The sequence below is a fragment of the Aquila chrysaetos genome, chromosome 10 (genome assembly GCF_900496995.4).
Source record: "Aquila chrysaetos chrysaetos chromosome 10, bAquChr1.4, whole genome shotgun sequence".
In the NCBI taxonomy this organism is placed as follows: Eukaryota; Metazoa; Chordata; class Aves; order Accipitriformes; family Accipitridae; genus Aquila; species Aquila chrysaetos.
In genome coordinates, this window is record NC_044013.1 from 17,989,525 (window position 1) to 18,133,703 (window position 144,179).

Sequence of the window (144,179 nt, forward strand, 5' to 3'; positions counted from 1 at the left end):
CTGGCCGGGGCCGGGGCCGTGGGGCGCTGCTTCCCGCCTTCAGTCCTAGCGGCGGGCGGAGCTCGCGCAGCCGCCGGACGGGGGAGGAAGCGGGCGGGACGACGGTGACGCCTGAGGGCGGGGGCGCCGCTGGAGGGAGGGAGCCAGCCCCAGCCCCGCCCCGCGCCGGCAGCGCCGCTCTGTCCGCCGCTCTCTATGGTCGGCGCGGAGCGCTCTGGGCGGCGCTCTGTGGCGCGGGCGGCCCGGCTGTCAGTACGGCGCGCCGGAAGGAAGGCGGAGCGCGGCCCGGGGTTGTTTGGGTCCGGCGGGGCTGTGAGGGCGGCGGGTAGCGGTGGCCATGGGGGTCCCCAAGTTCTACCGGTGGATCTCGGAGCGGTACCCCTGCCTCAGCCAGGTGCTGAAGGAGCATCAGGTGAGCTGGGAGCGGAGCGCCGTTGCCTGCCGAGGGCCCGTCCCCCCTCCGCGGCGGAGGAGAGGGATCCTGACCGGCCCCTCGGCGGGGCGAGGGAGGGGGCCTGGTTCCCGGCCGGGCTGGCGGGGCCGAGCCGGAGCCGAGAGGCCGGCTCGCCGAGAGACGGGTCGGCGCGGGGCGGGCGGCGGCGCCTGCGGCCGCGCCTGGGCGAGCCCCGCAGCTCGAAGCGGCCAAAAGTCGCGGGCCGGCGGCGTGCGGTCGCTGGGAAACGGGCGAGGCTTTCGGAGCCCCCTGAGAGCCTGAACAGCCGACCGGAGGTCGCCGCTAGCGTACAGGAGTGCCGGGAGCCTGCAGCTGGGGGTCAGCGGCGCAGATGTTTGCCTTCCTCGTTACGTGCGAGGAATGTCTTCAGAGGCACCCGAACCGCAACCACGCTGTTCTGGAGGAGGTGCCCAGCCCGGAGCGTTTCCCCGCAGCGTGGCGGTGTCCGGCTCCCTACGGCCGGGTTTTTGTTTCCTTTCTCCTTTTTCCTTTTTTCTTTTCTCCTTTCACTTTTGTTTCCCCGGCGGCCGCCCTCCTCCCCAGCCCGCCCGGAACTCCGCCGTGCTTCCTCGGCACCTGGCGGCCCTTCACCCCCCTCGCGTAGCAGAAGGTCGGAGTTTCCTCGTCATTGGCCCAGAAGAGTTACTGCTGCTGACGACGAATGGCACAGTAATGACGAGGGACAGGTTTTACAGCTCTGCTGCGTTTCCTTGTTGTCACACACGTCGGACAGTTTGTGTTATTTGCAAAACCGAGAAGTATGTTAAAGCCTGGAAAAGGAAAGCCGCAAATAATACTTCTAACAGTCAGGCGAAAAAATCTTGTTTTCAGAGAAATCACGTTTGGTACCTGTTCAGACGCAAGCTCTTAACTTTTCATTATCACTTTCTACTGGCATTATGGATGTAGTTTTATGATCTGAATAAGGATGTTCTGAGATGAGTTGGGTGAGGACTGAAGGTGTGTTTGAGTGAATACATTTTTCCTAAACAGATAGCATTTTAAAAGATTAAATAGCTGTTGTATCAATGTATCTAAGATGCCCCGCTCAAGTGGATGTTTGGCCTTTCTAGTTTCAAAGCAGTTTTCAAAGGTTAGGTGCTTGCTTATGATTTGTTGGATTTCACTATGCTGTCTTACATTGTCTGTGTAGCAAGCAGCAGCAGTGTATGCTGGCTTTTCAGCTGTTTTGTTAAAAGCCTGGGCTGCTCACGGAAATTGGTGGCAGCTTTAAACTTCTGCTGAAGAACTGTGGCAAGCTGAGGAGTCAGCATGCGTGTGCTGTAACCAGGGGGATAGCAGTGGGGGGGTCGTACCCATGATGTTTTCTGAAAGAGACTGTTAGAGCTCTTAAGATAAACAGAAAGCACAACTCAACCTTAAGTATGCTAATGTCATTTTCTAGTTAGTCTGTCTAAAGACTAGATGATGTTGTTAGCTTATATGGAATACTTACTCTGTGTAAAAGAGAAAAGAAAATGTCTAGATTGTTTTCTGTGGTATTAAGCTTCAACAGTAGCATGTATCCCCATTCTTCCTTTTCTCTGCCAGGCCACTTGAATATACACACTGACACGGACTAGCACCTAGATTAGTTTTTCGTTTGGTATTACAGAAAAAACTACCCAGAGTAAAAGGTAATTCCTATGTAAAACACATCGTTATTTTTAAATAATATAATATCTATGCTTCTTAAAAGGTCATCTGTTCTCCATATATATGTTGCTTCCATATAAAAGCTTTAGTTTTCATCTCTTTAGAATGCTGCCTGTGCGGTGCCCCACTCTCTTTGTATCTGAAAGTGGTGCCTGCGTGGATGATGTTTGAGCATGTTGAGAGAGCAGTTTGGTTACTGAATTTAACTGTACTGAAGATCATTGTGCACAACAGAAGACTAGTTGTCGCAGGTGATGGGAGATCCTTCCCGATCCTGCCTCTTGTTTCTTCTCTTCATCATTCCTTCTTCTAAAACAGTTATGTTTCTCTTGCATCTGGATGATAAATACAAGTCCTTTCAAAATTATGTAAAGATATGTCAGCAGCAATACTACAGAAAATCACAAAAAGTTAGCAGTGCCTTTTTCCAGTTGTAACGACAGGAGGATTTTTATGAGCAGTCACATTGGTGGATTAAAGAATAGATTTGTTTATTGCAAATTGCTCATGTGTATCTTTGGTGGGTTTTGTTACCAAAAAGGTAGATAACGGTCCCTTTCCTTCATACCTTTAACAGTCTTTGTGCTGTATATGTTGCTTTTGTACATTCGGCGGAGGGGTTTTTCCTTTAAAAGGAATGTGGACTACTACAGATCAGGCTGTTAGAACAGAGAACTAGACAGAAAAAAAAGGTGTTTGGAAATCATCGGAAAGAAATTGATGTTATCATTGATAATTCTGCTGCTTTTGGTGGTAATTGCCATGCTCTAGACTCACAGGTGGCTCTTAGCATAGCTAAAGGGGCAGCATGCAGTGGTCATGGTAGGAGCTGGTTAACAGGGGGAGAGCCCTAAAGCTTCTTAAGCTAACTTTGCTTTTGAAATACTGTTGGAAACTGCATACTCAGTTTTGTAGTTTTTGTTTGTAGTGCAGCTATGCAAGATTGAATCAGTGAAATGTGTGGGGTTAGGAAAAAAAAAATTACCTCTTCCTGAGAAGTGTGATTAAGTGTGACTTTTATTTGCTTTTTCCCTATACAATGTAGAAGATTGGCCAAGCACAGGGAACAGAAGTCCTGAGGTACCAGAAACAGTCAGGATAGGATAGGAATCTGTTCAGCTGACTTTCTTCACTGGGAAATCATAATAACGGATTGCAAGTGCCGACAAACCTGTAACCGGTCAAGATACTCTTAGCCCGTTGGTGTGCAGTAGGTTCCAGGAAGGTCTTCCCACCTCAGCTCCTTTTCTCAGCCATGCCTTGGGCAGTGATTGCATTGCTTCAGCTGTCACCAAATGGGTACTAACTGTGGCTTTTGTAGATTCCAGAATTTGACAACTTATACCTGGACATGAATGGCATTATACATCAGTGTTCACATCCAAATGATGACGATGTTCACTTCAGAATCTCAGAAGATAAGATTTTTGCTGATATTTTTCACTATTTGGAAGTGCTGTTTCGCATTATTAAACCAAGGAAGGTTTTCTTCATGGCAGTTGATGGAGTAGCTCCAAGAGCAAAAATGAATCAGCAGCGTGGGAGACGTTTTAGGTGAGAGTATTTGTTCTTGTTCTGTCTTTAGGATAGTAAACACTTAAAAAAAAACATTTACTGAAGTGTATGCCATGAAAAGTAAAATACATTGTGAGTGGTTGTGGTTGTGCCTTTGACAGTAGCTTCAATTTATAGTTAAATGAGGGTAACTACCTGTAAAACACTTGAAATCAGGATTCAAAAAAGGAAAGTTTGATTGTTACTTAGAGTTTTCTTGGTGTATGCGGGATGTGGGGGCGGGGGGGAGCTTTTTTCCTATGAAATTTTCTGTGAAATAAATCTGCAGTGGAGCTCTTACAGATCTCTCCAACGGCTTCATAACCTGTGAGAGTTTTTGGTATTTGTGAATGCTAATTCTAGATACACTGTTTTGGTAACTATAATGGAATGTTCTTTGACAGTCATAGAAGAAATGAAGTTTCTAATGAAACTCTGATTTCCTGTTGATACCGGTTAGCAACCTAGCTCAAATACAGAGCTGCAAGTAGATTTCACAGTGTTAAGAATTATGTTAATGTTTTGGGAGACATGGAATCCTCTTTGACGACTGCTGTAGGGAAGGAAAGCCAGTGGTTAGACAGCACAGGGATGGTGAGTGAAATGCAACAGAAACTGGGGGAAAGGGACAAGAGAAAATATTTTCAAGCTACCTGGGTTTTTTGTGGGTTTGGTTTTTGGTTTTCTGTGAGTGGGGTTTTTTTAAGGAAAAAAGGAGGTTGTGATGAAGAAGAGGTTAAGAAAGAGTTCTAAACAGAAAGTTGGTGTAGAATTGAGAGAAGGAAAAAAAATCTAAGACATTTTCTGCTTCAAAAGTGGTTATCCTTGGCCAAGAAAGGGTAGGGTGATATTTTTTGTTTGTTTCTCCATTATTAGTGATGATAAATTGTTAGTTCACCCCTCCTACCCCAGTGGTATTCCAAACTTGCTGCTTTGTTTAACTACATTACCATTATTGTTCTGGGATAGCATTTTCAGATGTTCAGAATCCGAGTATTCCTACCGTTTCAACATTAATTTGCTTTCATTGTGATCAGCCGTTGAAGGATCATCTGGGTAATCTAAATATTAACTGTATCTGAGTAATGACAGATTATCATCATTACTGGAGGGGAAAAAAAAAAAGCTATTGTTAAGCCTTCCAATTGTATCAGAAACAAGTTCAAACTATTCAGGAGTTAAATGTCTCTCCCCTTCCCGCCCCCCACCTTTAAACACTCTTCAAAAAATCAACTGTGTATTTTGTCAGTAAAGCTATACTTAGGATATTAATATTTGAATAAGGTGATTCTTTGTCTACTCGCTCTCTCCAACCCTGTTTTGTTCTAGATCAGCAAAAGAGGCAGAGGACAAAATAAAAAAGGCTTTAGAAAAGGGAGAAACTCTCCCTACAGAAGCCAGATTTGACTCCAACTGTATTACACCAGGTAAGATAATCTGTTAGTTATTTAAATTTAGGTGTTTAGATTTATGTTTTTGCATCTATATTTTGGCACTATTTTCCTATCCTAAGGCATTTTTTTTTAAATTAGAGGACAGAATCAATAAAGGGTCAAGTAAGTTGGGAACACAAGTTTCAATAACTTTTAGTAGGGTTGGAATACTGTCTCATTCTAAAAATTTTTTAGATTGCTATGGAAAAAATGAAACCTCTTGGGGAAAAAACCCAGCTGTCCCCTTCATCTCTTGCAAAATTTTTACTTGTTGGTTTTTTTCATTGATACTTTTGATATGTAAATGCAATTTTGAAGGACTAGTGAAAAGCTTTGTGTTTTAACTTAGACTTCTGTTTTCAGGAACTGAATTCATGGCCAGACTGCATGAGCATCTTAAATATTTTGTAAATATGAAGATTTCCACGGACAAGTCCTGGCAAGGAGTAACAGTCTACTTATCAGGCCATGAGGTCATTGTATTTTTTTTAATATTTTATTTTAAATAAATTTTTATTTTATAGAAAAATACTTACTGATGAATTTTGGGTTTTTTTGTGCAGACTCCAGGGGAAGGTGAGCATAAAATTATGGAGTTCATCAGATCAGAAAAAGCAAAGCCCCATCATGATCCAAACACAAGACACTGTCTCTATGGCTTAGATGCTGACTTGGTATGTGCAGTTAAAATAATACAAACAACAAAACTTTATAAAGTGTGTATGTCTTTGTCTTCCTAAGCATATAGGATTCTAAAAGGTTATTAAACAAGCATGTAATTTTGTATTCCTACAAACTTTTGAATTTGTAATGAAACAACAGCAAAATTTCTTTATACTTGAATCTTGGGTAACAGTTTAAAAAAAAAAAACAATGAAGTAAGACCTTTCTAATATCTCTTTGTAATAGATTATGCTGGGATTAACAAGTCATGAGGCACACTTTGCGCTCTTAAGAGAAGAAGTCAGATTTGGTGGTAAAAAATCTCAAAGGTGAACTGATTTAACTTTACTTTTATATATGATGAAATTAAATCTAAAATATACTGGGTCACTAAAATGGAGGGGGTATTGATTGCATACTAAATTAGCAAAATATTAGTGTATTTTTTTGTTAGAAAGTACATGAAATTAGAGAAATCAACTTGTGAAATTGTGCATTTGAATTAGTTTACACAAGAAAATGTATGTTATCAAGCCAGCTGATAAAAAAAAAAATCCTTAGAGCTTTGGTGTGTTGTGTTTCTTTCTTCATATTATGAATGGAGCAGCCCAGGCTGTACTGACATTGTTTCCATAATTGTTTTATGCACATATTGACTTTTTAAAATATATTTACAACTCTGAGATTTTGTGCATGTAAGTAAATTACTAGAAAATTGCTAAAATAAACTCTCTTAAAGTGGCTGACTGGATGCTCTTATTCTGGATTTTACCATTTGAACTAACTTTTGGGCTATAATTGTCAGAAAAAGGTGATTAGTTCCAGAACTGTGCATGTACATGGAGCTATTCTGAAGTAATAGAAAAATTAATTTTATAATTTACTGTGGCTAGGTTCCTTCTTTGAAGGACCTTAAGTATATATTTGGTGGATATACGGAGAAGGTAGGAGAGACAGGGAGAAGTACACTTTTTTGATACAAAAAGGATTTTGGATAATACAGTGATAAGTCATAAAAACGTTTAGATAAATGCATCATTTTTGCTAATATACAAATGTTTTTATTGCTAAGGACAATATGATAAACATCAGAAATAAGTATTCTTTTCATAGTCTTCCACAGTCAACTTTTCACTGACTCATTCTGTTGATAGTGTTGGCAAGTAACATTGTAATGTTTTTAAAAGACCTTAAGTCTAATCAAAGAAAAATGTCATTTTTCCCTTTTTAAAAAATAAAATAATATAAAACAAAAGTGTGATGACCTTTTGAGGGATTAATTAAATAAAGTACGAAATCAAAAGGCAAGGTGTCTTTTTTTTTTTTTTTTTTTTTTATTCCCCTCAAGCATTGTTCCATATTTGCCTCCTTTTGTAATTTCTGCATAATACTGCTCATTACAAGAATTTACTTCTGGAAGTTACAAGAACTGTCTTCTGTCAATTTTGTTGCTTTTATGAGTACGTACAGTTGGAAATTTGAAAATACTAAAAATACCTACAAACTATTATCTGTCAGCAGTTTCTTGATTGAGAGGAATTATTTGTTTTATCAAGATTTTCAAGTCCAGTGCAATGAAGAATAAGGGGCAAAATGTCTCCAAAGTCTTAGAGCATCAACCTGTATTTGCCAATATGAAAATTACATTTAAAAAGAGACAGAATTGGGTCTGAAGTTCTGTGCAGTCAAGTGTAGCTCAGAGTTCGTCTTAGTAGTCTTCGTATAAGCTTGTGTATCACACACATCTTCCTCAGAGGATTTTGGCCAGTATCTGCTGTGTATGTGTGGATACACAAGTGTTTATGCTGGTTTGTCATTGGAGGTAGTCCCAGCTAGTTACAGTATCTACAAGGTGAAATAGTCCTTTACAAATTTAAAATACAGTAGTCTTTAGCTCATTAATCTTTTGGTGTATGTATTAACTGATTTTGACCTAATGTTGGCTTAGGTATTAAGTAATTTTAATGAAGAGAGGAAAAGAAGGCAGAATACATGTTGACTAATTTATGCCATAAACAAACAGTAGGTTTGTTGTTGTGGTTTTTTGTTTGGGTTTTTTTTCTGGTGCTGTGTTGAAGCTACTAGATAATACATATGGAGCATATTTTCAAGTTGAGCGTATTCTTTTCTTACCAGAAGCAATTCAAATGACTGCAAATGTAACTCAGCCAGTTTAGACATGAATGTGTGTACTCTGTATGTAGTCAGAGTAGTTCTAAAATACCTTAAAGTTTATTGGGTTTGGTGTGAAGTTAGATTAGGTTGTCCCTTTTTTGGACAATGGGATAATTTCTTAGGAAATAGTTAATGCAACATGGAACTCCACAAAGCTATCCTGCTTTCTCTGAGCTAGCTATTTTCCGTACAGTTCAGGCATATCTTCTGTTTAGAAGGTTCTACTGCATAATTTTATAGACTCAAACCAGATGAATCCTAAAATAGATTCAAAGGAATGTTTATATATTATTTCTTCTGTAAAAATATAATCCTGGTAAGGTTACTTGATTTTAGGTAACCTTGGACTTATTATAAATAATTAACTTCATGTTTTAAATAATTTACAGAGCATGTGCACCAGAGGAAACCACGTTTCATTTACTGCACTTATCACTGATGAGAGAATATATTGATTATGAATTTTCGCCAGTAAAAGTAAGTTCTAATGGAGCTATGATTGAAAAAATGTGTGAGGTGTTTTTATGCAAACACGATAATAAAAATTATACTCCTGTGGTTTTTTGCTTTTTTTCCTTTTGTTTTCCCCCAGGACAAGATTTCCTTTGAATATGATATTGAAAGGATAATAGATGATTGGATCTTAATGGGTTTCCTTGTAGGAAATGATTTTATTCCTCATCTACCTCATTTACACATCAATCATGATGCACTGCCGCTACTTTATAGAACGTACATGGCTATCTTGCCAGAGCTGGGAGGTAGGAGCACTAAGTTCAGTTGTGGAAAGTAGAAATATTAATATTCCTGCATTAATATTTGTTGACCTTTTTAGCCATGTTAGAATGTTTAGCATTTATTACACTTTTTTTGGACAGCCAGGAAGATTGCTTGCTATTATCTATGGGGCATTTAAATTGAAATTTTAAAATTGTTAAATTGTTAATTTAAAAAAACATACTCTATCTTTCCAATAGGTTACATAAATGAAAATGGGCATCTGAATTTAAAACGCTTTGAGAAATATCTCACAAGACTGTCAGATGTAAGTGACTTCGAAATTGCTCTGTATAGAATGGTATAGTCTATTGAATATAACCTCAATATAGTGCCCTAAAATACATCATGCTGTAGTTTTAGTGAACTGTTAAATGGCTGTGTTTTACAAGTGGTTCAGTCAGCTGATTTATCATTTAACTGATGGGATCCAATCTGTTGTTGTCTGATATTATCATAACATAAGAGGAAAAAGATTGAATCATTTGATCTGTGCTTTAGCCAGCGACTTTTAGTACTGCAAGTCAAATGAGGGTTCACCAGTAGAATCATGGTTCTCAATTTTCATTGAATAATGAGCGGCAGTACTGGCTGGGCAAAGCATGCTGCAGGCAGCAATACGCTTTGGTTCCCCTGCTGGTCTGTTTCTCGTGGGGTAAGCTATGTCTGAAGATCTTGGAAAGCAGTATCTTTTACAAGTTTTTTATGAAGATCACTGGTAAAGAGCAATGAAGCATTATTATCTCTCAGAGGCAGGCATCAGCATTCTTCATGAACTAACTGGCATACAGGAGGCAGTCCTGTTAAGTGCCACTGCAGTAATCCATCCTAGAGATGATAAAAGGTATAGGCCATATAGAAATGGAAAGATCTCAGCCTTCTGCTGAACTTGGAAAGAGGAAGTTCATCTGTTCCTGCTTCAGCCTTGTCTTCTGATTCTTGGGGAGAACTATGAAAATGTTGGGTGTGTGGCACAAGACTGTATTACCCAGGGCCTATATACATCTACTACGTCTAGAGTTGTTAGTGAAGCGTGGAAGTTATCTAACTCTTTTTGTTACCCATTGCTGCCTTACTGAAAGAAAATAAAATATGCCTTGGGTATATGTTATATATTGCTAAGAAAAAAGATTTTTTTAAATATTAATCTATTAGTTTAGTTGTAGCTCTAGGGCAAAATGTTTATGTACTAAATGACTCTAGATGTAATCTAATGCATGTACTAAAAAGACGTTAATTTAGCACTCTAAATCTGGCATCTCTGAAATATTTCTAAACTTACTCTAATCTTTCTGCACAGTTTGATCGTGAACACTTCAGTGAAGTCTTTGTAGACCTAAAATGGTTTGAAAGTAAAGTAGGCAATAAATACCTCAATGAGGCAGCTGGTATTGCAGCAGAGGAAGCCAGAAAAAATAAACAAAAGAAACAAAAGGTTAGTGTTTTATATGCACAGTTTTGGAATAAGAATGTTACTTTTTGAAAATCAATAATTTAATCTTAGGCAAATTAAATGGCATAAACTTCTGTTTTGAGATTTTTTGAGATCAGAAAAGATAGTTAAATGTAACATTTGAGGAACTGCCTGTATGCATTGCTGGGTGTGAGTGATGAAATGGTTAAGTCAAGGTCAGATTCTCATGATTTTTGAAATCTTGCAAACCTGTAACTTAATGCTTTATGTCAATTTAGCTGTTCCTCAACAGCAGCAAAACTTACTTCTGGGTGAGTTACTGTCAAACTTGCTATGCTTTATAATTTTACTTCTCAATGCATAGGCTGCTGGAAGTTTTATATATTTCAGATAGACTGATAGATCATTCATGCATATCTTGGTACTGGCTGACTATTTGACAATGAATAGATAAATAGCAGTTTCATTGGTGTGAGCTATCTCAGATTGGTTATTAAACTTGCAATTCTAGATATACCTAATTAATAAGGAACAGCACCTTTCTCTGTATCTTGACTCTGCCCCGCTGTCATGTTCCCTACCACCACCTCCATTGGCTATCCTTCAATACATGCCTTCAGCAGAGTGTAGAGTAGCAGTAGGAAATTCCTTCAAGTTTAATCTGTCACTGTATATTGTTATCCTGTTCTTTAGTGCAGTTCGTGGTTTGTAAGAGCAAGATGTTAGCTCTTCCTTTAATAAGGTATGCTTTATTTGTGGTTGTTTTCTTATTTGCCACAGAAGTTTGGAGCAGCTGTATAGTATTAGCTAGCCATCTTGACTGATCCTTTGAATCGCAGTGACAGTCAGGAGCTTGCATATCTCAGGTACAGGGGAAGAGGGCCAACTTAATGATTCTGCTTATTGAAAGCTACTCAATGCTGTACACAAAAGATGGTGTGTGGTGCGAGAATGAAGTAAACGTTTGGCTTGTTTGACTCTCTAAAACACAATTTCTTGTATACTTACTTCCCACAAAAGTAATTTGATCTTTAAAAATTTACTGATGAAAAGTTTGACTGCGTACTGGTGCTGTAGCACAATGTATGATGTAGGTAAAAATGCTTAAATGTGTACTGCGCAGTTTTGGAAGTAGTTGTATTTTGGAAAGCAAATATTCAGGTATTTTTTTAAAGGTAGTTGAGATTTTATTTCAGACTGCTCCTTTGTTTGATCTGTATCGAAAAAATAATTTTCCCTAGGCAATTGCAAGAGAAGGAAATGTAGTGGGTTTTATACTAAATAATAATAATAATCTTTACACATCTTGATTATAGCATTTTGAGTTGCAGATTATATGGTTGTGCATGAGGTATGTGCATATTATTCTGTATTTTTACTTTATCTCAAATATTAATTTAATAGGCTCAGGAAAATTCAATGTGTTTGGCTGCTTTAGAGAAAAACGAAGGTGAAGTGACCCCTAAAAGTAAGTACAAATAATTTTTCCATATACATATAACAAAAAAACCTTGTTAATTTGTGTATAGATTTGGAAGATCTGTAAGAATGTCATGTCAGAGATGACCTTGATCTAAATGAAAGAGTTATGTAGTCAGCTATTGGCGAATGGAACTGCACATCGCTGGCTTATGGTGAGAGGGAGTGGGGCTAAAGCTTTTGAAGTGCTTCTTGCCTGACCAGTATTTCCATGATGAATTAAAGGGATGAATGAGCAAATCTTCAACAACGTTATGGTTTTGATAATTGTATGCCTAGGTATTTTGTTACACAGGTGGGGACAAATGAACAGATTTTTATATGGCTTTGGGATTTTTGGTTGTGTTGATTATGTTTTTAAACTCATTCCACTTGTAGGAAATGTCTTTTGCTCATGTTTTGAAATTTAATGTCAAAAACATAGAAATATTACTCCATGATATAAGATGATGTTGCTGGAAAAAGATTAAATTTTAAAATTTATTTTAACATTTTCTTAAATTATTTTCTGATGGCTTATATTCTCTTCTCTGTTCTTGTAATTGGGCTACAAAATGGGTTGCCTGTCTTTAAAGGAAAAAACAAAGTTCTAGCCTTTCTCTGGGTAAAGATTTTGTTTGATTGTTTCATGTTACTTTCAGTGCAAGGAAGGTATGAGCACCTGTAACTGTGAATTGAGGAATAAAGTTAAGGCATTAAGTCAAAACTGAATGTCTTTAAACCTTATTGTAGCAGAGAAGTGAATGTTAATGTGGTTTTTGGGTTTTGTTTTTTTTTTTCATGACTGCTTTTTCAGCTGTGTTGGAAGATGAACCAGAAGATGATGATCTCTTTGAAACTGAATTTAGGCAATACAAAAGAACTTACTACATGACTAAAATGGGTGTAGAAGTAGTTTCTGAGTAAGTGTATGCTTTTTTTTGCTTTTTTTTGCTTTTTTCTTTAAACACCAAAGATAAGTCTTTGCATATGTCTAATAGAGGACAGAATATTCATCCATGTCAAAAGCAGAGAACACATAGCAGCATACTGCAGCAGTGATGCTTTCGGTTAATGAAAGAAGAGCTGCAAGTCAAGTTTTCTGTAACAAGTATTTGAGGACCAGAGAGAAAAAATCCATTACTGTTAAATGAATCTATAAAATCATGGTCTCATTAGGTTCCCAAAATGCTCTGTCTTTATTCCTATGTACAAGGTGCTAAGTAATTTTTATATTCCAGTGAAAATGACAAAAAGTAATAAGTATCTTTCTTGTTTCTTTTAAGTGACTTCTTGGCCGATCAAGCTGAATGTTATGTTCAGGCAATACAATGGATTTTGCATTATTATTACCACGGAGTTCAATCATGGAGCTGGTAAGAAAAATTGTCAAATGAGAAATTGCTTGAAGATCAAGCGGTGTTTCACCTTACATGCTGTGAACGTTTAATGTAGTTCTCTTTGTTTCTGATCTGTGAACGCTGCTGTGCTATAATTAAGTCAAGTAACTTAAGAGGGCTTTTTTCTCTGCAGGTATTATCCTTATCATTATGCACCTTATCTGTCAGATATTCATAACATCAGTGAACTCAAAATCAAATTTGAACTGGGAAAACCTTTCATGCCATTTGAACAGCTTCTTGCTGTACTTCCAGCAGCTAGCAAAGATCTCCTACCTAAATGCTACCAGGTGGGATTTAGAATTAAATTGCATTTATCTATCGCTTATTGGTTATCTGCTTTATTCTGAAGTGACTCTTTTCTTAATATTTTTGCATGTCCTCTTAGTTATATTCTAACTCAGAATTTTAGGTGTATGGTTAAATACTTCTTACTGTTCTTAGTACGTTGTAAAGTTAGTAATAAATACAAAATTTTGCATTTGCTAAGAAATTTCAGACTAGGACAGTTAAATGATAAATGTTGAATTCCTGTTCAGCCTTGCAATTGGTTTTCATACCAGCCTTCCTCTCTTTCTTCCTAGAATTAGTGCTAAATTGTCTCTGATATTCTTTAATTCCTCTGTTGTATTTTCCTAGCATTTGATGATTAGTCAAGACTCTCCTATTATAGAATATTATCCACCGGATTTTAAAACTGACTTAAATGGAAAACAGCAAGAATGGGAAGCTGTAGTATTAATCCCATTTATTGATGAGGTACGTTCTTTCAACGTCTGCTGTCTATAAAGGCTTCGTAACAAATCTGCTAAACTGAATTAACAGTTAAACATGCAATTAAATGGAAGTTTAAATTAACACTTGATAAGACCACAGAAAGATATAAATGTTTGCTGCGTGGAGAGTAAGGCTAGATTAAGTTACCACAAAGTTAGCTTCAAGTGGCAGAAGTCCTAAGTAAGGGATGTGGACTTTTTGTTGTTTGTTCATGTTTTTCATCAGCTATTCAAATACTTATTTTCTTTGAGAAAAAAATTCTATTCCTATTTACATACAAAAATACAGAATGTCTGTAGGTAAAATAAAAGAAACACTTGAAAAAAACCCCAGTCTTTTTACAGAACATCTCTTCACATGAACACCAGTAATGGGTAGAAGGCTTCAATTACAAATCAAACAGTAAAACATTAATGGAGAGGAATAAAATAGTGACATTTTCCTTTTGCATATACAATAACAGTATTATATACATTTTTGTAATATCTTTTATCAGATGAAATTTGAGCACATCAAAGAGTGGATGAAAATAAAAGTGCAGATTAGATGTTAAGATACATACAGGTGGTAGCTTGTGCCTATCAATTGTTTCCATAGTTCCCAGTGAAAGGTTGACAGGACTTAATCTTCTCACAAAAGACAATAGTTGCTACTTGAATGACCTATAAGGTTTTGAAGCTTTTTCAACAGTTAATTTGCAGAATTTTATGGTAACATCTAAAATCTTTTTAATATTTCTTTGTCTGTTAAATGTAAAAGGCAAAATATGGCTAGTCTTTGGAAACATACTTGCAAAAAGGCAATCTTTATTCTCCAAAGCCATTCCATTGTAATTGTCCTATTTTTATCAGAGAGCTGGGACATGAAGAAGGGTGAGGCTGCAATTAGAAATTTAATACATTAACCAGAAAAGTGCGGGTATCTACTTTCCCGATGAAGACGTTTCCGTGATAATTTTTGTTGCCAGTTTCACATATGCTAATTTCTCTAAAATTTAGAAACGACTGCTGCAGGCCATGGAATCCTGTAATAAGTACCTAAAAGAAGAGGAGAAACGAAGAAATACTCACAGTGCTTGCTTAATGTACTGGTATGACAAAGATGCAGAGTTCCAGTATATGTCACCATGGCCAGAGAAATTCCCTGCAGTAGAAAGATGTCATACAAGGTAACACTGGCATAACTATTTTAGAATAGAGTAGAAGTAGTTAGAACGCTTATTAGCATTTTAACCAAAGCTTGCATATGCCACTATATACACTGAAAAATGTAAAATGTTGGATTAGATATTACTTGTTGTAGATGGCACAGTAAAAGTCTTTGTCCCTTTTCTTCAAATGTTACTTTGCAGTAAGATGAACAGATGAACTAATGTTAAGTTAGCAAGAACACCCTAGAGAATTATTAAACTTTGTATGACACAGAGGATGAAAGACTGGTACAAATATCTGATAATAGTGATAATTTATCAACACGCTAATTCCAGACCATTTGTAAAAAAATGTAAGCGTTTGGATCCAGTGCAGAGAGTTGAACACAAGTGTGTTTTTCAGTTTCCTCTCACTGAAAGTAGCCAGCTTTATTTAACATAGGCTGAGCTTTCAAGATTAAATGGAAACATAACCTCAATAGTAGTCAAACGTAAAGCAATATAGAGGAGAAATGCGTGTTGCAGGATTACACTCAGTGAAGAATGAATAGTTGTGAAGATGAATGATACCATATGGAACCATTGCTAGTTTAGAATTTGACAGTAACAATGAATTAAAATAGTGAGATTAGGACACACCATGGCTTGAAGTTTTGTCTTTTTCTTAATGAGTAGTCTCTTTGCAGCGATAGCATGAGTTTTTTATAGTCCTTTGTATAGATGCCAAGTGGCTTAAGTTAATTGCCACCTTACAGGAAAGTCAAAGGGTTTGTCAATTAATGAGTGTTTGAATGAGTAATGAGAGTTTCTACAGCCGTAGGCCAATCTGTATGAGCAAATGTTGTGCAACTTTTTTTTTAGGTATAAAACAATACCTTTGGATGCTTGGCACGTAGAAATAACCCACAATAAGATAACTAAAATCAACAAGAGTGCATTATATTTTTGTGGATTTCCTACTTTAAAGCACATTAAACATAAGGTAAAGGATTTATCTCTTCTGATATTTTAAATTGTATTTAATAGATAACTACGCAAGAGAAGTAAGTTTTGTGTGCTGTTTTGTTTTTACTCAGTTCTATCTTAGAAAAAGTGGCGTACAGGTGTTTCAGCAAAGCAGCCATGGAGAGAACATGATGTTAGAAATCATAGCTGATGAGAACTCTAAAGAACAGGTAAGCGTTCAGCTCCTAACAAAGAAACAAAACCAAAAAAAAACCAGACAAAAAAACTTGTCATAAAAAGACTGATTTTGTTAAAGTCAGATTTGAAATGTTGGTTATCTTTATCTTCTCAATAGTGTATTATAGGAGAAAAATGTTTATAGAGTAATATTGAGAGTTTTATAAAACAATTTAAAAACCCAAGCATTTCTTAAAAAAGAATAATTAAATATATTGAACAGTTAATTTAAAAGAATATCCTTAGATTTTTTTTTAAAAACTTTATTTAACTAGTAATGCTTGATTTCAAAATGAGCTTTATGTATAAGTTATTAAAATTTGATTAATAGAAAGGAAGGTGAAATATGACTGTATGCTCAAGGCCATAGAATTAATTGCTGGAGTCAGAACTCTGGAGTTCTTAGCTCCCAGCCCAAAGTTGAGACCATTAGGTGGTAGTATTCTCAGTATATGTTTTGAAAAAATCAGCTTAATCAGTTCACTGAAAATATCAATGGTATTAGTTCACACTGAAAGCTTTTGTTGACTGTTGGAGTCAATAGTGAAAAATAAAGTGTGTTAGGATTAAAATGCTAAATTTGTGTGGGGAACAGTCTAGAATTTTGGAATCTGCTGAAAGATTTAAATTTGTCCTGACTTCAGAATATTAAATGTCAGTCTCCTTAGTAGAGTTTCTGGCATTTCTCTGTGGTAGCCATCAGATGTTCTTAGGTAAGGAGTTGGTGAGACTCACTCTTGACTAATTAATAGTTGGAAGTGGTATAAATGCAAGGAAGCAGAGTCTCCAGACAAGTGCCCCTTGTCTTTTGTATAGCTGAGTATATAGACACTTTTTTAGTCAGTCCCTTTTCATCAACAGAGCTGACTTACACCTTCCACTTAAATGGGACTGTTTAACAGAGGAATTAAAGGAAAGAGTTGATGCAGAGACATTAAGAAGCAAAATATTTTTCTAAATCCTTTAAAAGCCAAATTAATTTTGTAATCAAAATATCAGATAGCAAAAGAAATCCAGGAAAAGAAAAAAGTTTCAGAGAGAAATAAATAAATAAATAAAACCAGGAAAGGAGAGAGGAGGAAAACAATGAGACAGGATTTTACAGTAGAGAGATAGGGAGAGTGAATATTCAAGATATGTGGCAAAGAGAATTAAATAAGCCAAAATAATATATTTAAAAATAGCAGAAACTCGTTGGAAAAACAGAACATAATGTAAGACTAAAATTACAGATGCTAGCAAAGTCCTGGACATAAGTGCTGTTTCTTTATTTCAGTGAGACAGAAAAGTAAAATCTATGGTACAAAATATTTCACTAATCTCAAATTGTCAGTTTGATTATTGTGTCCCAGAGACACAAAGAGTTCTAAGTGATTTAACAAATAAAGTACATAGTAAGCCTATACCAGAAATGTAAATCAACCCAGGTCTTACAACTATCATATGCTACATGTGAAGAGCCACACTTGGAATACAATACTTTGTCCTAAAAAATGAAATATGATTCTCCATTTCTAATCAGAGATTATGTAACATGTATCAAAATATTATTTAATAAGATAAAATGAGATTTTTATTCTGCAAGAAAACCTGTTCTTTAACTGGAATAGTTTTTATTGCCAACAGTTTCAAAATATTTTAACAGAAATCTTTTAATATGTTAAACAATTAGTAACTAATAGGTTTTTTTCAGATGGTAGAAAATGTTGCCAGTTCGGTACTTGGGAAGCGTGTTTTTGTTAACTGGCCACACCTTGAAGAAGCCAGAGTTGTTGCTGTGTCAGATGGAGAAACTAAGTAAGAGACATTTCATAGATAGTTGTCATCTTTATTGTTTTATTCAAAATAAGTTCCTTAGGCTGTACAAAAGTTTTGGTTTTATTGTAGTACTTGCTAACAGCAAATTAGTCCAGATCTATCAAAGGCTGCTTGGTGGAAGAACCCTTTTTTAACATTGTTCTGAGGTTTGGTTATCTCTGAAGAAGTCTAGTCCTTCAGTATTTTGCTATATATGTAGATGTTTGGGAGAGCTCATCCTTAACTTTTGAGGGGAAAATGCATGGACAGAAATCCACACAGAATAATGTAAAAGAGAACATTTCTATACCGTCTTCCTTTCAGCACATGCACTGCTATTTTTTATAAAAAAAATATGCTGTGTGGCCTGTTGTGGAAGTGGTAGAGAAAACGATGATGCAAGTTTTCCATGTCCTTAACAAGTAATTTCTAACTAATTTAAGTTTTGCTCACAGTTGATGATGTCTAATTAATCTTATTTGTTTAAATTCATACCGGTCATAATTATTCTCAAGGTTTTATTTGGAAGAACCACATGGCACCCAGAAGCTTTACATGGGAAATGCAGTGCCCCCAACTAAAGTGGCGTATGTTGGAGATAAGGAACAAAGCATGTGGTTAAAAGAAGTTCAAGGCATTTCAGAGCAGTAAGTAACTTTGATAATTAAAGTGTAACTTTGCATTTTATAGCTTAGCTATGTGTTGTTGCTGTATTACAGGCCTAAGTAGCAGAGAAGAGCTGCTGCATACTTGATGATAAAGGTTAATGAGTATGCTGGAATTTAAAAAAACCAACATAAACGAGCTTATGTTGAAATTTCAGAAAATATGGAGTTACTCCCTAGGTATTTAAAGTTAGATGCTGTTACAAAAGAATTCTCAAATGAGTGAGTTTCAGTATTTACTCTCTCATTCAATTTTCTGTTCTGGTCTTAGTAATCTTCAGTTGTAGGAAGTATATGGAATGGAGTCATATAGTACCAAGCTACAACTTCAATAGCTTAGCATTGTTAAATTTGAATACAGCTGTTGCTGTTCTAGAGTGTGGGTGCCTAGTGGAACACAACTGAGTTACAGTACCTTGCCATTTTATTATCTGTCATTTGAGTTAACTGCCTTAATTACCCCTAACCCTTCCCACTGTAAAGGTAAAATGTGTTTAATTTAACGCACTTAGCTATGTAGTGATGGCCGTGTGACAATGGATAAGCAATTGGTTAAGCTGTTTATTCTGGGTTATTTTTTATAAAACAGGAAGCAAACTATTAGAATCCTTTTGTTAAGAGTATTTTTTAATTATTTATTTATTTTTTTTTTTTTTCAAGAGTTTAATTCCACCCTCTTGGTTCAGTTCTGTTCTTTGTAATCAAAATAAATGTTCTGCTTTGTATTCAGCTACCAGAGAAGGAAAGGAATAATTATTCATGAAACATCAATAGTTGTATATGCTCAGTTACTCACTGGTAATAGATATCAACTAAACCAAAACGGAGAAGTTTATTTGGAGAAGCAGTGGTCAAAACAAGCTCTTCCTTTTGTTTACCAAACTGTTGTCAAGGTAAATATACAAGTGCAATATCTTCTTGCACATAGCTCCTTACTCCTTTGGGGCAGGCAGGTGCGCGGAGGAAAGAGTGTATGCTCCTTTCAAACAAAAGAATGACAAAAATAAGCATATTAATTTAATGTAATTTATTGTATAAAAAAATGTAACGTGCTTAGGCAAGTATTTTGTCACAAAATTTGGGACCCTGTTGCACAGTTTAGAGATCTTACTGAAAAAATGGCTTTTGTCATCTTTTTACTGATACTTTGAGTGAAGTAGAGAGTGGTGCTCTACGAGGTAGCATAGTTGCTTGTGTAACAGCATTTGTAATCCAGCATTAACTTCTTTGCCTTCGATGAATTATTTCAGACTCAGATAATGTTTTAGAATAAGCGTCTATTTATATGAACTTTTTAATTATTCTGATAGAACTGAATGATATTTAACATTGTCAATTTTGTCTTTTTCATTTAGGATATCAAAGCCTTTGACTGTCGTTTTTCAAACATCAGAACTTTGGATGACTTGTTTCCTCCTGGAAGTACAGCCTTTATGCTGGGATCTCCTTACTATGGCTGCATGGGAGAAGTTAGTTGCAATAATTATTATTTTTATTTTTGCCCTACATTTCTTTATTTGCAAGCCTAAAATAATCTAGATATGTTGTGTGGCAGTAGTGATCATTTGCTAGCTAAAATTTTAAATCAAAGATGTTTAGTCAGATGGAGGAGGGGTTGGTTCTGCTTTCCCTATCACTGTTGCTGGCGTAACAGGAAAAAGGTAGCATAGCTTGAATGCAGGATTATTCTTATTAATTATTTGGGATAATTTGCAATATGTAGAGTTGCCATTTTGGAGCATTTTCAGTCATGGATTCCTTTGATTTAATGCTGTTTGATTGCCTCTGTGAGGAAGCACTCTACAGGTCAAGGCAAGATGATGAATCCCAAAGCTTCTCTGTGCCTACTGCAGCAAAATTTTTTATAAAGTAGACTACGAGGTCTAGTATCCAAAGACTGCTGTTTTTAAATAACACTTTTAATGTGTTGTGTTTCTCTCCAAGGTTCAAGATTCACGCGATGTGATCACAGAAGGTAGAATTCGTGTAGTTTTCAATATTCCATGTGAACCCCAGCTTGATCCTTTAATACAGAACCAGCATGTAAGTGCTTCTGATTTTCTAGTAAAAGCTCAAACTATGTGTCAAGTGTATTTTGCAATGGTAAATGTCTTTAAGGGATGCTTCCATATTATTCATTTGCCCTTTGTATAAAAATCCTTATCTTTCAGGAATTGCCAATGTTTTTTCATTTGTTTGTTTGTTTGTTTTAAAGAAATATTCTGTGAAATACAATCCTGCATACATTTTGGCCAGCCGTCTTGGAGTAAGTGGATATCTTGTCTCCAGATTTACAGGGAGTATCTTCATTGGAAGAGGATCAAAGAAAAAGTAAGTTCTCTTTGTGAAATTTGACTGTAGGTAAGCTTCTAAGTTCTAATACAACTCTACAGAATTTCTGCTATGTTTAAATGTTGTTCTTATCAAATGTATAACTGTGTTGTGATGTGAAGCTTTCTTTAAGGCATATTTGCTGTAAACTAAATTCATATGCAGTGTTTTTCTCTCTCCTGTCATAAACTTCTTTTTAATTTCTGTTTACTTGAGAGTTGTTCTGTTGGCTTTAGTATTGTAGAAAGACATAATTTGCCTTTTCTGGTTAGCTGTTTGCATAATTGAAGCAGGAGTTTGAACTGACTTTGCCACACTGAGAATAAAAGGTGGAATTGGGATCTAATTTCATTGTACTTATCACTACTGCTAGTATAAACAGATAATAATTGTATCTGTAATTTTTTTTTAAGAACTCATTAAGACTAAAACTACTTAAAATATATAAGGGAGGCAATCCCTATAGTTCTCTGAATGTCAGAACTGTGGTTTCCTAGGACAGCTCAGTAAAGAAGTGGTTGATGCACGAGCATCTTCTTGTGATTTAACATGTACATTTGTTTCCCCACTGATTGTTCAGGGACATTCTTCTACATCTTGGTAAATGCCAGGTAGATTGTGGTTGATTAGATCTCAATTAAGGAAGAAGGGTAAAATATTCCCTACCCTTCTTTGCAATAAGGTATGGGCATGCACGTGGACAGCTACCATAGCACAGCTTATGTCCTGCAAGATCTACAGCTGTTGCGATGTTAACAAGTAAACAATACAATGAATTGAATTTTTCTGTGGTTTAAGGCTGAGGATGTATGTTTATGTGGTTTTTAATGTATGAACACACACACACATATATATATTACTGCAAGTTAATAAACTTTTTCTTATTTCCAGTCCTCATGGAGATCACAAAGCAAATGTGGGGCTAAACCTGAAGTTCAATAAGAAAAATGAAGAAGTTCCTGGCTATACTAAGAAAGTTGGAAATGAATGGATGTATTCTTCTGCAGTGGAACAACTACTTGCTGAATATTTAGAAAGGTAAATACTGATATGAACTCCATCCAAGTTATCCACCTTTGTATCAGTCTTTGGATTTTGTCCTGTGTACACAGATCTTCTAAGAACTGATGAGTTTGCTTTTGGAGATTGCTTGATGGAATTTCTTTTATTCCAATATTCTCCTTCCAACAGTACCTCCTTTCAAGGAGAAGCATATTTTGAGATAGAGTAATTTTGTCAGCAGCTTACCCTTGATAAATGAATAGTATGACACTAAATTAAGTAAACAATAATCTGTCTGGGCTCCAGAAATTTTGAAGCCCATCAAAGTTTGTTTTGACAAGGCTTTTTTGTGGTCTATGCTGATGTGAAACAAATTTATCTTCCATTTATTAATTTTTTAGGGTCCCTGAACTATTTAATTATATAGCCAAGAATAGCCAGGAAGATATCTTCTATGAAGATGACATTTGGCCTGGAGAGGATGAGAATGGGTAAGCCATGTTTCTGTTCTATTCTTTTCTTTTTTTTTTTTGGCTAGAATAAGTATAGTAAAGGCTGACAACATTGTGGAACTGGTGGTGATCGTATAGTGGCTGCTATATAACTGAAACCTTGCTGTTCCTTGAGCAGCATCATTGTTCAGTGATGGCTCTGAAAAAATTATCAGAATGTTGTGCATTCCAGTTGTGGAGTCCAAGTCTCCGTCAGACTTATCTCAAGTCCAATAAATGAGAAATCTAATTTTCGATGGCTACTTCATAATTTTTGCTTTTAAAATAACTTTCAGGAAGCATAGTTATGAATAGTCACAAAGTCACCAAAAGATAATTTTTGGAAAATAAGCAATAATTATTTTAATTGTTTAAGATCACTTTGAATTTGAAAAGTAACATGTACAGAATCTAGAGTACTTTGCACATTTTTAGTATACATTCAGTCAGTTTCATGGGAGACAAGGAGCAACCTTGGTTCCAGATACAGTATAGTAACATTAAAAAAGCTTTTATTATTAGCTAGTAAGCCCTATTCACTGGCTTGTGTTGGTAAATCTGCATGATGCTGCATTCCGCAGTACTCCTACCAGGTGGATATACCATTGTGGGACTCTTGTATTAGAGTAATCTCAGGTTTGTGCTCTGTTTTACCAGAGGCATGCCCTGAAGTTCTTTCTTACTGTGTTGTGAGAAACAGCTGGTCACAGAACCTTAAATCACAGCTGGACATGGTTAATTGGTTGGATTCAAACATGATTTACTGAATACTTCAAAAAATTTCTTGTTTTGTCTCAGAAAAAAAAAAAAAATTCAGGTTATAGTTTTGAAACAGTATCGCATGAATCAGATTTTTATTTTTTTTAAACCCCTATTGTAAACTTACACAGAACTCTTAAATTCTGTTACTTTATTATATGTATACAAGCATTGTGCCTATATCGTAATACTTGACTGATTAAATCAGGGAATGTGGTAAAATGCTTAGTTTATGCAGTTAAATGTTTTAACTCATGTCGTTTTTTATTTAGAGCTGAGAAAGTTCAAGAAATTGTTGCCTGGTTAAAGGCACATCCTGTGTCTGCTTTGTCTCGCTCATCTTGTGACTTGCAAATTTTGGATGCAGCCATTGTTGAGAAAATTGAAGAAGAAATAGAGAAATGCAAGGTATGCAGCTTGACAACATTGTGAGCAGGGGTGAACCAAAAAGCAGCTGCTCATTATTTTCCAAGTTCTTGAATTAGAATAAGATGATTGAAGATTACTTGCCATTCCAAAGAAAAAGAATACAGAATGTAATGTAAGATCTGAATTTGTAATGTGAATTGTCCCAGAAATTCAGAAGAGCTCATGATTTATCTTTTTAATTGACTCACTCTTTGAGGCTATTCAGCAGCATTAGCCATACTCTGAACTCTGCCTTTTGGTGATTTCAGAAAGGAACAGGTGTCAGTATGTATCTGAAGTGCTGTTTCTAAGTGCAATCCCAGCTGTTCTTCCCTTGCAGTTTCTGTTTGGTCTGAGGAAAATTAGAAAGTTGTTTTCTGAAGGCCACAGACCAAAAAAGGGGCCAAGGAAATTACAAAAGCAAAAGCTAAAGGCAAAGCCACGTGAAATAATGGGCTGATTTCTTTGAAATTATTTGCAAGGACATGTTAATAAAATTGGTGTGAATTCAGGAATTAGCCAAACGATGCAAAAGCTCTGGTAAGAAATCAGTCATGTTTTAAAAACTGGATGTAGTCATCCTAAAGACTTCATGAAAGCTGTATACCTTTATCTAAAAGAAACAAAAGAATTCTACGTTATCTTTTCAGGTGTTTTGTTTTACCTGAAATCCAGTGTTGGTTCCTACACTAGTTTGTAATGACTTTCTGTTCCTTTCCTTTAGCAGAGAAAGAGCAACAAGAAGGTGCGAGTAACTGTGAAACCCCATTTGCTGTACAGAGTAAGTGATGTGAAAAGGTTTTTTTTAAAAGGTTAAGTTGTCCAGATCATGCTTATTTTACTTAAGCTTACCAACTTTCAGAGAGTGGAATTTTATGACAGTATTGATGGAACAAAAAGTTTCATGATGCCTTCTAGAAAATTAATTTGAGAATGGTAGTCTGTCTAAAAGGAGAGAATTTCTACTAACTACAAACTCCGTGATGTATTATACTGACTTTCAGTTCTTTTCTACCTTCTGTCCTTCATGCTTCTACAGTTCTTATTGGCTGTATGATGAAGGCAAAATAAAATGTCCTTCCCATTTGTCTCTTCTGCCCTGTTCTGCTTTTCGTTCAGTTCTTGACATAGGACCAACTGCTCATCTTGCCTGGTATTCCACAGATACCAGTGTTACTGATACAGGCAGATTACACTTGATGGTTTTATTTTGTCTAAATTGATCCCCTTGGTCTGCCTTGGATCATGTACAGCACTGCTGTTTCTCAGGCAGAAGCAGGGAGTGAGAGTTACAGGATAAAAAATGAAAGTTTGCTTTGTGTCTGGGAGGGAAGATTCTATGTTCTTAAACAATTTTTTTTTTCCAAAAAGTTTGGTTTATAGTATGTTTCAGATATTGTTATAAATGCATTTTGATTGTAATCCCTATTTTTTTTTTTTTTTTGCAAACATTAACACAGTCTTTTGGTTATTGTCAGCCATTAGAACAACAGAACGGGGTTGTGCCAGATCGAGATGCAGAGTATAGGCTGTTTGACCGTGTTGTCAATGTGAGAGAGAACTTTTCAGTTCCAGTTGGTCTTCGAGGTACCATTATAGGAATTAAAGGAGGTAATGTTTTCTTCATAACTGTAGCATTATAGCTATATAACAGCTCAGCTAGTGATGTGAAAGCAGGCTTCAGAAAAGTGCTTTGTATAATGGTTGTGAATGCACAGAAATTTCTCACCTATGAAGCATATGCAACTTGAAGCCACTAATGACATACTTCCTGTTTTGAATTAAACCTACAGGTATTCTTTTTTAATTTCATGTGTTACACAGCTGTACTTTGAATAAGAAATTACTTACCCTTTGTTCCTTCTTAATATGAAGAAGGCAGAGAGATCAATGAGAGAGAACACAGGCTGCAAAAAAGTAACAATGAAGTTATGGGAAGATATGGGCAAAGTTAAGAGAAGTAGAGATAAAACCAAGTATTAGCCTTAATACTTACATTGAACATAAAGTTATATCAAATATGATTTGTCTCAAATTGTTTTATTTGGAATTTGGTTTTTACTCTGTGATACTCCATTTCTGTTAAATGGCATGGATTTATACCTTCTTGGACAAGAAGATTATCCATAAATATTTCAGGTAGACAAAAGGATTTACCAAATCACATTGGGTGTAGCATGTGAGCTCTATTTTCTTACCTGGCATTTAAGTAGTTGCTCTCTCATTCAGTTTGCATCCAAAAGAATCTTGAATAGACTAGACTTGAGTGCAGCTTTTTAAAGAGGTATTCTTTTCTCCATAATGATTATATACTAGTATAATTTTAAAGGAGAGTTAGTCTGTCATTATGCAAGAAGGTAATGTTAAAGCTGTTCGTTTCCGACTGCCTGAATGGAAAGATAGCTTGCATCTCTTTTCTGGCAGTTTCTGACAACTGTGACATACTGCTCTAAATTGCGGTTCTGTTAATGCAGGTTGATAAGTTGTTACGCATGGTACATTTCTGTTGAAAATATATCTAAAAAGGCAGCCATATATGACTTCGAGAAGCATTTCCGAATTGCTCTTAATGAAATTACTCATTTAAGGAGTAAGGATTTTTTTTAATTAGTTACGTTTTGGTCTTTTCATTATTTATTGTATAACTAATGTAGATATGTGCATAATTTAGGTGAAAACAGCCACTGTTACACATATAGGATGACATTTTACTTTGTTTCGTATAGCCAGTAGAGAAACAGATGTGCTCTTCGAAGTTTTGTTTGATGAAGAATTCCTTGGAGGCCTAACTATAAGGTTTGTACAGGTCGTTTCATAGTCATTTTATGCAATTGGTATAGATGGCATGAAATTGTTGCCTTTGGTTTGGTTTAGTATTTTTAATGCCTCTTTTTAGAACTTTGTTTCTCAACAGTGTTGGTCATGTTTTATTTCTTTTGTGTTTCTTTTTTCTCTTTGAGTAGCGATAATTTTTACGAAGTATATTGTATTTTGGAAATGCTCTTTAGGCTTTTTTGTGTATTTAGAAGCTTCTGATTTGTAGAAAGCAAATATGAACCAGCAGAATAAAGCACTAGATCCAAATGTTTTTCTAAAACAAATATGTAGAAAACAGGTTATTTCAGTATGTCTTTAACATATAGAGTAAAAAATAGTCAGTAATCGTATGTTCCTCTGAAGCAGGGACTCTGAACTATCAATAATTGATACTTAGGCACTAAATTCTAACCACCGTTAAAAACCTAAACTGTTCTTCAGGAGATGGAGGCATGGTTAATACTTTTGTTTTAAACAGTGTGATAACTCTTCAGTATTTAAGTAAGCGTGTAAACTTCTAAATGCACTAAATTACCAAGCAGGCTTCATTTTACTATTGTTCTTAGATAAATTAAGTTTTTTAAGACAGAAATTAGAGGAGAATCTTACCTATTCCCTATTCAGCAAGCATAACACAATCCAGTCCCTTGCGAGCGCATGTCCTGTGACACAGATAATCTCCAGTATTCAGAATCATAAAGGAAGTTATAAAACTGACTAAATGCTGCTTAACTTCAATTTATAATTCTGCTACTGGCTTCAGTTTTCATCTCAGAAAAAGAAAAGAATATTTTTTCCTGGTTCATAATTTTTTACAGAAATGTTTACTACAGAGCTATGCTGTAACAATTCACTCATTTTTAAAATTTCTTTGAGCTTAGCACTGAAAGGTACAATATAAAATCAGAGTAGTAGTGATTACTGTTGTTTTCTGGTTTTGACAGCCAGAAGCCAAAGGGGGGAGCACAATTGGATTAACATTGTGTGTAATGGTACTAGATTTCATTGTTGGATACAGTTTTCAGCCTCTGCTATTCAAACTTGAATCATTATCTTTTGGCACAGAGGCAACAGTGTTGTTAAATTGGATACATTGAAATGTCAACATTTAAACTACATGAAACAGCTATATAATTTGCTTTTCTTAAGGTGCTCACCTGCCAGAGGTTATCGTCTGCCATCAAGTGCCTTAATTAACCTGTCTCATGGTAGTCGGTCAGAAATGGGAAATCAAAAACTGATGGCCATAGTTAAACCTCAGCCAGCTGTTAATAACTACAATTCATATGCATCTGACCTGTCATCTGTATGCCCACAAAAGGTGCATCTGGGAGGCCTCAACCATTCTCCTCGCTCGCTTTTTGTTCCTACTCAAGTAAGACTTTTCTTTCATTTGTACAAAAATGTTTTTCCCTAGAAGCTCAATTATGACCACGGTTGCTATCTTCATTGGTACAAAGAAAATTTAATTTTTATGTCAGTATATTAGAAGTAGGATAATCCTTATCTTAGAGAAATGAGTTAATCCAATCACGAAAGGGACCAAAAGTTCCTTATTGACAGTTGTTTTGCTTTGAGTAGCACCAGTTGCATTTCCAAGAGACAAATACTTAGTTTGGAGCAGTGACACCACATTTGGTGTCAGCAAACAGTTTGTTTGGGCAGAGATGCAATTATTTCCTTAAAGCTCTGTTCCAATTCCCCTTTCCTGTAGGCCAAGTTTGTCCATGCTCAGAAGGAGAACACGCAATTTCCTTGTCAATTTTGCTTCTTGGTTATGATTTACTTTGTTTGAAAATACAGTAAAGGAGGAAAAATTACAGGTGAATTGGGGTTCTCATTGGTTTAATTAAACTTTATTTTTTAGTAAGTGACTTCTTTAAAGAAAATTAGCTTCATGGGTAACTTCATGTTGCTATAGGTGTGTCTGAGAATTGTCTCATGTTTTCTAAGTCTGTACAAGAAAAACTACTTTCCAAAACAAAATTTAAGGCAGTGAAACACTTCTGATTTTTTTTTTTTTTTTTTTTTTTTTTTTCCCCAATGATTTAGCAACTGAATGGAAGACAGCATTACAATCTCAGGGCTGAAAATCAGGGTAACTCTAACTCACCCCAGAAAGGATCATTTTTGAGTGGCAATCAGAAAAATAAAGTGAGTGTTCTGATTCATTTAGTATTGGACCCAAATGTCTCAATATTTATTTTGGTCCCCTATTTAGAGTGGGTGTCCTTTTCTCATGATTAACAGATAACTTTGTTTTGGTACATCAGATGTTTTAGTCCAGATACAGACTGGAGCAGAACTTGTCCCAGTTCTTGAATGAGTATAATATCCTGTGTTATCCTTGTTTAGATTCTAGATTCTCAAAAGTGTTTTTTAAATAGCTGGGCTTCAGTTCTGTGGTAGCATGCCTGTAGTATTATGAAACAGTTGAGGCTGATTGATAAGTCCTTACAAAATAAGGCATTAATAATAAAATTTAAGAATACTACCAGTATGAGAGCATGCTTTTGAAATCATTTTGAATTATTATCTGAGTTTAATTATACTTGATGATCTTTCCTATGTTCATAACTTCAGTTAATAACAAAACAAAAACAATCTCAAAAGAAACTAAGCTCATTTCAGTTTAATAGTGATTCTTAGGAAGAGTTGTTATATAGGTACAACACACCACAATAGCCTATTTCATAAATTAGGTACCTGCAAGTTCTACTAGTGTCAGTATGAAAACTTCTGTCATCTGAGCACTGTTAAACTTGGACCTTACAATTTTCAGAATGTCTTTGTATATGATTAGCTGTTCAAAAGTTGAGTTTATAGCTGCTGAGTTTGTTGGGGGTGTTGTTTCTTGTTTTGTCAGGCACAGAGTAAGCAAGGTGATGAATTCTGCAGCATATGGCAATCATTGCAGAATTCTGGGAAGTCTCACCACATTCAGCAAAACATGCATGAGAAGGTTAGTATAGAAACTTTAAACAGATCTCTGGGTTCATGACATGAAGGTATTTAATTTTATACATCAGTTCATTACATCATAAAACTTTCTAGTTAATGTTACAAATAAATCCTCTGGATGAAAGTATTGTCACACAGGGTATGCATAGTTCTGGAAAGAGGTAATCATACAGGACTACTATGTGTATGATGGATACATAGTTTTCTGTCTAAGGTTTGATGTTTGAACTCCTAGGGTGCAGTTCTACCTCAGGAAATCAAGCTGGGAACTGGGAATCAGTTCTATAAGCCAGGATTCAATGACAGCAGCTTTAAAGGTCAGCAAAGAAAACAGGAGCCATATAAAAAATGTAAGTACTATAATTATAAACTTTGTTTAGGAGAACTACTTGCTTTATCTGATCTTCATTGAAATGACTATTTTGTAGTTTTTTGTAGTTATCGACAGAAAATAGTTTATTGTAGTTATATGAACACTATGTTGCACTTATTGTCAAATAATGTCCCTGGTGTGCATATTAGGTTATTTCACACTTAATCCTGAACCTTTTAATCAAGCTTTTCTGCGTTATGTTGACTTTCCACCCATCTGATATAAAAACAAAACAAAAAAAACCCACAACTTGGCTTTGAAAATTCGCTTGTGATCATATTGTAGAATATAAAATTAGATATATTATTGCATATACTTCACTTTATTTTATCCCACAAGAAAAGCATACACCAAAAGGCCTATAAAGTATGAATTAAACATCTGATGCAACCATTCAAATTAATGCAACTCTGTGTACTTGTATGGAATAATTAATTTTTTTGAGTCTTGATTACTATTATGGTTTTTAAGAGCATTTCAAAAGAATGCATTCTTTTGTAGTTAAAGAAGATTCCAAAGTTACAAGAGGTGAAAGTCAGCCACATAATAAAATATCAAACAAACAGGTAATTTCTTCTGTACTGAGTACATGTACTCTTTTCTTTTCATTTTACTCTGATCTGATTCATCATTTTACAGATTTCTCTTTAACTGGCATCTTAGTCGATTCTTTTACTAGGTAAATTTTATTTTGGAATATTTTTTTTTCTCTAGAGATTTTACAGACAGAAAATGAGACAAAGTGCATAAGATGTATAATGATGATACCAAATGATTTTCCTATTCCCCTCAGACTCTAAAAGCTATGCTGTAATGGGAAAACACAAATGCTAGGTTTTCAGTAAGTTGAAATCCTCTAAGTATATTAGCTTGTGAAAGCTATTTGCAGATGCATTTCTAATACGATTGTGTTATAATGAGTAATGGAGTATTAGTACTCAGTGATAAATGCTGCAGTTTATTTCAGAATTTTGCAGGTGTGAATAAGTACAATGTCAAACTTTTGAAGAGGAATGAAAGTCCCAACATGCCTGTAGTTCAGAAGGCTGCAGTTGATGGCACTTCTACAGGTGGAAAGGTAGGATCCTAGGTAGTTGATTTTCATGTGCTCTTTGAATAACTTCAGTTTCCAGTGCATTTTGTTCCAACTATTCCTCATCACTCGTGTGCAAATTTATGTTTATAACAGATGAAAAAGAAACCTGTATAACCTTGATCATTCTTTAAATCAATTCCCTATTGGTCAATACTTGCATCTTTTTAGTATGCAAAACTTGATGTAGTCTGGGTATCTGTTCACACTCTGAGCAGACATGACTGTGATCTGCCCAAACTAAGATAAAAAAGTCCTGAATGAGCATAAAATTAATCTCAAACTAATATACCCTTCCTCTTGCATCTGTTAAGTTGATGTACCCTTTTTTTTTTTTTTTCATTTGTTTTAAGAAGGACAATGAACTTGAAGGCCTTCTAGCTTCTTTGAAAATTTCCAAAGAAAACGAAGTGCAGACTTATTCCAAGGAAGCAAGAGCTACAAATGAAGAACATCTGTCACCACAATCATTTGCTATGGTCTGTATACTGCAGGAATCCTTACATTGCAGTTTAGCATCTGCTATCTTGGTATCAATGCTTCTATTTAAAGAAACTCCATGAAACCTCATACTGCCTTTTTAAACATTGATGAGCTTTTAATTAGATATTCTCAAAGAAAATTAACACACACATTTGCTTATGCTATGATGCTGTTAACTGTACTTTGATAAAATGTAACTGATAGGAAAACAAAAATTAAGATTATGTTACCGATTGTGATATTCAGAGTTAAGTAAGAAGGTAGTGTTATCTGAATGCCATCATGTCCCTGAATGGTTTATTTTATTTTTAAAGAAAGGAACACAGATGCTCAAAGAGATTTTGAAGATAGATGGCTCTGACCTGGAAACAAGGAATGAAGTGAAATCCCAAGTTAATGATGTTCCTGCTCCCCCTAGTAGACAGGATTGCCATGGAGCTGCCTTGCAATATAGACAAACAAAAAGAATGGGTATGTTTACACAACAGCTCATAGTTCAGAGCTTCACCTTGTAGTGACATTTTAGAACATAGCTAACAGTATAGTACTGATTTTCAAAATATAGTAATAAAATGTCATCTTTTTCAGTTCTACTTCTTTATTCACATCTAAAAATCTCCTTATATATAGTCTTCTGGTTTTTGTTAATCAGATGAAAATACCAGAAGAAAATCAAATGTGCTTTTTTTTCTGCTAATAACAAAGTTGCTATCCTTTCAGTGCAGGAAATATTTGTGATACAGCTTTTTGGTGTGGGTTTTTTTCTTTTTTTATTTTGTCAGCTGCTTATATGAACAAGCCTCATAGCACTGGAGGTCCTCAGAACACAGCAGCACTGGAAACTGGAGGTCACCCTTTCACTTGCCCGCAGCCTGCACTGTCTACTGTTTCTGAACTTTCTCGTATTTGTTCTCTTGTTGGAATGTCGCAACCAGATTTCTCTTTCCTAAAAACACCACAGGTAAAAAGCTTTTTCTGCAAAAGTTAAAGTTCTCAACTTTGTTTCAACTGTCCTATATTAAACATTTGGACTGAGCACTGAAATCCATCTAAAAATAAACCTTAGCTCCTTTTGTTGTCTTTTTTCAAAACAAACAAACAAGTCCTCTGTTTCTATCTCACAGTTTGTTTGTCAGCAATACAAATTCCTTCAAAAATCTTATCTCATTTTTCTAGACCATGACAGTTTGTCACATAAAATTATCAAATGGTTTGTTGGTTCATGGACCGCAGTGTCATTCTGAAGCTGAAGCAAAGGAGAAAGCTGCGCTTTTTGCTTTACAGCGTTTGGTGAGGATGCAAAGAATCTTTTAAAATCTTTGTCTCTATTGCATTGTGTCTGTTTGTAATCCTCCATTTCCTTCTTCGTAGAGTTCTATAGGAGTAAACTTCCCTTTGCCTCCACCTCCACCTCCACCAGTGTTTCCAAATTATCAACCACTGGGAGTTCCTGTGCCACCTGGATCTATTCCTCCAGTATTTGCACAACCCCCTGGTAAGTATTTGACTAGTACACATTTCAAATATTGTCATGATATGCTGTAATTGTAATAGTTCTTTATATGAAAATGAATGCCTTCCAGAAAGCCCCATTTTTCGTCTTCGTATATGTAGTTGTATGTCTGAACTGCTTTGAAAACAGTTCATGAACCTCTTCTCATCAATATGCAAATTAATTCAATACAAAGAATCACTTCTCTCCCAATTATTTCTTTTCCTCAAGAATGTATTTGTCCATTTAGTCTTCGTTGTTTGTTTTTTTCCTTCAGAACAATAGTAGTTAGTTCAAAGCTGATAGTGCCAGTCCAGAATTCGTAAGAAATATCTTCCTTGATTTTCTACATGGATTTTTTTTTTCCCCTCTATAGTTAATGGTTATCCATGCATTAGTATTTTTATTGGTTTATAACCAACTTTCACTGAAGTGATGCATCACAATCCTGTTGTACACTGCCAAACATTAGCATGGTGAGTAACCCCCCCAAAATTGGTAGAAATACTGGTGGGGTTTCTGGTTCCTGTCTATTTTGTATTCTACTAAAGCTCACTTTCACAGCTAGTAATTAATGAGCCAGCACCATTGTAGCATCCTAGCAACCCATACAGCAGCTGCTACATCTCCTTTCACCAGGGTTTCTATATTGTTGACTTGTTTCAAAAGGATGGCCTAAAGTTGCAACCTTCTGCTAATACATCACTCAGCTAAGGATGTGAAGATCCTAAGTTAGTGCACTCTGAAATACAGGTGCCGTGACTTAGTGCTCTTAACTGCTGTCATCTAGGTGTAATTCTGTAAAAGCAGAACTGTTTGTTTAGGATGTTTTTTATAATAAATAAATACTTAACTATTTTCAAGTAAATAGGAAGAATATGAGGCTTTATTGGAAAGAGAAACAGCATGCAGACAAATGTAGTTGGGGTACTTTTGGGGTCTTGGGGAGTTGGTATCTTCTTTTTCAGGAAAGCGAGCTAAAAGTTACTTATTTTCACAGCTAATATAATGCCTCCATCATCTCACATGTTTGGTCCAGTGTCCTGGGGAACTCCAGTGCCTAAACATTATTATCCTGGCTCCTATCCAGGAAATGTGTCTCTTGCAGGAACTATACCAGTTGGTTCTCACAACCAGTTTATACCTCTGCAGGTAAGATTGGCAGGTTTGTCTTAATATTCTAATTTTGTAAAAAATATGTCTACATGATGAATGCAACACCACCCCCACTGTGAAGCACTCTTTAGTATTAGAAAACTATTGTAAAAAATTGTATGCATGTTTTCTAAAAGTGGAATATTTTCAGTTTCTTGAGAATGCATTCTGTTAAATAATATTTATTTAATTTAAAGGTAACTAAAAAAAGGGCTGCTAGCAAGAAAAACTTTGAGCTCAAGGAGTTTCAGAGTTCCCCTCAAGCTGCACCACTAAAGAATGAACAGCCAGTGTCTTCTGACCACATTCAGCAAGATAGTTCTTCAGCTTCTTTAAAATCTCCTCAAGCTGCTCAATCCACTGTTTCATTTCAAGACAATGTGGCTACTCCAAGCGTTCCTCATAACAAATCAACACCAAACACTTCCAGCAAGCGAAAGCCAAGAAAGCTGGCTGTCAATTTTGGCGCACCAAAATCTTCAGAATAAATATGGTAGCTAGGTGTATTTTATCTTTAACTCTTCCCCCACTGTTATGTTCTCTCATTTAAAAAAATCAGAAAGCTCTATTAAAAAGACCAGCCACTTTAAGTATAATATAGAATGAAATACATTTTATTTGCTATGATTTTCAGGTTGTTACGAAAACTATAAAAATTATGTTAAAACTTAATTATTTTGACTTAAATTAGCAAAAGCCAGGAAATGCTGAGTTAAGGTTACCATGCCATCCATTGTGCCTAGGTTTCTAAACAGTGGCTTACAGACTATACCAGGTAAGCAGCAATAACAGTGGCAACCTTAATTCAGAATTGTCATGTTTTTTGGGAGGGATGTGGAGCGGTAATAAGTTGGGCATCTTAACATTGCTTAGTACAACATTCCGTATTCTAGCTTATTTTTAAATAGTGTAATAAGAGAGAAAGGAAAAATTATTTAAATGCAGGTTTTACATTGGCTCTTCAGGTCCTTCTGAGTTGATCAGTGTGACTAAAACCTAACGATGGTGAAACTGTCAAATTCACTTTAACTATGAACTGCTAGGTTTTATACCAGAGGGCAACAACTTTACAATTTTCAAAATGTAGGTATGAATGCATCTCTAGTATTAGAGTGGCAAAAAGTGGTTTCTGATGCAGAATCTGTTCCAGGAGATTAATTTATAGGATATATTCAATAAAAAAATACATTTGCAAAGTAGACACCTCTTTGGTAATGTTTAATTTTTTAAATATAGCTGCATTATCAATTTCATTTTTTTTCTGATGATAAAATAACATAGATATCTACTGCAGATCTGCATAGCCTCCTAAAATGCTAGCGATACCCTGATTTTTTTCTAAATTACAAAAATGGCCAGAGTTTAAAGATGTCCATTTGTGTAGTATGGCTGTCAAAGTTATGTTTACTTAGAGTCCATTTCTCCCTGTAATAGTCTGCACCCTGAAACCTTCTCTATGGTAGGTTATTTTTTGTTGCTAGTGACTTTTAATATTTATTTTTTAGTTTTGTGATAGAAGTTCTGTGTAGCAAAATTAAATTACCAGAAACTGTTGTTATTGGTTCCATAAGAATATTCAGACAAAAAGTTGACTTGTATTTTTGGAGGGAGCTATGTTGTAAAAGAAGTAACGCCATCGTTCTTAGTTCATATAGGAAAAAAAGAAGGCTCAAAAGTCCCTGTAACTATTTTTAACCTACAGGTACCGTTCTTTTTGACATTAATAAGAAATCTTCAGTCTAAGAGAAACTTTGAAGCCTCAGTTGGTGCTGTTTACTGATGTTGATTAAATTTCATTTTTCTTCTTTATTCTAATCTGTTCTAGAAAAAATACTTTTTCTCTAAGGCCCAGAAAGCTTAGAAATAAAGCATACTTTAGTGATTAATTTTGTTGCCTCCAAACAGGTTTTTGTGTAGGATCTGCAAGTCTGTAGACTTTCTTTCAGTTCCCTTACCTTGTTCTTTGCCTCCATTTCTTGGTGTAGACCAAGTTTCACATTATTACCATGTTATAGGATTTTTTATATTGATTTCTCCAAAACAGTTGTTGCCTCAGCAGTATTTGTAGAATAGCAGCAAGCCCCTTACAAGGATCACAGAGGTAAAAACAAGGTTAAGAAATTTTATTTCATTTTACTTAGTATCACAAACCTTGTAGAATAGTCTATATACAGTCTTAAAATACATTGATTTTGTTGTTCTCTTTGTAGCAATCTAAAGAGGGTTTGAAGCCATATTCTGTGAAGGGGAAGTTGTACGTTGGTGATTTATTGTCATTAGCAACATGAGACTGACACAATGCTGACACACCAGTATTTTAGAAGTGTTTATGTGAAATTCAGTTATGAGACAGATGTTAGTCCCCCATATCCCATATGAATAATCTGATCATCAGAGAAAAGATCTGGTTTAGAAATTCCTGTGATGGAGATGAGACTTCATTATAGTCTTGTATCACAGAATTTTGACATATCTGGATAGCCAATTTATGCAGATTTTTTAGAAACAAAGTTACAAAGGACACTATTAACATCAGTAAACATGGCAATTTTTATTATTAATTAATTACTTCAGACGAAGACTTCCTCTCCCTCTCTGGGTAGAATTGCTATATTTAGTATATATAGCTGGTTAGACACTTTATTTGGTAGCTGCTGCATATTGTATTAGTCCCTGGTTTTTAGTTTTAAGTATATTCTATGATACTGACTGCCTGGTGCCCAGTTAATTACAGTTTTACATGTCCTGGTAGATGTGACATCTGCATTGACCTATGCCATGTCCCATATGATTTCAGTTTTATATTTTAACAAGGTGATTATGTTTAATTCATACAGATATAAATTTAAGCATTTGTTTTTCTCATAGATATAAAGTATTTTGTACGCACTGGAGTTTTTCATTAGATCTTATACAGAGCAGTATTTTACTAAAAATCCAAAAGGGAAGACTTTTATGTGCGCATTTTTGTAGTTTCTGATTTTTTTAAAATAACTTTTCATTGTTTATCTGCCAAGTGAAATGTTTTAAATTTGCATATGAATGGATACAGAATGTATTTTTTGTGCTGTTTAGTGTTAAGTGTGCATTTGCAGATTTTTAGCATGTAGTTGCACAAAGGACTGTGCAAAGATATTTTAAAATATGAATATATGATACACTGAAGGAAAAACATTCATAAAAGTTAAATGCTATATAAAACTTTAATGCAATAGAATAATTTTATAAATTGTGTCTGTGTCTGCTTGGATTAAATACTGAAACAAGAAACATTACTTATTTTCACTGTTTTATTTCCAAATACTATATGGGAACTTCTGTATGCTCCAAACCAAAATTTTAAGATAGAAATTAAATCTTATGAAGCCCAATTTCTGTGATTCTCAGAAGCAGCAACTGCCCACCTCTGAGCTGTTTCTTGATAGCTTTCAATTACTACTTATTTAAAGATACGAAGTTTGTTAAAAAAGCTGTTGGTCACTTTGCAGTTAAAAGAATTTAACTAGATACTGATCTTCCAAAATGTCTTTGGCCTCTGTCACCTATCAGATTTAAAAAAAAAACAAAAACAAAAGGTATAGAAAAGGCAGTAAGATTACTTTCCAGCAGGTTCAGTCCCAGTGCTTTTTAACAAGGTACAAAACCAGTTCATGGCTGAAAAACAGGAGGAGCCATGGGTACCTGGAAATATTTGACACCCTTTTTCCTGTACCTGGAGCAAAACATTGTGCTGAGATTTTTGCTGGAGTAGAGTAAGAGTAGTTACCTCATTTGTAACAAAGCTTCTGAAGCATAATGACAAACTGCACTAAAAATGGTATAATGTGTTTGAATTTCTTTAAGAGACAAATGGCAAGTTACATTTCATAATTAGATTTCCTCATCCCCAATAATAGCAGGTTTTTTAAATTAAAAATTGCCAAATTAATGTTACTAGATTTTACCCTTATTTTAGAGAGGGTAAATAAACTTATTCACCTTTGCAGTGTGTATATATACCATGTGTTGAGTTTTGTTCTCTTTGACCAGTTATCTCTAAGATTATGTTCAAACTCTTACTTGTTCCATTTTAAAGCGTAATGAACACTGTAGTCATGCCAGTTAATTCTTAGTATCTTTTGTTGTGAGTTATGAACTTTGTTAGGATCTGTCTTTTGCCAACTGCAGCACCAGCTTTTCATGTAGAGAGATGTTATTTTCCTTTTTGTAGATTATTGTGTGAATTAGCTTGCTTAAAGCAACTAGCATAAAGAATGGAGTACACTCCTAACATGACCAGCTGCTGCAACTTTGTGTAACAAAATTCTGTATAGATCAATGGTCTGGTTGGTATATACATTCAGTTATATTACTCAACATGAAGATATCAAAATGCAATCTTGCATTTCTTAAGCTGTCTTCAAATTACTAGTCAATGGACTTTGAAGTATTGCAGTTATCTTGCATGGCAAGTTCTGCCTTGTTACTTTTCCCATCTCAATATATAGCACTAAAGAAAATTAAATTAATTAAAGGGGTAACTTTAAAATATATCAGTTTATGCATAATAAATCTTGCATGGACACTCCCATTCAAAAATTAAGTGACTTTTGTTCAATTTAGTTTAGTTCACCTGAATTACTATATAGATGACCCCTGAGAGTGAGGAATCTCAAAGAAGGAATGGTTACTTACATTAAGGGGGTTTTTTTATTCTTTTTATTTGAGATGTGATCTCCATATGTATTCCATAATCAGCCTTCCTTACTACTGAGAGACAGTTATGTTCTTCTCTTTCTGTCTCTGGAAAGGGGACACAGTGACACCAAGGGCATAAGGGCAGTCTGAATACACACTCTTGGCCAAAAGAATCCAAATTCAGGTGCATGAGGACCCATGAATATTGAGACTGTAACTGATAGATATTTCGAAGAATCGGATATCATGAGGTAAGTAGCTGTTGTTTATTAACAAAAGAATCCATGGTTCCAACAACAGTTCTTATTGCTGCTGATTTTTGACGGGGTGTTTACTCTTATTTTTCTGTAATTTACAAATTTCCTGTTTCATCTTCTGCTTTGAAAGACAATACAAATCAAAGAGAACAGAAGGAGTCGCAATGCCATCAAGTGCAAACAGTAAACCTGATTCCTTTTATTTGAAAGGACAGAGGAAGCATTTTCCATTAAAACTTACTTACTATTTTTTCTGGTAAAACTTGGGTCAGTAAGCGTTACTGCATCAGCGTTGCTTTATGGAAGTTGATAATCACCCTTAGTCCTGCATTTTGTGTAATTGCAAGAAAAATAAAGGCTGGCAATCAAAAGCCAAAATGTATTTGCTGTGCAAGTAACAATAGCAATAAAATTCAAAGTCTGCAACTTCTAGCATATTGAGGGTATGGGGTGAAGCAAGAACTGTGCTTCCAGTGCAAGGAAGTGATCTATTTCAGAGTAACCTATGCATGTTTCAGATTTAGCACTAATTGGGATAGAATGTGACATTTACTACTCGCTCCTTGAGGTCTTCCAGTACTTAGTTCTTCGAAACAGCTGAAATGCTGTCAGTCATTGAAACTTAACTCAGAAGGGTAAATGGAGAGCAGTGTAAGCTGCTTTCTTTTTTAATTCCCCCTTTTTTTTTTTTGGTTAGTGATTAGGTCTTATTGAAACAATAGTTCTTAAGTGCTTTTTTTATCCCTTTAGCTTCTAGTATATCCATTCTCTTGTTCTTCTACTTAAGCTTCATTGATGGCCATTTTCCTCTGTGTATTTTTAGATTTTTTTTTCCCTGTGAGCCATTCATAGTTCTGTCATTTTTAGTCCAGATCATAATTCCTTAAGAGACATCCAGAGGATGATGGACATTATCTCGTATATACACATTGCACATCTCCAAATGTAGATATTACTGAGGATAGTTTAAAAGCATGGGCAAATAATGAAACATTAACAGAATAAGTACACGTTTTCATTTCACGTGCTTTGGTAGATAAATTCTTGGCTTAAAACTTGATTGTCCTAAAGTCCACCTCATTCTCTGTTGAAGGTTATTTCTGTCACAGAGCTGGCAGAAAGGAAGGACTGTTTGTGCCTCAGGCACAATGCAAAACCTCATGTATGTAGACACAGTTCGTACAGTGTGCGATTCTCTAGTGAAAATGCTGGCTTAACCAGTCTCTTATTACTTGTTCCCACTGGATTGTGCCAAACTGTTTGTATCACCACGTTATGAACCATATCAAGGAATTAATCTGATTGAAACTCTTTCCCCCATGTTATTTTTCAGCCTGATAGTTCACCGTGGAGCCACAAGAACAGCTGTGTTGGTACAACAGTTCGCAGTGTGAGGGCGGGATGATTTAGCAAGAGTGGAACTGCTTAAGAAACATCCCATCGCTGCCTAAAACTAAAATCACCCACGAAGCTAACATGCTAGATTAACTGCTGTCATTGTATGTGGTTCTGTCTGTTGGACTTCAAGGAGAGTGGTAAATTCTGGCAGGAAGAACTGCTGAGAATGATCATATGGTAAATTATTGCAGCAAAATTTGCCAAAAGGTCATCACTTTCATTTTGGGCTGTCTGTTCAGGCGAGGCTTAATGAATGATATATGTGGGCTGCACCAACCAATGGAGCAACAGAAATTAGTGGGCTCTTTCTTACTTAAATACAAACTAAGGACCCTAAGGTCAATGCTTTCATAATGTTAAAACTTGTTAGAATGGTAGAGCTAAGGAAGTGGGTAAAATGTTAAATAAGACTTTGATGAGGCAGTAGAAGGGTAGATGCATCTTGACAAAATACAGCTAAGGAAGGGAAGTTAAACAAAAAAGCAGGGATTACAAGTTTTGGGTCTTACTCTCCTAGATTCCAGTAGCTGGAATCCTGTTGGCACTGCCAGTAGCAAGTTAGATTAATTCTGGAAGCCTGGGGTGAGTGAAGAGGCTCCTTATGTGTATCAGTTCACAACAGAAATGCACCTGAGAATACCTTTATTTAAAAGAAAAAATAAGTTACCTGTTCCAAATACAGTTTAATTAATAATTCAGAATTTTTAATTAATAATCTGGTCCTAGAAAATGTCAAGATCATGTTTTCTTTCTAGTAATTAGGTCTGCTGGATCTGTAGCGCTCCTGTCTCTCAAGGCCTATTTTAACCTGGGTAACGGGGACAAAGCCCTCTCGCTTGGCATCCTCTGAAGTGTACTTGTTGCTGACTGAAAGATGCTGAGCATGATGATGTTGCTTACAAATATGCTATGTAAATTATTCATGGTTGGGGTTTTGCCATCGCTGCCAGCGATGGAGGATCTTCTTGTCCCTGATGTTCTGCCGTTTGGTTGCTTTTACTTAATAACTCTTTCCTTTGCTACAGCATTGGACAGGTCCCTGTAGTGTCTCCACTCCTTCATTTGGTTTGATATTCCAGTAAAAGAAAAGACCAGTCACGCTTTCCAGAGACCAAAGAAACTGACGATTTCAGCAGAGGAGATGCAGAAGTACATAGCTGCTGCGGGAATTGGTATGTGACCCCAGGTGTATGAATTCTCCATCTTCTGAACAGTGGAAATGGCACCTGCATGCTCTCAGACAGGAAGACTGGGGTGGTGGTAGAGGTTACGCAGGCTTGTTATCAGCATTGCAGCGCAGTATGAAAGGAGGGTGTCCGTACATCTTCATTTCAAATTGGATGTTTCTTGTCTGTGCTAACATGAACTTGGGGTTTTTACCCATGTTGGCGATAAGATTTTTCTCTGAGGGTGACAGAGGGTTTGGATAGACAAAGAGTGCCTGTGTGGGAATTATATAATATAAGCTAATGCCAGATAAGTCCTGTATGGACAAGCTATGCATGTCTGAAAACCTGTTGCCTCCTTTATTGCATTGTTTTTATCACATCACAAACAGAACAATAATATAAAATTTGTATTTCGTAAGCCTCTCATAAATTGAGCAATTCTAACACATGCTATATAACTGAGTGTGGTGGGTTAACCCTTGCTGGAGGCCAGGCGCTCACCAAAGCTGTTCTATCACTCCCCTCCTCAGCTAGACAGGGGAGAGAAAATATAACAAAAGGCTCATGGGTCAAGATAAGGACAGGGAGAGATCACTCAACCAATTGCTGTCACAGGCAAAACAGATTCAACTTAGGGAAAAATAACTTAATTTATTGCCAATCAAACCAGAGTAGGGTAATGAGAAATAAAACCAAATCTTAAAACACCTTCCCCCCATGCCTCCATTCTTCCTGGGCACAGCTTCACTCCCGAATTCTCTACCTACCCCCCGCAGTGGCGCAGGGGGATGGGGAATGGGGGTTGGGGTCAGTTCATCACACGTTGTCTCTGCTGCTTCATCCTCCTCAGGGGCAGGACTCATCACACTCTTCCCCTGCTCCAGTGTGGGGTCCCTCTCACAGGAGAGAGTCCTTCATGAACTTCTCCAACGTGGGTCCTTCCCATGGGCTGCAGTCCTCCATGAACTGCTCCAGCATGGGTCCCTTCCACAGGCTGCAGTCCTTCAGGCACAGACTGCTCCAGCGTGGGTCCCCCACGGGGTCACAAGTCCTGCCAGAAAACCTGCTCTAGCGTGGGCTCCTCTCTCCATGGGTCTGCAGGTCCTGCCAGGAGCCTGCTCCAGCGCGGGCTTCCCAGGGGGTCACAGCCTCCTTCGGGCATCCCCCTGCTCCAGCATGGGGTCCTCCCCGGGCTGCAGGTGGATATCTGCTCCACCGTGGACCTCCCTGGGCTGCCGGGGGACAGCCTGCCTCACCATGGTCTTCCCCACGGGCTGCAGGGGAATCTCTGCTCCGGCGCCTGGAGCACCTCCTCCCCCTCCTTCTTCACTGACCTGGGGGTCTGCAGGGTTGTTTCTCTCACGTGTTCTCACTCCTCTCTCCGGCTGCAGTTTCTGTGCCTGCTGCGACTTTTTTTTTCCCCTTCTTAAATCTGTTATCCCAGAGGCGCGCGCTACCACCGTCGCTGATGGGCTCGGCCTTGGCCAGCGGCGGGTCTGTTTTGGAGCTGGCTGGCATTGGCTTTATCAGACATGGGGGAAGCTTTGAGCAGCTTCTTACAGAAGCCACCCCTGTAACCCCCCTGCTACTGAAACCTTGCCACGCAAACCCAATACACTGAGATTACATATGGACTGCAACTACGCAAGTTGGTTCATGTTATCTTTCCAACATATATATGGTGTTCATTTTCAAGATGCATCTAAGTTCTTATTAACATGTTAAACAGAGTTTAAGTTATGCATGAAGAAATCTGCTTATGGTCACTTCCATGCAATACAGTGAATCAGAGGGGTATGTTTTTGTTACATTAAGAGCTTGTAAAAGAAAAAAGTAACCTGTACCTCCATTTTCTTTTTGAAGTTTTGCTTTATCTTGCAGTGAGATGGGCCCCAGTTGTGTTGATACTGTGAAAACATGAAAGATGTCTAGATGCATTTTCCCAGTTTTACTTAAGGCTTCTTAGTTTTTGAATGTTTGGAGAAGTTTTAGCTTTTTATACCAGTTACATATGTTGAATCTTATTGAGGGAGCTTTCTTCAGGAGTTCTAAGTAACTATTATTTACAGAAACTAACAGAATAATTAAATTAGTTTGAGGAAAAATAGTCTTAATCGGATATGAAGTACTTGATACCTTTCTCTGACATACATGTATTAGCTGTATGTCAAGAGATTATAACTTGTCAAGTTATAGTCAAAGAGAATATAAAAGTCAAGAAGATTATGACTTCCCAATGAGGCGTTCCTTAGGGAGGAGAGGTAAAGCAGCCATTCCTTCGCTTTCTCTTTCATGTGCCTTCAGCTCCCTGTGAGCCAAACCTTTGTCCCAGTGACCTCTGTGACTGCCCGGGTGAGGTAGGGAGCCTCTCCTTAAGTGGCTTTCACAGTCATTAGTATTCCTGCTTTAAAGATCCAGTAACATCAGACTGTTATCCCACATATTAACCTTTTGTTGTTCAGAGTGCAACTTTTTGTAAGAGGGGCCAAACAGAGGTGCAAGGGGAAAATATGTGCTATATATTTTTTGCTTTTGCTTTTCCTGCTCTAATTAAATTAGGAGTTGAAACTAATTGACTAAATTTTCTAATTAAATTGGGGTTAAAACTAAATTCTACTGATTCTAGTTCAGGGTTGAGTATCCTGTATTTTATTGCTTAACTGAGAATTTTTCTGATGTTTTCTCTTAAAAAACAAACCCCCAGCCTATCTAAGGGCAATACGGGAACAGTTCTGTCACTCTGTTCCAGCAGCAATTTTAGACGTGGTTCCCTCTGTGAAGGAAAGTGATGGCATAAGAGAATTGCTGCAGATGCAAGAATTTGTGTAATTACATAGAATTTGTTCACTGATGCTCGCTACCTTCAGTGACAAATCCCAGGAGCGACCATACCTCTTTGTTTAGCAAACACCTGCTCCTAGCTGACATTTTTCCGTCTGCTCGGGCTGTGAGGAGAATTGGGTTTAAGCACTATGTTCACTTAGTCCCTATTAGCACCCTGAGGACACATTCCAGTGGCGCACGCCGAATTGTCTCTTTTAGAAACCCTTCAACGTTTGGTGTTTCAGTAAAAGCCTTTTACGTGCGTTTGGTAAATTTGTACAGAAACTGCACGGACTAACTGTGCGGTTTGGTTTCGGTGGCGTTGCTGCGTCCGTGGGACCCCGCTGCCGAGCGCCTGGCCGCGCGGAGAAGGCGCCGTCGCCGCCGGGGAAGCCCTGCCCCCTTCCCGCCCTCCCCGTGAGGGGCGAGCGGCCGCCAGGGAGCCGCGCCGACCGGCCGGCCGGCCGCCCTCGCTCCCCGCGGCGGCCCAGCGCTGCTCTCTGCGCCGGGGCCTGCGGAGGCCGCCCCGAGGCCCGCCCCCGGCGGCGGGCGTCACCGGTCAGCCCGCCGAGCACCGCCGCTCCCCGCGCCCATAGGCCGGCCGGGCGCCCGCCCCCGCGGCGGGGCGGCGGCCGTCCGGCCCGCACTCGGCGATCTCTGCGCGCCGGGGCCCGCGGCTGGCGATGCCGTGCGGGCGGCAGGAGAGCGGCGCCGCCGCCGCCGCCCCCGCGCGGTACGTGGTGGGGGTGGACGTGGGCAGCACGGTGGTGAAGTGCCACGTCTACGACCGGGCGGCCGCGGTCAGAGGTTCCGGCTGGAGGAAGGTGAATCCGCGGCGGGGGAGGAGGCGGCGGGGCGGCGCCCTCGCCGGGGCGAGAGCGGCGGGACTCGGCGGGCGAGGGGGCAGCCTGAGGCGGCGCTTGCCTCAAGAGCCGTCGCCGGAGGCGGGCGCCTGCGAGCGGGGGCCGAGCGCGCCCGCTCTCCCCCGAGCGCCGGGCGGTTTTGACTGCGGGTCTCCGGCTCCCTCAGCCCCGCGGCGGGGTCCCGGGAGGCGGCGGGTTGCCCGGGCGGGGCGCGGTTCGGGGCTCGGCACGGGGAGCGTTCGCAGGCGCGCACCCAGCTTGGCCTTTCCGGTGCGCGGGCATCCCCTGAGCCGTGTCGGAGCGGGACGGCTTCCCGAGGGCCCTCGGACCAGCCTGGGTGAAAGGAAACCCCCAGCCCGGTTGGGAGCCCCGCGGGGATACGCCACCGTTGCGCTCGCCCCGTTACCCCCCAGCGCTTCCTCCCGCCCACCTTTCCCTGCTGCCTCCGCTTTAGTCGCTAATTGACTAATCCCTTTCCAGACAAAACGCCTTTTCTTAGTAGCGTGTAGCCGAGACCTGCCTAGGGCTTGCATTTACACACGTAAACCATTTATCTAACAGCGCTGCGTAGAAAAGTGTTAACTTTGGAACATGAATTTCAGGCTGCTTTTGGTTTGCGTGGCTCGTGATTTTGGGATGAAGACGATCTTCAGAATTAACTTATTTATTGTTAGCTATTGCATTGAAAAGGTTGCAGCGAGGAGAAGCGTAAGAAATCTGAGGGATTCTCAGAAATGGAGGGGGATATTCTCAGTGGAGCTGACCCTCTCACTGGAAGCCCATCTGGTGGGTGATCCCTGGCCCACTGTGCTGCGCTGCTAGTGAACTGCTCAGAGGCATCCACGTCGGAGTTCATCAGCGGAGCCAAAAGGCTGTCTGAGAAACGCAGTTTCCAGTTTGGAGCCCTGAAAGGGGTTTACAGGCTCCCCAGTTCCTGGGGGCTTGGGCTTCTTTATTCCCTCTGAACAGAGGAGGTCTTCACATACCCACGTTCAACCATGTTTTAAAAGTGACAAACACTGTGTTTTCTCCTCTTGCAGTAGATTCAGAAAACTAAGAGCAAAAAAAAGCAAAACCAAATGTACTTGCACAAACTTTCGTAAGAATACTGGTTTCTGTGAACTAGGGATCCTAACAGTGCTGCATGTCTTTTGTGAACAGGTGGAATCGCTTTATCCTCATCCTGGCTGGGTTGAATTAGATCCTGAAGTGCTGTGGAGTCAGTTTGTTGGTGTAATAAAAGAGGCTGTACAAGGTAACAGCTTATAAAGTTTGAGAAGTTAATGAATTATTCATCAAAATTAGTAAAGTTAGTTAATTAGATAATAAGATTACTTATTTTTGAAAAGGTGCTGAAAAGTCATCATTGAGTACAGGTCTACAACATGCTTGAAGGCCTGTTCAATCATTATGTAAAATAGAACACTTCAGTTGCTTTTTCCCTTTCAGTGGGGCCAGATTAGGATTGAAGTAGAACCAGAAGCAGTGTGCATGCTCGTTTTACATCAGTGACAGCACCCTGTTCCTCCAGCTTTTTGTATATGTATCCTTCCCCAGTGTCTGTGTTCCTTCTTCCAGATGTCTCTGTGTACAAACAGAGTAGGCTTGTTTACCCTTCTGATTGCCTATTATTCTACTGCCGCTTTGTGTGTATCAGTGTCAGTGTATGAGAGAACGAAAGCAGGATGCTGCATAGTTGCACTTGCTCAATTACAACTCGATATTCCTGCTTTTCCCTTTCAAACTACAAACAGTTCTTACCATCCAATTTCTGTATTATTGTTCTTTTCTATTTGTACTTGCCTAAAATTTCCTAGTACTCCACCCGTTAAACACACACAACTCCCTTTTCTGCCAGACTTCTGATGTTGGTTTCTCCTCCTACACCCCAGCCTTTTCTGGATGCTACTCTAACCGTGCACTTACTCTCTACAACTCCCACAGCTTTCCCACAGCTTTCCCATTATACCAGCTCCAGCATTCTGCGATCCAGCATGGATTACCTTCTGTGCCATGCTGATGCTGTGGACCTGTCAGGTGCACCCCAGCTTGCTTTCTCACAGTGGCCCAGCCTCCTTGTCATATGTATGTGCATCATACTCTTTCATTTAGTGCCTGAAGCTTGTCTGATTCAGCCCTCGTTGCAGTTTGGTTTCCAAGTGTTGCTCTGCCTCCAAGCCTGGCTCAAGACAAAACTGCTCGTGTCCCTTCCTTTGGAAGGCACCCTAGGGGACAGGGAAAGTAACTTTTAGCAGGTACAAGCTGCAGCTGATTATTTTGGGCTCTTGGTCTGTTTTCTCAGCAGCCACAACTGTTCTGTCACAAGAACAGCAATGCCACCTCAACCCCTAAAGACCTTACTAGCTTCCTCCTCTCGCATTCTGTGGGGCAAATCAGGAAGCAGGATTTTTCAGCTAGTTTTAAAAGGGGAAGCTTTTCTTCTGGCTAGGCTCTGTGTACTGTTGGCAAGTCACTTTTAAATGGTTGTGTAACATAAGTGAGCATAAGCCCACGCTACTGTCAAAAGCAGCAGTCCCACCCTCCTTTTTATGGGGTTGTTTCAAGTCCAGAGGAGTTTCCTGAATCAAATCACTGTGTGGTTGTTTATGCCAGCAGAGCTTACCAATGTTTGTGCCAGCACAAGAGAGGGTGTGGTAGCAGGGGCAGGAATGACTATCTGGAAGCAGGAAGAAGGCATAGGAGCACTTCAATTTACAGGACTAGTGGAGCTGAAACATGTGATTCCATGTGCAGGTGAATGAGCTGATGTAGTTCAGTAGTACGTAAAGGTGGAAACTGCATCTGGCTGCATGGTCCCACCCCTCTCTCTTGCTCTGGTACTGGTTCAACCTTTCCAGGAGACAGCTTAGCTGAAAAAAACTGTGTTTGTCTTCTGTTTTGTGTTTCTCTTTAATGGAAATTAGCTCTATTCATGTAGGGGTCTAGAGAGCATGAGGAGTTGACATGGGGAAAGTGGTGGGAGCATGCAGGTTGTAGAGATGGGGAGGAGTAACACATGCCACTAATCAGTAGTGAGCTGTGGTAGCACTGGTATGGCTTTGTCTTCAGTTTAGACTCAACTGCTATTGAAAAAGAAATACTGCTGTTCTCAAGCCACCCACTCCCAGGTCCTCCTCTTGTACACTCCTGCTGCCAGCACCACTTGTGCAGGCAGTTGGAGCAGGTAGCCTTGTGAAAGCACTGATTTAATTTTCATCTGATTGAGGGCCTTGATACCACTGCCTGCATGAATGCAAGGACCAGTATAAGGGGCAGAAGCACATGTAGAGGTTGGCAGAGCAAGACATGCCCTTTCTCTATGAAACTCCTTCTGTAATTGTCACTCAGAGGCTGTCGGTTGTAGAGTCTGCAGTATATACTTATGCAAATGAGTAATTTTGCGCATGAAAGTTAACATCAGAATATGTATGAGCAGGACATACTTAACCTGTGATTTGTTAAAGTAGTGGGATTGAGAGCCCTTCACAGTAACAGTACTTTGGACAAAATAGGTAGTTTGTCATTGAAGTGGAATTTCTTAGTGTATATTTTTTTCATATAATTTGGCTTCTGGAATTATGCATGGAGGTACTTGGGAAGCTGACCAGAGCTGCTTTAAAAATAGCTGTGGACATATTTAATGATTTATGGTTATATATATTAGAAAAAATGTTCTGTAACAGTTATTTGAAGGTAAGGTTTAACAGCAAAATTGGTATATACCCAAATGTGCATTTTTTTTTTATACTTCTGAATTTGAATTGTACTTCGCATTCAGTTATATGTGGTTTAAGCAAATTTGTTCTTATGAGTTTTGAAAGATTGCTTAATGAATATTTAAGCCAAAACATGTCATTATCAAAGTGATGTAAAAAATCATGACATATTGGTATTAATCTCTTTACTGCCTACAGAATCAATCTAGTTTTGTTTCTTTATGGAATTTTTTTCCATAAGTTTGTAAAGGCACTTCTTCTGTTTGTGCTTTCATTCACATTTATCCATGTGAAATGCATATTTTAGTTGATTATATAGGCATATGTAATCTGCCTGCCTGTCTTCAGGATTGTTCAAGTAAAGTGTCAACACGCTTTTCAGACGGTGGAAAGGGTCAGTGTGCCACAACTGCTTTTGTAAAATAAGTAGGTTTATTTATGTGCTTTGGAATCAGTTGTCTGACTCGGAGTCTCTAATATTTCACTGTTCTGGCCACTTAGTTGGGCAGTCTGTAGAGATTTATAGTCTCTTAAATTGTTAATTTCCTAACTATTCTATAGGTTTTATAGTTATATTGGTAAAGTTGTATTTTTGTTTGTTTCTTGAAAGAAATGCTTTTTTTGTACATGGTTTGTTTTTTGGTTTTTAGCTGCGGGACTTCACATGAGGCAAATAGCTGGTCTTGGCATCTCAACACAGAGAGCAACTTTCATTACGTGGCACAAGTATGTATATTGTGTGTTGTTTAAAATGAACTTGTATTCATTTGTGTTCATAGACTGGATGGAAGCAGACTGTAGAAATGTTGAACTCGGTCAAGTCACAACCTGAAAGCAGCAAATGACAGTCACTCATGTTCTCTTGTGTTTGCACAGCCACACCTTACAGCAGTTCAGAACAGTTTATAAGCGTATGTCCTTTTTGTTTTGTTCTTAGTACTTTGGAAGAGATGAATGCATACATATTTTTTAATTCTGGTGAGTAGTCTCACAGTCAAAATGTCCCTGTGCCTATTACTAATTCCTCAAATCCACCAGGAGGATATGCACTTACTTTAGGAATTGACCTACTGTTAAGTGTCCTGATTGGAAATGGTGAATGATGTTGAATTTTTGGGGCAGTGTATGTTCTGTAGTTTTAAATGGGAATGTTCAAATGCTGTTTTTCAGGAGGACAGGGAAACCTTTTCATAATTTCATAAGTTGGCAAGACTTAAGAAGTGCTGAACTTGTGAATTCCTGGAATAAGTCCCTTCTGCTGAAGGTAAAACTGTGCTAAGCTAGATACTGCTTGGACATATTAGAACTGTTTCATTTTTATGAAGAATAAGGGCAATATATGAAATACGGAAAGTGTCCTGTTAACGTGTTAATATGGCATGCTGCGGCCTAAAAACATTTAACTGAGCAAGATTAGCATGGAAGATGGTACCAAGAAAAAATGCAGTACTGATAGCCTGAAGGTAATTAATTATGGGAAAAGATAATCTGTAGGTCTAGCTTGCATTGTGTTACTTTTTAGTCTCTGTTGTATTAAAATGTTGCATGTTAACACTTGCTACAGCATAATTTTTGGATGTAGGTAGGTCTTGGTTGGCAGTGGTTTGGGTTTTTTGTTTGGTTTTGGTTAGGTTTTTTTTTTACGTACTCTTTGCTCAGATTATGTATAGATGGTACATTTTATGCTGCTCATGGCTTGTGCTTCATACCTTTAGAAGATAAAGATTTGCTCTAAGTGGAAAAACTGAAGTTACTTTTCCTGTAAGTGGAAACTAACTGGCACACTCACAATAAGTTAAATTCTTGGTTTTGCCACTAATTTCTTTTGTGAATGAAAACTTAATTGATGATTAAATTTGGTTCATCTATTAAAACGTGATTGAGCCTGTCTACTGTAGGACAACTTTCACTGGAATAACAGTACGTAATGCTGTCAACTGCATCATGCATTGTGCTCATACAGGTGACCTCTCTTCGTAATGCAGAGCAGTCTCTATCAGTGTCCCAGCAGAAGTCAGTAAAACAGACTTGCTTAGTGCAGCTGCTCTTTACTGTGCTATTTGTTGTGGGATGGCTATCTGTTGAAATCCTATGTAAGGATTCTCTAACAGAATTTTAGCTTTCTGAATCTAATCTCATGTCAGCAGCTTTCATCTGTGTTGTCATCCTTTAAAGGTAATTGATCAGAAACCCTTAAAGGGAGATTAAAAATTAAGTAACTGTTTTCTTTTGGAACAGGTAGTCCATGTTATTTTTACAGTGCTTCATTTCTTGACTGGGAATGATCGATACTTGGCACCAAGTTTTCTTACTTTTTCAACACAACAAACTTCTATGAAGTTGTCATGGGTTTTTAAAAACATACATGAGGTAAGCTGGAAAGGGAAAAATAACAGCTGTCTTAAGCCATAATAATAGCTAGTGACTTCAGTTGGTTATAACCTCTTCAGTTTTGTCTTGTTGTTCTTCTGAGAAGAACCAGAATGAAAGACTTTTATCTGTGTTAATGTTCAAAGCCTGTCTACCTAATTATCTGTGCATGTTTATACAACTTTTTCCTCTGGTTCTGGAAGTGTGTAGTAGTAAAAAGTTTTCCACGGGTAAGAAACATAATCAAATCACCTCATTTCACTTGATATAATTACACAATTAGTAATTGTACTTTAAAACAAAGTTGTTCGCACTCTAGTTTTGCATGACAATTGTATTTATTTTCAGCTGGCACTCTTTATCTTTCCACTCTGCATTATTCCAGTGTTTACAGTTTCACAGATAATATCCTACTGGACAATCAAACTCTGCAAATTATTTTGCATTTTGTTGTAGCGTAAATTGGAAAATACACGTAAAATAAGTTGTGCTGGAATAATCTAATGGACTGCTGAGCACTGAGCTATTTGGTGCCATATTCTTTGCTCTAATCCTTACCATTTTTCTTCTTTCTTCCTATTGTATTTATAACTTTAGTAATCTTATTTTCTATGTTAATTTTCAAGTTATTTTTGAAGATGGTTATCGTTGATTTTCTACCCTGTGTAAAGAAACCCCAAAATCTTTTGGGTTTTGTCTGGTATTTTCTGTCACAAAATGAACTATTGAGAAGGTCAAGTATAATTTTTTACTGGCATGTTTTGGTTGGACCTGTTGAAATTGTGAGGTGTGAATTTGGAGGATTATGGAATTGAAGGTTATGCAGCTGCTGAGTTTTCACTGAGAGATGAACGTTCTCTCACATTTTGTCAGGCACTGATACTTAAAATATGTGGCTATCAAATCAAGAAGCTCAAAAATTCATAATTCTTAATTACAGAGGGTAACGTATTCAGTCATGTTTTGAGTGAATTAGTTTGTATGTTCTTTTTATGAATTCTGTAGTTGTACACATCAGTTAGAAATTAGATGAAACCTGAATTTGAACTCTTTACAGACATCATAAACCAGAAAACAATGGCTCTGTCCTTATTGTTGTCAAGCACATACTGTAAAATACACTTATGAATTCTATTTCTGTTCATTTTTTATTTAAGTGCTGTGTGCAGGACCTTGTTTTCTTTATTCACCACTCCTTCACCACTGTTATAATTGTGACTATAAAGTTTCCCCCCTTAACGTTCTGATGCCACTACAGTATAAGATTAATTGCTTTTCTTTCCTTAGCAGCAACTGTAAGAAACTGTGCTTATTCTCTGTTAGGAGCATGAACTGTAGGATAATATTACTTATATAGCCAGCTTGCCCTTTTTAGAAGAAAAATTGGCAATCAGAGACTTATTTTCTGGGGACATTATCATTAACCATGAAGAAAATGAGAAAAGGAATCAGGAAATACGTTCCCCTTTATTGTACCCAGTTGTAAATACTTCTTTTGTATGTATATTTATTCCCAGGCTGAAGAAGCTGCCAAAAAAAATAACTGCTGCTTTGGAACAGTTGACACATGGTTACTGTACAGATTGACTAAAGGTGAATGCTACAGTTCCTCTTAAATATTAATAAAACATACTGGAATCGAAGTGATGGTGTTTATGACTGTCATTGATACATCCTAGAATTCAAATACTTTTTTGAAAATCTGTGCTTTTTTATAATTGATGAATATTGTAATATATTTACTGTTTAAAAAAAAAAAAATTTCTGAATTAATTATTCTTTGGGTCTGCCTGGAACCTTAGTCAGAAAGGGAAATAATTATTCAGTGTAATCAACCTTTTAAGCATTTAAGATTTAAAGAGGACTACCAGAACCAACTGGCCTTGATTGAAGAAAAGTACCTGTGAAAGCAAAAGAACAAAGAATTGTTACAAATGTGGAAGAATTACAAGTTTCTGTCTTGAGGCCTAATGCCTGAGCAGTTGGATAGATTATGATGGACAGTGATGCAGTCAGTGCAGTACATGTTGTCAAAAGTACCATCTCTCTTCTAGCCAATTTCATGAGGGTACAATAAGGTAATTAATACATATACATTATAGTGAGCAGCAGGTGATGTTTGTGTGCTCGTTGTATCGTTGTGACTTTGCCTATAGACACTCAGTTTATATTTAATGGGAGCCACTGAGATGTTTAAAGAAAAAGTATGTTTAAAATTACTCTTAAATATTTGTATATCTAAAATCTTACTTTGTTCTTTATGGTAGGTTCTGTGTATGCGACAGATTACTCAAATGCCAGTGCTACAGGCGTTTTTGAACCGTTCACGGTATGTGCTGTTACAAAAAAATGTTGTTGCTATTTATTGTGCTTTTGAGAGAGTTGCTGACAGTTCTACTTTTTCCATATTATTTCAGAAATGTTGGAACCCCACTTTGTGTAATTTACTTTCTATTCCAATGTCTATTTATCCACCAGTGAAAGACACAAGGTAAATATGAAGGCATATTCAAAAGAATATGATAACTGTTAAGTTAATTGCCTTTAGAAAAATACTACATAATCTGCACAGGCAAAGTAATATATAGAAACACCAATAAAATTAAATTATTTTTATATGCAGATGTACTTTTTTAACACTACATGCAAAACTTTACTTTTACTATCAGTATTTCTTTAAGTGATATTTTTAGTGCTTTTTTTAAAACAAATTGATAGTGTTACCTTTCATATATGATGCAGACCCAGGCCTTATGTATCTGGATTTCATTTTACCAAAAAGGTCAATTTAGTGTTGTGATGTTTCTCCATAACATTTGTTTTAAGCTTCAACTTCGGATCAGCTGACTCTGAAATATTTGGGGTACCTATTCCAATAATGGCAGTGGTGAGTGCAAATGTGTTCTTACGTAAATCTGTATATTTGTACCTGTATTTTTTTTATCTAGCTTTGATTTAATACTTGCTTGTTTAGTAAGTATTCTTTATTCCTTCTCTGTGACTTAACTACAGTAGAATTGGTTGTTGAATTTTTCTCCAAAAACTCAGTTTACAGCCTTAGGGGGAAAGGAGGAGAGAGGAACGGGAAGGGATTTCTAGAGGTTGAGGTCCATTTAAGGTTAGATGACCAAATGATTAAGCACTGAATGTGGGACTTAACAGAGCTGCGTTCTGCTCTGAGCTCTGGTAATGTGTCTCTCTGGCTTAAAATCAGTTGTTCTGTATGAAGTTGTGCAATGGGGTCCATTCTGGCTTGACTTCAGTAAGACTCTACACAATAGATCCACTTGTGGTACCTTTTATTTCTTTTTTTGACTAAAAATGAATGGTGAATGACATGTTCTTGCCTCAGTAGTTAGGATTTGGATAAGAAAACTCCATTTTTTTTGTCAAGTGATGACTTGTAGAAAAATCTGCTTGAATTGAGCTAAATGGAAAAAATGTCACCTAGCTAACATGAATTTTTCCTGCTATTTTTAAAGAACTGTAGACTCAATTTATCTGTAAATTTAGTGTTTCATGAAGGCACAAACATAAGTAAATACATTTAATAACCATCATCATTGTTGAAAAATTGAGCGTGGAATAATTTGGTATGGGAGAGGTAGCGGGGAAAAAGGAAGGTGAGACCTCATACTTCAACTTTCTATTTGGGGAAGAGGAATTCAAGCCAAGCTACTCTGTTCTGCTCCCTGGGATTGCAAATGCCCTGTTTATCCTTGTCAAATACTAAAACATAAAATATTTCTTTTGTTTCCTTAACATATTTTTCAGTGTTGCAGCCAATACTACAGGCGTTCACATTGTGCCCAAACCTGGTGTAATTTGATTCTAGTGATAAATCTGACTGTTGGAATGGCCTGCAAATACTTAAGAAACTGTATATGAGTCCTCTCTTAATGCTCAATTTCTTTCTGAATGGTTATTTGTATTCAGAACTCTGAAGTGTTTGCAATGATATTTTAAAATCCAGCAGCATTGTAGGTTGGTAGTTGGTAGCTAACTTATTGTATTGTTTTTGTTGGTATGCCAGGTAGCTGATCAGCAGTCAGCTATGTTTGGAGAATGCTGCTTTCACCCAGGAGATGTTAAACTGACAATGGGGACAGGTGGTTTCTGGAATGTGAATACTGGAGAGCATCTCTTTGCATCACGGAGAGGTAAGGTAGTGAAATTTTTGTTTTAGAGTACTTCACATTACTTGACAGCTGTTAATGATGAGGGTACAAAAAGGAATAAAACAGGGCTATGCTTTTCCTTCTGTCTTTAGGTGTAGAAAAACAGATTGAAAGTGTTTTCAGAAAAGAAGGCTGTGGAAATTTTTTATTAGAAATGGTTATCCTGAAATACGCTTCTCAAGAAGATAATTTAAGTAACATCACTAGTAATTATGTCTGCATCCCTCTTTTTTTTTTCTTTTTTTTTTTCACCTGTTCTTCTTGATAGCAGTATTATACAGTACAGAATAGAGAAAAAGGGGATTGATCCTCTGGGTTCTCACGTTAAAATGTTCCAGTGGATTGCTCTAAGTTCCTCCTCTTGAGCCCTTATGCTTTGAAGTACCTGCAGTGAGATAATGCAGGATTAGCAATTATTAGTTTTCTTCTAAAATACTGGAAATGGGCTCCCCTATATGCTTCTAGTGTTTAAAACTTTGTTTTTCTGAACATTTTTGTGATCTGTCAAGCTTGTTAGTTTGTCATAGATGGCTATTTGTCAAGAGAGCAATGGACAATACTGAAGTAAATTTGCTTGCACGGTTTCTCTCTGACATATTTTTAGAGTTAGTAATTTTAGGAAGCCTACAATTTAAAATGGGAGGGGTGGGGCTGGGGAGGACGACAGCAGTGTGCTAAGGAGAATTCCAGCTGGTAAAGTCTGGAAGGACCTTGGCAAATACATGAGATGTGTCAGAACTGAATAGCGTAGACATTGAATTCCTATGACTGCAAATCCTTTTTAGGCTAATTAATGATGTCATTATGCTGATGCTTTTACTTAGGAGAATGTATGTATGTAGTCTGTGGAAATGTAATGGCAAAAACATGCTGTAAGCTTTTTCTGTTTGTTTCCTTTTAAGAAAATATTTAGCTATTGCGATCCAGTAGGAACTGAAATCTTTAAGGCAGTGCTGTGAAACTTTTATGCTTTGGGCTGTTATTTATGTTAGAATTATTTTCCCTATGTTCTTTGGCTGTCATGCAGTATGGTTAGCAGGACAAGTTAAGTACCTAGCTTTCTCAGTGCCCTGGGCATGAAATGTGATGTGTTCAATCTTTAAAGTTGACATATGTATTTAAGACTGCAACATGAATCCGTACAGCATCCCTGTGCAAGCTATTCATTAGCTTCTGTTCTAGTTTCTGGTCTACATTTAGTTGCTATATATGACAGTTTTTAAAAAAATAAAATGGTTTCTTCCAAGAACAGCACTTCTCACAATTCAATGATGGAAGTACATTGTATAGATTTAAAGTCTTATCTCTCTGGCAGTCTGATAGTTCTTAGTAACTCTGGTCATGCCAAATGTCATGTCGATCTGTTCCCTAGAGGTAAATTATCTCAAGCTACTAGAGACTCTGATGTGAGCATTTTTAAGAAGGTCACGTGAGAGACTTCTCTGTCCCTAATTAGCTGTCCTTCTCTAGGAATCCTGGTGCAATGAATTGTTTGGTCTTGATTCTTTGCAGCTTCACCTTTGGTAGAAAACAAAGATTGTAAGGGGGACCTGCACCAATGATCTGGAGATGTGTATATCACTTTTTCAAGAGACGAATACAAACTTTAATCTAAACAGGTGCTCCTGATTGTTTTCCATTGTAAGCACCAGAGTGCCTCCAGCACTAACCCAAGTTTCTGCAATTGCACTAGTACTACCATGCCACTATTTGGACACAGGCAAGCAAACTGAAGATGATTCTGTGAGGCACACTTCTGTATATCAGCAGAGTCACCTTGAGAAAGCAGAGAGAATCCCTAGATCCTTCTGATGCTTTTCTGGTCCTTTAGTTATTGGGACTCATTTACCTTTGTTGCATTACCCATGATCTCTTGAGTCCTGAGCAGCGTCCCATAAAGCCTGGGTGCTTTCTTCACTCCCAACAGTTACCGTACTTGGGTTGGGTGAAGTTTTTATTGCAGTGGCCACTGAATGCTTAGGGTCTTACCGAGTGACCTGAAAAACCATTTGTCCAGCTGCAGTGCTGGAGAACATCTACCGTTCAGCTAGTTAACAAAGTCTTTTTGCGTTAGTGTTAAAAGCAGTACTCTGCAGGACTTTTGTGCAATGTTCTTACTAATAAAAATATCAAACAAGAAGGTCTTTGTGTTCACACTGACTGTTTTAAGTAGTGTGTCTCTCTTTTCTTTGTTAACGTTTCAACATATCCATGGGGGAGAACAAATCATCAGGTTTATCCTCATTATTGGCTGTTTATTTCTAATGTGATAGTACCTTCAAGCAGACAGCTCTTTGAAAGGTGCTGTACTGTGTTTTCAAATAAACTAACAGTGTTTGCCCTATGTATTTCTGCCTTTCTTCTGAGGGAAAAGAAAAAAAATTTCAAAGTAATTGAATTTTTTTTTTTGAGTCACTGCAAAGCCAAAACTATTTGGTGGAAATCATAACTTCCTGCAGATCCCATAATGTAAACCATAGAAGTGCTAATCTTTTGTAGTTATAGCCAAAGTATGTCACCAAGTATTTTTAATCAGTTTGGGTGTTTCTTTTGTTTTTCACATTAGGGAAACATACAGGTAAAATGATATAGTTAACTGTCAGTAGCTTTGTTGGGGACAAGGATGGGCAAATTGTGAAACTTGTTTTTGTTTTTGCTTTCTATGTGAGGAAGCATTGCATATTGAAAAAGGAATAAAAAAGTGTATCACTTTCATCCTCTTCTATGAATAAGATCTATGTTCTAAGTTTGCGTTGCCTTTTTTTTTTGTGTATATGTCTGTTTTAGTGTTTGTGCTTCCCCTCTGAAAGCCCAGCCTTCATGTTTTATGTTTTGGGGAAACCGTTAGGGAAAATTAGATGGATTTAAAACAAATAGGAAAACATTGATAAATTTTTAAGTATATACAATCTTTTATCATACTAAAAAAAAAAAGTAAGTGCAGATAGCTCTTCTCTTTAGTTTAAGGAGGGTTATTTTGTAATTTGATAGTGTTTTGGGGTTTTTTTAGGTTAACTTTGGTTTAATAAGCTGTTGTTCAAGTCTCCTGTAATCCCATCACTAAATATTTAAACAATACGTTTAACCTCTATCAGTGACTTTTTTCTTTTTTTTTTAGCTTGAATTCTGTAAAGGAATTGAATAAAAACTTTTTTTTTTTTTTTTTTTTTTTTTTTTTTAGTTGGGTTTATTGTGGGGGGTGCTTGTATATGTTTTTCTGGAAACATTTAATTGAACTAGGTGTTTTGTTTTGTTTCATGGAAAATAATTAAGGTCTGTATCCACTGATTGGTTGGAAGATTGGGGAAGAAGTTGTTTACTTAACTGAAGGCTGTATGTCAGACATTGGCACTGCCATAAAATGGGCTCAGGATATAAGTAAGTCATTCTTTAATTTTACAGAGGGTAAAATATATTACTACTTAAGAAACTGTTTTATGGGGTTATAGTTATGTTACTGGCCTTGGGTTTATTATCCATAATTGAAGAAACTAGCCTACATGTTTTGGACAGTAGAAAACGCACAGTCTCATTAGTAGGTTCTCTGCTGAGTGTGTTTACTGCAGGGAGTTTGGTTTGCACAATCATCTCCTCTTCAGACTCTGCGTCTCAGACCCTCCTACCTGTGTAGGCTTTTATTTTCCTGAAACATTTTACTCCTCACTTGCTTTCTCTTGAGCATGACAAAATTCCTGATGCCTTCTTTTGTTTTTTTAACCTGGTATCCAGACCTGAATAGAAATGGTGTGAAGGAGACCTGTCTAAAGTTAGATGTGTGCTGTTCTAGGGTATTGGGACTTGAATTTTTAGTTGAGGAGAAGCACAGAAATTGACTACCGATTAAATCTAGGTAGCATGATTGTAAGTGCAGTATTCCACAAATGCTGTAATGCTTTTGAGAGATCTCTAGCTGTACAGGTTTGCGTTATGTGAAAATAACGTGAAGAACCTTATTTTTAAAAGTAGTGGTATTGTGTATGTTGCTTCACGTAGAAGTAACGTGCCTGTTGGCTGTGACTGTTATATGTAATGAAAAGATTTGCATTCCAGTTTAATAAAAGACTAAGCAAAATACTAACACAGTAGTAGTTGATGTTCAAAACCACTGATTGTTTATAGGATGACAGTTCTGAGTGTTCTCATAGACTGCTTACTTGGTTTACTTGGAAATTTAGTATGCCTTTACTGGGGTGCAAAAAATGAATTAGTGTCTCAAACCTTGGGTTATCTGGGGAAGGTTTTCCTGAAGCGTAGCTCACCACAAAATTCCACATTTCTTGAAGTTGTCAACTTCTGGTGCACATGTGCATATACATGCTCAGGTATGTGCCCTTAAGAACTAAGCAGGACTCAGATTGGTCCTCAGGTCTTCATTGTTCAATGTTTGACTGAGCCTAGAGAATAACAGCCACTAGGCTTTTGAGGAAATTACTCAATTCAATACACAGTTCAGTGCTGCAGATAGAAGATTCAGTGGTACATATATAAGCTTGCTATTTCAAATTCCGTACTTTAAATGGATACTTATCCATATGGAACTTACCAGTACTTAAAATGGATGATACTGGTATATGCAGAGCAAGAGTATAAAGGATTTTTAGCTAGCCAGTAGTGAAATGGAAATGACCTACAGTTGTTACCACAGGCAAAAACCAGGGAAGTTTTAGAGGGACATAAAAAAATAGGCATGCTGCTTTAAACTCTCTAATAAGCAAGACCTTTATTTTCTGGAAATATGATTGTAGAGAAGCAGAATTCAGAAACTTTTATCAGCTTTACAAATAAAGAGAAGGGTAAAACTTTTGCTCTAGAGAAGGAATTGGGCCAAAACACAAAGCTAATGGCCTCAGTAAGGATGGTGAGGCTCAACATGGATGAAGATGAGACATATAATAGTGGTAAAGGTTTGGAAACAGGAATTTCTGCAGCAAGACAAACTAAATTTAATGGGCTTCTTTTAGTGGGATCAGATAAATTCTAAGAATTTTGAAAAAGTAATATGTGGAATTTCAAGGTGAAGTCAATCTTACATAATTTTTTCATTTTTTGTCCTGGCATAGAGGTTCTAGATATAGTTCAGTAATAGCAAATACAATAAGAAGGGAAAGATGTGATTTAGGCTTGTTAGTCTGGGCACAGTAGAATGCAAAGCTTTCAAACAAATTTATGAAGGTTTCAACGGTAAATTAACACTCCTGGTAAGTTACCAAGATGGGTTTTTCAAAGATAAATTGAGCTAGATTAACCTAATTTATCTTTGATAGGAGAATTTACTTTTTAGACAAGAAGAGCAATAGCTCTCATTTAGACCTATAGTCTTCTGTTAAAAGATGTTATGTGGCCATGTAAGGCATTATCAAAACTGCAGAAGGTGGGTGTTAGTACAAGAATTGCATGTGGGTGCAGAACTAGCTAAAGAGGGTTGTCTATAGAGTTGTGTAAGGAGACATATGCCTAGGCAGAGGATAAAAGTAGCGTCTATCAAAGAGGTCATACTAGGACCTACCTTATTTATATTTATGTATCAGTTGTGAAAATATTAAGGGTGCTCATAAAACATGGTGGGTATTAAGGACTTTCTCAGTAGTCATTTGGTGCTTGGGCTGACAATAACAACATCTTTGGGGGGAGAAAACATGGTTTATGTTTTGCAAATACAGGTTTTTAGCATACTTAGGGTGCCATTGTGAGCATTCCCAATTCCCATTTATGTCTATTTGGAAAGCTAATGATCTCTTACGGGATGCAAAGATTAAAAGGCTATAGCATAACAGATACGAGAGGATCCTTTTGAGTTTAGTCTTCATCTGATTAGTTTGTTGTGGTTTTTTTTTTAATGTGACTGATGGACATGAAATACAGGAGAAGTGATTATTTCCCTTAGAACACGTAGTTCGAGCATATTACAAAAGGAAATAGTCTAACTCTAGATTTTTGTCTCTTAGTAACATATGAAGAAATTAAAGTAAATAATAAAAGCATATGACTTATGCATCTTTACAGATCTTTTCACCAATGTAGATGAAACGGCAAAAATGGCACGGAGTATTGTTGATTCTCAAGGCGTTTGTTTTGTTCCAGGTTTTCAGGTAAAAATATTATTATTAATATAATTGAGAATATATTTTTCATAACCCAGTTAAAATTTTAACTTTTACTTGTTTAAGGTAGCAATTTACTTCTTATCACAGTATTTATTCTGTACTACTCAGGTTCTTGTTGTCTGTCCCTCACCACAACATATGAAGATCATTGTTATATCAGAATGGTTAAACACCAGCCCTGCCGTGAGAAAAACCCTACAAAATAGGAAAATTGCTTCCATTTTGCAAATGGAGACCTGGGGAACAGATAAACTAAATGACTTGCCCACAGTAACTTGGGCAGTGCCTGCAGAGACAGAAACCAATCCCATAGCTTTTCTGCCTCAGGCAGAGCCTTCATTGAGACAATATTTCTAAGCACTGTTCTAAACCAATTCATTTTATTCTGCCTCTTTTCAAGATTTAGGTTGCAATTCATCCGAATATTTAAATGTACTTAAATATGAGCAAGATTGCAAGTCCTGGTGTTATGAAAAGCAAAGTTAGTAGTACTTGGACACTTCTCCTGGGAATGATCAAACTGAATATGGTAGACTTTTTTCCTAGAAGTCTTAGTAATTCATTGGTTTGAATGTATACCAACTCATCTCTTTGTGTGTTTCTAAAAGTTTTGTTTGTTGGGTTTTTTTGATCTTCATTGCTCTACCATACTCAGTTTGATCATTTCCAGGGCTAGTGTTTTTTTCTAAAGAAATGTAACATCCTTAACCTTACCTTTGTGTAAGTCCTGTATGTTAATGCAACAAGGCAAAGAAAAATTTCATTTCTTCTACAGGTGGCCCAGCTACCTTCTCTCAAACAGCTGCCCTAATCATTAGATCTATTTTTAGGGGTATAGAGCTTGATTATGCCAAGATGCTTCCATTTAGCATTTACTGTGAGTAATTGTGCTATGAATAAGCAAGCGTTGAGCCATGCCAAATTCCAATATTTGCAGACAGGAATCCTGAGGTAGACAAATGTTAGTCTGAAGCTTTTTTGAACCTTTAATTCTATTAATATTCAAGTTCTAGAGATGTTGGTAAAACTTCTTGTTTGTTCGGTTTTTGTTTCGTTTTGCGGGTTTTTCTGCCCCTTGCTTTCTTGACACTGTGTCCAGTAGGAATCCCTGCTAACTTCTTGGTAAACATTGATTCAGTCTCTTTTTTTCCCTAATTCTAATACTCCCAGTTCAAATTTAGAAGCTGTACTTAGAAAACTGAATGGATTTGTCTTTAACTGTGACATCTAGTAACCGCTAACAGTATCCACCAATGTGGATTTCTTTGCCTTTTGAAAGCCCTGTTTATTCCAGTGGACTGTGCTTATTTAGCAGCCTCACAGTAACAGAATCTGTATCACTTTAGAAACTGAGTGGATTAAATGGTATGAAAAGGGATGTGAACAGAGTTCAACACTTCTGGGACTGTAGTGTGTCTTTTTAGCTTCACTGGCTAGATGTTAACACAAATTGATTCTATGATAATGTTTCTTAGACCTCAGAATAATAGTAGTTAGGGAGGGTTCTTATGAAGCTCATACATTGATTTCCTACACAGAGTAAAATGTTTCTCTACTCGTCCATATTAAGGCAATAAGAACAAGTTTCTTTCTTATGGATTCTACTGCTGTGGTGAAGTGCACCAAGAGGAGCATCGTTGTAAAAGTGTATTTGAAATTGAGTGAATATGTACTATTAATCATTTTTCCTTTTACTCATTCTGCTAGAAACAGACAGGGGTTTCCAGGCTTAATTTGCTGTGGTTAATAGTAACAGCAAAAACTTAGGACTTTTCTTTGGGGTGTATGCATATATATATGCATTGCTACTTTTTTTTTTTTTTTTTTTTTTTTTTTTTTTTTTTTTTTTAAAGATTGATTCTTTCAGGATACTCACCCTTATGTAGAATATAAGTCTATGCTTTTTATTTGTTATCTTGTATATGAAAGTCTGTAAACTTGGAAGCTGTGAATCCTTATGCTACTGGGCTGGACAAGTGGTTCCATTCTTAGAATGGGAAGGGTACTTGAATATAGAAAAAAAAATTAATATTTTCTTTGACTTTAATGCAGAAGTTTCTTCTATTTAGGAACTTTTGCAAAATGCCAGTTTTTCTTTTGGCTGTGTGTATCTATCCATACGTCATTTTTAAATTGTTTCTAACATATGATAGCATTTTCTTAACTTTATAAATATGTATGTATGTATTTTATAAGCATGAAATTCAGGCTTCTGGTAAGTATTGTCATAATTGATATTTAGCACAATACAACTAGAATGGATTGTTTCAATTTAAAAATTACTGTCTACAGTGAAAATAAGATTTAACATTGTCACAAACCAGGTACAGACCAGCAAACTAATATTTTGTGATAAAGTTCGTCAGAGGAGTGGAGGGGTGAGGATGAGATTCATCAATCGATCTTCTAGTTCTCCTGCAAAAAAAAGACAATGTAGTGACCATTAGAATTTTAGTTGGAGTCTGTTTATCAGTGTCACTGATAACAGGCTGTAGTATAAACTAATAAAAAGTATTACCATCCTTTTCAGTGTTACTTTTAAAAGTCAGTTCATCTTTCTTTCAGCAGTTCAGGAGTGTTTAAAAAAATTTTAAAAAGGGGTGTGTGTGTGTGAAATCTTGCTAGAGAGGAGCAATATCAGTGTGCCCTGTCCTAGACACTTAAAGTGTACACTATATGTATTTTAAAGAGAAGTCATACAGATTAGTGTTATTTAGTATGTCAAATTGGCAAGAAGTCACTTAAACCTTTTGCTGTTGAAAGAAGCTATTTAAACTGTTCACTGAGTTAGCTGAAATAACACTATATACCTCTTACATATTGTTTTCAATTTTCTTCCTTCACTATGCTGCCTGTAATTGTCGTAAGTTATTTTTTTTTTCCTCTTACTATTTGACTCCTTTCTCAAAAGCCTACAAATACAATTCACTGAACTCGTGGTGAAATCTTCTCTGCAGGTTTCTGTGAATGACCCATATTTATGTGCCTCTTTCATGGGGCTGAAACCTTCCACTACCAGAAGCCATCTTGTACGAGCTATATTGGAATCTGTTGCTTTCAGGTACTGTTTGCTTAATTATCTTGCTTATATTTTCTTATGTTTGCTTTTATTTTCACCAGCAGTGTTAAATGGATACATGAACTTCTGCAGTTTGTAAAATATAAATCAGAGTAATCCATTACTGTTACATTGAAAAGGAGTTTTAGCTGCTTCCCTTTTTTTTTCTTTAACACTTTACAAACTCATGTATATTTTTAGTTCAGAATTTTTGTTATTAAGTAACCATATAGAGATTCTTAAAATACATTGTTTTCTGCATGTTCTAAAAATGTTTTCTGTTTAAAGTTTGTCCTTACTCTCCTGACAGTGTTTTGTCAGAAGCTGTAGCCCACTCCAGCTGTCTTTAAAGTATCCCTGAAGTTGGAAGTTTTGTATTAGCTCTTTGGCTAAAGTTTGAAATTTTGGTGTTTTATAGAACATGGTAATAGGCATCTTAAACATCTTTAAAGATGTGAGTGGACAAAAAGTTCCAGATCTAACTGTCAAGGTTAAAGATATTACTGCTAGTCACTGATGATACCACATCAGTAGCTCACTGTGGAACAGATTGGTTCTGCCTTGCAAACCCACCTATCATGCCTCGAACTGAAGTGGAATATGGTTTGAGCCTGGCTCACACTGTACTGTGGCCAATTAGGGAGCACTGGTATGATTCCTTCCATCTAGTCATCAGCTCTGCTTTGGGCATAATAGCCTCCTGCAAAGAGGCAAAAAGGATGTCTGGAGGAAGGTAACATTCTGAATTGCTGCCACAATGCATATGGGTTTTTTTCTGCACTTGTAAGAGGAACAAGAGATGCAGTAATTCCTGAACTGAAGCATGGGTCTCTTGAAAACAGGTCTCTTATCTCATTCAAATATCTAACTAGAAAAGCGTAGGGGTTCTTTGTGTTTAGATTTTCTCCCATTAAATGAAATGGTTTCAGAACAAGTCAAACTTACAGCCTTCAGATGTTCCCCTTTAAAGAACAGCTGGATAAACTCCGTTTAACACTCTGTCAGCCTACTTTCCTCACTCTAAACCACTTGTTACATTGACAATTGCATCTTGTCTGTAGAAACCTATCAGCAATTTCAGATGGGAAAAATGTACCTTCTACAGTGACTTGCTATAGAATGGGCTGTGATTTAGCCATACGTGTCCCTCTGTAATGATGTGTAACAAAGACCAGTTTCAGTCTTTTTTTCCTTTTTAATTATGCATTCTGGAAACTTGTTAGCTATTGCAGCAGTTCTGACACAACTGAGGCATTTTTTGCCCTGTATTTTATTTTCTGACTGTGTAAATACTGGAAACACTTTATGGAATATATAATACTTAATTCAACTAAATATTTTTTAAAGAAACAAACAGCTTTATGATACCATTGTGAAGAAGGTACGCATTCCTCTTCAAACTATTCGGTAAGTTCCATTAACTTTTAGATTTGTTATATGGGAGTTTGATTTTAAATAGGTGTGAACTTTGAACATTTTATCTTACTGTAAAAATTCTGCTGCTGAGAAATAGATGATTACTAAGCCAAATGTTAATGTAACTTAAGTGGCAGTAGATTCTACCCAGAGAAGGGTTGGTTCTTAATTAAACTGTTGGCATTGGTGATTGTCAGTAGGTGAGTAATGAATTGCTCTAATTAGTAAAAAAGGCAAATCCATGTTTTCAGGTAGCACTAGAGTGCATACAGGAATGCCTACCACAAAGGTCTTTTACCCTTTATTATCATTCTTCCATACTGAAATTTTTTGTGCTGGGTCTCTCATGGACTGAATATTTTTTGAAGATGTCAGTTAAAACTGGGTGTATTTGTGAGGGAAAGAGGGAGAATATTTTTGCAATTCAATTGTTAAGACGTTGGTTTTGCTTCGATCTTTGAAGAAGCAAATCAAATTTAGTGAGGTAACAGTGATCCCTAGAATATGCTTTTCACAACATGTTGAAAAAATTTAGCTGAATTATGCGTTGCTGGAAAACTGTGTTGCACATTTTGGTAGGTACTTTGCTTGAACACACCAGTTGTCTTAAAGCCTCAAGCCCTCTCATGCTGAGAAGGCTCTCCAGAATTTCTCCTTCTGGCAGCCAGGGGTCATCGTGATGCCATGGTCAAGAACATCGAGGAGAGCTTGTGGCTTTTTTCCTGATACCTGTGCAAAGGAAGAAATAGACAGAAATGGAGACAGTTGAGAAATCAGACTTTTGAGTAGTGGAAGAGAAGTGAAAGTACAAAGTGGGGGGAGGTAAAAGTTTCTGTCTTCCATCACATACTGGGACAGAGTAGGCAAAGATGAAGGAACAGCCAGGCTTGGGGTTTTAATGAAGAGGAAAAGATGAAAAGTATTGGAATTTTTGATTCCTTAGGAAGCTTTTTTACATAGAAAATTGCATCCAGAATTTGAGAAGTCATGTTAAGACTGCGAACTAAAAAATGGGAAGTGTGGAAGTACTGCCTAGGGAATAATAGAATTCTGATCGCGTTTACATTGTAATGTAAACTGTAAATTGTATGATCATATTCTGTTCTGTTAATATAAAATTGCTGCTTCATATAGTGACTGTAATAGTTAACTATGATCGGTAGCAATTCAGCTTATGGATTAAGCATTAGAAGATAATGGGATACACTTAATGGATTTTTCAGTAGGGTTGTAAACTGCTCTCCCATCCTTTTGTCCACACATCTTTAGTATCTATCCATTAACTTTTATTTTTTCGTTGTCGTTGTTTTTATCCCATAAACATGGTCATTCCCTTTTTAGCTGTTGTCCTGTATCCCTTGTTTCTTCCCAGTCTCTGGCTCCTACAAGCTCCTACAAAGTTGTCATTTTCATTAGTCCTCTACATTCCTATTGCTTCTCTTTGCTTCATCTCAACATCATCAAGGAAAGCACAGAGAAGGAACCCTCATTTTTAGTCCTCACGTCCTGCGTTGTAGCAGTCTGCGGCAGCCTTTACAAGGATGATCCTGGTGGTCCCTGGAGTCCTGGAATGTCACCTATTTACTTGTTCTGTGAAGTAGCACATCCCCAGTCAAATGGCATGTAGGAACTTTGAGCTAGAAGATGTACTGTACAGACTGAATCTTCAAAGTATCTAGCAGCAAAATTCAGCTAAATGTAAAACTGAGTATTTGGAAATTTTCTTTCTTTTTTCCCCTTGTAACTTGGATCAAATGGATGTCTTATTTTTGCAGAAGAAGGAAAATCCATGTCACTGGCATTAAGAAAGTGACTTTGCCAGTTAAAGGTTTTTATGCTGTCGTGTAGAGGTGGTAACCCTGCATGTACAATTGTACAAACAAGCAAAACCCTGTAACATCACCAATCGGGCAGTGTTTCCTGCTTTTACTTTCAGAAATGGCCAAAACATTTATGCAAAAGTTTTCTGAGGCATCATGTAGGATAGAAGATTTCAGCTGGCATATATTGGAGATTTCTAAGCAGCTGTTAAGTTTTATTACCCAACACTTTCTATAGTAATAAACAGTAGATGTCTTTACCATGCCACATTTGACAGAACAGCTCCATACCTGGCTGGTATTGGAGTCCAACAGCATAACAAATCAATCTATGACAATTCAAAGACTGCTTTTTGTTATAGTTATTTTTTTGTTTGCAAGAGTGATTACTTTGCACCACTAGTAATCACTCTCAGATGATTAAAGATCAGCATTGGTAAGTTCTAATTTTCTCCATTAAAAGGGTCTCCAACATGATGCAATCAGGCAAATAGGTAGATGGAAGCCTCATTCTCATCTTCCTCATAAAAAGAAGCAACCGTGAAGGCATTTTAGCTAACTAGTACAAACATTTGGTAGTAATGAAAAAAAGTACTTTTCCCATTCTGAGAACACTTGAAAGGGTTTGTTTAATGTAATGGTTTTGACTATTGTCATGTTGTGGTGATAACTATGTGAAGGTTCTCTTATAAACCCTAATGTTTCAACCAGGATAATGTAGAGTTTTAGAAGACACAGCTTTCAAAGCTTTTGATAATGTGTCTGTCCTATGTCCCTGTCTGTCTACCATTACTCCCCCAGTTTATAGGCATTCTTTTTTTTTCTAGGCACCTTGTGCCAGCCTCTAAATTTGCCCATAAAATGGAAATGCATTTGTGCATGAGTGACAGGAAGATTTATGCATGGGTGTGAAAACCTAGAAGTTGTTTTCAGTAATGTTGGCAATAAGCATTTGAACTAAATGCATTTTTTTTAACTTCTTTTTCCCCTCTCCCTATAGAGCTGACGGAGGTGTCAGTAATAATAGTTTTGTCATGCAGATGACTTCAGATTTAATTAATAAGAAAATAGAAAAACCTGCAAATGCAGACATGTCTAGTCTTGGTGCAGCTTTTCTAGCAGGCCTTGCTTCAGGTATGTATACATTTGAAGGGGTTTTGTTTTTGCCTTCATAATGCATGTTTGTAAATACAGAGGGGAAAAAAAACCAGACGAAACCAGGGCATAACTTCAAATAATTATAAAAACTTCCCAAAGGACTACTTTAGCCATTTTTGTGGGAATCCAAGGTAAGTAGTGTTCATGTTTCTCTGTATAGTGCTTTGTACCCATGTACTGGTATTTGATGGACCAAAGAAACAGATGGTAACATCATACATAAACCAAATCAAGGACTTTATTTGTATTTCTAACACAATGTCCCAATACGCTGAGCAGTTGTATGCTTCTTTAGTTTTACATAAAAGAATAGTGACAGTGAGTTTAATGGGAAAAGTATCTGCGTATATGTTCGTAAGATTCATTTACATTCAGAAGGATACACTACTGGAGAAGAAAGAAGTGAACCCTGTCTTTGCTGCTTCCCTGTTTCTTGACCCGGACACTCTGCATCCCTTCCCATATTTGCACTGCCTGGAGCGGTGCTCAGCGGGGATGCGTCATGTGAGGAGGAAGCTTACATGCAGCTGTGTCATTCCTACTGAAGCTGTGTCCTGTCATCTGTGAACCGAGTCTTTATTCTTCAAGGTTTTCACAGAAATAAACACAATGGAAGTACAAAGTAAATTATTAATAGGAAAAAAGAATCCAACTCTACTCACACAGAATTGTTCTATATAATTAACCAGACTTAAAACTACAGACTGTCAATGGTTTTGCTTAATATCCACCTACAAAATAAATTTCCATTAACTTCATTAAATTGCTTTGATAAGTAAATAACACAACTGGAAGATAAAAACGATATGCTCAGGTAAGACTTTACTCAGCAATTAAAACTGCAAGAAAACTGCAGCCCTTGACAGACAATGATTCAATAACATAAATTAATCTGAATACATAACACCAGCTGTTGTCTGCCATTTATGCAATTTTTAAGATGGTAGGAAAGCAACTAGTGCTAAGTCTTGGTTTCTGTGGCCCTTCTTCATTGAGAGGGAGCTGCAGCCAAAAGCACAGTGTAGATGAAACCTAAGGGAACTTCAGTGTACCAGAGCTGTTCCTTGGAAACCATCCCAGTTAAGCAGATGTGCTGTTGTCAGGATTCCAAACAAGTGGATGCTATTGGAAAGGAGTTTCACAATGTTAAAAATATGCTTCCCTCTGAGAAAGTTGTTGGTTGAGTAAAGAAAAGCTGTCATGATTTCTTACTGTATTTCTGCTTTGGATCGCTTGGAAATAAATTAAAACAACTCAAAAATAACATATTTGCAGTTGAGCTTCAGAATGAACTTTCTGCTTATAGGATTTTGGACTGACAAAGAACAACTAAAGAAGCTAAGGCGAATAGAAGCAGTTTTTGAGCCCCAGAAGGACTTGGAGGAATACAAACCTGCTATGGATACCTGGCTACAAGCAATGAAATGCTCCCCGCGCTGGTAGAAATTGACATTTTAATTATAGAAGAATTAAAATGTTTTAATTCAGGTTATAAAATCTTGACATTAGCAGAACAGTAAAAACTGTAACTGAAATTTGTGATGGTATATATATAAAACTATACAGTACCTCAGTTACCCCCCTGCTGCTAGATTACTTACCACACCATAATGAACCTTCATATCATCCCTGTGACAGCTGTAGTCCAGCTGCAGCATTTGTGTCCCTTCAGTGACCTCCTTTGGGTGGCCCAGCTGCTTGAATCCTACCATGTATTAGAGATGGGGAGTTTTTTCCTATCATGAGTTTTCTACTGAGGAGCTTGCCTCCATTCAGATCTTTAATAGATGTGGTATGTTAATCATCAAGGAAGGGTTAAAGGCACATGCACTTCCCTAGGCATTTCTAAGAAACGTAAAACGATTTTTGGGGGGTGGGTTGTGGTGAACTTGATTGTGTACAAAGATATTTTCTTATTAGTAGCCTGTTACCACCTTTTGGTTGACTTTCTAAGGAAGCATTTGATCCAGCTCTGTGATGACATTTTTGTGCACTAAATTAAGATGAAATACAAAAGTAAATAGGCCTTCAGTACCCCATTAAAAAAAAAAAAAATCGGGATTTTTGTAGCTGATGGTTCCTATCTAGCTTGTAGCTCAATTTTTAAAAATTTTATAAAGACCAAAAGCTATATTACCTGGCGTGGCTAATACAAATACATTAAAAGTAGTTGAAGGTATGCTATCTAACTTGTAAAAATCTGTAACATTAGTATTTTCAAGCCCATTGTTAAATCTTAGTAGTATTATTAGCTAAAGGGGGGTCAAAAGTCTATTTTTGAAGCTATGAATTACTTTTCTATTTTTTAAATAAATTATAATTAAAGAAATGTGTAGTTAATTATTCTTATGTATTTGTTCATCAGTAATCTTAAATTGCTATAATTTTCTCAGGAGTATGTGTAAATCAGCTTCAAAAATGTAAAATTATTAAACAGCTTAATTTCAGAATAATATCAAATTCAAGCTGTGGGTGATTGTGTTCCACAGGCACTGGAGAAAAGAAATGTTTATAGATTTAACATTACTGAAGACAGCCAAAGAACTATCATTTGCTTTTTCTCGTGCTGAAACATGGAAGGTCAAATCGTACACCATTCCCTCAGTTTCTTTCACAGTCATCTACTCTGAGTTGGCACATCTACTCTAGCTGTGGTGTTCTTCAAACTAGATCTCATTTGCCTGTCACCCTTAGTTTAACATACCATTTTTTTAATTCTTCTGTTACTTTCTCTCCTTCAACCTGTGCTATGTCTTGGCGCATTTTTTTTTTCCCCTGGGTATCCTTCAAGTTGCAGAGACCATTCGCTCCTGAACCTACTCCACTGGGGATCCTGAACTGAAGTTCAGGAACAGGTCTCTTTGCTGATTTCTAGTAATATGGCAGACTATACAATCTATATGGTTGATTTCTTTTTGGACCATGAAGTATGGCTGCCCAGGTGCCAAGACTCTAATGTATATAAAGTCCATTGATGAGGTTCCCTCCAATCCTCCTCCTGCTCTAAGGTAAGAGCCTGTAGTTACAGGATATGTGGAACACTTGCTTTGCTTCAACACCTGTGTTCAGCTTGTGATTTTCTCTGTCATCTCAACCTCACTGCTAAAGAAAATGCTCATTGGCAAGAGGGTTCTACTAGGCCAAACAGAAAGGCTTTCAGTCTGGCATTTTGAGCAGAAGCTTGTGGGTCAGTTGCTGGTATTCTACGCTTTGTTCTCACTGAAGGAGTTTAGTTTCATCAAAATCTGCCTAGGGATAATGTCCACCTATTACCCTCTTGATGAAGGCTCCTTGATGTATGTTCACTTAATAGTTTTGTGGTTTTGCTGGGCTTGATTAGGGTTCCCATTCCCACAGTGTTCCCAGTTGGAGTTCTAATGGGAGCTGAATCTGATTCTGTTCAAATCACTTAGCTGAAGGTAACTCAGCTAGCCATGTGCCTTTACACTGCACCTTTACATGGTGGTGGTTTTCGTCCTGGCCATAGCACAGCTAGAAAGATGGAAGATACCCAAGACATTATATAGTCCTCTTGCTCTAGATGGTGTCCTAGAGCACCTATTCTGGATAACTATTTACCACTGTCACTGTTCAGTTTGAAGCAGGAAATTTAACCTGTTTTCCTTTCACTAGCCTCAAATCTACAGGAGAGAAACTTCACTGCAAATTAAGGATGCAGAAAGGCCTTACTATATTCACCACCCGAGCCTTTCAAATGGTCTGTGAAGTCATGTGCTCTATTGTGGAGAGGTTCAAGGCAGTGAGTACGTCTCTGAAACAAATGGGGTGTCTTCACCAAGATGGAGCAGCCTTTGGAGGTTAGAACATCTGCCACAGCCACACTTGTGATGCGTAGCTGCCCAAAGACTGAACAGACGAATAGACATCTTGAAGAAATTTGGTTACTTATCACTATGCATATCTGTTACAGGAAAAATTGATTTTATCTTCCCAGGAAATTTTTCATGTGCTGATATCTTGAAGTGGTACCTGTTAATTGATAATGAATTTGAAATGAGCTTTAAGCAATTAGATGCACTTTGTCTCAATTTTTGCTACACAGAAGGGCATTTAAGACCATTGCAGAACCTCACTCATACTAACTTTGATTTATGACAGCTTTGACTGCTGTCCTTTTTACTTATATTTAGATTTTTTTGCCTCGGGGGTGATTTTCATCAGTTTGAAAAGTATATGCAATTTTATATTTGTAGTCATCCGGGTTTGGTAGTAAAGGTAACAATACAATTATAAATATTAACTATTTTGTAGTTTTATCATTTTAAGTGATACACCATGTTGAGACTGTGAATGTTTTACTTAGGATTGGGTAGTAATGCACCTCATAAAGCATGTGAAGATTGGAAATTCAGTTGAGAGATGTGTTACTGATCTCTGGGCATCCTGCCTTGACAGATACACGTGGTGCTGGTGCTGATGGTAGATCATTTCATCCCAGTTTGGCAGTTTTATCATTCAAAACGACATATAGTCCTATTACATATGTGGGGATGACATGGCATGAAAAATCCCTCTGATGTTGGAGGGATCTTACTACTATTGCATTAATTATTGCATGTCAAGGGAAAGGGCAGATAAAATAGCCTTCAGATAGTTGAAAATACTGAGCAGACGTTGTACAAGTTTTCTTACATAACTAAGGAAAGAATTGTCAGCTATGTTTAAAATCTCACTGTAATGAACTTTGCCAAGTTTTTTGAGTACTGTTTTCTTTTAAGCAGTGTTTTCTTCTCTCCTATAGCAGCTAATTTTATGTAAAATTAATTCAGTTGCTCTCATCTGTTTTTGACAAGAGCATTTATACTCGCTTTCCTGTCAGAAGAAGTAAGAAAGGAAAATACCGAGTTTCTGTTTCAGCCTGCTGGCTTCTTTTTGGTATAATCTCTGTAGCAAGATCCTTCAACTAGTCCCACTGTTTCCAGGATCAGGGCACAGCAGAGAGGCTTACCAGTTGAACACCAGCCTTGCGGAAAAAGCCAACAACCATTTCTTGCCAGTCAGCGGGCCCTAGAATAGACCCGGGGGTTGTGTTCTTCCCTGGTCCAAGTCAAAAAGTACAAAGTCATGATACCCTCTTCAAACAAACAGGTATGTCAGTACTGCAGGTTGAGTTGGGGAACATGGTAGTGCTGTGACCCAAAAGTTGGGCAGCATTTTAGTTTAAGGTTTTACAGGGAGTGGGGCCGAGTTCAGCAGGAGAAAAGGGAGGCTGTTTTGGGTTAGTGTTTGTATAGGTTATCACAGCAGGGATTGTGGGTTGGCAAGAAAGCAGTAAAACTACCTACCACTGAAAAGTAATGTGAAAGGGGAAGGTGGGGGATCAGAAAAGGCTCTGACCAGCCAGAAGGAGGAAGATGTTGTTGGAAACCTGGGAGACCACTGACCGTTTCTGGAGGGAGACATGAGAACTTCCTGCAGTGCAGGTTTTACTGCAAGTAGCTGTTCAAACCATGCCTTAACATGTCTAAAAAAACAATTCCAAGATGTTTTTCAATGCAGCCCTCATTCCAGGATAAAGTTTGGGCTTTGTGTAAGTTCTGAAAGACTATGTATTGGTTTAGAATGTTACAGCAGTAGCATAGGTACCCTCCTGCAAACTGATCATTGTTTCAGCAAATTCAATAGTGTATACATTTATAGTCATCTTGTTCTGCAGTTTGCTGTTGAAAGCAAACGCAAACTACAGCAGCGACCTTTCATCTGTTTCTCTCCGTCATGGTTAAAATGCCTATTTTTCATGTTCATAATCGGTTCAAGTATCTGACTTCAGTTCATCGGTGTTGCTTGCAGAAAAGTAAATAAACCAATGAACTAGAGAGAGATATTTGAAGCGTAAGTGTCTTTACTGAAGCTGGGTTTGAGTTCAAGTATTTGTTTAGCTCAGGTAACTTACTGTGAATAGTGCAATAAACCAGCCAACCTGGTTTGCTTCTGTTTTGCTTCCTTTTCTGAGGCAGCGCGTGCCTTCTACGTTTCTGCCAGGGCATGCTTCGTTTGGCTTTATGTTAGCTATTGTGATTGTACCTGTTGGAGGGGTCTCCAAGAGAATACACAATAGTTTGCGTTTTTGTCTTTTTTTTTAATGCTTTCATGAAGGTATCTTGCACAACACTGCAAATATTGATGAAGGTTTTGTTGCATGTGATAAAAGTATTTATAGAGGATGAAAAGAAACTACAGCCACAAAGTTGGCAAATTCCTGGGCACATGCTAGATTTTCGGTTGGGAACTATCCCACTGAAGTAAACATACAGTTCTTGCTCGCTAATGGTTTTCCTTAGTCCTTCGTTTAAGAACTCTATTTTACAGGCTGAACACGTGCTTTTTGATGTTTCATCCCTTTTTAGTAAAGGGGTAGGATCAAATATGTCTTTCTAGAGCATTTAATGTTGTCTGTAAAGCAAGAAAAACACAAGTTTAACATGTTTGGTCTACTCTTGCGTATGGTCTAGCGGTTTCTAAAACAGTGTTGTTTCTGCATCCACATAAACCTTGTTTTCTCAGGTTGCTCAGTAGCATTAAGGTGTTTGTGTTACAGAAATTTGAAAAATGGGTTACTGCGTGCCTTGGATGTGTGCCTAGCCGTACAGGAGACAGACGTAAAGCAACGATGCGATGTTTGTTAGCATGGAACTCGTGCCGATTTTATTTTTTTTTTTACTCCCAGGAGTGTTTTCTGCTCATAGTCTCTCTACAAGAATACTTAACCCCGCTTTGTTGAAATCGATTTTGTAAAAAGATAAGGAAATGCTGAAAGCAAATACTTCTTGAAGCTTTACTACGGAGCCCTGCACCTCCCGCTCGGCGTCGGGGCCGCGGGGCTGTGTCCGGCAGCGCCCGCTCCTCCGAGCAGCGGCTCTGCAGAAGTTACGCGGCGGCGGGCGAGGCGCGCGCCCTGCGCGGTAGCGGCTCGGCAGCACCATCACCTCTTTGTTTGCCAAGAGAGCCTTTGTTTCACAGGAAGGAAGTCACGGCGCTGTCGCAGGGCACGTTAAGGAAGGGAACCGCGTCCCAGGTTTGCCGAATACCGTCCCGGTCGCCCGCAGCCGGGTTCCCCGCCCCACGGGCGGGATGTTCCTTCACCTGAGGCGGCCGAAGCCGCGGCGGGGCTGAACTTCGCCTCCCCAGGACGCAACCGCGCCAGCTCCGCTCAGGCCAGCGGGACGCGGCCCGGCAAGGCCTGCGTCTGCAGGCACCGCGGCGCCGTTCGCCGTGTATCAATACAAACAGAGGTTCCTTCATAGCGACTTGCAGCGCCCCGCCTCGGGAGGGCAGCGCCTGCACCTGGGCGCCGGCGAGGGCAGGTACGGCCGGCTGGAGCTGTCAGCGAGTGCGCACCCGCGCACAGCGGCCGGCCCCCGCTCCCGGCCCGCACCGGCCGGCCGCCGCGGCCCCGCCACCCGCCGGCAGCCGGAGCGCGCCGCCCAGGGGCCGTGAGGGGAGGCGGCGGCGGCCCAGGGTCTCGGCCGACCACGCCCTTCCGCCCCGCCCCCTCGCCGTCGCGCCGTGGATTGGCGGGTGGCGTGTGTACACACACGGGATCGAGCCAATAGCGCGGGGAGGGCGCCTGACCTCACGTGGTGCGGCCGCCAATGGGCGCAGCCGGTTGCCAGACGCCGCCAAGCTTGTGCGGGGGAGAAGGACCCGGGCAGAGCACGGCGCGGCGGAGGAGCGAGGCGGCGAGTGGGGCCGGGCGCGGGGAGGGGGGGGGAGCGGGCGGCGGGGGCCGAGCTGGAGGCGCTGGGAGCGCTCTCGCCGCCGCGCGTCGGGGCTCGCGGACTGGCCCTGGTGGGCTCCTGTCTCCGGGGCCTCCTCGCGAGCGGCGGGTGCGCGGCGCCGGCCCGGCCGAGAGGCGTCGTCGGCGCGCGGGGCCGGGCGGAGCGGCTGGCTCCCTGCCGCGGGGGCTGGTAAGGGACCGTCGCCGTCTCGTCGCCTCAGCGCCGCTGTCTAGGCCCGGCCCGCGCTGCCGCCTTCGCTCCCCCTCTTCCCTCGCCGCTGCCGGGCCTGCGGGTGAGCGGGGAGCCGGGGGCGGCGGGGCGGGGGGTGCCGCGGGGCCGTGAGGGAGGGGCAGCGCCTTTCTTCCCGGCGGGCCGGGGCGCCGCTTCCCCCGCCCCGCGGCGTTTAACGGCGGCAGCCGCCGCCGTCCCCCCCTCACCCCCCCCCCCCCGCGCCGTCTGGCGGCTCGGTCCCGTCGCCGCCCCCCGCCCTCGCCGTGCCGCACGCGGGGCAGGCGGCGGCGGCGGCGGGCGCCTCCCGCGCCCCGGGAGGGAGACGAGCCGGTGCCTGACACCTGCGGGCGGCCGCGGGGCGGCGGCGTGCCCGTCTGGCGGGTGACAGCCGCCCTGCGCGCTGCCGGGTCACCCTCTCCTCCATTGTGGGGAGCGCGCTGAGAGCGGCGGGCCTGGGCCGGCGCGGCGGCGGCGTGTGTTGTGCGGGGCGGCCCCGGCTGGCTGCCGCGGCGGGGCAAGGGGCTGCGGGCTGGGGGCTGGGGGCGCGACCGGCCCCCGCCTTGAGGGGTTAGAGTGCAGAAAGGGACCGGCGAAGCTCGCGGCCGTGCAGAGCACAGCTTGAACTTCCTAGCGTCGTTGTTTTGACTCGCGGGTTTTACCGGGAGGGGGTTAGTCCGACAGCAACGACAACAGAACTTAATTGAACGCCTCTTCCTGCGCCCTTTGAGTTACAGGCCTTCCCTGGCTTGCGGCAGAAAGGGTTTCGCGGCAGAGGTGAATCCGCATGTAAATACCGTCTTTCGGAGTTGAGAATGCGAACAATAGGAGCAAAATGCGGAATAAGCAAACTTCCCTGAAATGCGGAAGAAAACCGCATCTGAGAGGGTGCTCCCTCATGGAGTAAAGGGATGATGCCGAGTTATGTATCGGAGCTTGTGCTGTTTGCCTCTGTAGAAAGGACTTGCCTTTTCGTTTTCTCTGTCAATTTTTGAATGACAGAGAAAGTGAATAGTTTAAATTGATACGATTTAACATACTGTGTCAAAATTTAAAAAAGTTATCGCTTGGTCAGTTTTCATAATTTGGAAGTCAGTTATTTTGATGACTCTTCATTAATACTTAGAACAGCTGATAGGTTGGGGTTTTTTTTCCCCCCAACTACTATCGCTGTTGTAGCTTAAATATGCTGATAGAAAACGGCAAAACATTGGAGGTTGTGTGATGTTGTAACTAATGGCAACTTGATATAATCTTGGATTAAAAAATAATTTTGTGCTAGTATAAGTTAACGCTATTAAAACAGAAATGAATACATTTTTCTCTGTTTCTTTACCCTTCCCAAATTAACTTTAGTTCATTTTATTATAGTTTGCCTTACACAAAAAATGTGTGATTTGTATGTACGGGGCGAAGACTTGTGACGGATGACCAGTGTTAGAGAACAAATGCAGAACTGTATTTCACCGCCCATATTTGTGCCAATGCTATGTGTACGCAAAGATGTTTTGTACTAGTGAAGTACTGAGTTTCAGGAACTTCTGTTCAAAATAGCATATAGGATGCTAACTACAGCACTTTGAAGAAACATGAAAGAGTAAGGAGAAGTTTGCATTATAGAAAAGAAAAGACTTGGCAGAAGAGGTGGTCATAAGAGGGAAAAAAAGGACAAATTCTCCTTTGAAAACTTTCTTGTGAAGTGAGTCTAGTGCCTATAGAAGAAGAAGGAGTAATAGGTCAAATGATTTAGTTCTATAGCAAGGAAAAAACTGAAAATTATTAAATATTAGCAAGATTGTCTCATGGGTGAATTTAAGAGTGATCTTATTTCACTGTCAAATTATTGGGCTTTCTTTTAACCACTTCCTGTTTGTACACAAATCGCTATTGTAACACAACAAAAAGAAACCATTTGGACTTATACTATATTGATGTAATTAACTTTACAGAAAACATACACCACTGGTAGGAATGCTCTTTATTGCTGCAGAGGGTTCTGATGGTACCCTCGCTTTACAAAGTGATAAGGTACAGTTTTCAATACAGTAACTTGACAGCAGCTATCCAGTGTAAAGGGGATAGGCCAAACAATTAAGCTGGGCAAAAGGCACAGTGCTGTTTTGCAAGGGATGTCAGTACTACAGGAGAATCTTTTTATCTTCGTCTGCTCTTGTATATGTTGGACACTACTGGTAGGGGCCTTTTGTGCATCTGGACCTACTTCCTGGACAGTTGCGAGCACCCTCACAGTGAAAATCTTTCGGTGGCTTTGGCTAAAAGTGTTGTTATAGGTTTAGCGAAAAAGCAGGAACCAAAATTCCAACTTTCCATCCCCTTCAAGAATTTATAATGTTACTCAGTTTAGATGTGCAGACCTCTTCACTGTGCCTACAGGAAAGTTTAGTGCAAATCTCTAAAAGCAATAGAAGAACAGTAACCTGATGTGGTTAGAGGAGGGAAGCTGCAGCCCACACTGTGTAGAAAGTAATAGTTAAACTTATGCATCCTAATGTGGAGCAGAATGAGTTCTTTAGTTACAGCTGGACTAATTCAGTTCCTGGAACTGCATTTCTCTTGATGTGCTACCTTAAAATAGTATTCTTAGGGTTGACTTTAATAAGCGACAATTTCTTAAATTGTTTGCTTTTTCTACATACTTCTTGGTGTAATGATTAAGAATTTCTCCTCTGCCTTTCCAATTACATTCAGAGGACATGACTACTCATGAATGAACAGTGAATCTTAAATTAGGGAAAATAAACTGTCTAGTCTGGTGCAAGGAAATAGACTTGTGGAGTTCATGTGTGCAAAGCCAAGAAGCCACTGGAATCAGACAGGCTTATAATAAAATTTTAGGTATTCAATGGAAAACAATCCAAATGTCTTGGTGTGGTAATATAGTACACATACTATGTCAAAGCTGATAGTATAAATACCTGTTGTGGGATCTGAAAATCTAGGTATATGCTAGGAAATATTGTAAAAAGGCACGGGTGTGGTAGGGAGTGATAGTTTATAACAACTTCCTGGTTTGATTCTTCATGTGTTTTTTGTAACATCCAGTATTAGAATGAAATTAATTCTCTTTTTTTTTGCCCCTGTTATTTGATGTGTAGACTACAGCTCTTTTGCAAGAAGGTGAGGCAGTAGGAAGTGATCTTACTGTTATAGTTTCATTAAAGGAACTTTTTTGCTCCTTTGACTGATTTCATGTGTGCAGTGATAGTTTCCAATAAAGGTCTTAGAGACAGTTGAAGTTTACTTTTATACTTTCCAATATTAATAGCGTAAAAATCAGTCTAAGCAAATGAAACTGTATGCCTATGATAGTTCAGTTTGTAAGACTACTGTATATTATAATATATTCTAATATAGTACATGCCAATAATGTGTATAGTAATATATGCATTAGTACAATCTGTAACAAAAGCACAGCTTTCTAGCATACCATGTTTCTAGTGAAATACAGAATAGTAATTAAATGAAAACGGATGATATTTGGAAATAACTTCTCCTAGATCTAGCTATTCACTTAGTACTGTTGAAGAAACTCTTTGCCTTTCAGAACACGGTTTGCAAAATCCGCAATCCGCAAAATCCTACTGAAGCTACTTTTGAGAACATTTATCTTTACTGAAACCTATGGAAATTTTTAGATTTTTGCAGCACTGACTTGGTGATAAAATAATGCTTTAGCCAGCTCACATTTAGTATTGGCTGTCACAATAGAGACTGAAACTAAGCTGGAAAAAGATTAACGTTTGTTTTTGTTAGTACACTTGGTTGTGAACTGCAGCAATTCAGGTGTGGGCACAACTTTATTCTGACTTGGTGATAACTTTTAAAAGAGGGGTAGAGGACAACTTGATATTGTTAACTTCCCAAATCACTTAAGCATGAATTGCAGAGGGGGCTCCTTTAGAGGTATCTTTGAAGGCACTATCCAGAATCATTGTGGCATTGTGATCGTCTTGGTTTACAGTCCTTAGGATATTTGATAGATGTGAGCAGCCAAGTTTTACACAAAACTTCTAAACGTGGTATTGGTTAACACAGCTTCTAGAAATAAACCATTTTATAAAGGTGACGTTCCTTTCCTTTTGACTGGTTTTACATTATTTCAATCAGTAAGACGTGCCCTGACCATCATGTTTTACACAAACAGTGGTAAGAGGAAGCAGTGATGGTAGTTGAGATTATGCTTCTCCTATTCATAGATAGCTGATTCTTTCCTGACAGTGAATGGAGTGCCTGTGTCCTGAATATGAAATTTTTTGTTAACTTCTATAGACTGAAGTCCATTTGTGAATGTAATTCTGGTCTTGCAACTTAATTTATTTTTTTTCCTGTGGAAGTTAGGGCATGCTCCTCTGTTTGGCAAGTCAGGTTTCTCCTGTTTCATCAGGTTCCTGTTGCTGCCAGGTTTGTCTCGGTTTGGGTGGGAATAGTAAATGATTCAGTTCTGTCTTACAGCCTCTTTAGTTTTTTTGTTCAACAGAGCCCCTTACTAACCTCTGTTGGGTGACTATTTCATCTGCCAGGGTGCATGAAAAGGTTGCTTTGATAGGAACTCATAATCTATTTCCCCATGGTAGGTGTTAGCAGATGTGTCATGCGTGAATAAGTGACCATTTTCATTCACTGTTTTGTTATTGGGAGTTTCAGCCCAAGATGTAAGTGGAAAAAATCAAGAAAAATAAGGTCATATGTTCAAAATGAAATTGGCACGTTGCTACAGGTACATGCTGTCTTTAAGACTATGAACTTTTAGTGAAGTTGTATAGATGAATTCTTCAACTCAGTAGCAGCTCTTAAAGAAAATGTATCAGTATTTGCTCATTAAGGCTTGTGAATGCCAAGGCATTAACATATTAAGTCACTTGTGAACCGTAACGGTCATCAAAGTATTAAACTTTTTCCATGTGAGCAGTATTTGTAATTACCAGAATAACTTTAATGGACCTGTAATAGAAATTATGGTGGCAACATGACCAATAATAACGAATGAGATTAGGAACTGCAAGTGAAAGTGAGCTTATGTCCCCAGAGTGAAATCAAAAGCTTTTGTGTGCACAGGCTCTCCATTTATTGTAAGGAAAGAGTTAGGTGACTTTTCCCTTCATTATCATCTTGACCTTGACACTTGAGAAACTTGAGAAATGTATTTCTGTTCTCTTAAATGTGCAATCCAATTGTCGTAAGCTTCAGTTTATTTAAAATTCAACTTACAATAGCAAATACATTTAAACTTTTTTTTTAAATCAGTAACTTCATACATACAACTGATAAAATTGCAAGCTGTGTATTGATTCTGTATAACAGCAGGCTTCTGCTGTCTGTCAAAAGCAAATTACTTGTCCTGCTTCTTGCTGTTTAAGAAATTGGGAAACCTATGATCTCTAGACAAAACATCCCCCTTCTTCCTAATGGATTTTTGAAGCATGCATACACTCCAGTGAACTCTTCAAAAGCATGGAGTAGTCTTCATACAAACAAACCATATCCAACCTTTTGTGACATTTTGACGCCTAAGTAAATTTTCAGGAGATCATAAATGCTTTTTTTCAGAAATGGTGTCACGATGCTATTCTGCAAACCAGACTGAACTGATGAAACAGCTTGCTAAACCTTGTCCTGTCCTGTGCACAGGCCTAGATAGTCATCTGAGCTGTCAGTGGGTTGCAGCATATGGAAAACTTCCTTCTTCCCCCTTTCAGCCCCATTGTTGCTATTCTGACAGTATTAGAACTAAATTGGCTCACTGAGGGGGTCAGGTAGAAATGGGAGTTGAGACCATGTGGTGTGGGGAAGGAATGGAAAGTGGAAGAAGTAGGGAAAAGTGGAAGATCCCTTTTAGCAATGATAGCAGGGGTAGGATCTTACATCAGTGCAACTTGTTTCATGGAATTGTACCTTTTAGGTAATTGTGTATGCTGTAATCAGTATTTGAGAGCTTGTGCATCGCTACAAAAATCCCTTTTTGCCTTTGTACTGAATTATAACTAAAGAAGTATGAAATTTTTTGTAACCTTCACCCTTGAGTGAATACTGTCATAATTTTCAATCCATGCAAGAGTACAGTTAATGGCTTTAAATTAAAATTAAATTAGCAAATTTTAAGGAAAATTTAGGAAATAGTTACTAAGACTCTCTCCATCATCAAGTTCTTTATCTCTGTATAACTTAGTGATCTTCAATTAAATGCAAATGTAAAATTATCTTCATTTCATTGGATGTTAAGATCCTTCCAGCTGTGGGGTGTAGACAAAAGTGTATCTCAACAGGATGGTTAAACTGTTCCATGTATTTGTCAATGTACTGATAACTCTGGAAATTTTAAAATCTCAAAATTAAAACTCATTACAAGACCAGATTAATATCTAGAGCATTCTCTGATGTATCACACAGTATGTGAGCTGGTGGTAGCAAGAAGCTTGTATGAAATCTCAGTAGTCAAAAAGATGCTCTTTTCAGCTGAGCTTAATTGAAAGAGGAGCTAATGTATTACTGGCAATGCACAAAGACTGTCTTACTGAGATATTTTAGTCATTCATATAAATCACTACATTTTTTTTTCAAATGCTGATCTGTTGCTAAAATGAAATTTCTGAAGGCAAAAATATGTTTGTGAAAATACAGTGTGCTTTTTACTTTGAAAGGAAGTTGTACCTGCCTCTTTCCACTGAAGCAGTAGACTCCCAAATGTTGTTCCCTATATAGTAGTCAGCTATGGAAAAATACTCTGGGCTAGAAACCTAGTTAGAGAACAAAAGGTGAGCTTATAGAATAGATTGTGTACTTAAAAGAACTGCAGCTAAATTTCTGTTAATTCCAAATGTATCTGTGCATATCTGTGCTGATAAAAGTTGTTTATAAAACTCAAAAAGAAATTTTAGATCTTACTTTTTTAAGTGCTGCATGAATGTTATCCACTGTTCTGATGTCAAGCCCTACATACTTTATCTTGAATGACAGTAAGCTGGTTTGGGGAATTAAAAGAGCCTTCAAAGGTTCAAGTACTTGGGAATTATTCCACATGTTTAATGTAACGTCCTCCTTAATTGAGCAATAAGGGACATGCTTTACCTCATTGATTTTGAAATAAACCACGAGTGCTGCTCCTATTCTTAGACATGTAGTTTACTGCTAGTACTTGCATGACATTGGGCATGTCTAAGAGCATGCCTAAGAAACTGAGTTCCTTGAGGGAAGGAATATCTAGTTCCAAGTTGATGGGATTTGGGTCTCAGCACTGTCAGGACCGGACAAGCAGCAGAACTTGAGTCTCAGCAGTGTAGTTAAGCGCATGGAAACTTTGGGCACTTCCATCTAGGGGAGAGTTTGATTACAGCTTTGGATTTTATTACTGTGTTGTGTGTTCTTGTCTCTTGTACATCACTCAGACCTGTTTTCATCTCCGGGATTCAAGATACTTGGTAGCCTCCATCAACAGTGCTTTTGCTAGTCATTTAATAATATGTACAACAGTGAGAGTAAATATGGCAAGTAGTGGGAGTAATGGGTATATAGCATGTGGGATCAAGTCCGAGAATATTGAAAGGGAACTGATTAATTTGTTGCCTCAATATATGCTGCATGAAATCCTTAAAGGGATATTCCCCCAACATGCTTTTAGCAAACAACGCTAAATGTTGTTGTTCATTATATAGCTTAAGTGCTACAGTTTATGCTAATTGAACTTGCATGTAGGCCTTGTCTGTTTTTCCAGGTTCTTTGTACTGTGTAAACTTGAGTCATAATTACTGCTGTTGTCAGGAGGTGTCACTTAATTTGTTCTGATGACACATTGGCATTTTGCTCAGTCACAGCAACATAGGAGAACCTGGTCAATTGTAGGTACTTACTTGGTTTTGTTCCCTCTGATTTCTTGTGTGTCAGCTGGCTCCCCCAAACTACAAGATGAGATCTTCACTTTCAAATTAGGTTCATGTAGTTATATCTTCATTTGTATCTTGGTTTAAAGCAGTAGTGCTCATTCCGTTTTTGTGTCATGTAGTAGTGAAAACTTCTATACTTTGGAGTCATAGGTTGCAGTCTTTTAAGTCACCTAAAAATGATTAAACGATGAAGCTTTTAAACTCTCTACTCTTGTCAAGTGATTTTATTTTGTTAAAAACTCCTAATATCATTTAGCAGTCAAGTCACTTTGATTTCCTTTGTTCAGTCTCTCTAATCACCTTGTCTGTCATTTACTAGGGCCTTTTTGAAGGCATACAGTTGCTCACAGTAAAAGCTGGAAAAATAAGTTGTAGTACCTGCAAGACCTTCATCATGCACATCATGGTGGGATTCCTTTAAAATGTTTCCTAAGAGCTACTTTCTAATATTATTTTCAAAATAAAAATTACTGTGTCATAACTGAAGATGATGACTTATTTCCCACTCTGTGTGTGTGACTTGTTGAATACACCTCTTGGTTGGCTTTTTGAAGTTCTTCGTTAAGTGACAAGCTGGATGTTATATGGACATGGGTATTCCTGTCTTTTGCAGTTTGTAGACCAAATTTATTTCTTGTATATTTAGATAAGGGATAAAACTGGGACTAAGGCATCTGAAGAGGACTCAGGAAAAATGTTGACAAATCAATGAATTTTCTTATAGAGATGGAAAATCTGTAATTTAAATTTCAGAAATTTGGTAACAAAGTTGTATTTCTGTTTCTGGGGGTACTAAGAAATTAATCTGACTAGTACATACAGATGCTTTCACTAAAGTTGGTCCTTTTTTATCTCAATTGCTTCAAAAAGGAGTTGGATATTGTAATGTTTTTTAGGAACAAGATGGGGAAACACTTCCTGGGAGCAGGTGGGTTTCTGATAAGTACTTTGTAATCTTGAAATTTTACTGGTCTGAAAACTGAGACGCAATGAAGCAACATATGTATAACAGGTGGTCTAATCCATGTAGATGCTGTGCATAAATTAGTGGTTTAAAACTGAGCTTGTACTGATTAATAAGGAATCTTCTTGTTACTGCTGTCTTCTGAAATCAGCCTTGTAGTACCGTAGCTTGAAAGTTAGTAGTATGGAGAGGGGTGTGAAGACTATAAACTAATTTCTGGTGGAAAGGCTGGTGTTATACAGGCTTCTTTTTCTTGAAACTGATGACACTTTCTTTCCTCTTAGCTGACCCAGTTACTTGGAATAATTTTCACTTTGCAATACTCTTGATCAAGTAAATGAAAAAACCACACCTTGGTGATGATAAAATCATTCCAGTATACTAAACTATCTCTACAATTTTTTCTGTGTTCCATGAAGACTTTTCATCATAACAATTTAAGTGACTGTCGAATAGTTGTCTTAATTTGTAGCTGTTTAATACTGGTGTAATACTTACATAAACAATACTTTCTGTTGTGAAGTAGAAGTGGCCTCTGGGACTGGGGAGAATCTTTGTGTGGTGCTTGGCTACGTGAAGGTGTGATATGTAAAGTACTGATAAGAAGTTTGGTAAAGCTTAATTTTCAGGGGCAGAAAATAGACTGTTATGGTACAGGGCTTTATTCTGTCTACTATTGGGTTTTAGCTAGTATGTGTATCTATAAAGGGATAATTTAAAAATAAGACTTTGGACCATAGAAAATAAACCTATGAAGGAATATAATATTTTTCTGCAGATAACTGTTTTCTGTTTTGTGTTGTTTCTTGTACTGGGATTCAGCTTCAGTATCACTGAATCTTCAGAATAGATTGGATTTTAACTTGTAACGAGAATAGGTACAGATAAACACTCTTGTACTGTTTTGTTGTAACTAGAGCTTGATTATCTGGGATTTTGTAAATTTAATGCCCGAACTGGCTTTTTAATGTCATTGGCATAAGTGATTAGGCAACATATGTTCTAGGAGAAACTACAACTCAAAGTTTACAAAGTCAGTTCGGTTGGCTTACTGTACCATACGATATTTCACCAAAAGGCAAAATTATGGGAGTGGATTATAAACCAAGGCTCAGATTATGAAGGGACAACCTTAGTTCAAATAAAGCAATCTTTGTGTCTCATGTGCTTTGAGCTCTAAATCTGTCTTTATGCAGCTTCATTTCAGTAGAAACCAGCTAAAGAACAAAAAGGTTGAGTTTTATGTTTCTCTATCTGTGTGGTGCAAGCTGTCAAACGGCAATTGGGAATGAAGAGAATCTCCATTTTGAGGCCATCTGTGTTGGTTCTTTTGTCTGAACCTGACAAGAGGTCATGGCAGATGGTGGGGTCACAAAGTCTGGCTTCTTGAGCTTGACAAAATGTGTTCATAAAGCTGGAAGAATACCAACTGTTCGTACTGGCTGAAGAGCATTGTGGCAAAGGACTGTAATAGTTTAGGGACAATACCTTCTGGATCACTAAGCTTGACAGCAAATAACTTGTCAAAGATGAAACTAGTTTGCTTCTCTGTAAACAGGTTAAAACTGCTTAGCTAATGTGTTCTTCACAACATTTTATTTGAGTAAATTACTTGTAAAGCCTCTTAAAGCAAGAGAGGGAGGTCAGGCTGCATCATGAGTTTTGGCCAGAGCTCCAGATGATGTATTTGGAGAGTTTGTGTGGAAGGAGGAGGAAGGTGGAAAAAGAAAAGGCACATAAATCATAATTTTCAGATGCAATGCAAGGATTCAGTATTTGCTCTTTGCCATGACCACTGTAGCTTTATGGCTTTTCTGCAGCTCTTCTTCAGGTTTTAGGATTGCTACGCAGATCCAGTAGCCCCTTTCTCCAGGGTGTGAATAGATATCTCTCTGTAGTGTCCTCTTTGAAGGCAGACAAAAATGCTTCTTATTTTCTTGGATGTTTTGTTGTGAAACTAAAACTTAGAAGTTTTCATGGGAGAATGTCTTAGTAGCAGAATTGTGTGGTGTTCACATGCTGGAGTAACTGCTTAATTATGGCTGCAATAAATTGAGGCACTAAGGAAGATAAATATAACTCATTCAACAGGAAATGGAGAACACCTCTAAGTTGAATAAAATGTTTTTCCACTATCTCTAATAACAGTTTAATTGATAAGATGTCTGAATAAACGAAGAAATCTATAGAAACATCCTAGAATTTAAAATTCTTCTGGATTGTTCAAAACCACTAATGTAGTGATGGTAGAGTTCCACCATTAGCTGTGCACACTACTGCAACAATTTTGGGCACTTTTCTAAAAGAGAGGTGAAGACGCTGGCCGTTCTCAAACTTTGCATAGGTTAAAATACAGAGGAAATAGCATGAGTTGCACTCTGCTTTTGTAGCTGGTGAGTTCTGCTGTAAATAGTTGCGACTCATATTTGGTAACTAGTTCAGGCATCTTCCAAAAGATTTTGCTGGATTAATTCCACACTTGAAAGTGTGAACAGTTCTCCCTCTCTTATACATCCAAGCGTAATTCAGATGTCTTCAGTAGTCCATTTTTTAACAGCAAGTAGTGCTTATAAGTACTTCTGAAGTTCTTAAATGCTTTGTCAGGTTAATTCTATGTTTAAAATGGTTTGTGCTGCCAGTGTTGATTTGTAACTTGTTTTCTTCTGTTTTCTGTAAGACTTCTGGAAGCTTTGATTTAAAAAAGAAGTCACTTTAAGTATTTTTCAGTATACTAAAATGTTTGTCTTTTCATGGAATTCTAATATTACAATTCTAAATACATAGGGTTAATAAAAAAGCCTGAAAATATTTAAAAGATGAGTTTAAACTGAAATGTTTTTTCTTGGATGTTTCCTAAAAATACTTAATGTTTGCTGTGTATGTACATTTCATAGTATTTCCCACTTTTTATCAAGGTCTTTGGACGGCTGCAGCGAGGGAATTAGAAGCTTTCTGTGTTGTTGGAGGCTAAAGACACAATGGAGAGAATTAATTCACTTCCAGTTTTTAGAGTCAATCTGCATTAGATGCAAATGATTGCATGGTTTTAATTACAATACTTTAGTAATGGTATGACATGCTTTGCTAGCACATTAATATACTTAGGTCTTTATGTAAGTTGGGCCTTATATATAAGATTACATCTCTGTCTGTTCCCAGCAACGTACATTTCTAGTATCCGTGCAGAACCTGACTATTGTGATTGATTTTTATCAAAAAGTTAAAAAAAAAAAAAAAAATCTATCCTTTGGCGATGCAGGGTTTCAGCTAGAAAGGTAACTGAAAATATATTTTACTAAGATATTTTATTAACTTTCTTACAGGATGTTCATTTTAAAGATTCTGTGAAGATGAAGAGGGGTATCTGATGGTTTTACGGAATATAAAGCAATATTGTCTGACATGACGGCAAAAAATGTAAGTATAATTCTATGAAATGTATTATTTTTTATTTTGGCATGCTGCCAGTCACTTCTGGCTTTCAGAATTTGAAGGTCTTTGTGTTTGATTTCTTGTATTTGTCCATACAAGAAGTCAAACACGAAGACCTTCAAATTCAAAAATCTTGTCCTATTTTTATATACCACAAATGTGTACCCCATCATCTTCTGCAGTATTTTGATAAATTTAAACTGGTTAGATGCTCTTCTAAGGATGTGGAGTTTACTCAGTTATAGGTCAGGTTGATAACTGGGGCAATGCTTTATGCTGTTTGATATTGATCCTTACGGATCCCTTCCAACTTGAGATATTCCATGATTCCTCTAACATTGCTCCAGACTTACCAGAGAGCTTCTCATTTTGTTGAAGCATCTCACCTTTACACCAGAGTAAAATCCTTTTACTGAGTCCGAGTCTCAAAACTCAAGAAAGAACAGAAAGCATATTTCTTTACTAATGTCAGTACACTCTTGGTTTCTAGAAGTCTGAGGGCCTTCCTGTTTCTTCATCTGCCACATCAACAAGCCTGTAGTGTGGTGTCTAGAGGCTCTATATTTGACTCCCCTATCTTGAGTTCTGAGGAAGCTTATGAAATGTCTAACATCCTGACCTTAATTTTCTGCCTAATTATCTGTGCTTGCTGAGGTACACAATTTGTATAGAGAACAGTTCTGATTAAGCTTGGTGGTCAGTGAGTTGAGTATGACTTTGGGCCCTGGGCAGTTTACCTGCTGACTGCCTTTGATAGGGCATCCTGCAATCTAATTAAATCTGAACAGGTTTAGGAACCAACATGGCTAAAGAAATACCCTACAATAAAAGTGCAGGTAACCCTAGGATGGCTCTCTGTTCAGTAACTGCAAAAGCTTTTGTGCATATTTGGTTAGATTGATGCCAAGGGCATAGTTTGGTTAAATTAATTCTCAAGTCTCAGAAATTTCTTTTCTGTTGGCTTTATTAATAGTTTCATTTGGTGTGTAGTTCCAGGTAAGGCTTTCACATGTCTTAAGTCTGACTGTTTGATTCAAGCTGACCAAGCCAGAAAATATATGGATGTATATATGCAAAGCCCTTTGACTTACTTATTTCATAGGCCATATTCAACTGTAGTATAAATAGGTAATTCTACTGATCTATGTGGAACAGCTGCACAAATCCAAATCATTTGTGGTTTTGACCTTTTATTCAATGCAGTCAAAGGATAAATACCAATGCCAATAAAATCCATGGAGTGTTGTGTGATCGAGTCATAGAGTGACATAGGTTGGAAGGGATCTCAGGAGGCCATCTACTCTGGTGCTTTGCGTAAAGCTCTGATACTTGAATTCAGAACGCAGTTGCTTGGTGCTTTGTTCAGGGCTGCTCAGGGCTTTGGGTTTTGAATACCTCTGAGGACAGACATATGACATTCAGTCTGGGCAACCTACTCTTGTGCTGAATATAGAAATATGTTTTTGTTGTTATTTAACGCAAGGCTATAGTTACTTTATAGAATAAATATTTTATTGGTATGTATGCTTTGAAATTTTGCATATTAAACTATGCAAACCTAGTTATTTAGCTAATGTTTATGGGTTTATTTTTAAAAAAATCAGCTACTGTGGTGCAGATGAAAGTAGAACTCAGTTCTCATGTTTGTTAAGTATACCCCTTCAAAGGATTTGCAAAATAAGTAACAGTGTAAAAACAAGGGTGGTCATATTATTTTTGTCCTTATTTGTAGCACTTCTTCAGGATTTCCCAACCTCAGCTACTCAGGACTGCACACTCAGGCCAATAGTGTCAGCCCTAGGGTTTTCTATTGCTGTTAGAAGCATTCTTGGGCCTTCTGAATTTGCAGAGTTCCAAGGTTTAGCATATATCTATGGGTTTCTGCAGCCTGAAACCCGTTTCAAATGTAAGGTTAGTGTTTGTCTGTTATACTGCCTGAAATATTTTAACGCTCTGCAGAGCGAGTTGAGGGAGAGAGCTTCTCTGCAGAAGTATTTCTTTTTTTTTTTTTTTTTTTTTCTTTCTGTTGAAGCATCAAGGAAAGGGAACTTTGAAGTACTGGAATTTGGACATCTTCTGGGAAAGTCTTAAAGGGCCCATATCTTTCATCAAACATGTACACATCAGGAAGCTGTCCCCTCTGTGTTCTGAAATCACTACCCCTCAACTGGGACACAGCAGTCTAGGGATGTTTGTGCTCCTAATGCATCACAAGAACAAAGTGCAGTGAACTTAGGCTAAAATGTCTTTGCATCTCACGTGCATAAGCTCTGTTGAGCAACCTTGTCTGCAAGGAAGCTTGCGTTTCAAGCACATGGCAAAATGTTACCATAGATTGAATGTGTATGTGAGATGAATAATGTTCCCCATCACTGTTTTTCTGTGCTAACTTTTTGAGTATGTGATGGGAGAATTACCAAGACTAGGCTGAGTGCTCACTTTCTCTAAATGCAGGACACTTTCTAGTATCTGCTTGTGGAACAATGCTTAAGGGTGATTTGACCTTCCCTACAAAACAAATCCAACCAAAACAGCTATGAATAATAAGATGTTGAATAAAAGTTACAGATTCTCTTGGAGATGAGATGTTTACATGCTTACCATACACATTGTACCCAGATGTAATTTAAATTGCTCTGTCATAATGGGTTATTTCATTCTTTGCTTATATCATAAAATGCATTTTTCTTGCCTGTTTTGTACTTCCATTCGCATCTGTCCTTCAGGTAGGAAGGCACCAAAACAGTACTGAGAAATGGGGAAAAAAAGAGCAAATACTCATGGTAAACTTATTTTTAGGACAAAATAAATAATACGACTCAAGCAGATTATTTGAATAAGACTGTTAGTTTTGATTGTCTGATCTGAATTTATATACATGTGCTTGTGAAGTTGTTTGTCACTGCTTCTCAGGGGGTGGTTGTCTTGTCATAGATGAGGTCAGTTAAATGGCTGTAATAGTTCTTCTTTCACATGTCAATATGGAAGAAAAGGAGTTCGTTTTAACTGCTGAAGTTGGTCAAGAGGGCCTTAAACAAGCCTTAACACCTGTCTTAAACAGGAAACTCTTCAAAAACAGTGTAAGGACGTTAGCTGTTCTGCACTGATAATCCATGCAGGTTTCTTTTAGTTTATGATGACAGCACCCTTTTTAGGTGCTGAGTTGTTTCTGTAAGCGGTAGTACTACAGTATGTCTACAAATGAGTCTGTTAGGGCTTACAGGTATAAGAAAACAGCCAGTTAATGAATTCCCTACCCATTTACAACTTCTACCTGCTATAATCTGGATTAATTCTAGGGCAGAGCGCACAAAAACTTTTCAGGTTGCTGGGAAAGTTGGTTTCTGTAAGGAAAGGGAAGGATTGCAGGTGGAGACTTGCTACCTGAACAGTGTGTCAAGCAGTGGAGAAGGAAGAGCAGCTCATGACAGTTTGCCCCATCCAAGACTCTCATTATGATTCTTTTTTTCTTTCCCCTTGCCCCATTTGGAAACTTCTTAGTCACCTACTAGGAAAGGGGAAAAAAACTTGATGAAAATATTTAATAGGATGCAAAGGCCTGCCAAGTGCTTGCTTCATCTTACTTCATGGCTTGATTCATCTTGCTGCAGATGGACAGAAGCAGGAGTCCAGCTCTTGCCATACCGACTAATCCAGACACTCTGGGGCAGTGTTATAAAGCAGAAATATCAGGCAAGCCATACAAAAAGTAATAAATAATACCTATGTAAGCATTGGATTGTTTGCTGGTTTCAGCTTAGGAGTAGTTAAATGACAAGATTATTCCCAAAAGGAGTGGGTGGTACAGTCTCCAGATAACAACATGGCCTGGGACCTCTCAGACATAGCAATGCAATACTGTAAAGTTCTCATTCTGCTGCAGTATTCTAATATTGCATCACACTTTCCTTCTGAGGGCTTAGTTATGATAATTCTTCTGCAGGAGAAACAAATTCCTTTAGATCTGCCACACTTCTTATTTAAGCTCTCATGAAATTCAAGTTTGTTTTCAAGCTCTCCTAAACTTAGATACAAAGATTATAAAATTGAGAGGAGTGCTCCTGCTCATTGGATGCTCTTTATAAACGTGTTACTAGGACCATCATCACAAAAATACATATACCTATGCAAATTAAAATTCTGCTGTAATTTGGTATCACTTGGATCACTGAAGTAGAAGATACACAAAAAAAAGAACTCAAGTACTTTGTTACATTTTCTTAAATATTGAATCAGTTAAATAATCTAAATCTTTCAGAGAATTAAATGTAAATGTTTGAATTGTCATAATGGCTGGAGAGTCATCTTGGGCTGACAGTGCATATGTATATCATCTTCAGTGTTTAATTGAAGCACCAATATGAATCAATAGGAAAATACAGAGTTGTAAATCTAGAACTGAAGGTTCAATTGTGAAAAAATTGCAGTGCTGTGTTTGAAGATGTTCATGGGAATCATAATTCTTATCCTTTCTCTTGGAATAAGTTAAGGCCTCTATATCTAACACTTGATATTTATCCCTGTGGCTCCCCTGTGCCTCTGAATTAAAATTTTCTCCTATTTGTGTTCTATTTATTGCAGAGGCGGGGTCTTAGGGAGAAGCTGATACTGTTACTTATTGTGCAAAGGCAGCAGTAGTATGATCCAAGAGTGCTGGCTCTTCATCCTGGCTTTGCAGTCATAATGCCCTTTCAATGCTATATGCTATGCAATTTACTAACCTTTCCAACCTCTATTTTAAAGATCTCCTCAGGAATACATTTTCAGTGTAAGGAGTCACAGTGACCTCTTACCACATGAGCTTTCCTTGCCGCCCAAGTACCCGGGCGAAGAATACTAGAATGCTGCTGTTTTCCCTATGGACCTGTTACCAAAACGTGATAGGAGACGTTTTGCGTTTGTTTTCATGTCTTCCTCCTCTTTCCCCTGCTCAAATCCAGGCGTTCCTGTTCCCTTCCTCTCCAGCCCTACTGCATTGCCTCTGCACCGCTGCCACCTGGTGGGAGACAAAAGGGAAAACGGAGAGGAAAAAATGAGACAGACTTACTCTCTTTCAAAAGCAACTTCTGGTGGTACCATAGTCTGCAACAACCAAAGCACTTGGTTGCCCGTTGGAATAGTATCTTGAGCGTCTAGTTGGGTGTGACAGGAAAGAGCAAGTCTGATACAGACAACGTTTGAGACAAATTGATGAACTATATTGAGCATCTCTAAGGGCTTGTTTACAGAAGCATGTAACTTAGCTCATTTAGGCAGTGTTTTACAATCAGGATAGTGCAGCAACAGTAAATGTTCATATGTTGCTCCTGATGATGAAAAAGTCTTAATAGAAGTAATTTCAAGAGAGTCTGTCACAATGCTCCATGCAGATTTTCCCCTTCAAAAATTACTTGCCAAATACAAGTTCTCTAGTGGAACTGGGCGATTGGATGCTTGTAGTAAGTATTTTTTGTTCTTGTGTACTTTATTTTAGTGTTATGTTACTACTATTTAATATGCCTACAATTAAATGATTCTCTAATTTGATACGATGAAAATTCTACGAGCAGCCCTAGCATATGTCCATTATTACTACAAACATCTGTAAAATAAAGCAAATCTTTGATCTTTGATTGTATGATTGGTTTTTCTTAACTCGGATACCTGAACCTTTTGTCCCAATTATTTACAGAAGTACTCAAATTTTGTAATATTTTAAAAAGAGGTTTTGTAGTATTTAGTTTAATTGCCTACTGCTCCAACGGAGTTCCATCCCTCAGTGCTTATCACAGCTTCCGTCTTGGAAGCAAAACAAAATGCTTTGTTGAACAGAGGTTACTAAGGTGGGGCAAGCATAATGCTCTGAAACTGCAGAATGCCTTACCATTACTTGCTGTTGCTGGGCCCATCCCTTGTTAGCTGGGATCTGAGGGACTTTCCATCTCTTCTCTCTGTCATCCAGGAGCAGTGATCTTGCATTTTTCTGTACCAACTCCACCTTCCTATGCTTTGTGTACATGACAAAATCTGAGGTGCACCATTCTGTATATGATTTAAGTTCTCCATGTCCCTGGTAATTTACCCTCAGGGTAAATAAGTTTATCTCTGAAGACTAGGGAATGTATTTAAAATGCATCAACAATCACATCTCCTCAGACTTGTAGACCATGCAGCTTAGTACTGAGAGTACTGGACATCTGGCAGATTTCTGCTGTGTTATTGGTGGCAGCTGCTCTGTTTGACTTGGAGGGGACTTACACCATAATAGCCAGAATGCGCTGCTTTGGTTGTGTAGTACAGTATCAGAATATTTAGGGGTTTTTTTTGTTAAGAACTTAGTTAAAATTAGAATTTGTTAAGAATTTAGTTAAAATTGTCTTCATATATACACAGTAAATGTCTTGGATCCTTTGCTTTGAATCTCATGCTCTTGTTAGACTCTACTATCGATAGGATTGTGATGTTTCAGAAATGCAGAACAGATTACTTTTGTAATACTGTTAGTTGCAGACTAGAAAACACAGAAAGGTTTATCATATTTTAAGACTTCAAAAATGTTTTGTTCAGGTTGGTGTGACTTCCACAAATGGAGACTTGAAAGGATTTATAGATCAGAACCAGAGTCCAACAAAAGGTAAGAGAATCCTATTTGTATACACAGAAAAGAAGCATACGTTAAGACTTATTCCTCTCTTACGTTTACTAAATTAGTATTACTGCTGATTTCACTGCATATGGTTGGTTCAGTTTTGGGAGACTCAGATTTTAAATGTTCAAAATGCATTTCATACGTCACACTGGTAGATGTTTTATTACTGACATGCAAGTGTCAGCAACAAAGATTGGAAGATCTTCAGGTTTTCAGAGGGGAAAAGAGAGTGTAGTAAAATAATTAGAAGATAAAATAAGCCCCCCCCCCCTTTTTTTTTTTCTTTCCTTGATGGTGAATAATGGGCTGAATTTCCTGATTTTCACCCCACCCTTAAAAGTTCCCAGGCTCTGTTGTAGTCCAAATGGGAGAGAAGGTTAAGCATGACTTCATGGCTATAGTGATATCTCATGGTACTTTTATAAGGGCTCCAGACAATTTACAATAATAATTATATTTTGTCCTATCCTGTTTCATCTTAGGATTTCTATATTAATCACTTTTGACTCTAAAACAGTGTGTTGGCAGTCAGGACAGCTGTAGGATTCCAGTAAAATGAAACTGCAACCCCTTATCAATATTAGAGAACTCAAGGATTTACAATTCAGAAAATGCTTTGATCACCCTTTCTAAGTAAATACAGGTTTGCTGTTATCCACTGCAATAAACAAATGCATGTACTAGCTGGAAGAATGATTTTTGGCTCATCACGACAGTTAGGTGCATCGGACTTCAGAGTCTGAAAAAATGAAAGAGTCTAAACAGAAAATGGCTAGAGCTACAGTATTTTCCTAGTTTTCTAAACTATGCAGAATATTACAGACTGGTTTTAGGTGCACTTATAATTTGAGAATTAATTTATTGCACACCGGCGAGATAATTTCCCTTTGTGTTTCCTTATTATGTGATTATTGTGTCATGATACTAGGGAAAGAGACTAAAATAAGTGCAACATTTTAAAATAATTTCTGTGAGACAAGCAATTGATTTGTTCAGCGAATAACTGAATTGAATAACTTTATAAAGTATAGGGCATTACTGTTAGTAGTAATATCTCAGTGATCCTTATCCCAGTCTTTATTAGATTTTGCTTCTGGGATAGTGGATGTATTATTTACCTCCATTCTTCTGTATTTTCTAAAACGTTATGCTCTAATGATTTTTTTTTTTTTTTTAACCTTGAGGTATAATTAAAAGTCACTGACATCTCTGTTGAGATATAATGTCTTGTTCACACTGGCTTATTCTTCTTGGAGAATCAAGTATTCCAGAAAAGCTGGAAAATCTTGCATGCCAGTATCTAAGCTGTCTCTTACTTTAAATCTGAAGTATCCTTTACTTACTTCTGGCATCTCCACTGTTAACTCTGGAAGTTAAGGAGGGGGGAAGAAACTCCAAACAGGCATTCAGATCCACTATCTCTTAACAGGGCTTTGTGAACTTCCTAGTGAATACAGTTTTTGTTGTTTTATCCATTATTTAAGTTAACTCATTTCCTATAGTAAAAATATAGGCAATTTATTGCTACATATCTGGGCCTATTCATAATGTGCCTTCACAGTGTTCTTAGACTGAAGCATGATGGATTTATATGTTCAAGAGGAAAAGAGAGAGGCTATTTGCTCAGATAAGGATCTTCTTGAAAGCATCAGATTTCAAGTGCTAGAAATTTTTGTTTAGAAAAGTTGTGTTTAATGTTTTTTTTCTTTCCAAAAAGATAATTATTTGTGGTGTGTGTTTGTTTGTTATTTGCCTCTAGCACAAACATACTAATTCAGTACCAATATTTACATTAAAGGAACACTTCAGATTCCAGTGCTGAGCCATGAACGCATAGAAGATTCCTTGCAAATTTGTTTTGTCTTCCTTTTTTTTTTTTTTTAATGAACTCTGATCTTTTATTATACTATGAAATCTATTGTGTAATCCTGGCTTTACTGGGTTTAATTCTGAAAAATGCTGGACTGTGCTAGGTAAACCCACTGCTTTGCCACTTTGCCTAGTAACAGTAGACTGCAGCCTGGATCTCTGAGGGTGCTGTTTCAAACTGCAGGAGGATGTCTTGAAACACTTATCAAATCAGCTGTTGCTCTTTCTGTGCTCATATAGCTGCAGTCTCATTCTGTAGCATTAGCACCACTAGAGAGAGTTATGTAGGGGAAACTTTCTGACTTTTTCACACTAAAAATGTGTAATCAAAATAGCTAATCACTTGACTCTTGTGCTCTAAAACTACTTTTCTCTGCTTTTCTTCCATTCACAGGTTTAACTTTCAAAATCTCTTTTCTCCCTGAGTTTTTCCCCTGAACCATCTGAAGCAGTTAGTCTGTTGCTGCTGTTCCAGTGTGTGTTAGATCAGGCTTCATTTATCTTTCCCACCATGGCCTGTAGTGACCATGCACAATCTCTGGATGTTTTCCACATTTATTTTACTACAGGAGAAGTTAATGCTCACAGACTGCTTAGGTATTGCAATCTAATCTGTAAGTCTTACAGTACTGCTGTGTCACTTCTCCTGATTTTTAAATCTGAATTACTGTTCCTAAATAGGTCGACAGGTTGTTCGGTTTATTTGGGGTTTTTTTATTCCTCGTATAGATGATGTCTGGGAAAAAGAAGCATTTCTAGTACCTGGTATATCTAAATGCAATACAGATTTACTAAGGAATTTGATGTTTTAAATGTGATCATTGCAGAATCAAAGCACATACATCCAGATTTGTAGCCCTCATAAAAAGACTTACTGCCTAATTCTGAAGGGAACTAGATTTTTCTTTCTAGATGTGCCTAGAAGAAATATCACAGTGCTCAGCAGAGCATTAACTTGGAACGTTGTTCACTTTGTTTAAGGAACAATTCCCGTTCAACAGAGAATTTACTTTCCTACATGTGTTGCCTTTAACTCAGAGGCAACAGGCTCTTTTGGCTAAAGGATCTCTCTTTGGAGCTTGTTTCCTCTGCTTGAAATGAATACGCATTGGATCGGAGAGGGAATGCCACATGCGGATGGCTCTTGACTAATGGCCAGGGTACTGGGCTAATGCCAGGGACTGCTTGTTGCAAGGATGGTCATTGGGTAAAACATTTTAAGTAGTCCACACAGCACAGTCTGGTTATCTCCTTTCTGAAAGTCATTTTCACTCAGTCTTTGACATAGGTTCTTACTGTTACAGTCAAAATTGTTCACCTATGGCAAGCTGGGCTGACTATGCTTCATTTCCTTATCTGAAAGTACCTGGCAGACTAGTGATTAAAATTACTCCTCTAGGAGACCTGCATTTTAATTCTCCCAGACAGCAAAAATTGGCCCTGGTTCTCATTCTTTAGTGAATGAACACTCTTGGGTTACTGTATGCAAAAGAGATGCTTCCTCTCATGTTTTGGAGAACAGAGATGATTGTTGCTATTCTTACCCTTGGGGATAGATCTGTACATACGTGTTACGTATTCTTCTAGTGTTTTATCATGGATTGTGCCCGTTAGGAGAAACTCCCGATATGCTCCATGCTAACAAGACTGACACACTCTTGGGTGCAGGCAGAACTTTGGTGCCTAATAAAGTTAATTGACTGCAACTAAGGTACTCCATTATTTAGGCAAAATCCTGGTTTAAGTGGCAAGATGTCTTTGTGAAGTTGGCCCATTCTGTTAGAGTTATTAAGTGTAATTACTCAAGTTAGTTCTTGAGCAGGTATAATTAGGTTTGTGAATGAGTTGGATAGTGACAGTTCAGTTGTGGTTTTGGGGTGATTGTTTCAAGCTGTGAATTAATTAAATCAGACATACTGTAGAGTTCACGTTGAAAAGTTGCCTATGTCACCCAGGGAATTTCAAATTTAATCTGTTTGCCAGACATTCCCCATCAATAAGTTGAACACTTCCAGTTTTGTAATGCTGTTCATATATATTATAGAAATAGAAAATCAGATCTTTTCCTGCCGATTCCAAGCAGAGGGCGCATCTGTATTACCACTTGGTCACTTGTCCCATAAAGCCACCTCGCCTGCCCTCCGTGCATCCACGTGGATGTCTGCGGCTTTGAGGGCTCCATTCTAGGTTAAGGAGTAGTCCCGAGGCTACCCGACCTGCTGAGCGTTGGAGTTGCCTAGGCATGCAAAATCAAGGTTTGCAGTCAGGTGTTACTTGCAAAATCATTTCAGTAGTCAACGAAGCTGCTGCTTCTCAGCTGTAATTTCAGTGAGGTGTGGTGCCACCAGGTGAGGGCTCTAATTCAACACACCTGAAATGAGTTCATCTGTTACCCTCTGCGGTGACAGGTGAAGGGACGGCGCGTCCTGAAGATTCCTTTCAACGAAGCAAGGTATGCCCAGAACTCCACGTTTGAAAGCAGCTGCGGATTTAAAAGATCTCTGCTCGATCTGTGCAGCTCTGCAGAACAAGCCGGGGCGGCGGAGGCACGGCTGCCCACCCTGCGGGCCGCCCGCCAGGGAGGGCAGGACGGCACCGGCCGGGCGCTACAGCCCCTACTCCGGCAAAGCGCCCCGTCCTTAACGCGGAACAGCGCCGGCTGCCGGGGGTGCTGCCTCTTGGCGTCGCTCCCACGAGATGCTGACGTTTCTTGCCCCGAGGCTCAGTAGCCCGAGCAAAACCTCTTTCCACCCCGTCACGTTCCAGGCGCTGCTGCCTCGGCTCTGCTGCAGCGTGGGACCGGCTGCATTGAAAGCGTCCGGTTAGGTTTAGGAATATCGGCGTGAATGACCGTGTTTACAGCTGCACGGGCGGACAAGAAGCGGCTTCCCCGAGGCGGCGGTGGGACCGTGCCGCAGGCTGTGCGGACGCGCTCCGGCGCGGGCTCCCCTGGGGCGGCCCCGGGCCCTGTCGCCCGCCGCCCGCCGCGCCTCGGCTTGCTCGGCGCGCGATTGCTCCCGCCTGGCCGCGCCGCAGGATGCCCCCGGGTAACAAAGGCGCGCGCGGGCGGGGCCCGCCATCGCCTGCAGCCCGGCGGAGCGGGCCCGGCCGGTGTCCCGCCGCTGTGCCCGGGGTCCCGCCGCTGTGCCCGGGGTCCCGCCGCTCTCTGGCTTGCCTAGTTTAAACTTAACACGGTGGCACTTCGAGGCGGGGGGGCGGCGGCGGCGGTGCGGGGCATCGCCCGGCGCCGCCGCCGCCAGAGGGGGGGGAGGGAAGCGCAGAAGACGAGCCCCTGACTGAACCCGGGTAGCGGGAGCAGAGAGTTTTTACAGCGTTCCGGGAATCATTCACTTGAAATGCCCAGGCTGTGTGTGGTACGGCAGAGGGATGTGCTGCCATCCCGGGGAGCTCCACAGGCTGGAGAAATTAATCGGGGCGGGGGGGGGGGGAACGGGCCCTGCAGCAGTTCGGGCTGGGGCCGGCTGGCAGCCCTGCAGAAAGGGGCCGGGGGTGCTGGCGGGCAGCAAGTTGACCACGAGCCAGCAATGGGCCCTGGCCTGGAGGAAGGCTAATGGTCTCCTGGCGCACATGGGGAGAAGCGTTGTCAGCCGGTCGAGGGAGGCGACCCTTCCCCTCCGCTCAGCCCTGGTGAGGCCACCCCACCAGTTATGGGGCTCCCAGTGAAAGAGAGACACGGACATAGTGCAGAGAGTCCAGCCCAGGGCCATTAAGATCGTGAAGGGACTGGAACATCTCTCATATGAGGAAAGGCTGAGAGAGCTGGGACCGTAGTCTGGAGAAGAGAAGCCTCGGGGGAACTTACCGATGTATATAAATCCCTGCAAGGAGGGTGCATAGAGGATGGAGCCAGGGTCTTTTCAGCGGTGCCCAGTGACAGGACCAGAGGCATGGGCACAGACAAACACAGGGGGTTTTCTCTGACCATCAGGAAGCACTTTTTTTACTGTGAGGGTGACTGACCGCTGGCACAGGTTGCCCAGAGAAGTTGTGGAGTCTCCATCCTTGGAGATACTCAGAAGCTGTCTGGACATGGTCCTGGGTAGCCTGCTCTGGCTGACCCTGCTTGAGCAGGGCGGTTGGACAAGATGACCTCCAGAGGTCCCTCCCAACTGTTCTGTGATTCCATCTGCAGATTCTTGTAACTTTGCTTGTTAAGTATATATTTTACCAAGAATAGTTAGTTTAGGTTGGGGGGGAGGGGTTAGATATGAGTTAATGTTTTTCATAAACTTGAGAAGTTGGGGTTTGATCAGAATTATTACAGTTACAACAGAAACAACAGCAAAATCAGTAGAAATTATCAGGAAGGCTTGGTTTTGGGGAAAAAAATTCTTACCAGACTTCGAGCTGGAAAAATCCCAATGGGAATTTCTTTCCAAAAAAACCCAAGGTGTATCCTGTAACAAGGTTGTTTCATTCAGTACTCATAGCTGCTGGTAGGAACAAAGAGGCAATACATCTGATAAAAATGGAAAAAAGTCTAGGAAGGATTAACTTGTATTTGATAGGTTGCATTTTTAATTATAGTGTTTCCAAGGTATTGTTTTGGCATGCTTTTAGCTTATTTTAAAAGTACTTGACATACATGACCTGCAAGTAAGGGATATTCCCAGAAGTAAATCAGATCAATTAAATACACAGAGAAGTCACCTGGAGCACAAGCTTAATTTTCAATAGGTTTGAAAATAAGAACCTGAAAATTTATAGAACTGTAAATTTGTAAGTGCCTGTAAAAAAATTTTTTTTAAGTTATCTTTCATGGGGAATACTCTTGCATGTAAAAAAATGAATTTATTTCACAGGTTAACAGTTCTATTTGCCTCCTAAACAAAATCTACTGGCTGACCCAGTGTGTCTGTATCCCAGTGAAGACACTGGGTACTGATCCACTTTTGTCTATGAACAGTGGGTTGACAGTTACTAGTTAATAGGGTGTGGAAGAAAGAAGCAACGGTTTTCAGCTGGTTGACTATGAGTGATATATTTGATTCTCATCTTAAAACGTATAATGTAGACTAACACAATAGTTTTGGTGAATCATACTGTCCTTAGTTAATACTTTTTTATTACTATATTCTTAAATTCTATGAATTTACATGGTGTTCTCTGTTTATTGCTGTGGAGGGAAAAGGGAGTCTAGATCCCTGTCTTGCAGCAGGCTCCATGAGGGAGGATCCCTTAATCAGATCAAATTGCTATCTCCATGTGAACTTTGTTTCAATACATCTTTTTTTTATGCAGTACCTAATTTTTACCAAGTCCTGATAGGGCTGGCATTCTAGAAACTTCTTCATGCACAGGATTGCCATATGCTTATGCTACTTTAAGGAAGCAGTAAGGCAAGTGTCTCTGTCTTTTTTTCTTTCTTTTTTTTAATTAACATATTTACTATTTCCTGCCTTTCCTTGTGATGTCTATCAGAGCAAGCAAAAGATTACATCTTCTCTGGCAAGAGTGCCAGTTAAGTTGGCTCTGGTCACCTCACAGCTGCTTTTAAACATTTTCCTTTGCTTAGTGCCAGCATAGCTGTGTAGGTGGCTGAGCAGTTCACTGGACCGGGGAACAGATTCACCTGAAAAATACCCATTGTTCCCCCTTGCCAAAGGCAAAGAAGGCCAGTTTACTGCATAGCCGTAGCTGTGGCTGTGCTGGCTTGCAGGCAGGAATAAGCATCGGTGGTGAGGTCTGCATAAACGAATTTTAGTGGCAGTGTTCTGAATATCTGACCAGGGCCTTAGGGGGGTCCAACTCAAGGTCTGAAGAGTGCTGGCAGTTCATTGTGTGCTTGAAGAGATCTGCTAAAATGACCAAGACAACAGAATTGGTTATCAACAGGCCTACACTTGGTACTTTGAGATTCATACAACTGTTAACTCCTATGAATTTGTCTCAAATTGAACAGTAAAAGACTGAAAATGTAGTAGTCAGCATAAGCCTGAAGTACACCAAAATATCGTCTGCCCCATTTTCTTTTTTCTTCTCTACAGATCTCTTTGATTTCATATATTTCTAGATATGTATGTGCTCCTACAGACTATGGAATTCTTAAAGTTAGGTTTATAGCCTAGTACGTTGGTGCAGTAAACAAATGAACAAATGTACCAAGAAAATACATGCATACTAATAGCATGTTAAGAATTCAGTTCTTCTATATGCTTTTATAATCCTGTATCGTGATCTCGGAGATCAGTTTATGTTTTACTGTAATAGAGGACCCTGACGACACATCGCATATGTTATTGCAAAATATCCTGCTGGACTTCTGATATTTCACAACTCTGAACTGGGGGTTTTTTGCCATTACCGTCAAGCCATAGGCGGTATTACATAAAATGGCTGTTCATTGATACACTTTAAAAAATGTAGACATTTGTTTAAGAGCTCTGAATATGAAATCCAGATTACCAACACTTCCCTGGTGTTTTGTCTAAAAATTCAAAGACTTTTTTTGTTGATGTATGCATTGTGTGTGACTCCAGCTGGTTGGTCTGTGCTTTCCATCAGCTATGGTTTCCTTCAAACTAGCTGTGACAGATTCTATAGGTTCTCTGGTTGACATTGTTTCTGATTATCTTTGCAACTAGGCTGCAGACCTAACAGATTTAGTTATACAGGAAAAAATCACTAAAACCTCTTTAGCTTCATATTTGTGTAGGACTCCATGTTGTTTGTGTGAAGTTAAGCTATTTAGGATGCCACATAACGATTTAAAGTTAGTCTTGCGGGATGGTTAGTTAGTGTGTGCCTGTGAGCATACATGTACATAAACATGAATAACTTTGTTCTGTGACTGCTTTAAGCTGAAGAACATTAAATGTAATTTTTCTTTGTGTGTGCAAGTAAAAATATTTCGCAACTGCCAGGAAGAGTAATAGTTAATGTAGTGATCGTGTTTTTCTAAATATGAAAGAATAGCAACACTGGTTTTTCTCCATGAGAAACAACAATAGTGGTGACTGAGGGATGGAAAAATAATTTATGTAGAAGCAAAGTGCTTTTGTTCTAAGAGAAACATACATATGTCCACTGACAGATTTTTATTTTGAATTTGAATCAGTGACAAGCATTCTCAGTTTGTGGTGGTTTTATATATATTGCAGTTCAAGCCTCCCTATGAGAGTTTTAAGTGGGTTTCTTTCCCATGTGCTCGGTTTTCCATAGGTAAAATGGGAATAATGACACTGACCTCCTTTGTGCTTTGAAAGTACTGCCGAGAAACATTATATAAGAATTGAGTATTATTATACAAATCATTCTAGTTTGATCCATCGCTGCTGACCTTTTTCATCTATGCAGTAAGATTACCGTGACTAGGAGGCTGATGGGTCTCATTGTGTTTGGCTTATCACTGTACACACTACTGTTTTTCAGTGGAACATAAATCAGTGTAATCTTTTTGTCCCCAAATGATGGGCGTTATTAAGACTTGGCATTTATTTGGAATTTGATCATGTTTAAAGCCTTTACAATTGCTATGTGATAAAGTATATATAATTAGTTTGGTGATATTTCTGCTTTAAGTTGAATACAGAAATCTGTTGACTATTTTTTACAAGTCTGTTGAATATTTTTTAGATCATCTACAGTGTGACATCTACTTCCTCCTACTTTTTCTATGCTATTTTTTAAATAAGACTTGAAGAGATTGTCCCTGTTGATCCTTGCTGTTTTGTAGTACTACCTTGTCTTCAAAACTCTAGAAGTTACCAGCACTTCAGCAAACAGAGGTTCACTAACCTTGAAAATTTGGTGTAAAATACAGCTAGTCATCTTAGCAAGCAAGTGCCTGCTTTCTGAGCTGGTTGTACTTGTATCGGCAGTTTCCAGTTTGTGGTGGTGCTTTTATTGCGCTGGCGACCGGTCCTGGCCAGCTCCAGGTCTTTCAGTGGCAGCTGTGTCCCACGGACCTGGGCTGCTGCTGCGTGAGGGCCACAGGCAGGATGGGATGTTCTTGGCAGTTGGATTTCTCTTTGTTTAGAGAAGAGTAGTGATGCTGGTGGTACTGACTGCAAAATCTGTCTCTTCAGGTTGGGGTGCTGATGTGATCTATTTGAAAACACATTAACTTTTTGCAGCAACTAACTGCACCAACTATCATGTTTGCTGTGAAGAGAGATGGGAAGGTGGTGTTTCCGCCATTAAGTATTTGGAGCAGTTGAGATCACATGAGTATCTGGACTATGACACTTTTTGAAAAAAAGAAAACAGGAGGGAGGGAATATCTTATTTCTAAGTGATAAAACTTTTTGTTTACCATTTTTTCAACTGCTGACAAACACATAGAATGACCTTTTATTGTGAAAAATTTGTTTGCTCCTTCCTTCTGTTGATGGTGGATGAGAGAGACCTCACTCATCAAAAGAAATTCATCCCTTTCCATCCTATCTGTGTTTAAAAGTCTACACATTTACATATTTGTATTTACCCATAAAGAAATTTCAAAGGAAGGGCAAGGGCAGGGAAACATTTCTTTAAAAACTTGATCAACTCTTAAGATCATTTTGACACTGCTGCTGACAAATAGGGGATTTATGTAGGGATTAGAAGAGGAAGATCTTTCTTACTGACGGTAACTCTAGCCAAAAAGACTTTTAAACATATGTCATGTAAGCAACTGTCTTTTTAAAATCAAGATCAAGTAATTTGAATGACCCTCGTATTTACTGAAGTTGCCCTAATGGTGACTGTATACATTTATCTAGGTAGCCTTGTAAATGAAGGCATGGTGCAGTAGCTCTTAGTGTTTTTTCTAGGGCTGCTACAGTAAATCTGGTGGTTGTGTGTGGCTTTGGCCATGGGTATTGTATTTTTAAGCTGCAGTTTGTATGGTACAGCAAGTCTGACACGTCTCAATCCTACATTGTGAAATGTGACGTTACAGTGCCTCTTGCAGGCCAGGAAGCATCACTGGAGACGACTCTTGATGTAGCCCTATGGGAAGAGCACTGTAAGCCAAATGCTGGCATCTCAGAATTTTACTGCACTTTGCCAGGTGACCTTACGTTGCCAGCACAGGACAAAGTAATTTATTTCTTTTCCCTGGTAAGAAAAGGAACAAGGAGAAATAGCATGAGAGCTGATCTTGGAGAAAAGGGAGTCAAAAGTTTCAGCTGCAGCAGAAAAGAGCAAAATTTCTACAGTACTGGGAAGTGACAGGCATGTCACTGATGACAACAGCCTACGATGAGAGGGGAGACTAGGTTTTGATGAGAGTGTGCTTAGCAAATCCTAGGCAAAGTCCTGTAGCAAAAGTAAAATTGACAAGTAACTGGCCAGTTTAAAGAACTATTTTGAGCTCAAAATGGGAACACGGTGTGTGTAAATCATGAATTACTGTTGCCTTGTGCACTCTGGCACTACCTCACGAAAGGCAATTCATAACAGAGCAAGGATTTACAGTGGGGGGTGTTTGCAAGAATGTGGTTTTTATAAGGTTTTTTCCCTAGGTGAGTTAGGTGACTGAATAAGTTACTCAATTTATCGAATAGAGAAGCAGCAAGCTTCTTTGAGCAACTCAGATACAGACCTGCCTTTTGGAAAATTAATACTCAGTAGTAGTGTTACTCCAGATGCCAAAGGAATTTACACAGAACATTAGAACATGCTTGTCTCAAATTGTAAATACTTCTCATATCTCTGTTCATTTTTTATAAAGGTGAGACTTTGCGTATGTCTACATCTTTTCTACTTCTGTGCTGTAGCTATAGAAGATCCTTTTTTAAGTATTATTTTTCTCTCAACTGTGTTGCTTCTGCTTCGTATTACAGAGAAGTTACTCTGTTGAATTACGATTTTTTCCAGTTACCTCATGTCAGAACATGGGTGTACTAAAAAAAAAAAAAAAAAAAAAAACAAACAGAGACAGACCACAGTTCAGGACCAAGTGAGAAGAGAAAAGTGGCCAGTGGAGGAGAACAGGTTATGAGAAAAGACCAGGGAGCAGAGATGTCAAACACCACTGAGTCAGCTTGGGACCATCTGGGTGAAGCTGAATGTTGGCCAGCTCCTGTGGAGGAGGGCAGGGCAGGGCAGTGGTGAGGGCTGGTGTCTGCACTGTTCTGAAGGAACCTGTCACCTCAGATGCCTTCAGTTTCTGTCTGCTAGTGCCAGAGAGCATAAGTAGCTCTTCAAGAGCCAATCCTTGTCCTTACAGCTCATGACCTCAGGTAGACCCAAGCTAACTCTGGATTATGAGGCAGTGGCAGCTCTTCCTCATATTTGATTCTGCCTCCAGACCCACCACTGTCATTCCCCATTTTGAATAAGGCTGTGCATAAGAATGGGGGGGGGAGGTATTTGATTGATTCCCACCTCTCTTGCTTTGAAACTGTTGTAGAGACAGGAGCTGCTGCTGCCACAATGTCCATAGATAAGTGTGCTCACTGCTTTGAGTGGCTTGTGTACAACAGTTTGAACAGTCGTGGGCTAGTGGTAGTGCTGCATGACAGTTTTGATTAAGACATTAAGTCTGAATAATCAAGCTTACATGATACAATTTGGAATAGAGGAGGAGCAGCAGCATTTTGAGGCTCTCAGCATAGAGCTGCGCTTCTCTGTGTGAAAACAGGATGAGTTAGAGCCGTAAGCAGTCCGGGATCATAAAGATGATAAACATCCTGGGATGAGAACATGCTGAGTTAGAGATGACATGGTTGGCTTTATCTTGACGTCCAGCTCCCTGTTCTGTTACTTTAGGTAAGTTGTAAAGGTGTCATTTACTCCATATCTGTACAGTGATAGGCTGTGATAGGCTTACTTCATGGATGTTTATAGAATACTTTAGTATAGTCAGATGAGGAATGGTTAAGGCTATGAAGATATGGATACATATTTTGTATGCATGCTTATGATTATAAATAGGATTTGTATGGCGATTTCTTTCTAGAAGTATATTCATTAATTTTAACTTTTAATGCTGAGGTATGGCAGGCTGTGTGCTCTTTGTCTTAGGCAAGAAGAAATTGTTTCTGGAAATAAAATACTAACATGTAATTATAAAGGTAAAATAGTGAAGGTGTGGTTTTGTGAGGTGTCCTTGTGACATCTGCTAAAGGGTCTGGAGGCTGTTACATGAGGGTGTATTTGGCGTGTACGAGACAAAAAAGCTAACCCAATTCCAACATGTTAAAACGATGTGAGAATTTGCCAGTGTTATTCATAGGTTACTACGGAAGTAATTTAAAACTCTCTTTTTACTGCTCTTTTTAGGTAATATTTCAATAATCACATTACCAGTTTCCAGCACCAACTCCCCAACTAAGATTTTGCCAAAAACCTTAGGACCAATCAATGTGAATGTTGGACCCCAAATGGTAAGTTTTGCAACTCCGGTAATGCTAACTTGTGTAACTAGCTGTGTGACTTCCTGTTGATGTAATAAGGAAACATGAAAAACAAAGATGTGAACAGTGCTAGGAACTTGCAGCTTCCTGTCTCGGCTGCAAAGGCTGCTCAAGTGCCCCACCTGGATGGAAAGGTGATGACATGTGGGTACAGCAAGCTTGTCGTGCCAGAACTGCCACTCCCAACAACGATCTTGTATGTGACCTTAGGGGATACCTATCTTCCTGGCATTGAATGGAAATTGAAACAACTTTACCAGTTGACATTTTAACTATTTCTCAAAAGTATATTAAGAAAAAAATCTCATTAAGAACATTATTGACACTCTTTGAATATTTTGAGTCGTGTTCTCACCAGTAAATCTCCAGCATTGCCAGAATAAATGTCTTGGATGTGTCGCTAGAGTTTTAACTTGTTAAAACTGTTCTTCTTAAAACTGTCTTTTCCTGTCAATAATAACTGTATATGAACATATGTTGCTGTTTCAGGGATCCTGGATCTGGTTTTGAGAAAAATTTTTGGGTTTCTGGTGGCCAGAGAACTAAATAGGCAATACAGTGAACTGTTTCTAGTAACCTGATGCCTACTTGCCAAGCACTTAGCCTGAGTACAAGAATCATTTGATGTGTTTTATAGATAATTGTGTTGGGTCTTTTTCACATCAGCAGTTACTACTGTTCTTCAATGGCTGTTAGCGCAGCTGGACAGATGGGCACAAGCATTACAGCCAGCCCCCCCGCCCCCCCCCAGCTGCATTCCCCACTGTGCAGAGCTCTCCATCTGAAGTACTAGCCACATGCTGCCCACCAGAGAACAGTGTTCCTCCGTGCATTGGTACTGATGCAAGTATTGCTGGAGCATGTGCCCTGTAGCGTTTCACTGGAATAGTTCTACTACAAAAGATGTATTTTGTGAGTGCAATAAATAATAGCCAAGAACAGGGGAGAGCAGTCAGTTAATGCAGTTCCTACTCTTAGGAGTGACTGCTCAAGGCCCTGCTTTTGGTTTAAATGAACCCCAGTTATAGTTTAGGTTCTACAGCAGGTAGAAGTTGCAAAGGCTACTGCGTGGTGCGAGACACACATTTTATTTCATTTATTTTTATTCTTATTTTTAAATTATTTAATTTTTAAAATTATTTTATTCTGCTGCTTTGCAAGGATAGATCTATATTAAGAAAACATTTTCTTATTAAATAGCCATTAACACAGGCCTCCTAAGACATCCCGCATTTGGCTGTGTCGTGTGCCAGACCGTTCAAAAGAGAATGTTCACAAGTTCTTAACAGTGGGAATGTTAGCGCTCCTTTGGCATCTCACCTGTGTTAGCAACATCCTGCTGCCATGAGGGGTTTTTAGTTTTATTTAACCGCTGTAGGTTACAGCCCTTGGGGCTGCTCCAGGTCCTTCAAACCAGCACACTGCCCCCAGGATCCGGGGAGTGGGCTGTTGGCTGAACGGTGACTGTTGGTCTGAATCCCTTGGGGTACGGCTGTGCATATGGTGAAATCAGCACAATTTGCAGGCTGGATTCTTGTGTATGGGTGTGTGTTATAGTTTCTTTAGATTCAGTCTGTAGGTGTAAGTTTAACAGCATTAAGTATTATTGATAAAATGTTAGTGCTTAATTACAGGGATTTAACGTCCTACAGATGGTCTATTTGCTAAATTAGGGTGAGGTTCTCTTTTTCTGTTTTATGCTATCTGGTATCTGAATTTATGTGATTACTTCAGGCACACTGGAAATATGTTTGCTGTTAAGATGGAATTAGTACTCTGAAAATACAGTGTAGCGTTTTCTGTGAAAGCAAACATTCAATAGTAAATTTAAAAGTGACACTGAAACAATACTGATTTGTATACCCATGACATCTGTGTCCCTGCATCCAAGAACTTACAGCTTTAACAGTAAGCTGTAGACAGGTGGATTTTTGGTGGTTGTGCAACTACTGCCTCTAAGTGCCCATCAAACACGGCGTGGCTGCTGTGGGGAAGGGGCTCTCAGGAGAGTGTGCTGCTGGTGTCTGTCTCCACAAGATGGCACCAAGGGATAGAAAGATACCGAACAGGTCAGTCTTGGAAACACCTGGAAGTGATTTTGCCCCCTCAGTTTATTATGAGGTTGTCACAAGAAAATTATGAGGCGATCGAACATAAAATACTCTTTATGACACATTTAGTCTGTGATTTACAAGACATCAATAGAGCAACGTGAAACCTCATAGAGGGTGGAATGTGGTGAAACGCATTTCAGTATGCAAAATATTTAAAATCTTTTCTCTATGGCATGTGTCTGCCATATGCTGGCAGAACCACATGCTTACTGCAAATAAATGTTATTTATAGTGTTGCAAGAAATTGGTATAAAAAGTTATTGGATTGGATTGATGTTTAATTGAAATAATGCGTTACTGATTCTCACTTACATACTGGTGTTACACCAGTGCTGACCTTAAGCAAGCTTTTAAAAATTAATCATTCTATCACAAAATGTTTCTGACTTCAAGCCAATGCAGCAGTAAGTTGATACCTTTCCTGTGGCTGCATGCAGTGTGTAAAGCAGCCAGCCAGGGATCTTTTGTTCTCCAGTATCAACCAGTAAATACCTAACTTGTACCTGTGTTTTGGTTTTCCTTAAATTTCTGTTTTCACTTGTTTCTGTCAAGCTATCCACTTGCAAAAATAAATAAATTTATGTCTTTGAGATGAAAAATACATACATGCAATCACGGCGTGGTGTCAAGAGGGACGTGAAGTAATGCTCAGTGAGCTAAGGAAATGGTAAATTCTTCAGATACTGTTTTTTTCTACTTGTTTAAACAATATTGATGGATACCAAAGTATCTGCTGTATACTTAACATGGGTGTTGGGTATGTTAAGTAGTAAAGGAAACTACAAAGTTTAATACAGCAGATACTCAAAACGTCACCAACAAATGGAGTAAAGTAAAATACAGTTCAAAAAAGCAAAATAAGATATATGAGTAAAAAGCATTGTCCATGAAGCTTTGGTATGAATCTTACCATACTGGAATCAAAATAATTTAAAATGTGTTTTATTTTAAAGACTAATTAACACTGTTTCATTTTTAAATACAACCTAAATTCTTCTGATGACCTACTTTAAAGGATGAACTTAGATGTGATTTCAGAGTTGAGACCAAGTGTCTCAGTGTTAACAACTATTGTACATACAATTTCACCATGTTTGAACAAATTTAAATTCTATCTATACTGTACAGACTTTACATGTAATACCATAGGTACAATGTTGTATTATTAGCTTGCTAGAATGTCTTGAGATCTTGTGAATGCTAGAAACTGCAGGGAATACTTTGCCTGCAGCTCAGATTGTCTTTGGTACCAAAGACAGATGATTGCAAGAGACAAATCCATTGCAAAGGAGGCTTTATTGATTGATTACAGTGATCAAGAAATTGTCTAGACATACTCTCAAACAAACAACTAGTTGTATATAGGTACAGGTCTATCTGCCATACCTAGTAATTATTTCTATTTGTCTAGATCTTGTCCACATGAATTATACAGTAATATGGTACAATTAGTAGAAAACTTAGCAGCACTGTAATTGCTTTCATGTATGAAGGTCTTCTGATGACATCTGTTCTGTATATTTTGACTGCAGCTTGCATCTGGTACAGAATTATTATTTTTTTTCTTAGTACCATGCTTAGGATGGATTTTGCGCTGTGGTAACCTCTGTTTTCTTAAGAGATCTGTGGTTTTTATTTCTGATTTTCATAGATCATAAGCACATCACAAAGACTGGCCAATTCAGGGAGTGTTCTGATTGGGAGTCCATATAACCCAGCTCCAACAATGGTCACCCAGACACACATAACGGAAGCTTCTGGCTGGGTCCCAGGGTAAGATTTTTGTTTTATTTAAAGATGTTTGACGATCTGTTCTGATGTTTTCCTTTATTTATACTGATGTTTCTGTATGTTGGCTTATGGCTTCTAGTTCTTGCACAACTAAAAAGGAGTATGCTCTTCAGCCTATTACGCACTTTCGATGTCTGGAGCATGTGAATGCAGAATTACAAGCACCAGTCACTTCACTGTCTGTTTCTTTGTGAAAATGGAAAGTCACAAATTTGTGAGTCCTGTTAAAAGAAGCCTTTATTTTTTTCATAAGTTCATGGGATATCCAAGTAGCTTTGCTGTTGAGCATATCAGCAGGTGCCAACAGGAGGAGAGACTGTCAAAAACACTTCAAGAGGCATTTAAGAATAAAGCTCTTAATGAAAAATTTTGAATGTAATCAATGTTGTATTTTTATTACTATTTTACAGTAGAAACAGGTTTTCATGGGGTTCTGAGGTACTCCAAAGTAACATGACTATCTTCATCTCTTCTAAGGAAATCTGGTCTTTACAGTATTTCATGATATTTTTTTTTTTAATTTTTTTTTTTTTTTAATCCCCATACTGCTGAATTTATCTGTCTCAAGACAGATGTAGTGCTTTGCCTCTGAAAATTAAAAAGTAATTTATTTCTGTATCTGGGTTAATTTTTTCTAAACAGGTGATGAAAGTCAGTAGTACCTTTCCAGCTTTAGAGGTGGGAAAATGGAGCATCTAGGACATGGCAGAAATGACAGTATAGTACTTGTTTGTGCCTTGACTTTCTTCTTTCTATGCTGTAAGCAAGGACTGTCAGAGGCTTGCACTTCCCAGTCGTTATATTCCTACCATACAGTCAATAAGCTGCATGCCCAGCTGAGCAGTTTTTAAGCTTGATTTTTTTCTGAGTATCTGTTTATCTCTTCAAAATACCTTTTGAATCCACTTAGTTCTGATTTGAAAAAGGAGTTGTCAAAGATTACCTTGTTTCTGCAAATTTTGTGAAATGTGGAGGCCAGGCTGAAGTTCTTTCAGTACCCAGAGGAGGGAAAAGCTATAGTATAGTGTCTGTTCACAGCTTGCTAAACCAAAGAATCAATGCCCATTAGCTTTCTTAAGCTTCATCCAAATGCACTTGATGGAGATTCCCAGAGAAGCACCATCCTTCTGTTTGTATACAGTCAAAATCTAGACACAGTATTTCTATTGAGCCCAACTATTGTTTTGCTGATAAAAAGGAGCAAGATGTTCTCCAGACTGACCAATCAATATTGATCCCTGCAGAAGTCCATACAATAGGTCATATTTTCCTCTGAAGAACAGAGGTGAGGAAGGGTCTGTGGTATTGCAGAACCTAAGCGGTGAGCCCTTGCTGAAGATGGTTCCAGAGGATTGCAAGTCCAGACTACTTGCTTTACCCATTGTTTACTCCTCTTCACAGGTTTCAAATTGTTTCCAAAATCAAATGAGACAAGAGCATATTCATTCTCAGGGCTCCATACAACCTCTGGCAGCCTGGCTTACAGACCAGGGGACAGCTCTCCATTCCCTGCCATTCCAGCCCCCTGCCCCAGCTCCACTGCACTCGGACCCCCAGTTGCGCAGTGTGAGCGGTTAAGCACCATGGACAGGGATTGCCAAAGACAAAAATCCCGCTGTTGCTGCCGAGGAAGACGTCTGCTGATGGGTTCTGGATCGCACAACCAAATACACGCAGGCTTTCACGGCACATACCTTCAAGTCCATCATTTTTGTTCAGCTCCCTTCATAACGTTGTCAGGTTTCTAGCTGCCTAAGTATCTGCTGTGAGACCTGGTTTTGAACCTGCAGGCTTAACAATGTGAAGTAATTTACTGATAGTTCTTGAGCAATGTGCATTGTATCAGCTGCAAGAATAAAAGACAAGTTTGGAGTACAACTTCTGCAGTCTGCTTGCTGTAGCTAATAAACAGTATGATAAGGAAACCAGCGATGATTGGCAACTGCTACTCCTATGCAAAATTCATGTCAGCTACTTCTTCAGAGTATCTCTCTTCAGCTCTGTATGCATCAGCTCTAACGTGAACATGTTTAGTGTTTTACCTTGTTTTTTGTTTAAAGGTACCAAAACATTCAATGGCCTGAAAATATAGGATGTGCTATTTAAAGGCATTTTTCTTCCACATGGAGGAATTTTAAATAGGAAGGTTCAAAGGAGCCCAGCTTCTCCTTTTTGACGGGATTCGGTTATGTAGCTCATGTCAGTACTTCCTATAGTTCCAAATGAAGTGAATTCCCTAAAATCATATGGGCAAAGCATGGTAGAATTGGGAACAGAACTTGCCTGGCACTGAGCTCAGACCACCCCCAAAGTCCTAGCCACCTTCTCTCAAATTTTGTCAAGCTGTGTGTGTGCCATTTTCCCCTTTCGGTATACAGGTAACAGCAAACATCAGTACCCAGCTAGGCCGCAAATACATTGATTTTGTTGGTCTAAGTATATAACGTTATTTTCATCTAAGTTTGAATTGTCTTTTCTTAGGGACAGAAAGCGGACTCGAGAATTCATAGAATCAGATTTTTCAGAAAGGTGAGTATTACTGAACGCGTATTTTATGTATACAGTCATACCTGGTTTACTTCTTCGGATCTGCCCTTCAGAGAGATGGGTGTCCACTTCCCACTTCAAGCAGTTTTCACTCCTCCATATGAAAGCCATGCTGTGTGTTATTTATTCCTCATAGTTCTAATTCATTACTCTTTGCTTTATCACTTCCTGATAAATACATTTGCTGTTAACAGATGATACTGGGAGTTGTGAAAAACAAACAAAACACATCTTCAGAAACAGGACTGTTCTAGTTTTCAATGTGACAAATACTTGTAAACAGATGATCTTTTCCTTTGCTTCCAAAACTTCTTTGAATGCATTCAGGGTGGTGATATTTGTTTACCTACTGGGGGTTTCTCACATTGAATAACTGCGTAGGGATTAGGAGTGTTGGGTTTTTTTAAATCTTCTGGTATTCCTTTCCACTCTTCCTTTACTTCTGTCCTTCTTTCCAGTGTTCTGTTTTCTTAAATACAAAATTTCTTAAATGCAAAATTTTGAAAAGCATAAGAATGCTTTTATTAAAACATGTATTTTAATGTTTTCCTTAGCTTGTTACTCTTGACAGAACTAGGCCTTTTTCTGTAAAATAATAGATCTCCCTGAAACATAATCAAACCAACTTGTAAAACTGTAATTAAAAAAACAAACCAAACACACAGCACCACAGCTGAGCTTTTTAAAGGCTTCTGTTGAAATACGCATCCAAATCTAGTTTGTGTGATAAAACCAATTGCTCCTGTTTTTTCCATTATCATTATCTAAGCTCTTGCTTTTCAGGAGGAAGAAAGTGAATGGAAAATAACCCTGACAGTGGCCAGTTATTAATTTGGCACCATAAAACCCAATGAATATGTACTTACTCTCCACAAAAGAGATTCTTGTATCTCAGTCTTAACTATGATGGCACAGATATTAAACTTTGGTCATTAGGAGAATTAAGGTATCTTCTGCTGTATTGTAAATAAGGATGTCTGAGCCTTTCTATTTTAAGCACAAACACGAGGGTTCCTTTAAATCTGGCTTCCAGGCACATAAACACCCTGTGAGGTTTTCCCCCTTTTTTGGTTGCTTTTGTGAAACTACCTGGAGATGAATTACAAATCCAGTTTTTTAAGCATCTGCCCAGTAGCATGTGTTCAAATACTATCAATGTAGAAATCACTGGGAAAGGGGAAAGGGCTCCAGTGTACTTTTTTTGCCAACTTGTAAGAAGCGACAAACTGATTCAAAAAAGCTGAACAGTTTTATTTTTCTTTTAGGTAGTACATAATGTCATGAGTTCTGATTCCTGTTGCAAAAGGTAGACCTTTTGCTGTGTAGCAAAGTAGCTTATTACCACTCAATGTATTAAATTAATTACTTTTCTCCTTCCAGTAAGAGAAGCAAAAAAGGAGATAAAAATGGGAAGGGTCTGAGGCATTTTTCAATGAAAGTATGTGAAAAAGTTCAACGTAAAGGAACAACTTCATACAATGAAGTTGCTGATGAGCTGGTATCAGAATTCACAAATTCTAACAGCCACCTAGCTACAGATTCGGTAAGCAAATATGTGTTGAAATTTGTTATACCATTACAAAATTGTCTGGTTTATCATGGAATTCTGTCCCTTCTGTTCCTGCACTGTCCTGCCACACTCCATACTCTCCTTCACTTAACTACTTCCCAAATATAAATAATTAACCTCTGAAAATTAAAAATATAGAATTAAAATGAAGAATTGAACTCCCACTAAATTACAAACAAAATAGAGAAGTCTGCCAGAAGAATTCTCTTTAAAAAAAGGCTACTCTTGTACCCACCATATGTGGTCTTGCCAGGCTTTTCAACTGTAACAGACTTGCCGTGATTGGAATCTGCTGCACAGAGGCTTCAAGCAGGCCTGAAGCTTCCATGTGCAACCAAACATGCTCATGTGGTATCCAGGGAGTAGCACAGATGAAGGCATCATGTTTTAATACCACTCTGAACTGCCATTTTGGCTTTTTATTTTCTACATATCTATGAAGGATGTGTGCAGTCTTTTTCTCCTTTTTGAATTCTTTTGTTGTAATTAATGCTGCATTGTTTCCTTAGCAGGCTTATGATCAGAAAAATATTAGACGGAGAGTTTACGATGCCCTTAATGTCCTGATGGCAATGAACATAATTTCAAAGGAGAAGAAGGAAATCAGATGGATTGGCCTTCCTACAAACTCAGCTCAGGAATGTCAGAATCTAGAGGTAAGGTGAGGTAGATGGGAAATTCTATATAGTTCACAGGTTGTGATAATAGACCTGCTCTACTTTAGAAGAAGGGGTTTTTTCTCAATTTGAACCAGACTGGTTTTGATTCTTGCACACAATGAAAATACAACTTTTGATACTTGAAGACTGTGAAAGGACACGTTTATGTACGCTTAGTTCAGTTTTATTTAGTATACATTACATGAAGTTTAAAAAAAACAAACTTGTTTACCTTACAAAAATGGACATTGATTAAATCAGGGATTACTTTTAAGATCAAAGTCTGTAGTAGCCTGAATTAACCAGAAGAAAGTCAAAAGAATTTATAGTGCAGTTATGCTTACAAAATGGTATACATTTGAAAGGAGATGAATTTGCTATTAATGTCTGTATTTGGAAATGCCATTCAAAGGAAATGAAATTGAAAAATAATTCCTGCTAGGATGTCAAATACTAGCTATGAACTGGCAAGGAAAAAAAAGAAGTTTTACGTCTTGGTTATTTCCATTATTTTTCCAGCAGGTTAGGAGTTACCGTGTTTTTGCAGGGATGCCAGAACTTACATGCACAAATGTTGCTTGTCCTTCAGGCCAAATGCTCTATAAATAAAAAGCACAAGTTACTGTACTTACTAGAGAGTGATGTAATAACTGTCTGTAAATACACCTTAATACGTATTGTATTTGTGATACTTGTGACACTAAGTATCTTAAAAGCCAGGTGGGGTCCCTCTCTAGTACAGAACAATTTATTTTGTGCAGGTTCATTTACATCAGTTGTCTTTCTAGATGTGGTAGGAAAAAAGCTTTTACTATCCTTGTCCATTACAGCAACTTGGAAAATACATCCCCCCAAGGAGTATGCATATGCTCAATCATTATACTCCAGGATTCTTTTTTTTTTTTTTTTTTTTTAAATCATGGATAAATCTACATTTTACATGCATTCACCTGAATGCATTATCTTCAGCATAGGTTATTGTTACAAATGCGGAACTTGAATTTCATTGTGTCGTATGCTATTCACTGTTTCAGGCTCTAATTACATATGCACAAAATGGAAGCCAGGCATATTTTCTTAAAATGTTGCTTCCTGTGACATGATAGAAAAGAACAGAAAATAAAGCTGCATTTTCACGGTGTGAAAATCAGAATTAATTTTGCTTTTGAAGCTGTATAAACAGCCAACTCTTCTTACAGTGTAATTCCATAATAAGATTACCAGTACAAAAATGAGAAATCAGTACAAAAAAGCTTGTTATGTAGAAACCGTGTCTAAATACTATCTGTATTGTTTATTGGTTTTAAGAGTTACATATTTGTCCCAGAAAAGAAAGTAATCTACTGTGTTCTGAAGGAAGCATTTAAAACATTAAAGTCTGTGTGTGGGGAACCACCACAAAGCAACATTGTAAATAAAATAGGGGGTTTAGTGCAGCTAAGTTTTAAAAGACTGCATCATTTAGTTTCAGTGGTTGAATGAAAAGGTAATTTAAGGTTTTAGTATTTTGGGGAGGAGTGATACAGTGCTGGCACCAACAGGATGATGAGGAAAAATACCTTTTAAACATGATGACTACTGTCCAATTCTTTAGTGTTCCCCCAGAACACTATTTAAAATACTGTTGGTTGTATCTGCAGTGTCAGTAGGCATCCAGTACTATCGCTGTCCCAAACACTGCATACTTAGGTTGAGGATAGCTTTGCCCCATAACCTGGCACTAAAAAAACTGTTGCAAGAAATGGATTCTGCGCTCATGTAGAAAAGGTTACCTCTACCCCCTTTTTGTTGCTGAAATCTTGTTAGTTTAATCAAGTCTCAAGTGAGTGGTCCAAACAAAAAGTGGAGATCACTGGAAAGATGCAGGTGATGATCCTGAGCCCAGTCTCCACACATTTATGTCTAGTAGCTTGCAGCTAGAACAATGGAAGGGACATGCACAATTCCAAAAAAGCGGAAGGCAGGAGGGAAATAACCCCCAAACCCAAAGCACCCTCTCAAGCAAACGTTTAGTTTGGTGCTCATCGGCGCTCAATGCACAGTACAGAAGAGGAGGAATGGGTGGGGAAATAATATGGTCTCTTGTAATAATGGATTCTTTACGGAAGTTAAAATTGTTGACAAAGAAAGAAATTACAGTTTGTCAGACCTGTTTTATGGAGAAACTCCTGTGACCATGTGATAAGTCTGAAAAAGAAGAAAATACATGGCAAACGGGTAGGGCTGAAAAGACTTGTGCAAAATTTACTTACCATGCCATGGAATTCTCCACCATTTACAAAGAAAGTACGGATTTTTGTAACGGTGCTAGCACACTGGTATAGCTCTAAAGCCTGTTCAGTTTGGCACAGTGGAACAGACAAGGTAACAAAGTAATTATCTTGATGCATTTACATTTGTATTTTAAGATAGAAAAACAGAAGCGGATTGAAAGGATAAAACAGAAGCGAGCCCAACTACAAGAACTGCTGCTGCAGGTATATTTAATTTTAATTATTTTTTCTATAAATGAAATTATCAAGTGCAAATCCAACATGTTAGAACTTCTGAAGTTCTTTCTAGATTTATTTAGCAGCTATGATATACTAGGGAGAAAAGCTTCACACTTGTGACCTTTCTGGATTCTAGTAGGGGGACCTCTTACCCTCACTTTCTGGTTCATTTTTAGCTATTGTAAAACTGCATGCTGCATCTGCATGCCACAAGCTTTTGTAAGTGTTCTGCTGAAGCTTGTCAACGTTAGTGGGAATGGGAACAACTCACAAGTCCCCTTGGTTGACTCCAAGCCCCCCCAGAGTTACCTTCTCTGAGTAGTTCTTACTGGAAAATTTCTCTTTGGTTCTAAGCTATGATATTTACAACTGAACTTGTGTAAATATGTACAGAGTTGTTCTGGGGGAGATAGACATTTCTGGATCCTAACAATGGAAGGCTGGCAAATCCAGCTCTTTTACATTCCGAGGTGCACCTTTGAGATGACTTGAATTTTGGCTTTGATTGCAGAAGTACATTTCAAATCCGTCTCTTTGCTTATAAAGGAACATTTTATAAATACACTTATCAGCATTCTTAAGTGGTTTGGTCTGTGCAGACTTTCAGTAATTTAAATGTAATCAAACTTTTTTATGAGGTTACAGACAATAAGGCTGTATTTTTTTTCATGGTCTAACTATAGTGATACAATTTTCATGTAATTAGATATCCACAGAAACTTTTAAATATCTGATGCTTCTCCTTTTCTCATCACCAAACCCTGTTTCTCTACTTAGGGCACAATTCTGATTCTATCTATCTAACCTAATAAATTAGCAGCTTCTCTAAGAGTAACATGAAATTAACCCGGTGAAAATAAGGCAACTCAGGCCTTCTTAACTATTAGTCTGAAAATGACAGAGTTGCACTCCCTTACTATCTACAACTGTCATTATTTCCTTGATTACGTTCATTGTCAAATGGTTTATCAGTCCTTTGGGATTCTGTCTACCCATCTTCACCTTGAGTGGACTAAGTAGTGCCTCAAAGTGGGTAAGTACACTGACTTCCAATCCCTCAAATAACATTTCCTAAACCCACACATTTTCATACATATGCAGTCAGATATAAGAATTCAGGAGAGAGCAAGTGGTGTCACGAATGGCACCTGTTTAAAAACTTTCAGAGGAGAATTTCAACACTTACTCTTTTGAGAGAGAAAAGGGGGTGATGGATGAGAAGGGGAAGAGAATATGGATCATGGGAAGGGGGGGAATGCTGTAATTTCTGTTAACTTTTGCTTCAGTGTAACTAGCTCCTAGTTTGAGGTAATTATGCATGTAAAATAACAGAGAAGACCTCTGACTCCAGTGCCTTTTCAAAAGAAATGGGGAACCATTCTCCCTCAAGCTTTATTGCTCCTTTCTTGTTTCTGCTCCAGGGACTATGAGGGGGGCATAGCCATTAGGATATGTGTGAAAAATTTGTGTTTAACTTCTGTTCCTGGTGAGCTTCACTAGTGCAAAGAGGAAGTCAGGCCGCTTACTTTTTGGCAGAAAATTACTGGAAGTATTGAGAGTTGGTAAATAAGAGCTAGGAAGTTCCACTTCCTGGAAACACTGATGTCTTCTCTTTCATGGCCAGTGATCGTTTTTCTTTCTTTCTTTCTTCAGCAAATAGCATTCAAAAACTTGGTACAAAGAAATCAGCAAAATGAACAACAAAATCAAGGCCCTCCAGCTTTGAACTCAACAATACAGCTGCCTTTCTTAATAGTCAACACTAGCAAAAGAACAGTTATAGACTGCAGCATATCAAGTGATAAGTGAGTGTTTGTGGAATCAATTTTTAGAATTTTATTTTCTTTGTGGTCTGGAACTTTTCTTTGAACAAATGAGAGAAATTTTTCTAGTTTACTAAAAGTAATTATGTATTTAAATTTGCTACTGTCACTTCAGGGGGCTGTTTTGTTTTGTTTTTAATATTTAATGCAACTGCAGCAGTAATAGGAATAAGTTTATCAACATTGCTTTACAACCACTAGTTAAAACAGGCTGACTTTCACTGTTGTAAAAGGCACTTCAGATTGCCATTTCAAAGAGCATTCACTGCACAGGAGAAATAACTGAATGAAATTATATACTAGGACAGCACTAGCTTTTAATGAAGCCATGTGGTAGTGCTTCTGAATTCTTATTCCTAATACGCCATAGATGTATTTAGTCAGAAACACAAGGTGATCCATGTAACATAAGTAACATCCTAGAGGTAATAACAACAACTTTGGAAGTGACTTTGAATAGGAAAAAGGTTGCACCTAGCTCTTTGAAGGAAAAAAGGGAGGGAAATTACATAGAAATCTGAAATACTGTCTTTGTAAGCAAACTGCTATAGTTGCACTCTTAGTATAATCTGGAAATCTTCCACGTATGTACTTAGGGGTGCTTACGCTCTTCATCCTGTGAAAATATGGCTGAAAGTATGAGGTACTGTTATGTTAACTGTTAATTGGATCACAACTAGTTTATTAGCTGAAAATAGCTGGCTTTGCTTTAATAGTGTAGGTTACAGATTTCACTCTGTGGTATACTAATCCCATATTGAACTTCAAGTCAATTAACATAAAGCAAAAATAGACAGTCTCTAGTAACCTAAACACCAACATGCAAAAAAGCACTACTATTAAAAGTTGAATTTTTTTAGAAAATTGGACTTGGCGTGCAATGCATTCTGTGGCAAAACTTTTGGAATACTCCCAGCAGCACTGCAGTTCAGCAAGTTGGGAATTTTAAGATCAATATTGGTTTAGCTTAACTATACCCTTATTTTATAGGCATACTATAGAGTTCTTACTGCACTTTTAAACAGTGCTCTATATTTAGGTTTGAAGTCATTAAAAAGTTGAATGATTTCATACTGAAACTTCAGACTGCTGCTTTGAAGTTGTTGGACATTAAACTGGCATTTGGGAACTAGAGAAGTGTAACACGCTTCTACAATCTCAAACTGTAAGAAAACACTACTCCTCAAAATGAGCACACCAAATTTATTTAATGTTGATATTTCAGTTTATATAACCCAGCTTCAATATTACTGTCATCTGGAGATCATTAAGTGTACAACAATTAACCCAAACTAAACAAGCTTTCCACTGTGGTTATTATTTGTGCAACTGATGAGTGGCAGTGACAGTACATAAATAAACAGTGCCAGAAACTGCTAGTGTTTAAACCACTGTTACAGTGATCTGCTAAATAAGGTAGTTGGCAACAGTGGTGACTCAGTTTGGAGAACTCAAATTCTGTAGTTTATTGGAGAGCATTTGCGCTGCCTAACCCCATTACTGGTCAACTTGAGTGCTTGCCCTTCACTTGGTTTCAACCTCAGTTAATAACCCACTGTTGTATGGGCTTCCATTTTCCTTTCTTCTCCCAAATAACGTTTATAAAAAGCATTGGTTGGTCAGTATTTATGATGCAACAGCAGGTGATGTTAGAAAGTCCAATGAACAGATAAGCTCACAACATTAGCTATTAAAATTGTATTTACAGAGGATCTTCCAAAAGAAAATAATTGCATGGAAAGATGGTACATATAGGGGGGATTTAGCATCATGAGGTTTGTGTCTTCTAAGTTTTTTCCTATGCAAGAACAGGCTTTATCTAGCCAAAACAGAATGAAATTTCTCACATGTAAAACAAAAAGGTTATTGGGCAAGTTTTGTTTAGAGTGTGAGAAGGCAGATGGGTGCCCAGCAGCATAGTGGGAATGACATTTCTGAAGTTGGAGTAAAGAAAAACAGAGTCTTCAGATAAAAAGGAAAAAGTTAAATATTACATTGAAAAGATCAGGCACCTGAACAGGAAAAATGTATCTAGTGTAAATGGTCCTTCTATATAAATGCTGTAGGTCTTAAGAAAAAGGAAAAAAAAGGAACCAGAATACTTAAACAAGCATTCAGACAGAATAGATGTATCAGAAACTTGGAAAATTAGAACATCTCTATTCTAATAGGAAATGCAGCTGCTTATTAAAGTTAAGAGACATTAAGGGAAGATACCAGGTGACAGGTTTTAGACAAAAAGGATGTAAGTGTTTTTGTAACAGTTAGTCTATGCAAATCATAGCATTTGATGTTGTTCATGCCAAAAGTTTACGTAAGTTGAAAAAGGGGTCATGTCAAGTCCCTGAAATAAAAACCCTCAGATAGATAGCCATTAATGGCAAACGTAGAAGTGTAGGGGCTTCCTGTGTCAGAGGCTGCAGGTTGCTAGAAACTATCCTGGAGAAATGCTACTGTAAGTTTCTTTGTCTGGAAACTTGCAGGGGAGGAAAAAGGAGTTATGCTCCTTTCTAGCATCCAGTATTTGACCACAACATATTGGAGGAGAAATACAGAGCTATCAATAAATACAGCCTTTAATCCTGTACCATAAAAGCTGAATTCAGTTATTATTTATTTAAGTACACAGCTTGCTGGTAGTAACTTGGTATGACACTGGTCTCCCATCCCCTGTTTGTGTAAACATAGTTATGTGACTTTAGCTGCACCAGTCTAGGTAGCACATCTTATTTTCCCTTTTAATGTGGTTACGCTTAAATAAATAGAGATGCATAAAAAATAGGTTTTACAAGTAACACGAGTCACAAAAGAAAGGATACCTTTAACTGATAATTACACCTAGTACAAAGCATGTCGATTTCTAGATGAAAATTTTGTGTATAGGCACAAAAGATGTAACTTTTCCAAACTTACTGGATCAGGTATAAGTAAATGAGTATTAAAAAAACCTATCAAGAAAATCCGTATGTGACTCGAGCTTGGAGAGCTAATGGAAGACCCAGCAGTGTGTTATCTTTTAAAGATCATACCTCATGGATGGGCTGCTTTTCCAGGGATAAAGATTTTGTCAGCAGAAAATGAGGTACTGGGAACTAGCCTTATATTGTAATCCCTGGACCAGTGCTGTCCAGGCTTTTAATAGCCTGTGATCATAGCATAAGGCCAGTGTAGATGCCCCTGCTTTTCTTAAAGCTATATTAAGTTTATTTCCACTTTTATATGCAATGAAAAACATTTTGAGAGTCGGGCAGCAGAAATAGTAGGTTGTGAACACAGAGGACTCTGAACAGACTGCTTTGCTAGCTTGCATCCAAATGCGTCCCAAAAAAGCAAAGTTATATCGAGGTAAAATAGGTCACTTCACAGGAGGAGTGTTGCACATTAGAACAGAAAGTGAAATGTAAAAGAAGCAAAACCAAAATAGTTATTCTGGTGACAGGGCTGCAAGTGACCTTTAAAAGTATTGGATTTAGTACAAGTGAAGGTTCATGTTTAGCAAGGCCTCCCCTCATTCGCCTTTGAATCTGTCTAATGAGGTAGAAAATTTTAGACTTTCTTCCTGCAGTGGTGAAGCTACTTTAACTGAGGAAGTGCTATTTTAAACCCTGTAGGCATGCCAGTCACAGAGGTGAAAAAGCATTTGCTGCACTTTTTTTTTCCTTAAGGACCCTTTACAGATAATGAAGAATCTAGACACTTACCTCAGTGCATACCAGAAAAAAAGGAAAAATAGGCAAAAAAGCATAGCTGTACTCTTTTCAAAACCTTCTCACTTTGACTTTTTACATGCAGATTTGAATACCTCTTTAATTTCGATAACACTTTTGAGATTCATGATGACAGTGAGGTGCTGAAGAGAATGGGAATGTCCTTTGGGCTTGAGGCAGGCAAATGCTCAGCTGAGGACCTAAGAACTGCAAAATCCCTGGTGCCAAAAGCTTTAGAAGGCTACATCACAGGTAAGTTAGATGAGACTTTTAAATATTGTTCCTGATCAAATCCATAACACCAGTTAACTGAAGCAGATTTAATATTCACTTACATAGGTATGTAACATTTGAAGTTATATGGGAGCTAGTAGGGTTGGTACATAAGTTGCTTTACAGTTAATTTTGGAAGGTTTATCATAGTTGTCCTGTAAACTTAATTCACACTGATTTAAGAATTCAAAAATTTTTGATTCACAAAGCTTAAAACTCAGCCCAATATTTTCTCAGGTTTCTGGAGGGACTTCCTCTGTAAAGGAAGTGTTACCCAATGAACTACTGTATACAGACCTTCATTTTTGAGGAAAGGGGGAACAAAGCTATTGCCCTGACTTCTCTACTAACAAGGCTTTGGTCTTGTTTAAATTACTGTAGTATAAAACTGTGTCTTTCACACGGGGAAGTTGGAAACTTCAAACATTTGACTTAATTTTTTATTTTTTTTTTACACTTTCCTAAAGTTGCTTCCCTTCTGTTTGGAACATTTAATCTTTATGTCAGGATCTTTTAAATGCACACTTTATATTAAAAATGCTATTTTGTTTTGATAAGAAAAATAGAGTTAAGTAGCCAGGAAGCTGAACATGTGTTTTTGTATTCTTGATTTTGCTACGTGAGAGAATTAAGAATGAAACAGTTTCTTAAAATTTGTCATGGTAAAACACTGCTGGATATAAATTAGAATTCAGTTACATTCACTAAAATAAGTACATTTTAAATGGCTTTAACATTTCAAACTAAGATTTCATATTTTAATTGTAGTCAATTTTGAAATTACACACCAAGTCTTCATAAGGCTGCACTGGTGCCAAAAAGAGATGTTGAAAGTCATCTGGGTTTGTTCCTTGCAGTTTCATTCAACTAAATATTATTTACCACTTGATTTACCACCAATGTAAAAGAGGGGAAAGGAGCAGAACCCACATCTTTTAATAGTGTTGCAGTCTTCAAGTTACTTAATTGCTCCCATGTATTGAGGAGCAAACTAAAATTTCTATTTCATTTTAAACCTGCGTTAATTTATTTTCAGAGAATAGGGTTTCTTTACATTTGCAAAAAAACCTGTGTCATTACCCTCTTTACTGAGTAAAACCAGCTTTTAAAGATTAAGCAATGAAACTACATGTCTTAACTAGTGATTAGTAGTCCATTTTAGTTTCTTTTGAAAAAAGATCAGTCACACCAATGTACTGCTGGTGGGGTTTTTTATTGAAAGCTTTAAAGGCAAAACAACTGTGACGTTCCTGTGCAAGTGAGAAACAAATAGTACTCTGCTTCAAAGAAACCAAACAGAAAAAAACAGATTCTAAGATTGCATATTCTTAAAGAATGTTGTGATTAGGGTTATTTCCCTAGTAGCAGACCAGGAGCCAGAAACCTATCCAGATTTTTAATCATAAGAAATGTACTGATTTTATTTTTTACTCAGAATGCATTGAAGCAGGTAATGTACTCTTCAGACATGGGTTACATTCAGCTGTTTCAGCCTCTGGAAAAAATTAGTCCAGAAGTGTTGTTACTATGGTATGTACATTTAGTTTAAAGGTTTCTTCTATCTGTTCCTTGCTACTTAATTACACAACACAAATCTACAGTTAAGAGTATGAATTGCATAGTAGAGCTTTTTAATGGCAGTAACTGACAAATAAGGGGAACAGATTTAAATGTTTTGCACAATACTTGAAAAGCCATCATTTGCCCGATTACATATTTTTGGTTAAGTACAACTTCCTATTTTAACCTTGGCAGTCTTTAGATACTGTTTCTTACACTGCCAGTGTAGTGAAGTGGAAGGCTTATCACTGATTTTTAGAATTCATCGTTACTTCCACAGCTCTCATGATCACACCTTTAAGTACACTGGCTTCAGTCACTACTATACAAGAAAAGCAAATCAAGGTCTCATTTATTCACCAAGTAAGTTTATTACAACCAAGATTAAAAAAGTTCTCCCACGCTAGTTGACTCCATGAACTCAACTGCTGTAGAAACCAGTCCTGTTCTAATATGTCTAAGTAGGTAAGTCATTTCCCACACAAGGTTAGTTTGACCTTAGCCTGGTCATCTTTTTTTTCAGATAATTTCTAACTTCCATGCACTAACAGTAGTTTGTATTGTAATGCTTGCTAATAGGGATGGAGAAACAGTTGGAAGAATCCAGGTCTTAACCAGTTCAATGAAAGAAATTCAAAATTAACAAAGAAAACTTGGACCATCTCAGCTTAAAAAAAAAAAAAAAAAGTAACTTATAGTTGCATTAAACATGCCAAATAATTTGCTTGGAACTGCTGAACTGATGTATGCATCAAAACCTTATTAGTGTATTTTTTTTTTTGCAGGAGGATCATGTGTTTTAGCCATTCTTTGAGTGCCCTAAGTTGATAAAAGTAGCATCTTGTAGGTTTTCTATAGAGTTTATGATGTTTTAGCAAAAAGTGTTGAGTATTTTTAATCCATATTTCAAGTACTACATTGGTATGATCCTCAGGTGTCTGACTAGCACTGAAATCAGCAGAACCTAAGGCATATTAACACCATAAAGTATTATGTATATCTTAAATGATGTTTGTAACACATTTTTCTGTTGCTTGATTGTTGTAATTGATGCAGACTTCTAAAACTGACATGATTTGACCTTCCTTTTTGGAAACAAGAAAAAGTGAGCAAGAGTAGAAGATACAGCAGCTTAACCATAACTTACAGTAAAAGTTAACATTAAAGTATTGGTTTAGCTAAGTCAGAAATCCAGAAAAAGTGATGGACATACAACAGACTGCACTACAACATTTGCCAGCTCTATACCTATGGAAGGGGCAATGTTTTTTCCTAACAAACATGACACTTGCACCAGCTTAAGATGGCATCCCAGGGTCACAATCCTAAATACACACTGCTGCCCATTTCTTCATTTTGACACAGTTAATCTTCCTCTGCCTCTTCATGAGCTGGTTCAGGGTACTAAACCAGAGGCTTTTTATCTGGCAGAGGAGTTTCTGACAATTTAGCATGTAGAACTATCTAGCTACAGGCTCAAACCAGAACAGTTCAAGTGTAAAGGAGGGAGTGAGACTGCTAGATGAACAGAAACATGCCACTGATGGAGACAAGCATCAACTCTTGTAGAACCATATCCAGAGTAACATCCTGTGCCTTTTAAGCCATGTATATACTACAGGCAGTTAACGCAAAACCAAGTCCTGCCTTTTGTCAGTTGAGTCCTCACTCCTAAAAATTAGACTACAAATAAAAAAAGCAGGAAACAAAAATTCTGAGACACTAATGGCTGTGATAACAACATCCCACTTATATGTATCCCACTAAGGCAGTGGGCAGAGAAGGTGGTGCAGTTTAGGATCTCTAGATTACAACACTTTATTCTTCCCTGCATGAAGAAGTGCTCTGCGATCTACATGCGTAACAAGCCTTGGCTGCAAAATGGGCTGGAGTTGGAACTGAAGAGATAAGAGTAGCCACTGAATGAATGAGCTTGTTCAACTATCAACAATAATCCTATGCAGCACTTTTACTTTTGCAGTAACTGCTATCGAGGGTATTCCTTTAGAGACTTCTCATGTAAAGTACAAATTTCTACCAAGTATATCTCCTGCAAGATATGCCTAGTTCATAATCAGGATGACACCCTTAGATTGAACTGTACCACCTTGGGAAGTTTTTTTCCAAGCTGTTTTCCCTGGTTCCTAAATGTAGCTATTAGTAATTTATCAACTCTGCTGGAAATAGTAAGTATTCTCATTGTAGGCAGACTTAGATTTTTTTACAGTCTTTTCCAGACAGGAAATGGCTTCTTAAACTCCCCATCTTTCACACACTTCCTCCTTTCCCTGGCTTCTCAGAGCCCACTGGAAAATAGAATTTAGAAATACAAGGCAATGAAAGTACAAGGCAGGGATATGCATCTATGAACCTTCTTTCTGCCCTGTGTGTAGAATCCATATTTACCTTCACCTTGCTCTTCAAAAAGAAAAGCTAACTAGCTATTATCCCAAAATGTTAATAAAATGAAGATGACTAGTAGCAACTTGTTATTCCTCTGGAATATTAAGCATGTACACACAGGTACACCCCTTCAAAAGACCAGGAAACAACACTGTGCTCCATCTCTAATCCACTTCATTAATCTAAATACAATGCAGTTATTCCAAATGGTTCAGCCTCCTCCTGCAAAGACAGGAGGAGGCTGTCAGAACATGTTCTCTGTAAAAACGAACCTGCATTTAGGGTAATCTTAATTAAAGCCATCGAGCTATATCCATATTCCACTCTTCAGATCTATTCCATCCTCATAGATTGCCCTAAAGCTGCAACTTATTGTCTTCTGTCATGTTCCAAAGACTCTGCTGGCAGGAACATCAACCTTGCTAGCCCTGCTTTGTAACATGTCATTTAAATACCTTGCTGCTAACAAGTCTCCACAGCACAAAACAAGGTAGCCTGTGGATCCCAATGGATGATGAGCCAATTTATGTGGCTGTGACAACCTGCTTAAAACAGTCCCTGTGCTAGGCAGTACACTGTCAAATCTCAAGGAGCCAAAGCTTAACAAGAACACAGAAGGACAAATGAGAAAGCATATGTAACAAACACATTTAGTTATTCCTCTTATCTGCTTCTAGATAAAATATGAATAGTGCAATCCCATTTTACTGCCATCATGCTGTACAGAACAGAGGTTTCATTAGGCATAGAAAATAATAGTAAGGTCTGCCAACTCCTGGTTTAATGCATCCAGCTGGAACCACACGCAAGCACCATGAAAAAGAACTAGGCAGTCCTGATGATAACTTGATTTTAACTTTGTGTTGAGATGGAATTTGGGTAGGTCAATAGAAACACCTTATCTAAGAAACAAATTAAAAACACACACACCCCCCACACCCCCCAAAAAATCCCTTAAGTGTAATTGGGTCAATGGACTTGTTTTGTTGATTCTCTTGGCAGAAGTGTGCATAACTGGAAACAACTGACAGGCGTTACTTGTTAGGGGATCTGAAAACAAGTACTCTGAGGGTTTAAGTAACCCATTCATGTCCCTCAGAGGGCTTTTAAGAAATTACCTTAAGGAATTCAGCATTATTGCAAGACCATTTTAATTCTCAAATTTCGTGTCCCTAGGGAGACATACTTACACATCACACATGCAGTGTATGACAGGCGCTCTCTCATACTCTTGGCACAAGACCTTTTGCTGTGGTCTCCTCATGTCCACAGCTGATTGCTGCCTCTGTTCATTGTCAGAATAGGTTAGGGGGCTGTGTTACAGCCAGCTATGAGACCACCAAAACGAAACTGCCTTTGGCTATCAGAACACACACAAATGAAATGCATACTGCCTTGGTGGCTTCACTGCAGTATCTCCAGTCCTGACAAGTACAGTTCCATTTGTACCTTCACCAAGCACAACAGCAAAGGCATTTAGAGCTGTTGTTGGGGCATTTGATAGGATCAGTCTGTAGCAGGTGGTTTCCATGAAGGACTCCAAAACTCTATTTCAGGTACCTGTGATTGATTGCATAGGCCTACTAGGCAGGGTCATCTGCAGTGTGAATTCTCTTCAGAGGGAAAAACTTCATAGAAATAACCACAGTTCTGAGTGAGGGAGTGCAAGGCTTGAGTGCATCCACAAACACTGGGGGGGGTGGGTGTATATATATATTAAAAAAATATATAAAATCTAATCTTGAGTAAACAGGACACATCTACAGTATAAAATCAACTCAAGCTACTGGTACCTTCTCTTCTAAACTAAGGAATCCCAACTGCAAAGAGAATGCAAAGTTTAAGATTGTAAAAGGAAGAAAAAATTTAAGTAACTATCATAAATACAATTATCCTTTCTTCTAGATATGTCTGCAGGATTTTCATGGATAAACCAAGGGTTACTTTCAAGTTCAGCACAAGCAGTTTCACATTTAGAGGTAGCAGGAGGTACTTCTGATGCTAAATCAAGGTAAATAAAATAATTTTTTATTCAAGGATAGTGATACATGCTTGTAGTACTATCAGTAACCTCACTATTTCATACCATTTACATGCAGGAAATAAGATGTTTTCTATTATAGTTGATTTTTGATTGTGAAAAGGCTCCTATTCTGTCGTCTTGGTAATTATGTTTGAAAGGTCAATTCAACATGCTTTGAATTTTGAGCATACTAGCTATTTTGTATCCATGTTTCAAAAGAATACAAACACTCCCAAGCCCTAATAATAAGGATAGAGTTTTCCTGATTAACCTTAAATTCCTGTCTGGGCATGGACTACAAATATGTAATTACATGTGGAAAAAAAGCCTGATAATGCTTCTGAAGAATACAAGAGAATGTTTGGTGTCTAAATGCACTACTGCTTAAGCTCTCTTGCAAGAGGTTTAGTCCACACAGTCTAATCATAATTTTAAATTAAAAACCAACAACTACAAAAAACCCAATCCAAAAAACACCTCAACAACCATACTTTGCTTGGAGGTTACCTGTAACTTAGAAAATGGAAAGAGGGATTATTCTGGGACAGGTTCTTCTTCATGGCATTTAATAGCTTAATTTCATATTGGAAACATTTCTGTATATTGACAAAATTGTGATGGATTTATTCTTCTCTAAGCTTTCTTCGGCTTGAGCAATTCTGCTAGTTGGTTATGGAAAAAAAAGCCATCCAGTAATCTTTTTTATGTGACTTTGCAGTATTTTAGCAGTTTTCATAACTATTAGCTGTGTTAAATGTAAAGCTTTTGGATTTTTCCTTGTTAGTAGCATTTCTTTAAGTAAGGTAAAGCTGAGGCCAAAAAGAAAGCTTAAAACTTCATGAGAAATGCTCTAAACTTCGACATTTCTGTTGTTTTGATAGTGAGAATCCAGGGTTGTGTTTGGATGCTGAAGTGGCCTTAGCAACTGGGCAGTTTCTTGCCCCTAGCAGTCAACAGTCCAGCAGTGCAACATCACGCCACTCTGAATCACGGGGAGAAACTCCATGCTCATTCAATGATGAAGATGAAGAGGATGAAGATGAGGATTCTTCCTCCCCAGAATAAGGACAGTAGAAAACAGAATATACAAAATGCTGCTCATAAATATTCTTAATGGGAGCTCCTGCTTGGATTTTACTTAAAAGTTTCTTGCCTTGGTTTGCACTGTGTTCAGTGAAGCAAAATGGAAGCTTCAAACAAATTCATCCACAGCTGAAATTGAAAACTTTTTGTAACTGAACACAGAGTGACACGCAGACACAGAGAAAAGTGTTTTTTATCAACTATAACCAAGGAAAAGAACAAAGTCCCTGGAGATTTGGCGAAGTAAACATCAAGTTCACATTTTCCGTTTTGGGACATTCTGTCTCAAGTCTCTGTCTTCCCCTTATCTTTACCAGATGGAGAAGAAAACAGAGTCAGTCAACAAACACCAATTCGTGCATTGTCTTTTGGCTGTGCTACCTTTAGAAAAAGGGGGAAGAGAGAGCATGCGCAAATGCGCTAAAATAGCTATTTAAAACTATCTTATATGAAAATTGTTCTAGGGCAAAGGGGCTGTTAGAATGTTTGCTTTTTTCTGTTCAACTTGCTGTATAGAAGATTCTTAAAGTAATATAAATTGCAAGTGATTAAATGAATCTTGAAATAGTTTAAATCCATTTTAGATACTCTAAAAGTTAACAATAGTATGTCTGTTTTGAAAGGTTCGTACGTTCATTTATACTGCAGACCTAATTTATTATAAATAAGTGATTATTCTTAGCCATTATTAAACCATCAGGATAAAAACAGCAGTATTCTCTGCACCAGCTTTTTTCAAGGAAAAAGAGTTTAAAAATTGTATTTCTAGATTATAGTGTATCCAGTATAGCTTCTCCTTTACTGTTCTAACTTTATAATCCTTTTGATTTTATAGCATGTGTTGTTTTATTTTTTTTTAAAAAAGGCCTTTATGTTAAGGAGCTCAGGCAGCATGTTTTCAAGGCAGTATTTTCAAATTCAAGGTGGGCAGGTCACGTAACTTCTAAAGTCACAGGTTGAGGCTCTTAGGAAAAAAAAAAAAATTTCAACAATACATCATTTCATGTTTTGCATTCCAGTCATCTTGGATTATGATAGACTTTCTTAAAATGAACTTCTGTTGTACTCGCCTTGATATGCCTTAGAAAAATAGTAGTATCAAACCACTTTTTAAAATAATTTGTGGCTAAAATTACACAACATGAATCCCATCTGAACCATTAATCCACGTTCTATAGTTAACTTCACATCCAATCATAAAGACCTTTTTAAAAAAAAAAAAAACTTTGAATAACAGAGCAAAATACACTGTAGATATACTCTTCCCATGGTGTCCTAACATTCAGTATTTTAGCTAGTCTCGAAGTTAACTTTTTAATTAGGTAAATCCAGTTTAAAATAGTGTTACTTCTTTTTAGTTTTTATACTGTATGTAAATAGTTGACCTGTTTCTAAGTACCAGTGTATTAGCTGTCAGCTCAACAACGTTGGCTCTGTTGCTTAGTTACGAGATTGGGCAGCTTGTCATACTGTCACTTGCTTGAGCAATGGCAGCAAACTGTATCCCTTGACTGCTCTAGCACAGTGTGCGGTATGTCCACATCATCTTTTACAGACAAACCCGCACTCAAGCCAACAAGATCCAAAAGCACCAAGCCTGAGCTAGTGAGATAAACTGAGGCTCCAGCTAAAAAGCTACCTGGCTGTTGTACAAGAGTTGGCACACGACTAGCTATGTAGAGGACAGGTAAAACTGCAAGGAGCATACAAGCACACTGGCATGTTTGCATTAAAAATTTAGAAACTTTTCACAGATAGTTGGAACTTCTGCATTTGAGGTACAGTTAGGGAGGGCGGCACCATTATTTAGGTATACCTCTTGACTGAGCAAGTAGAGCTATCTGGCTTATACAAGTGAGTTGCAAATGCACAAATTAAAAGAATTCTTATATGCCTACCATGTTATTCACCCTCTGAGCAAGACTGTTAAGGCTGTCCTGTGCTCATGGCTCACAGGCAACAGCAGACTGAGGGATTTACACCACCTCACTTCAACCAAATCTGCAACGCTACCTCTATATGAAGAAAAGCTTTACAAATGCAAAATAATAATTCTTGCCAAGAGAGTCAATGCACTTGACTGAAGCAGCTCACTTTTGAAATAAGATGAGGAGAAGGTTACAAGATACTCCATGCATATTACTATGGAATTGTCAGCTTCATGAATGACATTTAATTTAAACAGGTAATTGCCTTTATTCTTAAAAACCCATTGTTTTTTCAAAACCTGTCATGTCAGTCAGCTTTCATTGGAGAGGGGAGATCAAAGATATCTGATATATGCGGGATCCTAAAGAACTCTTAAAGAGGGGAATATTTAAGTTATTATTCCACCCACCCCAATAAATTAGGGGCACATTTAACTTCACACTTTCTTCACATTTCCCACTCAGGATCTGTGTAAAAAAAAAAACCCAGCAAAACACTAAACAATCACTAAAGAGGAGCACTTTGAGCTGTAAGAACCTGGCAAAAAAAGGCTTCCTGCCCAGAAATTTAATGTATTTTATTAGCAGTCAGTGCGCTTTCTGCTTTACAGGAGGAAGATCTTCAATGATACCCTCCTTCCATTGATGTCCATGTCCTTCAAAGCAGCAGACTGTGTAACTACTTGCTTTCTGGCAATCTTAAAGCTATCAACTTTTAAAAAAAAAAAAAAAAAATCTAGGAGCACATAACATTTACTTAGACAGTTGAACCAAGACTTTAAAAGTTATTTTTCCTGAACTAGTTGAATACAAAGGACAAAACAAGTTATAACATTTAGAAGAGACTTCAAAAGGAAATTCCTTCCTTGGGATTCTTTGTGCCAAGTTCCAGTTGAGGATGAAGTTCAACTAAAGCACTGCAGTCTTGTGGTTACACTAAAGTCTGGGAACTAGGAAATTTTGGGCCTTATCCAGCCATAGTCAGTCATGTATGATCTCAGGCAAGCCTTTCAATCATTCTTGTTGATTTTAGCTGACATATTAAAAAAAAAAACAACACAAAAAAACCCCAAAACAAAACAGGTAAACGCAGGACCTCACAAAATGCAGCTGTTGCATCTGAATGGAGCTTTGAGCAATTACGAGTGACAAGGAGATTGAGGATATTAAGCAACCATACAGCTCCCACTAAGCTGATGGAAGTAGTTGTGCTCAGTTGCTTCAACATGCAGGCCTTCCCTCTGAAGGCCAGCAGCAGATACTTTCCAGAATAAAATTGTCATTAGCAAGACTGGTTTTCCCATTTTCTGTTCAGTTACCATCATCCTCTCCTGTCTCGTGCAATACCCATGACATTCATTGGTATGAAACAAGTAGCAACTGGTACTCGATGGTATCTCTTATGAGACAAAGTTAACATTTAAATCTTCATGCATGACATGTTTCTGTCTTGGAACACTATTTCGTCATTACACATTCAGAAGGCACTTGGCTGCAAGCAATATAGTGCTATGTGTAAATGCTTTAATATATATTGCAGTAAACAGCTTTATTTCTGGATTTATTTTATGGTGCTTGAAAAATCTGAATTTGACTTAGAAAGTCAGCAGCACAAACTAGATGAAAAAATAGGAGTGGGAGACAGCATTTTTCTATTATGTGGAAATCTGACCTAATGTATGTGGATTTTGGTTTTTAAAATTAAGGTGTGCCGGTCTTCTCATTTCAACACTGGAATTAACGGCAACAATCCATCTAATCTAAGAAAGTATGCATATTTAAGTAAAGACTAAAGCAAATGATACCAGTTTAACTGAAGGTATGATTTTTAACTAACTTCATTAAACCTAGTACAAGCCACACTGCAGATATTTCCATTTTGGTTAAGGGTTTTGCTTAGTTTTTTTTCAACTATAGCTTGCAAATACTCCTAGTCCTTTTGAGCTGCCGGAAATTGCTGAGTACACAGAATACCCACAGAAGGACTTGTGCTGATCAACTAAGTCAGCCTGAAGTAACATTATGTAAAAAGGCCTAATTAAAAAAAAAAAAAAAAAATTAAAATTTGGTTAAGATAAACAAAACCCTCCAGTTCGTACATAAAATGATCCTTGAATTTAGAATTCCACAGTTAAGGTTTTAAATGTCAAGTGCTCTTTCTTCTGACCATATCCACCATTTTAATTCAAGAGCACAACTGAAACTTAATCACATTTGAACACTGGGCAATACTCATTTTTATAATTAACTGGCTCTTTTCAGCTGAAAATAATGCAGGCAGTTTATTGAAGACTTTCCTTTTAGTGAGTTAAAGACATTTGGGTTTTGGATTAATATAAAAACAAAGCCAGTAACCACAGGGTATAGTACATAGTAAACAAACCAAAACAAGTTACCTTCTCACTGACCCACCTAATTTATATCTTTTCATTACAAGAGTCTCTCAGGAACATAAGTATTTTAAATAACCAGATATAATGAAGCTGGGAAAAGACTGTATGAGCTTTTTCAATTTTTTATTTAAAGAATTCTAGTAATAGTCATACTTTGAGGTGTCATCCTTCTGCTTACTACAAGCTTAATTAATTTTAAAGAAATGCTGCAGTTGTTACTCCAAGGCCTGGTATATTTTATGGCTGAAGGCGTCTCAACCTTCAGTACTGGGTAATGGTGCCTATTGCAGCATTACTGATGAACGAGGAAGAGGCTAAGGACCATTGCTCTGTTTATTTTGTTTTTTAAAATGTGCCACTTCTTGAATTCTGACCTATGTTTAGAAGTAATACGCCAATAAATAATTCGTCATTTCTGATTATCACACACCTACCCTTGCAAGCATGTTCCCAGCTCTAAATACTTAATTTTCTGCTGGCAGGTGTTCACATAACCAAATCCTGATACCATGAAACTTGTGAAACTCTCATTCCTTAGATTTAACCACATTCCCAAATCAGATTGTCTCTTTCCTATTTAGCTGTTTGTTAGAAATTAGTCTGGTGTGTGTTTTTAAGAGGCTGTGAGCAACTGTTTTCCCCCGGACCCAGGTATATTGCCCCCAAAATCCCCACAACCAACACTGCTCCCAGTTGTTGATTCCCTCTGTTAAGTATTAATATCCTTTCAAGTCACTGTAGAGCTGCTCATACAAGTACTTCCTAGCTCGTTCAATCTAATTACCTGAGTTGGCATCCATGGATACCTAACCCAGCTGGTACTAACAGTTAGGTGAGGGAATGCTCATAAAAGCAGTCTGACAGTAACAACTGAAGGGGCTGTTTATCACAGCTGTTTAGAGAGTGCATATTCATTTCTACATCTTTAATACTCCTACCTTGTCTGGCCTACCCCAAAGATCAGCCAAAACCAAAATGTTTTCTTTTTGCTTATATCTTTTTGACACTACCCAAGAATCCAACATTTAGGATATCCACCTAACCTGCAGGACACCAAAAATCCTTGCTCAAAATTGGGCAGAAGAAACATCTGAGATCTAACCATCCAAATCCCAGGAGAAAGCCTCCTGCTTAGGAACAATATGGAGCAAATGAATAACTTAGTTTTTCCTTTCTCCAATAAGAAAAGCAGGCTAACCTGGATCAGATTAGTATCTGTAGGAGGGCCGTGATAATTCCGAGCAGATACAGGAACCTCCCAGTAGCCCACAGTTGCATTTCTTCTTAGTATTGGCTAGAGTAAGTGGCAAGCACTTAACCTTCTGACATCTCTAAATACCATTCTTAAATACTTAATGCTCTCCAGGTGTAGGTGTTTTACATATATTAACACCACCGGATAGCAGGATACAGCTATGTAAAATTTAAATCCAGTTGTAGATGTAAATCAAACTCATGTATGCAGTATATAGGAAACTTTTTCCAAGACAAAAACGAGTCTTCAACAGTGACTTGTTTTTAGCCTATTCTCATTACCCAGGCTGAGTGAAACAGAGCAATTAATCCCTAGCGCTATCTGGTTCTTGTGCCTTCCATGAAGCAGCAGTGGCACGCCCATAAGACCAAGGCAGTCCAAGAGGGGGAAAAACCCACCACATATCCATAGCACTTCCCATTGAAATTTTTAGGTCACATACAATTATTCTGAACAGCCACAAAAGTTAAAACATTGACCAGAAAAGGTTAAGTCCACAAAATCAGTCTCCAGTTTTTCTGGTGGGTTGGTTAAATCTCTAACATAACTTTAACAATTAGTAGATTTGGTTGCACTCATGCAGGGATTAAGTGGATCTCCCAGAATTTCCCGAGGAAAACACCAGCTGAATCACAACCCATCACACAAGTTCCTGGCACATTTCCCTTGTCTCTAAAGCCAGGCTGTACTTATGAAAAATACTTTAGAGAAGTATATGCAAATGTTACGACACTGTATCTCACAAGTACCTACTGTGAAAAAATTAATCCTACTTTGAACAAACCTGGAAGAACTAGGATACAAGTTCATCCTCGTCCCTTAGGTCCTGACTGCAAATAATGCCCCAGGACCAAGGCATCAACCTTTGTATTTGCATATCCTACATCACATCAGGAGTAACTAGCCAGCAAGTACAGGCACAGTTTTTACAACAGTACATGTCTGTTGGCACTTCTTAGACGCTCTGGCGATAGATCAATCCCTTGGCAATGAGTTAATGCTGACATACACATCAACCAATGTTACGGAGCCGCTGCAACATGCAGTATGTGCAGGTCCATCTGTCCCCCAGTTACAGTACCACTTTTTAACATCTACTATATTCTACATGGAAGTAGAGAGTGGTAGAGACACTTCCTTTTTATGTTTAAAATGTAGAAACCACTTGAAACTCCATTAACTTTTAAATGAAATAAGACTTTTTTTTTTTTTTTTTTAAGAACAAGGCCAGTCATGGGTAAAGGTATTTTATGACCTCTTTCAATGCTGAACTGAAAGGAGAGTTTGTAAACATGGTGGGTGAGAAGAAAAGCAACACTGACAAATCCAATTTATGAGGATGCTAACTATATGGGATTTGAAGTTTTAATTAATTTTTTAATCCACTCGTCTTTCCTCCAACATATATATTGGCTTAAAGTGTCACACAAACACTTTGGTAGAAATTTTTCTCCCTTTTCCTGTGTTAGACTCTTGAGTCTTCAAGAAAGTCCAAGTTGTCCATCTCTTAAACAATTTGCTTTGTATTTTTGAATTCTCCATAGATTTCTTTCTTTCCAAATACCTTTAAATTATAAAGTTTTATTTTTGCAGAAAGACTTCTATTAAGCTATGCTGATTTTTTGTCCTGATCAAATAGTGTTAATTTCTACTACCACATTGTATGTGGCTAGGAGTAGTGTAAAAAAGAATGTGGTAGTATTATATGTGCTTTAAACACTGACAAAGATATTAAAAAAAAAAATGCATATACAAAGTTTTACTTTCCTAATAGGAACACTGGCATTAGCAAATAGTATATTTGAACCAATAGGAAATATTACTTTGTAGTAGCAAACACTTTGTAAATAAAAACTTGTTATTTTTTTAATGGAAATTTTATAGAAGAAGATATTTCTGTATACTCAATTGATCCCATGTTTACTGGAAATGCTGCAAGTGGGAATTGTACATTGCAAAATGGGGGTGGGGAGCAGACAAGTCCGAAGTGAAAACTATGTATGCTTTGGAGAAAAACATCCAGTTGTCTGTGAACAGGAACGTAAAGCTTAACTGTAGAAGAACTGAATAAAAGAATTTCAAGGCAACAGGACTGGGCTTGTTTTTGAGAAAAACATTGTGGAAAAAAGTTGTTCAAGGTTAATGTTGACAGTACGTGCACTTAATTAAAAAAAAAAAAGAAACCTCCTACTTTACAATTTAATGTCCAAGAAATATTGCATCCTTTGGTGTTTTGAAAATAAATACAAAAATCTAGCAATTACAGCCTCATTGGTTAGTTTACCATTCAGAGAAACTTAATATGTCATTATCCAGGGAAAGATGCTGGACTTCTGAAATTGTTACATTTTGACAAAGTAACTCAACAAAATGTTTAGGAATATTATTGTCCCTATCTCATCAAGACATGCACCCAAACTATACCTAAAAGAAGGCCTCAGAAACAGCTAATCAATTTCAATGTCAAATTGAATGCACATTTCACACAGACTTTTTCATTCCGTTTTCTTAAAAGTGTTAGGTCTTTCTATTTAACAGTCGAGTCTGCGAGGAAGGAATTCACAGCATTCTCCTCAGCATGCTGTATTCCAGTGCTCTGTGTGCTACCGTTGTGTCTCATGCTAAATCCTCTATCTTGTGGACACCCTTCAAACATCTATAAGGCTCTGAACATACATCCTTCCAAACTCCTTCCCCATATTTTGTTAGCAAGAATCCAAATGATAAGAATTTAGGAAGCATTAAATATGGTCCCTCATCATCATCTGTGTTGGTTTTCCAACTCCACCAAATAAAAAAAACGCCAAGTAATTTGACAGTGCTCATTTTTCTCCACATGCTCCAAAGACCCATGACTCAATATTTTTAATCTCAAACCAGCTGAAAGGAAAGGTTAAAAGACAATAGGAAAAGACTTGCAAAACTCTAAATTCATTCTTGCGTAATAAATAGAAACTCTAGCACAGACCCCTTTCATTTAAAATGTGTTGGTGTCGTGGTTTAACCCCAGCCAGCAACTAAGCACCACACATGCTCACTCACTCCCCCACCCCCCACCCCCCAGTGGGATGGAGGAGAGAATGGGGAAAAAAAAAAAAAAAAAAGTAAAACTTGTGGGTTGAGATAATAACAGTTTAATAGTACAGAAAGGAATAAACTAATAATGTTAACAATAATAAAATGACAATAATAGTAAGAGGATACGAATATACAAAACAAGCGATGCACAGTGCAACTGCTCACCACTCACTGACCAATGCCCAGTCAGTTCCCAAGCAGCAACCCCCCCCCCAGGCCAGCTCCCCCCAGTTTATATACTGGGCATGTGACATCACATGGTATGGAATATTCCTTTGGCCAGTTTGGGTCAGCTGTCCTGGCTGTGTCCCCTCCCAACTTCTTGTGCCCCTCCAGCCTTCTTGCTGGCTGGGCATCAGAAGCTGAAAAATCCTTGACTTAGTCTAAACACTACTTAGCAACAACTGAAAACATCAGCGTGTTATCAACATCCTTCTCCTACTGAACCCAAAACAGAACACTATACCAGCTGCTAGAAAGAAAATTAACTCTATCCCAGCTGAAACCAAGACAGCTGGCATAGCTGGGAAGGCATTTTCATGAACAGATTTGGCAGACTCCAGTTAGCCCCAAATAATTAGCTAAAAACTCATCATGTGGTTTTTATGGGAAAGAAACACAACTGAAGAAATGAGAGGGTACAGTCTTTATCTCAGTAATAAAGATATTGCTTATTTAAAAAAAAAAAAAAAGTCTAAAAATCTGTACCTTCTTTTGTGTCAGTGCTACATTACCAGAAGGATTCTGGAACATTAAACTAATGGTGAAGCTGGCTGGAATAAATACTCTCCTCTAAAGAATCTAAAAGACAGGTTTTCGCCGTAAGCTACTTTATTTCTTTGTGCCATGTTTTCACCTGGGGATCTCCCCCCTCAAGAACCCAACCAACACAGAGATTGAGAAAACGTTAAAGCATAAAAGCCCTTTTATTCTTTTTCTTCCAAGAAAGAAGTACTCAGCATGGTTCTCTAAGAATGGAGAAGTCTGCAAATAGCTCTCTGACATTACAAATGCTTTTGGTTAGAAGTTCTTTAACTGTCCAGTAAGATAGCATCATATAAACTGTTTTATATTTTTCTTCACATAAATCCATACGTTTTCTAAAAAAAGGAATCAAGCAATGGTAACTGCTGCAGCATTAAGGTGCTCTGTGCTAACAACAGAAACATTGAGACAACAACCACTCTTTTCCTTGGTTAAAAAAACCAGTCTTTAAAATTGTATTTTGCTGAATTAGACACATTCTGTTGGAAAGCAAAAAGATCTCAAAACATTCAGGGAAACCAGAAAAAGAAAACCACCAAATTTGTGTAGGTTTATTATTCATTAAGCTTTGTCTCAACCCCAAGTGTAGGATAAGAGATAAATTTGAACAATACTTCATTGTGGAAGTCCACTGTCACGAGTAGTGTCCCTGACTGCGTGTGATTCGTGTAGGTTGCTCCTGAACACGGTTCAGCTTTACTGCAGTGCGCCTGTCCTTCCTCTCCCTGAAGAACAATGTATCTTTGCTGTTGGGGTCCTACTTAATATCGAATTCCTATTCCATTGCTCCTAGATTGTAGATCATTGAAAAGGCTCAAAAACCTAATGTCACTGGGATTGTCTCCTTCCTGAAACCACTGTTCAAGGGTAACAAAACACAAGAAACTGTTCCAGTATATTTCACAGGATAAACAGTACTTCTCATCTGGCACCATGGTTAAACCAAGTCTGTCATACTGAAAAAAAACACAAGTTGTTGAAGGATTTGCGTTCCTGCCTATTGGTTCTTACAGCTGCCACCCAGCCAACAATTGCAGGCTTGATTTTGCTACGTTTCGAGAATCCCTCCTCAGTCATTCAGAGAACTCACAGACCCACAAACCGTAACTGAAAACCATTGCCCCAGGCATAGCTGAGCAGGAAGTGACATAAAAGCCTGCAACAATGGGATGACATCAAAAGGAAGAAGTACTGGCAAACAGAAGGGTTCATGTTCTTCCAGCATAAGGCCGCAAACAGAGTTACAAAATGGCAAAATTATCTGTGCACCATTGTTCTACAATACATGAAACCAATACTCTCCTTTTTGGTTCAAATTACCTGTGCTAACCCAAGTATTCATCATCTTGACATTAAAGCCCAGGTTATGCAGCAATGACAATATACAAATATTACATTTAATTAATCTATCACCATTAATTGAACATTATTTTTCAGATGTTAAATAACAAAAATCCTGTTTAATACCGTATTACGTAAAACACAGCAGATTACATTTTTAAACAGCTGCCAGCATAAGTTATTTTTAATAAATAAGCACCACAAGGACATAAACTTCTTGGTGCATTTAGGAGTTAAAAAACATTTCAAATGAGTAAACCACATGGACAATGGGAAAACGTCCTAGCATTTACCTGTGTACAATTTAAGCCTCCGGCTTTCCAGAA

The 144,179-nt window shown here is 38.2% G+C and overlaps 3 protein-coding genes and 1 long non-coding RNA gene across 39 annotated transcripts; 3 read left to right on the top strand and 1 right to left on the bottom strand.

The window, feature by feature from the left end:
• Positions 1-227: 227 nt before the first annotated feature.
• On the top strand, positions 228-41,865 carry XRN1 (5'-3' exoribonuclease 1). 21 transcript variants are annotated; one of them, XM_041126506.1, is made up of 46 exons: positions 698-1,264; positions 3,432-3,664; positions 4,994-5,091; positions 5,461-5,570; positions 5,661-5,771; positions 6,007-6,089; positions 8,325-8,412; positions 8,528-8,696; positions 8,913-8,980; positions 10,013-10,147; positions 11,531-11,594; positions 12,402-12,507; positions 12,871-12,960; positions 13,118-13,274; positions 13,624-13,743; positions 14,760-14,929; positions 15,773-15,893; positions 15,988-16,086; positions 17,787-17,890; positions 18,406-18,537; positions 19,286-19,448; positions 19,911-20,024; positions 20,500-20,598; positions 20,771-20,886; positions 21,778-21,924; positions 22,290-22,379; positions 23,411-23,546; positions 24,271-24,327; positions 25,007-25,157; positions 26,273-26,342; positions 27,513-27,738; positions 28,416-28,517; positions 29,230-29,325; positions 29,560-29,674; positions 30,199-30,263; positions 30,665-30,775; positions 31,144-31,269; positions 31,588-31,744; positions 32,056-32,234; positions 32,450-32,563; positions 32,645-32,768; positions 33,766-33,917; positions 34,118-34,413; positions 38,711-38,848; positions 40,188-40,429; positions 41,278-41,865. In XM_041126506.1, the coding sequence occupies exons 1-43, from the start codon at positions 815-817 to the stop codon at positions 34,406-34,408; spliced, it is 5,709 nt and encodes a 1,902-aa protein (XP_040982440.1). In that variant the 5' UTR covers positions 698-814; the 3' UTR covers positions 34,409-34,413; positions 38,711-38,848; positions 40,188-40,429; positions 41,278-41,865. The 21 variants fall into 21 exon arrangements, with proteins under 21 accessions (XP_040982451.1, XP_029882993.1, XP_029882992.1 ...); XM_041126517.1 differs by lacking the exon at positions 698-1,264 and adding an exon at positions 228-412 and having other exon boundaries at positions 40,188-41,865; XM_030027132.2 differs by lacking the exon at positions 698-1,264 and adding an exon at positions 229-412 and having other exon boundaries at positions 25,025-25,157; positions 40,188-41,865.
• Positions 41,866-42,985: 1,120 nt separating this feature from the next.
• On the top strand, positions 42,986-73,651 carry GK5 (glycerol kinase 5). Of its 3 annotated transcripts, XM_041126523.1 has the most exons (17): positions 42,986-43,069; positions 43,726-43,778; positions 46,269-46,362; positions 49,474-49,549; positions 49,994-50,087; positions 51,062-51,193; positions 52,711-52,786; positions 53,461-53,522; positions 53,611-53,684; positions 54,020-54,080; positions 55,227-55,353; positions 58,645-58,749; positions 61,375-61,460; positions 64,433-64,536; positions 65,881-65,940; positions 68,770-68,903; positions 70,234-73,651. In XM_041126523.1, the coding sequence occupies exons 1-17, from the start codon at positions 43,051-43,053 to the stop codon at positions 70,368-70,370; spliced, it is 1,494 nt and encodes a 497-aa protein (XP_040982457.1). In that variant the 5' UTR covers positions 42,986-43,050; the 3' UTR covers positions 70,371-73,651. The 3 variants fall into 3 exon arrangements, with proteins under 3 accessions (XP_040982457.1, XP_029882998.1, XP_040982456.1); XM_030027138.2 differs by lacking the exons at positions 42,986-43,069; positions 43,726-43,778 and adding an exon at positions 44,870-45,068; XM_041126522.1 differs by lacking the exons at positions 42,986-43,069; positions 43,726-43,778; positions 46,269-46,362 and adding an exon at positions 47,731-47,861.
• A 3,008-nt stretch (positions 73,652-76,659) lies between these two features.
• TFDP2 (transcription factor Dp-2) lies at positions 76,660-140,756 on the top strand. 13 transcript variants are annotated; one of them, XM_030027878.2, is made up of 13 exons: positions 76,660-76,958; positions 89,080-89,173; positions 95,735-95,801; positions 108,915-109,018; positions 112,814-112,935; positions 115,435-115,482; positions 116,881-117,043; positions 117,580-117,726; positions 120,138-120,206; positions 121,875-122,026; positions 125,837-126,003; positions 131,893-131,998; positions 132,892-140,756. In XM_030027878.2, the coding sequence occupies exons 2-13, from the start codon at positions 89,159-89,161 to the stop codon at positions 133,073-133,075; spliced, it is 1,344 nt and encodes a 447-aa protein (XP_029883738.1). In that variant the 5' UTR covers positions 76,660-76,958; positions 89,080-89,158; the 3' UTR covers positions 133,076-140,756. The 13 variants fall into 13 exon arrangements, 11 of the variants coding, with proteins under 11 accessions (XP_029883738.1, XP_029883739.1, XP_029883748.1 ...); XM_030027879.2 differs by having other exon boundaries at positions 76,660-76,855; XM_041126610.1 differs by lacking the exon at positions 76,660-76,958 and adding an exon at positions 77,545-77,815.
• LOC115347030 lies at positions 112,442-121,875 on the bottom strand. 2 transcript variants are annotated; one of them, XR_003925349.2, is made up of 4 exons: positions 119,879-121,875; positions 118,293-118,328; positions 115,524-115,700; positions 112,442-114,737 (listed from the first exon to the last, which is right to left on the bottom strand). It is a non-coding gene; the product is annotated as an uncharacterized LOC115347030 (long non-coding RNA). The 2 variants fall into 2 exon arrangements; XR_005933338.1 differs by having other exon boundaries at positions 118,293-121,875.
• Positions 140,757-144,179: the final 3,423 nt, after the last annotated feature.

Coding starts and splice junctions, on each gene's coding strand:
- XRN1 (XM_041126505.1), top strand. CDS start 815: ATGTCTTCAGAGGCACCCGAACCGCAACCACGCTGTTCTGGAGGAGGT. Junction 19,449..19,910: donor TTTACCAAACTGTTGTCAAG/GTAAATATACAA, acceptor TTTTTCATTTAG/GATATCAAAGCCTTTGACTG. Junction 25,158..26,272: donor CATTATAGGAATTAAAGGAG/GTAATGTTTTCT, acceptor TGTTTCGTATAG/CCAGTAGAGAAACAGATGTG.
- GK5 (XM_030027138.2), top strand. CDS start 44,928: ATGCCGTGCGGGCGGCAGGAGAGCGGCGCCGCCGCCGCCGCCCCCGCG. Junction 52,787..53,460: donor ACTGTACAGATTGACTAAAG/GTGAATGCTACA, acceptor TCTTTATGGTAG/GTTCTGTGTATGCGACAGAT. Junction 53,523..53,610: donor GCGTTTTTGAACCGTTCACG/GTATGTGCTGTT, acceptor ATATTATTTCAG/AAATGTTGGAACCCCACTTT.
- TFDP2 (XM_030027878.2), top strand. Junction 112,936..115,434: donor GCTTCTGGCTGGGTCCCAGG/GTAAGATTTTTG, acceptor GTCTTTTCTTAG/GGACAGAAAGCGGACTCGAG. Junction 126,004..131,892: donor TTTAGAAGGCTACATCACAG/GTAAGTTAGATG, acceptor CCTTTCTTCTAG/ATATGTCTGCAGGATTTTCA.